The sequence below is a fragment of the Pelobates fuscus genome, chromosome 2 (assembly GCF_036172605.1).
Source record: "Pelobates fuscus isolate aPelFus1 chromosome 2, aPelFus1.pri, whole genome shotgun sequence".
Taxonomy (NCBI): Eukaryota; Metazoa; Chordata; class Amphibia; order Anura; family Pelobatidae; genus Pelobates; species Pelobates fuscus.
In genome coordinates, this window is record NC_086318.1 from 439,583,048 (window position 1) to 439,727,226 (window position 144,179).

At 43.1% G+C, this 144,179-nt stretch overlaps 2 protein-coding genes across 2 annotated transcripts in view; one reads left to right on the forward strand and one right to left on the reverse strand.

The window, feature by feature from the left end:
• Positions 1–55,844: 55,844 nt before the first annotated feature.
• SAYSD1 (SAYSVFN motif domain containing 1) lies at positions 55,845–100,528 on the forward strand. Its single transcript, XM_063441556.1, has 3 exons — positions 55,845–55,917; positions 96,540–96,774; positions 99,124–100,528. The coding sequence occupies exons 2-3, from the start codon at positions 96,562–96,564 to the stop codon at positions 99,454–99,456; spliced, it is 546 nt and encodes a 181-aa protein (XP_063297626.1). The 5' UTR covers positions 55,845–55,917; positions 96,540–96,561; the 3' UTR covers positions 99,457–100,528.
• Positions 100,529–125,711: 25,183 nt separating this feature from the next.
• Positions 125,712–144,179, reverse strand: part of GLP1R (glucagon like peptide 1 receptor) — a 451,384-nt gene continuing 432,916 nt past the window's right edge. Inside the window, exons 11-13 of the mRNA XM_063441557.1 lie at positions 129,433–129,571; positions 126,950–126,991; positions 125,712–126,294 (exon numbers count right to left, since the gene is read on the reverse strand). Of these exons, the coding sequence (XP_063297627.1) occupies positions 126,157–126,294; positions 126,950–126,991; positions 129,433–129,571 (319 nt within the window). The 3' untranslated portion in view covers positions 125,712–126,156. The remainder of the gene's footprint in view (positions 126,295–126,949; positions 126,992–129,432; positions 129,572–144,179) is intronic.

The following is a 144,179-nucleotide window of genomic DNA, read 5'->3' on the forward strand; positions in this document are numbered from 1 at the left end:
GGGCTTCAGCTTTTTAGTTTTCTTGCCCATCAGGTTAGTGTTGGGAGCCTTTAGGGCGCTTTGTTATTTGTGGATCACCTCTGTTTTAGGGTTTTTTCTCCCGTTTTTAGCCGGAGCTCTGAGGCCCTGCGTCCGTTCGCTTCGGTGGTTAGGCCACGCCCCTCCGGACTGCAATTATGGACTTTATGGTTCACGACATTATAAAGGCAGGTGCCCCCTAACCCTAAGTTCAACCTTAACCTTAAATCGCTCAACCCTAGTCCCCATTAACCCTTGTCCTAACTACCTTTAACACCTAATCTAAACCTAATGCGAGCTTTTTCAACTTTTTCAACTACAACATTAAATTATACCGTAAACGAGACACCAACTGAGGTCTAACCTTAATCTCCCTCCTCAATGAGTACATACTCATCAGACACATACCGCTCTAAGACTATGATGTACAGTAAATGATACTTACTTACCTATGCGCCTAGACGATACTAATGGAACCTTTGTTCCCAACATGGCTTCTTGATCCAAGCCATACTATCACGGCCCGGGTCACTCAGACTAGTTGAAGACATTCTATACGTTATACCCATGTGGTGACGACTCCTACACACTCTGCTAAAAGCATTATACACGGTTTAATGGTAAAGATAACTCTTTAATACATATTTGATGGCTGACCATGTTTAAGCGAGGACTGCGTATATCTCACGTTACCTACTAATTGTACTGTTGTAAACTATTTGATGACACAAATAAAGCTGGTTTGAAACATAGATGTATATGTGTGAGAATCATTTGAATTAGACCTGATAAAACCAGCCTGCCATTCAAATGGTAAGAGATGTTATAAATAGGAAATCTGCTGGGTCAATAAAGGTAATTACTGAGATAAATTCCACTCCTCGCTCATTGGATAACTTACACGTATACTGTATCATTGCTAAAGGTGAGACGATTCATCAGCAGCTCTGTGACATCAGACTATCTTTCCTCATTCAATTCCTCTCTTCCTGCCTCTCAGTCTGTCCTTTTTTTCGTCTTATCTCTTCTATTTTTCTTAACATACATAAGGCAATATAGGGACTGTGTCTCATGCATTTTCCGCCATTTGACAAAACTTGACAGAGATGGAAGCTAAAGGCAAGCTCCACTTCCATTGTCAAGTTACATTTTCCCATCGTGATTCTGTGCATGTTCAGCCCACCCTGTGACTACTCGATGTGCAGGGAGGACTGAGCATGCGCGAGAACCACCGGGGCAGACAGAAACCCAATGTTAGAAGAAAAGAAAAACAATACAGGTAGAAAAGGAAAACAAAATACATTGTGGTGAGGTTTTAAAAAACCCTCAGCCTGTGACAGTGCCGCTTTAATAAATATACATATTATAAGTAGTCCAGTCTTTGTGGAGACTCACTGCTAATACTAATGTTTTCTATGGTATGTAAGGAAGAGCACGGACTGAGTTCAGATTGTTTGTCATCTTGTTGTTGATACAGTGTGGGCATCAAGGAAGAAACTTCACAAGGTAGTGTGTGTGTTTTAATTTATGTCATGTATGAAGTGGGGGGAGCGCTGTTTCCAGCCCAGAGTCTAGCTTTAAAGTTTATATATCTCAAAACGAAAAACAGTAAAAGTGAAAGAATTTTTGAATAATATTGACACACACACACACGCACACACACACTGCGTTTTATCAGTGTGTTTCGAATTTCGGGAGGTTTGCCAGTGACACATGCTGCCAGCTGTTACAGCAGCGGCTTCACGTTCCCACACTGTTACAATTCACAGGATCTTTTATTCTTTGAAATGATTCTGTTTCCAGAGATCTTAATGTAACAAACACATGGGTCAGAAGGAGTGTAAACGCTGTGTTACTGCTGGACTGCAACTGTCAGTTCTCAGAGAATATCCCTGGAAATGATTTATCTCCCACACCCTCTCTCTCCCCAGCACGACTTCTCTCCCCAACATGACTTCTCTCTCCAACACGACTTCTCTTATCATCACTCTCTCTCTCTCTCTCTCTCACTCTCTCTGTCTCGAACCTCCTAGTTTTAATAAATATTTCATTATCAGTTTCATGTGTCCCTACAAACTCTCTGTGAGGAGAATATTCACTTCTCTGGCATTCCTTCAATAATACCAATTGCAGGACTTCAAGGGTTAAATTCATTTACATGCCATGCCTCGCTGTGCCTGGATGGTCAGAGGTACCATATGGATTATAAAAATGAGAATTGAATTGATTGGTATTAATTGGTATTGGTATTAATTGGTATGTGTAAAAATCACACACTGGTGCCAGTTCTGCCTTCAAGGGGAACTACTCTAAGTACTAACTAATGAAGCAGTTTTGGTCTATAGATCATGCCCCTGCAGGCTCACTACTCGATTCTCTGCCATTTAGGAGCTAAATCACTTTTGTTTCTGTTTATTCAGCCTTAGCCACACCTGGGTGTACTTCATTAAGACTACATGAATAAATGGTTTTATTTTCAATCAAATCTTACAGGACAGTGTGTTTACTTTAGAAGTTATTATCTCCTGTTCTGCTAATAAAAATGTAATCATCAAGGACGGCATCTATAGAATGAAGCAGGCAATTAACAGAGCAGAAGATAAGAAATTCTAAATTAAACAGAATGTGCAATGAAGGCAGTGCAACCCCTCTTGTTATCATCTGTTAGATTCAAGAAAAACTAGACAAACGCAGGCAAACTATGAATTATATAAAATACAAGATCTGCTTCGTATAACAACATGACTCTTGATTTCCATCGGGGCTCTTCAGTTACTTCCATTCATGTGCATGACCGAACTTTATTTGGCGTATTAAATATTAAATATTCATGTCAGATTAGACATTCTAAGCTTGTTTTCTCTTACACATCAGCAGAAACGATTTCATGTGATTAACCTCCTGTATCCGTAGCTCTCGAGATGTGTTGATATAAAGAATAATAATTAGCCTGATTGATTGTCTTCCACCTGCCAAGTTCATAACCCGTCATCATTCTTGGACAAGTTCTGGAAGCGATGAGCTATCTAACTAACCTTTTCCATTGTTCTCCTGGGGGATTTTTTCCATCCTTCTCACTCAACAGCATGGGGTTATGTGGTCAACGATATTTATATTATTTCAACGCCTCTTTACTTAAATTCTTTAGTTACCATTATATACAGTAAGTGTTACATTCAAGGTCAAGATAATGTCTTTTCTCTGTTTTTTTTAACAGGTTCTCATAACTACATTGGAAAAGCAAACCCAGTTCCCAGGAAAAATGGATATATATCTTTCCTGGTTTTATTCTCGAGGTTGAGGAAAGATCTAATGAATGATCCTATTCAACAAGACCCTGGATGAGAGGGGCACATTTTTGGAGTTTACAATAAATGTGCTGACAACGTTTCTAAAGTGGACTAATCGCCATGGCAACCAGTAAACACAGAAGGAGTATTTTGTTGGTTTTAAAGGGACACTATAGTCACCAGTGCAACTACATGTATTCCTGACCCTATAGTGTTAAAACGACCATCTAGCCCCCCTGGGCCCCTCATGCCTCCATAAATATAGTAAACATTTTACTGTATTCAAGCCAGAAGCTGTAAATCTGCATGCTGTTAGACTCAGGAAAAACAAGCAGTCTGCTGACATGTGATAGCCTGATCCAATCACAGTGCTTCCCCATAGGATTGGCTGAGACTGACAAAGAGGCAGATCAGGGGCAGAGCCAGCACAATTCAAACACAGCCCTGGCCTTTATGGATACACTTCAATAAAGATTTGATATTTTAATTACTTCAAAGACCGTGAGTGCCAGTCGTTTTTTGCATGTATATGTTTTTTTGGCTATGGCTGTTGTGCACCGGGCATACAGCTGGTTAGTGTGAGTGCAAGGATCCTGTCGAATATATATATATATATATATATATATATATATATATATATATATATTGCACTTAAAGTAAAGACAGTTGTCTGGCTACAAGCTGGAGTATGCATTTAAAGGGTTACTCCCAGCACCAGTGATTTGAAGTGGTTATGGTGCCTGGAGTATCCATGAAGTGTTTCAGTACACACATAGAAAATACACATTGCTGCTAAAGGTATTAACTACTGTACCTCTGGTAGTGTCATTAGCCTGGCTGGATCAGGAGTGCCCCCCAAGTACACCCCTCTGCATGCCCTGCTGCATATACATTGCTAGGGCGAGGCTATGGGGGTTGAAGCCCCAGGCTCTCCAACCTTCATTCTCTGCAGGTAGTGGAGAGGGCAGATTATATTAGTGTTTATTTTTTTTTTTTTTAATTCTTTCTTTTATTTAAGGCATATGAGATGGGGTACAGAAGGTAGAGCAGGGGAAATGTATGCATAGGTACATCATGGGGTCAATACATCGATAGCATTAGTGCAACACATTTCTAAGATAGAGATGCCTAATTTTTAAATTTTGTTGTGTAACAAGGGTGAAACCACAGTAGATTTATATTAACTAGGGCAGCATAGCCCAGTGACGATATTATTAAGTAAACTTATAACACAGGCATAGCTATAACGTAGATTTGTCAATGTATTACGACAGCACAGTTTGTGTAAGAGTAATGTGCTAGGTATTGAAGCAGACTAGTGTGTGTAGACTATATAGTGATGGTGTATGGCTGAGGCACAAAGTCATCCAGCTGAATTAAGCTATGCTCTTATGGCCTAGCAGGTAGTAGCGATCAGATATCTGACCATGAATCTATTCAAGTAACTGCCAGCGGGCTATAGAGATGTTAGGCATATCATGTATAGATTAGAGGTAAGTGCAACAGGTAATAACGTTTGTGCCATACATAATATGTGATTTTAGCGTAGGTCAGCTCAGCTTAGAAAATTGCAGAAGGGGCTAGGCAAAGTTCGTTGTGGTAAAGGCACCAAATAGCTTCCTCCGTGCCATTCTGCTGTGCGAGTTCCTCTTCATCCGACTCCCGTCATGGGGAAGGGTGTTAGGGGTACCTGAGGGTCCCGCTGGGGTAGGACAAAGTCTAGCTGTAGGTGTTCCCGTGCTGGACCCGGTTCCTTATCTCTGTGGGTACCTGTGATCATGGTGCAGGTGGATGGTGTCCTTGTCTGGACTCCCCGCAGTTTTGTCGGGCACTGGCGCCGTGATGAGGGTCTGCCACTCTGCGGTTGCTTGTCGGACCTCTGCTTCCTATGGGTTTGCGGTGGACCCCGTGGGCCCCTTCGCGGTGGCATCGCCATTCTGTGCAATCGTTTGCGGGCAGTCGGGAGATGTCTCCGGCTTTCACGCCGTCTTTTTCCCTTTTCCCCTGATCGGGGGTTAACTCGGCTGTGGCCGTGACGGCTCAGGGTAGGTTGGCCGCGGGTCTCCGCTGTACACGTGTCCTCTCGGGCACAGCCGGGTCCTCTTTGTTCTGGCTGTTGTGCCCGGTAGGCCCTCGGCTCGGGAGGTATGCAGGCCACTGCGTCAGTGGTTTGTAGTAATCCCGCGCCAGAAGGGTCCAGAGCAGCTCTTTGAACGATGTGTTGCCAGAACTTGTGGCAGATGGCATCGAACCTTGCTTCGAAGAGGATTCTCCATTGCTGATCCGAGCCGCTGTGGTGTGCTTCCAGCGTGGCGGCCATCTTGGTTGCGCCACGAGGTAAGCGATCTGTGGAGCTTTAGGTTTCTGGTGCTTTGTGTGGGGTCTACCCAGTAGTGGGGACTGGGATATCCCCCCCGGTCCAAAGGGGGGGGTGAAACAGGGTCCTGGACTGGTGGTTCGTAAGGAACCCGAGGAGCGGCCGTCCCCTCGGGTTGCGTTGGTAGGCCGCCGAGGCTTGCAGTAGCGGCCACCGGGGGCTGTGCTTCAATTTGTCAGTCTGTGTGCAGGAGTCGCTTGTGCGGGGTCAGGAGGCAACTTTGCCGCTGATAAGTTGGGCAAAATACCCCTGACGTTAGTCGATAGTGGTAATCTGTGGAGGAGCCCAAGTTGCATGCGGCTGCCTCGGTCGGCTGTCTGGCCCCGCCCTCTATTTATTTATTTTTAATGTTACTCAATGCAATATGGAAAGAAAGATCACTATTATAGAATAGCTAGTAAGGGGGGCCCCAGGTAGCTACCAGGAAGGGATGTTGGGGTAGAGAACCTTGCTGCACTGCCCACACCCCCTCTGATAGTAGGAATTATTCGAGTTTAGCTTTGGGTTGAAGCCCCAGGTTTTTCTGGAACCTAGCCACGCCCCTGCCCTCTGGGAGGTTCCTTCCCCTGCAGTACGAGAGAGTGGGAGTGACGTCATTGGAGGAGGATCGGCTGCTGTGAGAACTTGATCTCGGTATGGGAACTAAAGTAGGATTATCTAATATTATCCTTTGTTAAAACATTGTGTTTGTGGTTGAACTAACTCTTCGAAGGACATTAAAGACTGCTGTATCAGCCTGCAATATGTGTCCTCAGAAAGCTTGTTAATGATGTGAAATACTTTGATTGGAATCCTTCCAGCGATGGAGAATGCGTCATAGCTCCAGTAAGAATTTTATAAAAGGCCTCGCTGATGAATACAAGGTGTCTATTCAAACATTTGGGACCCCCTGAATACTATGAGGATATAGCCGATGTGTAGGGAAACACAGGGTGGCAGGGGAGGACACGTTAATGTGAGAATATAAAATAAATATTGAATTAAGACCTTTTTATAAATTGTTCAGCCTTTTGTACATTAAAGGACCACTCTAGGCACCCAGACCACTTCAGCTTAATGAAGTGGTATGGGTGCCAGGTCCAGCTAGGGTTAACTAATTTTTTTATAAACATAGCAGTTTCAGAGAAACTGCTATGTTTATCAATTAGTTAAGCCTTCCCCTTTTTCCTCTAGTGGCTGTCTCACTGACAGCCGCTAGAGGCGCTTGCGTGATTCTCACTGTGAAAATCACAGTGAGAGCACGCAAGCGTCCATAGGAAAGCATTATGAATGCTTTCCTATGCGACCGGCTGAATGCGCGCGCAGCTCTTGCCGCGCGTGCGCATTCAGCCGACGGGGAGGAACGGAGGCGGAGAGGAGGAGGAGAGCTCCCCGCCCAGCGCTGGAAAAAGGTAAGGTTGAACCCTTTTCCCCTTTCCAGAGCCGGGCGGGAGGGGGTCCCTGAGGGTGGGGGCACCCTCAGGGCACTCTAGTGCCAGGAAAACGAGTATGCTTTCCTGGCACTAGAGTGGTCCTTTAAGGTGTATTCCTTTCAGCCCAAAGTATAGCTAGACTTTATAGCCAAACACTGTTTAGTATACAGAGTCTCTGTAAAGGGGAAGCTGATGGTTCTGTAGAATTATTCAGATGTTGTGATAAAGGAATACTTTGGGCACCATAACAACTTCATTGGCATTAAGTTGTTATGGTGCAACAAGGTCCTCAGGAGCTGGCTTACCTCAAGCGGTTAAACCAATAATGAATATTATAAAGTTTTGAATCCAGCGTCCAGTTGTTTGACCCGGTATTACAGCCGTAGTCTAAGGCTTGAATGAGGAAGCCTCGGATTGGGAGTGCGTAACCTCCTCTGCAAATGCTTCTCAAGGAACAATATTTATAATGAAATGCTGCCTTTCGGTAGCTCCCCATTCACAAAACGGATTGAGAAAATGACATACGTTTCTCACGCCACTTGAATTAAGAGTTTCTAGCAGCCTGTCATAAGAAATATGAGTCGTTTGCGGTGCACGCAGTTTTCTCATAATAATTTGCTGTGACTGAAGAAGTTATTGGTAGAAGGAGATAGAGAGCTAGTTAAGCTTCCTGACCTCACCTTTCGATAAATATGCAATTACTCAGAAATAAATAAACTATTCAGTAAATTTATAGAAATGTAAAAATGTATGTTGTATATTCCAGTCTTTCCACTGATAATTTTGCATTTTCTTGTTGTAATCTAAGGCTTAAAAAACGTAAGTTCTATCTATTCTATAAACCTTGTTCGTATCTTTCTTAAACAGTAAAATAAATGATTTTACAATCTGCGCCATAATAATTAGGGGTCCAACTATTATTCTCCCAACTAGATTTTCTCAGGGAATAGGTCTTTCCCAAGTACCCCCTTTTCTTACCCCCAGGCTACTACCTATCCTGGGGTACCTAACCTTTAACCCTAACAAACTAGGGGTGCAGTATTTTTGTACCTCTCCTGGGGTACCTACCCATAACCAAGGGTTATAGCTCTGTACTGTACTCCTATCCAGGGGGCAATAATGTGCATTTTAGCAGCAAAGGGCAAACAGATCAGTCCATCTTGCAGTTTGATATAACAATGGATAGAACATGGACCTCATGGGTGACAGGTTCCCTGTCCTTCTGCCTGTAGAATGACTCTGGGCCAGGGATTCCCTCGCTCTGCGCAGAGCTGGGACTCAGTCACGTTCGGAGCTTGCTTTCCCACAGTAATAGAACAGTTTTCAATATTACCACAATGTTTACAAGATTCCGAACCAAAATATATTATTCTTTCCCTTCCAGCGTTTCCTTTTCTTGTCATTTTCTTGTGTTGTGCAGAGCCGCTGGATGAGTTTAAATGGAAAATCTGCCGGGCTGGAAAAAGAGGGGTCACCTTCTGCTGTGAGTGAGTTCCCATTGCCTGACATCCCAGCAATGCCCAAAACATCTCCTTTGCAGCACGGCCTCCCAGACCCTAAACTGCAGGATCATGAACTTCAGGTGCACAAGGGCAAGGATTAGCTACGCCAAGCTCCCATCACCCTCAACCACGAAATACGTTAAGGTGATGGCAGCTAGAATATTAGTAAACACACACAAGGAAACCGAGAATAGATGAATGTTTATACAGAGACTCTACCCTGGCACCCTCTCAGAGTCATTGGTTAAATCATTTAAAAATAGTCAGACTTGTGTTTTTATCCCAGTGGACCCCATCGGAGCTGTCAGTCTGTGTGGATACCAGAATATATACACATGTTTCATATTATTACATAGAGTAATTTGTCACAAGGTCTAATCTCCAAGACTTCCCAGGACTTCCGATTGTACGGCCTTGAAATCGGAGGGACAAATCTTAGCATGAAATAGAAGAAACCCCAAACATTCTTCAATTCAGATTTTTATTCATAAATCTTTATATTGGTGAAAAAGTATAGCTGACGTGTAGCACTATATTTACAAATCGACATTTACTGAATGACCAGGTTCTCGTTTGAGTTTGTTATAATATTTCACATGAAAAGGTTCCAAAATATTCAAGTGATTTAAAAACACAATTAAACAAAACAGAAAAAAATAAAAACAAATATACACTTTATTTAGATATTCGTGGTAGTTTCAAAAGCTAAATTAATCCTCTGTTTATGTTTTGAAGGGTCTATTTTTATTTGTCTCACTTTTTAAGTTAGTTGTTTTCCTCATCCTGTAATTTAAGTAATTAAAGGGACTCCGGAGTGAAGTTTCCATTCTTCATAGAGATAACAAATTAACATAATTGTATTTGAAAGTCCTTCCATTACAACAAATTACTGTCCTTTAATCCCTGGCATCACAGCATCATACAGGAAGTGGCTGGGATCTATCAGCCAATCCAGACTCTCATGGAGCTTTCCATTGAATTATAGAAATGTGTTGTTTTATGGTTTGCTGCTGTGATTTGGGGGAAATATAACATTGTACAATCACTGCAAGATATCTCGTATAAAATGGAGACAATGTAGCGGAGCTATGACGCAAGAGGCGTTAACATATTTTACCGAAACCTGCATCTGACATCAATAATATATATGCATCATGCTGTATCAGATACATTCTTATATTCTTGGTGCTCATAATGTCCCTTTAAAAAATATTATGACTTTAGCTCTGTAATTTCACATCCAGCTCATTGTATTTTCCTATGAAATAATTCTTAAATAAAAATAAATAAAAATAAAATAAAAACAATCAGACATTTGTAGCATTGTTCACTGGATCAGAGGAATTGGATGGAGTTTCATTCTGTTAGAGAATTTGCTGTGGGGATAATTCTCCGGTTCCTACGTATTACCCAGGGCCACAAGGAAGCTCAGTAACGGGAACAAGGAGGATACAACAAAGTACAATACAGACTCTATTAGTCCTTGGAAAGGAATTACAAGTACAGAGAAATTAAATTGTGAGACTTTGCAGCCGGAAAGGAGATGCAAAGCTGAAATCTCTAAAGTCTGAAGGCACAAATGTGGCATGATTTATACATGGACACACGTATTAAAGCTTACGAAAATATATGAAAGTTAATGGTTAGTTGTTTACAGCATAGATTTTATTTCAATCTGTTTTTCTTAATGGACTATACAATAATAATTGATATTATCATACAACGAGGTATACAAAAATGATTATTCCAGATGGTCATTCAATCTTTTTCATGATTAGCACAAGTAAGGGCTTCAAGCATCTTCTTGTGGAACCCTGCCACATTCCAAACATTTCTGGAGGCTGCAAACCTCCCACCAAACTTTATCACTTTCTCAATTTTTCTTTTACTCCATGTTTAGATTAGAGGGTCTTTCGGTATCATCAAATACCTGCTTTACTGATTAATTCTGGAGGACATTGTAGAAACCCCAATTGGTGCCTGTACCTTTAACTAATTATTAATCCTGTGTGCAGGGCTGTTTTTAACGCAGTGCTAATGGGGAAGCTGCCCTGGGCCCAGTTACTGCTGGGGGAGCTGCCCTCAACAATCTCTTTTTATCCCACATGAGCCCGCAGATGAAGCCAGGGGCCCACATACTTTGGACACCGACCGAGTGGCTCATGCACTTAGAGCCATCCAGCGGACATGTGTCATGGCATGTGGCACTGTGGCCCTTTAACAGCGCGACTGGACCCTCTTGCTTCTCGTCAGCATGGGAGGAGGTGACAGCCTTAAGTCACTTCCTCACAGAGAGAAAACAGAGCCGCGCGGGAGGAATGAGTAGGCAGTGAGGGGGGCTGGAAAGGCAGACCCTAACTCCCAAAAAGCCTCAGGCACCACACTGGATCCCAGAGAAGCCACCCTCCTGCAAATAGTAGGAAACTGGAGGTTGGGTTTTAAAATTTAAATTTGGCGTCAGTTTGTCAGTTTGTCAGTTTGTGTGTGTGTGTGTGTGTGTGTGTGTCTGTCAGTATGTCTGTCTGTCACTGTATGTGTCTGTGTGTGTCAGCATGTCTGTCAGTGTATGTGTGTGTCAGTATGTCTGTCAGTGTGTGTGTCAGAATGTTTGTCGGTGTATGTGTCTCTGTGTGTGTCAGAATGTCTGTGTGTGTCAGTATGTCTGTCTGTGTATGTTTCGGTGTGTGTGTCAGTATATCTGACAGTATATGTGTGTGTATCTGTATATTGTCATTGTGTGTATCTGTATGTTTTCAGTGTGTGTAACTGCAATTGTGTCAGGTTGTGTATCTGTTTGACTGTATGTGTATCAGTGTGTCTGTATCTGCATGTGTGTCAGTGTGTGTATATTTGTCTGTGTATCTGCATGTGTGTGAGTGTGTATATCTGTGTGTCTGTTTGTGTTTTTAGTGTGTGTGCCAGTGTATGTGTATATGTGCATACATCTCAGCATTCAAACGACAACGCTACACACAAATACACTCCTTCCTTCAAACGTCAACACTACATACAAACAGGCTCATGCATTGAAACATCAACACTACATACAAACACACCTCTGTGTTAAACACCAAATTTATATATAAACATACCTGTGCAATCAAAAACTAACAACACACATAAATGTATGCTTGCATTCAAGAGCCAACACCACATCCAAACACACCTCTACATTCACACACACATACTCCATTCGATAACATGCTTACATTCAAACACACTGATGTGATATATATATTGTTGTCTTCTTAGTAAATGATACGCATTCCAAATAGATCAAATAAAGTTACATTGTTGCGTCGACCTAGCCACGAGTAACATAAAGTCCAATTTAAAGGTCAATAGTCCTTGTCATCTGCATGTTCCAGCATACTTAAAGGGACACTATTGTCACTAAAACACCTTTAGCTTAATGAATCAGTTTTAGTGTATAGATCATGCCTCTGAAGTCTCACTGCTCAATTTTCTGCCATTTAGGAGTTAAATCAATTTTGTTTTTTGTTTATGCAGCTCTAGCTACACCTCCCCTGGATGTGACTGACACAGCCTGCAAGAAATAAAATCAATGGCTTCATTTTCAATCATATGTTAACTTAGAGGTTATTTTATCTTGCTCTGTAAATTGAAATGGAATCACCCACAGGAGGCTCAAGTCTAGAAGGTTGTATATGTCTGACTCTCCCCTGTGATGTCTTCTGTGTGGTAAGAGCTTGTTCCAGCATTTTCTTGAGTTTTGCCTTTGCCTTCCTTAAATACTGGTAACTTGATAGTTCTGAAACTAGGTCAATTGAGTAAAATCATCATTTCTTGCAACTTTTAAAAATGGTGAACTGATTTCTTTTTCAAAACAATATTAATAAAATGTTTTGTACTATGTGATTTGACAGAACTAATTAAATGATTTGCCGTTTTCGTTATTACTTTCTCTGCCAATTAAATGAATGTATCCAGATATTAATAATGTGAATGGTTACTGTTTACACTATTCCTTCTCTGTGTTTATGTAACAAATAATATTTACTAACTGGTTGCTCTCAGGATACACTGTGTGTGGGTTTGAGTAACAATGTTTGTTCAATAACCTTTCCTGGAATAACGAAGAAAAAATGGGAGACGGGATTTGGTGCAACGCTTAACCCTTAAAGTGTTCACAAGCAGATTATTTGCAAAAATAAATGACCTCCAGGTTTATCATTTATTTTTTATTTGTGACTTATTGTACCAGTGAGAAGCATGGACACATAGTCTGGGATCAGTCAGTCAATCTGTATACCTGTTATTGGAGGGAAGGTTTTAAAAAGTAATTTGAGACTGGTAAATATCTTTAAATCACAGCGTTTGTGGCAAACCACCCAGCCTTAAGGAGATAGAAAATAAAGTGTTTTGACTTACTAACCATAAATATTTCATCTCAATTAAGTTGCTATGGTGTCTGAAGGTGCTGGATGCTATCTTACGTTAGGGTTGAGCCGTTTATGATTGTTTTTGCCCCAAATGTAATGGAAGGTGCCCATCAGCTCGGCCTCATTGTCAACTGACACTCTGAGCATATAACTAGCCCACCATTGAGAAATCAGTGTGAGAAAGGTACATTTAGCTTCTTAAGGAAAGACAATATCCAAGACCTCCAGGCACCACAGCAACTTCAATGAACTGATGCTGTTTTGGGGCCGAAGTGCGCCTTAACTACCCAGACCTGCCCTGCGCTTTTCGACCGAGGTTGTGCCCAGCCACATAATCCACTGTGATGTTCGATTTACCCCATGTCACCTTGACAACAATTATATATATTTGGCTGTTCTTGCCCATAGTGAGGTGATACACCTTTATATTCCATTCTATATAGTTAAAGGAACACTATAGTGTCAGGAACAGAAACATGAATTTTAAATTTCCTTAATCAACTCTCAGACGAAGCTCCAGGCGCTGCTCAGAATGTCCCCTTGTGACGTCATGGGAGCCGCGCGGACGTCACTCCGACCACATGCATGCGTTTTGGGCCAGTGAAGCAATATTACTGAATGGGATGGGAAGGCATGAGGGATGCAGACAATAATTAAGAAAAGAGAGGAGACAAGAGCTTCCCCTTAGGGAGAATCTGTGAACATCTGTTGTCAGTGCGCAGTGCATGATGATGACAGACATAAAACATACAGAACAGAGTTCCAGGCTGTTAACATCACATGTGCAGTGGGTGTAACTAGTTCCAGCACACAATTATCATAACTGGGTGTAAAGTGTTTTAATCTGAAACACTGCATGTCCAGTTCTGCATTTGGAAGTAGTTATGGTGGCTGGAGTAACTCTGTAAAGCAGGCATACTGCAGCCATTGCTAGTATTTTGTAACTGAAGAATAAACCCACCATAACATAAACTGTTTATAATGAAGGGATGTTATTGTAACATCGCTGAGTCCAGCACACAGAACCCAGGGGATTTACCATTACTGACATTATTATAGCATTGCTGAGTCCAGCACAGAACCCAGGGGATTTACCATCACTGACATTATTATAGCATTGCTGAGTCCAGCACACAGAACCCAGGGGATTCACCATTACTGACATTATTATAGCATTGCTGAGTCCAGCACAGAACCCAGGGGATTTACCATCACTTACATTATTGTAACATCGCTGAGTCCAGCACACAGAACCCAGGGGATTTACCATCACTGACATTATTATAGCATTGCTGAGTCCAGCACACAGAACCGAGGGGATTCACCATTACTGACATTATTATAGCATTGCTGAGTCCAGCACACAGAACCCAGGGGATTTACCATCACTGACATTATTATAGCATTGCTGAGTCCAGCACAGAACCCAGGGGATTTACCACCACTGACATTATTATAGCATTGCTGAGTCCAGCACAGAACCCAGGGGATTCACCATTACTGACATTATTATAGCATTGCTGAGTCCGGCACAGAACCCAGGGGATTTACCATCACTGACATTATTGTAACATCGCTGAGTCCAGCACACAGAACCCAGGGGATTTACCATCACTGACATTATTATAGCATTGCTGAGTCCAGCACACAGAACCCAGGGGATTCACCATTACTGACATTATTATAACATTGCTGAGTCCAGCACACAAAACCCAGGGGATTCACCATTACTGACATTATTATAGCATTGCTGAGTCCAGCACAGAACCCAGGGGATTTACCATCACTGACATTATTATAGCATTGCTGAGTCCAGCACAGAACCCAGGGGATTCACCATTACTGACATTATTATAGCATTGCTGAGTCCAGCACAGAACCCAGGGGATTTACCATCACTGACATTATTGTAACATCGCTGAGTCCAGCACACAGAACCCAGGGGATTCACCATTACTGACATTATTATAGCATTGCTGAGTCCAGCACAGAACCCAGGGGATTTACCATCACTGACATTATTGTAACATCGCTGAGTCCAGCACACAGAACCCAGGGGATTCACCATTACTGACATTATTATAGCATTGCTGAGTCCAGCACACAGAACCCAGGGGATTCACCATTACTGACATTATTATAGCATTGCTGAGTCCAGCACACAGAACCCAGGGGATTCACCATCACTGACATTATTATAGCATTGCTGAGTCCAGCACACAGAACCCAGGGGATTTACCATTACTGACATTATCATAACATTTCTGAGTCCAGCACACAGAACCCAGGGGATTCACCATTACTGACATTATTATAGTATTGCTGAGTACAGCAGAGAACCCAGGGGATTTACCATTACTGACATTATCATAACATTGCCGAGTCAAGCACACAGAACCCAGGGGATTTACCATCACTGACATTATTATAGCATTGCTGAGTCCAGCACACAGAACCCAGAGGATTTACCATTACTGACATTATCATAACATTGCCGAGTCCAGCACACAGAACCCAGGGGATTTACCATCACTGACATTATTATAGCATTGCTGAGTCCAGTACAGAACCCAGGGGATTTACCATTACTGACATTATCATAACATTGCTGAGTCCAGCACACAGAACCCAGGGGATTCACCATCACTGACATTATTATAGCATTGCTGAGTCCAGTACAGAACCCAGGGAATTTACCATTACTGACATTATCATAACATTGCTGAGTCCAGCACACAGAACCCAGGGGATTCACCATCACTGACATTATCATAACATTGCTGAGTCCAGCACACAGAACCCAGGGGATTTACCATCACTGACATTATTATAGCATTGCTGAGTCCAGCAGAGAACCCAGGGGATTTACCATTACTGACATTATCATAACATTGCTGAGTCCAGCACACAGAACCCAGGGGATTTACCATCACTGACATTATTATAGCATTGCTGAGTCCAGTACAGAACCCAGGGGATTTACCATTACTGACATTATCATAACATTGCTGAGTCCAGCACACAGAACCCAGGGGATTCACCATCACTGACATTATTATAGCATTGCTGAGTCCAGTACAGAACCCAGGGGATTTACCATTACTGACATTATCATAACATTGCTGAGTCCAGCACACAGAACCCAGGGGATTCACCATCACTGACATTATCATAACATTGCTGAGTCCAGCACACAGACCCCAGGGGATTTACCATCACTGACATTATTATAGCATTGCTGAGTCCAGCAGAGAACCCAGGGGATTTACCATTACTGACATTATCATAACATTGCTGAGTCCAGCACACAGAACCCAGGGGATTCACCATCACTGACATTATTATAGCATTGCTGAGTCCAGTACAGAACCCAGGGGATTTACCATTACTGACATTATCATAACATTGCTGAGTCCAGCACACAGAACCCAGGGGATTCACCATCACTGACATTATCATAACATTGCTGAGTCCAGCACACAGAACCCAGGGGATTCACCATCACTGACATTATTATAGCATTGCTGAGTCCAGCACACAGAACCCAGGGGATTTACCATTACTGACATTATCATAACATTGCCGAGTCCAGCACACAGAACCCAGGGGATTTACCATTACTGACATTATTATAGCATTGCTGAGTCCAGCACACAGAACCCAGGGGATTTACCATTACTGACATTATTATAGCATTGCTGAGTCCAGCACAGAACCCAGGGGATTTACCATCACTGACATTATTATAGAATTGCTGAGTCCAGCACACAGAACCCAGGGGATTCACCATTACTGACATTATTATAGCATTGCTGAGTCCAGCACAGAACCCAGGGGATTTACCATCACTTACATTATTGTAACATCGCTGAGTCCAGCACACAGAACCCAGGGGATTTACCATCACTGACATTATTATAGCATTGCTGAGTCCAGCACACAGAACCCAGGGGATTCACCATTACTGACATTATTATAGCATTGCTGAGTCCAGCACACAGAACCCAGGGGATTCACCATTACTGACATTATTATAGCATTGCTGAGTCCAGCACAGAACCCAGGGGATTCACCATTACTGACATTATTATAGCATTGCTGAGTCCAGCACAGAACCCAGGGGATTTACCATCACTGACATTATTGTAACATCGCTGAGTCCAGCACACAGAACCCAGGGGATTTACCATCACTGACATTATTATAGCATTGCTGAGTCCAGCACACAGAACCCAGGGGATTCACCATTACTGACATTATTATAACATTGCTGAGTCCAGCACACAGAACCCAGGGGATTCACCATTACTGACATTATTATAGCATTGCTGAGTCCAGCACAAAACCCAGGGGATTTACCATCACTGACATTATTATAGCATTGCTGAGTCCAGCACAGAACCCAGGGGATTCACCATTACTGACATTATTATAGCATTGCTGAGTCCAGCACAGAACCCAGGGGATTTACCATCACTGACATTATTGTAACATCGCTGAGTCCAGCACACAGAACCCAGGGGATTTACCATCACTGACATTATTATAGAATTGCTGAGTCCAGCACACAGAACCCAGGGGATTCACCATTACTGACATTATTATAGCATTGCTGAGTCCAGCACAGAACCCAGGGGATTTACCATCACTTACATTATTGTAACATCGCTGAGTCCAGCACACAGAACCCAGGGGATTTACCATCACTGACATTATTATAGCATTGCTGAGTCCAGCACACAGAACCCAGGGGATTCACCATTACTGACATTATTATAGCATTGCTGAGTCCAGCACACAGAACCCAGGGGATTCACCATTACTGACATTATTATAGCATTGCTGAGTCCAGCACAGAACCCAGGGGATTCACCATTACTGACATTATTATAGCATTGCTGAGTCCAGCACAGAACCCAGGGGATTTACCATCACTGACATTATTGTAACATCGCTGAGTCCAGCACACAGAACCCAGGGGATTTACCATCACTGACATTATTATAGCATTGCTGAGTCCAGCACACAGAACCCAGGGGATTCACCATTACTGACATTATTATAACATTGCTGAGTCCAGCACACAGAACCCAGGGGATTCACCATTACTGACATTATTATAGCATTGCTGAGTCCAGCACAGAACCCAGGGGATTTACCATCACTGACATTATTATAGCATTGCTGAGTCCAGCACAGAACCCAGGGGATTCACCATTACTGACATTATTATAGCATTGCTGAGTCCAGCACAGAACCCAGGGGATTTACCATCACTGACATTATTGTAACATTGCTGAGTCCAGCACACAGAACCCAGGGGATTTACCATCACTGACATTATTATAGCATTGCTGAGTCCAGCACACAGAACCCAGGGGATTCGCCATTACTGACATTATTATAGCATTGCTGAGTCCAGCACACAGAACCCAGGGGATTTACCATCACTGACATTATTATAGCATTGCTGAGTCCAGCACAGAACCCAGGGGATTCACCATTACTGACATTATTATAGCATTGCTGAGTCCAGCACAGAACCCAGGGGATTTACCATCACTGACATTATTGTAACATCGCTGAGTCCAGCACACAGAACCCAGGGGATTCACCATTACTGACATTATTATAGCATTGCTGAGTCCAGCACAGAACCCAGGGGATTTACCATCACTGACATTGTTGTAACATCGCTGAGTCCAGCACACAGAACCCAGGGGATTCACCATTACTGACATTATTATAGCATTGCTGAGTCCAGCACACAGAACCCAGGGGATTCACCATTACTGACATTATTATAGCATTGCTGAGTCCAGCACACAGACCCCAGGGGATTCACCATCACTGACATTATTATAGCATTGCTGAGTCCAGCACACAGAACCCAGGGGATTTACCATTACTGACATTATCATAACATTGCTGAGTCCAGCACACAGAACCCAGGGGATTCACCATTACTGACATTATTATAGCATTGCTGAGTCCAGCAGAGAACCCAGGGGATTTACCATTACTGACATTATCATAACATTGCCGAGTCCAGCACACAGAACCCAGGGGATTTACCATCACTGACATTATTATAGCATTGCTGAGTCCAGCACACAGAACCCAGAGGATTTACCATTACTGACATTATCATAACATTGCCGAGTCCAGCACACAGAACCCAGAGGATTTACCATTACTGACATTATCATAACATTGCTGAGTCCAGCACACAGACCCCAGGGGATTCACCATCACTGACATTATTATAGCATTGCTGAGTCCAGCACACAGAACCCAGGGGATTTACCATTACTGACATTATCATAACATTGCTGAGTCCAGCACACAGAACCCAGGGGATTCACCATTACTGACATTATTATAGCATTGCTGAGTCCAGCAGAGAACCCAGGGGATTTACCATTACTGACATTATCATAACATTGCCGAGTCCAGCACACAGAACCCAGGGGATTCACCATCACTGACATTATTATAGCATTGCTGAGTCCAGCACACAGAACCCAGGGGATTCACCATCACTGACATTATTATAGCATTGCTGAGTCCAGCACACAGAACCCAGAGGATTTACCATTACTGACATTATCATAACATTGCCGAGTCCAGCACACAGAACCCAGGGGATTCACCATCACTGACATTATTATAGCATTGCTGAGTCCAGTACAGAACCCAGGGGATTTACCATTACTGACATTATCATAACATTGCTGAGTCCAGCACACAGAACCCAGGGGATTCACCATCACTGACATTATTATAGCATTGCTGAGTCCAGCACACAGAACCCAGGGGATTTACCATCACTGACATTATTATAGCATTGCTGAGTCCAGCAGAGAACCCAGGGGATTTACCATTACTGACATTATCATAACATTGCTGAGTCCAGCACACAGAATCCAGGGGATTTACCATCACTGACATTATTATAGCATTGCTGAGTCCAGCACACAGAACCCAGGGGATTTACCATTACTGACATTATCATAACATTGCCGAGTCCAGCACACAGAACCCAGGGGATTTACCATCACTGACATTATTATAGCATTGCTGAGTCCAGCAGAGAACCCAGGGGATTTACCATTACTGACATTATCATAACATTGCTGAGTCCAGCACAGAACCCAGGGGATTTACCATTACTGAAATTATCATAACATTGCTGAGTCCAGCACACAGAACCCAGGGGATTTACCATTACTGACATTATCATAACATTGCTGAGTCCAGCACACAGAACCCAGGGGATTCACCATTACTGACATTATTATAGCATTGCTGAGTCCAGCAGAGAACCCAGGGGATTTACCATTACTGACATTATCATAACATTGCTGAGTCCAGCACACAGAACCCAGGGGATTTACCATCACTGACATTATTATAGCATTGCTGAGTCCAGCACACAGAACCCAGGGGATTTACCATTACTGACATTATCATAACATTGCTGAGTCCAGCACACAGAACCCAGGGGATTTACCATCACTGACATTATTATAGCATTGCTGAGTCCAGTACAGAACCCAGGGGATTTACCATTACTGACATTATCATAACATTGCCGAGTCCAGCACACAGAACCCAGGGGATTTACCATTACTGACATTATTATAGCATTGCTGAGTCCAGCAGAGAACCCAGGGGATTTACCATTACTGACATTATTATAGCATTGCTGAGTCCAGCACACAGAACCCAGGGGATTCACCATTACTGACATTATAATAGCATTGCTGAGTCCAGCACAGAACCCAGGGGATTTACCATTACTGACATTATCATAACATTGCTGAGTCCAGCACACAGAACCCAGGGGATTTACCATCACTGACATTATTATAGCATTGCTGAGTCCAGCACAGAACCCAGGGGATTCACCATTACTGACATTATTATAGCATTGCTGAGTCCAGCAGAGAACCCAGAGGATTTACCATTACTGACATTATCATAACATTGCTGAGTCCAGCACACAGAACCCAGGGGATTTACCATCACTGACATTATTATAGCATTGCTGAGTCCAGCACAGAACCCAGGGGATTTACCATTACTGACATTATTATAACATTGCTGAGTCCAGCACACAGAGCCCAAGGGATTTACCATTACTGCAATTGCTTGTAGTGTTACCGGGTTCAGAAGACAGAACCCAGAAAATGGGTTCTGAACCCAGAAAACTATCTGAGTTACTTTTAGCTTTGCTGAGTTCAGCAGACAGAATTAGTGGAATTCATAGTCCGTCAAACTTTTCATAATATGTACTGAGTTCATCAGACAGAACCAAGTTACAAAGTGCATTCCACACAGCACTGCTGAATTCAGTAGATATCCATATCAGAGGCGGCTTTCTAATTAGGCGATTTCGGCGGCCGCCTAAGGCCTTGCATCAGTGACTGAGGACCCGACACCAGGAGGGGGCCTTCCGGGTGCAAGGCCCCTCCTGACTGCCCAGCCAGCCACCGCAGACACTGGTCTGCAGCTCTACAGTGTTTAGAGCTGCAGACCATGTGTCTCGCGAGAACTGGCCAATCAGAGCGTTGCCGCAGGTTACCACGGCAACGCTCTGACAGGTTTCGCGAGATACTGCGGAGCTGCAGACCGGATGTAATGGCCACCGGACCACCAGGGAGCCCACCGAACCACCAGGCAGCCCACACTGGACCACCAGGGAATAAAAAAAGGTTTTTAGTCATCCCCCCATCACCCCCCTCTCCCTTTCACCATCACCCCCCTCTCCCTCTACTAACATTGTATCCAGTAAACCAAACACATTACACTCAGTGCTTGCTCAGTATCCCCAGCATTGCTGAATTCATTACAAGCTAATTACTCCCAACATTGATGAGTGCAGTATGTAGAACCTATGGCATTTATTACAGGCTGAGTAACTCACCGCGTTGTTGATAGACTAGTGCAAAATGTTGTTTGGCCAAATCAGTCCATTTAGCTTTTCGGTTCAGATCAATTTCAATCGTGTACTTGCTTCAGGAAAAAAAAATCTGATAAACCAAAAGGGACGCAAAAATGGACCAATCAGTGCACTGGAAAAACTTACATAATATTATGTATATATTTAGCAGATTGTGCACATTTTCCTGCCATTTGGTTTACATAATTTCAATCGTATGCATTTATTAAATATTTGATGTATACATACACTGATCAGCCACAACAATAAAACCCCTGGCCTAATATTGTGTGGATCCCCCTTGTGCTGCCAAAACAGCTCTGACACATAGAGACATGGATTCCAGACCTCTGAACGTGTCCTGTGCTATCTGGCACCAAGACATTAGCAGCAGATCCTATAAATCCTGCAAGTTGCGAGGTAGAGCCTCCATGGATCGGATTTGTTGTTTCTGCACATCCCATAAATGCACAATCGGATTCAGATCTGGGGAATTTAGATGCCAAGGTAACACATTGAGCTCTTTGTCATGTTCCTCAAACTATTCCTGAACAGTTTTTGCAGTGTGACAGGGACAGGGTGCATTATCCTGCTGAAAGAGGCCGCTGCCGTTAGGGAGCACCATTGCCATGAAGGGATGTACGTGATCTGCAGCAATCTCTGTCCAGGTAGGTGGTACGTGTCCAAGTAACCTCCACATGAATGCCAGATTTCAAGGTCTCCCAGAATAATATTGCCCAGAACATAACACTGCCTCCACCAGCCTGCCTTCTACAAATTGCTCTCATCTCTTCTCCGGGTAAACGATGCACACACCCGACCACCCACCTGATCTAAAATAAATGTGACTGGTCAGACTATGCAACATTCTTCCATTGCTCCATGGTCTAGATCTGATGTCACGTACCCATTAAAGGTGCTTTTGGTGGTGGACTAGCCTTCTCTTCCCATGTGTATCAATGAGCCTCAGGTTCCCATGACCCTGACCCGGTTCACTGGTTGTGCTTCTTGTCCAATTTTAGTAGGTACTACTTAGTGTCTCTCAGCATTGCCAAATTCAGTGGTAGGATCTATAGAATGTACACCTCGCTGAGATACTAACTACACTCTGAGTCCAGCAGGTAGAACACGTTTGTGCCCCCTCTCAATGATCTGATTAACATACATGACCAATGCACAAAATGGTGGCTACTTTGTGTGGTGGACAGGGCCGGATTAACATAGGGGCTGATGGAGCTGCAGCTCCAGGCCCAGGCCCATGGAATAGGCCCATTGATTTAAAAAAAAAAAAAAAAAAATTTTTTTTTTTTTTTTACATTTTTTTTTTCACACACACACACACACTACTCTTAGGGATTCCACCTTTCTTTTATTTTATTGGCACAGCCAGTATTTGAGGCTGCCTGGCTGGTGCCAATATTGCAGTGATACTGGCAATACAAATGCTGGTATTTTTCTCAGTATAAACAAGAGATTACTCTGCAATACCAGCACTGGCCAGTAGGGGTCGCTGTATGTGGAGACAGGCAGGGATAGGAAGTTCCAGTATATCCTTCCCTGCCTATCTCTACTCACTGATCTGCAGGGGTGCAGCTACAGAGAGTCCAGACAGCAACACCCACCCTGCAGAGACAGCCTACAGCTCAGCGAAGTAAGGAATGGGGGAAAGGATGGAAGGAGACATACACTGAGGCACTAAGGGACACTGGGAGACATTATGGCAGACACTGAGACACTAAGGGACATTGGGAGACATTATGACACAGACACATGGGGACACAGTGTGCCTAGTCTCCCAGTGACCCCTAGTCTCCCAGTGCCCCCAGTCTGCCAGTGTCTCACTGTCTCCATGTCTCCTAGTGCCTCCATGTCTCCCAGTGCCTCAAGTGTCTCAATGTCTCCAAGCTAGTGTCCCTGGTGTCTGTGGCCATGGTGTCTCAGTGTCCCCATGTCTCAATGTCCCCATGTCCCCCAGCCAGTGTCTCTAGTGTCTGTGTCCCTGGTGTCTGCGTCCCCATGTCTTCAAGTGTCCCCTATTTTCCCAGTGTCCCCATGTGTCCCAGCCAGAGTCCCCTAGTCTCCCAGTGTCACTGGTGTCTCCATGTCCCTAGGTCTCCCCGTGTCCCCAGGTCTCCCCATCTTCCTAGTGTCCTAGTGACATGGGGACCCTGGGATACATGGGGACACAGGGAGACATAGGGCATTGAGACACTGTGATACATAGGATCACTGGGAGACCTGGGGACACGACACTAGGGGACACTGGGAGACATGGGGCAATGAGACACTGATACATAGGAACACTGAGACCTGGAGTTATCAACACATGGGGGCACTGAGTCGTGAGGGCAATGGGAAGCATGGGGGGCACTGGGAGGAATCCATCTATACAGCAGAATCAAACTAAGTAGTTTTTTGGTGATTTTACAGCATTTTCTCTTATGTCACTCCTTGTGATTTACATCATGTGATGTCACCCATACATATTTAATTATGCAAATTTGTAAGGCCGGTATGTTTTTTCCAAGAAAGGTGGCAACCCTAACTACTTTTCACATACTCTTACTTAAGTATGGAAACTTAAGAGGGATGCATGGAAATAAAACTTGTGTGGACAGGCTGACAGTGAATATAGTTAAAGGGACACTATAGTCACCAGAACAACTGCAGCTTATTGAACTTGTTCTGGTGAGTAGAATCATTACTGTCAGGCTTTTTGCTGTAAACACTGTCTTTTCAGAGAAAATGCAGTCTTTACATTACAGCCTAGTGATAACTTCACTGGCCACTCCTCAGATGGCTGTTACAGATCCTTCCTGTGTCATGGTTGCCTAAAATGCATCCAAACATTCAGTGTCTCCTCCCTTTGCATGCAGACACTGAACTTTCCTCATAGAGATTCATTAATTCAATTCATCTCTCTAAGGAGATGCTGATTGGCCAGGGCTGTGTTTGAATCATGCTGGCTCTGACCTGACTCTTTGTCAGTCTCAGCCAATCCTGTGATTGGATCGGGCCACCACTTCTAATGATGTCAGCAGACTGCTTTTTTATGAGGCAAACAGCATGCAGAGTTACAGCTTCAGGCTTGAATATAGTAAGATTTTGCTATATTTATGGAGGCATGATGGGCCCAGGGGGGCTAGATGGTGGTGTTAACACTATAGGGTCATGAATTCATGTTTGTGTTCCTGACCCTATAGTGATCATTTAAGGTAATGCTGACTTTGGTCTCTCTAACACTATGGCATGTTCCCTTTCTTCTACACTCACTACATACAGCTTTTCTCTGTCCCAGACTATATACCAGGAGCTTCTGCCTGCTAGTAAGAAGGTAAGGAGACAAGTGGACCAGCGATTGCTAGGGGACAGTCCTTAGAAAGCGCTGAGCGAGCGCATCATTAGATGCATTTATGCCAAGCTCAGGGTGCTGCCTGCATAGTATGCCCTTAGTTGGCCAGCTGCATGATTGGCAGGTAGCCTGACATGCATTCATGCCAGGTTGGCCTTCTAATTCTTTGTGCAGACGTGTCCTCTTTTTGGGCATGTTCGCCCCTTTTGGCAGGTTACGTGATTTGTGTCAGTGGCACACCCTTTTACCGTGCCCATTGACTTCCTGCTTGATTGGACACTGCTGTTGGGGGTTATGGATTTACTTGAAAGATGAAAACATAAATTAGAGAGATTAGCATAGAGTGTTTGTTTTCTTATAGCTGCTTTTTTCTTTCTCTCCAGCACCATCTCCATCAGATACGTGACGCTTGGGAGTGTTTTACTGTTTTTGGTCGATATCATTCTGTAATTGGGCCCGTCATAATTGTCAGCACCAGGCCCACTGGGCTCTTAATCTGGCCCTGGTGGTGGATAAGAACATCTACCATTTTGAAAGTGCTTGGTTCTGGCTGGGAGAGGTTCACATGGAGATACTCAGTGGCAGAACTATTGCGGTCGCAGGGGTGGCAGCTGCGACCGGGCCCGTCACTCCAGGAGACCCGGCTGCCCTGCGGACCCCTGCGACCGTGGGTCCAGCCGGCTAAGTAATGCGTCCCCGGCTCGTGCAATGTAACCACTTGACATCCCAGAGGCTTCTGAACTATATTTCCCATGATGTCCTCCAGCCTAAAATTCAGCATATCTGATAGATGTGAGTCATAGTATCTATGAAGTGAATTATTAGCTATACACATATCAGATCTTAATGTTTCCTTTTGTGTGTCGGTGTATATATTACAGCACTTGTTCATTGTTAACTGCATATTGTTCTGTCGAACTGATATCACTGATTCCACTTAAACCCACATACTGCTACTGCAGTGATCCATTTCGAGATAGACCGGCACCCCCTAGGGGCACGTTACTGCATGGCACCATGTACAAGAGGAAATTAGATTTTGCTGCAATATTTGTATCGGTTAACTTAATTTCACATTATTTTTCTTTCTGATAGGTAGTATTATAATTATTTTTTCACACTTTATGTATTAGCATTTAATTTCTGACAAAGGGAATGGGACACATTATAAGTCTTGATTTTATGACTTTATTAACACACATCATCCTGAAAACTAAAATTTCAAGTAGGAAGCAATCACAATTCTGAAAAGTAATGAAGTCCGATTTCTCTTCCTTAGAACTGCCCTTAAAGTAAAAAAAAACAAAACTCTCTGTAACTTAAGGTTCACCAACATCTGGCTTTATAATTAAAATGAGACAGGATAAAGATAACCCCTGTTTTAATACATTATAAATACAATGCATTAAAAAAGTAAACTACAAAGCACAAAAAAAAAGAATGAAAAGGAACCTTTAAATTTGCAGTATTTACAGCTTCTGCAGTGAGCTCAAACTCATTCGGTTCAATGAAGTCTGAACGTCTCCCATAAACTAACCCAGTGACAGATTCAACCAGGAGAATCAACCAATCAGAAGATGCTTTAGGTGGCATTACTGTTATTGAATAACCACATTCCCAGTTACTCCTCCATAATGAATGCGTGCATCTGGCCATTTGAAGTATTGGTGCGATGAATGTGTTTAATGTGTGGTTTTATAAGAAAAGTTTTTTTTTGTTTTTTTACATTCTTTAGTCCTGCCGGGATTTGCATGTTATTTCATTGAGATGTTTGTGTGTCTCTCATTTTCCGCCCCCATGTTTGTGTTTGCAGTACGATTCCTGGATCACTCTCACCGTGTAATGTCAGTGAAAGGACAGGGACATTTGTTAGCATCCTAAGAGCTTCCCTTCCTTACAGGGAACGTTTGTACAGCTTAACATCCTGTTTATCGCAAAGGCGTGATATAACTTCAGATTTTAGATGGACGCCTCCAATTATACCATGAGGACACTCTTCACAAGTGGAAGTCAATACATCCACGGAAAAAACACACATCCACGGAAAATGTAATTAATACCAGGAAGTATTGCAGCAAGCGGCATCCAGAGGGGACGTGGCCAAGCCAAGGGTTTAATGTGCTGCGATCCTGCGTCCCACACAGCGCTGAGTGTAACACAAGATATACAATACTGCCACAGGCTGCCAAAAATATACTTCAAGGAATTAACGGCTTTCAGAAACTCAGAATGTCCAAAGCAACTCAGTAATCAGATGGCATTTTATCCGACAGAAGGAGTTATTCACTAAACAATGAATCGGATAAAAAATATATATATATGTTAAGACACTCACAGCTCAAATAGATGAAACCGCCGTTTAGTCGATAATCCCCCTTTCCAGAGACACAGGCTCTGCACGGCTGACCGCCAAACTCCCGAACAGAGTGTAAGGGAATGCGGTAAATCCACGAACATAAAATCAGCCGAACTCCTTCCACGGCTAAAACAGGCGAAATAAATCCTTCCAAGTAGCAATCCCCCCAAACACGAGACCAAGCTCCGTCTTGAGGTAAAAACAGGAATCTGTTTAATGAGGGCTACCTGCCCCTGTATTTATGCAGGTCTCCCACCTGGTGGGCACTCCCCTAGGGGACCAGGTGGGAGACTGGGACATATATTGTACAGTGGCCAATCGCAGTGGCCCAGTTGTAAACACTCCCCTTTACATAAGTAAATCCCTCCTCTCGATCCTGGAGATAATTGGAAAGGAATCTAATTATCTCCAGGGATAGAGGCAAATCGCCATTTTATACACGACTGTAAAAACACATAAAAATATCTAACTACACAAATACCGAATACATGGGCTTCGTGCAACGTATCCCCACCCTGCATACGGTTAGAATGGAGAGGTGTCTGCGGTTAACCACAACGTTCTAATTGGGGCCAAGAGGTTAACCAGCAGCACACTTCTCTCCTGGGTGGCCGTCCGTTCGGTAGTTTTAATCTGTATATTCTGAAACAATGAACAGGGGCATACGGACAGGCAATTACACGAAAAAGGGGCAAACAGACGAAACAGCAGTCTCAGATGATACAGATGGATCTGTCACAATATATATATAAAACCAAGGGGCTGCACTCACCTGAACTATATCTATATCTGGGATATAGTTATTTACTAACCCTGTATATCTGGGATATAGCTATTTACTAACCCTGTATATCTGGGATACAGCTATTTACTAACCCTGTATATCTGGGATACAGCTATTTACTAACCCTGTATATCTGGGATATAGCTATTTACTAACCCTGTATATCTGGGATATAGCTATTTACTAACCCTGTATATCTGGGATACAGCTATTTACTAACCCTGTATATCTGGGATATAGCTATTTACTAACCCTGTATATCTGGGATATAGCTATTTACTAACCCTGTATATCTGGGATATAGCTATTTACTAACCCTGTATATCTGGGATATAGCTCTTTACTAACCCTGTATATCTGGGATATAGCTATTTACTAAACCTGTATATCTGGGATACAGCTATTTACTAACCCTGTATATATGGGATACAGCTCTATACTAACCCTGTATATCTGAGATATAGCGATTTACTAACCCTGTATATCTGGGATACAGCTATTTACTAACCCTGTATATCTGGGATATAGCTATTTACTAACCCTGTATATATGGGATACAGCTCTATACTAACCCTGTATATCTGGGATATAGCTATTTACTAACCCTGTATATCTGGGATATAGCTCTGTACTACCCCTGTATATCTGGGATAGAGCTATTTACTAACCCTGTATATCTGGGATATAGCTATTTACCAACCCTGTATATCTGGGATAGAGCTATTTACTAACCCTGTATATCTGGGATACAGCTCTTTACTAACCCTGTATATCTGGGATATAGCTATTTACTGACCCTGTATATCTGGGATAGAGCTATTTACTAACCCTGTATATCTGGGATACAGCTCTTTACTAACCCTGTATATCTGGGATATAGCTATTTACTGACCCTGTATACAGGGGCGGGCTGGGCCGGGGGGCAGGGAGGCAATTGCCCCCCAGGCCGCCCAAAATTCTTTTAGGACCGGCCACGGCGGGCCGGCCCTTTAAATGCTGCAGCCGCCGAGCGCTCTGTAAAGAGCGCTCAGACGGCTGCAGCAGCTTCTCCCCTCCCTCCGCTCCCCTGTAGCGTGGCCGAGCCGGTCTCCGGTCCGCGGTCCCGGCCGGAGTGATGGGAAGGTGCACACTTCCTGTCAGTCCGGCCGGTTACAGGAAACAGAAACTCCTGTTCCGCACGGAGTTCCTGTTTCCTGTAACCGGCCGGACTGACAGGAAGTGCACACTCAGTGTGCACCTTCCCATCACTCCGGCCGGGCACTGCGGACCGGAAAGCAGCTCGGCCACGCTACAGGGGAGGGGGTAAGAAGAAGGGAGGGGGGGGAGTAAGAAGAAGGGAGGGGGGAGTAAGAAGAGGGGAGGGGGGGAGTAAGAAGAGGGGAGGGGGGGGAGTAAGAAGAGGGGAGGGGGGAGTAATAAGAGGGGAGGGGGGGAGTAAGAAGAGGGGAGGGGGGGAAGTAAGAAGAGGGGGTAAATAAGAAGAGGGGAGGGGGGAATAAGAAGAGGGGAGGGGGGAATAAGAAGAGGGGGGAGTAAGAAGAGGGGAGGGGGGTGAGGGGAGGGGGGGAGTAAGAAGAGGGGGAGAGTGAGGGGGGAGTAAGAGGAGGGGGGAGTAAGAAGAGGGGAGGGGGAGTTAGAAGAGGGGAGGGGAAGAGTAAGAGGGGATGGGGAGTAAGAAGAGGGGAGGGGGAGTAAGAAGAGGGGAGGGGGGAGTAAGACGAGGGGAGGGGGAGTTAGAAGAGGGGAGGGGAAGAGTAAGAGGGGATGGGGAGTAAGAAGAGGGGAGGGGGGAGTAAGAAGAGGGGATGGGGAGTAAGAAGAGGGGAGGGGGAGAGTAAGAGGGGATGGGGAGTAAGAAGAGGGGAGGGGGAGGTGGAGAGTGAGGTGGGGAGGGGGGAGTAAGAGGAGGTGGGGAGTAAGAAGAGGGGAGGGGGGAGTAAGAAGAGGGGATGGGGAGTAAGTAGAGGGGAGGGGGAGAGTAAGAGGGGATGGGGAGTAAGAAGAGGGGAGGGGGGAGTAAGAAGAAGGGATGGGGAGTAAGAAGAGGGGAGGGGGAGAGTAAGAGGGGATGGGGAGTAAGAAGAGGGGAGGGGGAGGTGGAGAGTGAGGTGGGAGTAAGAGGAGGTGGGGAGTAAGAAGAGGGGAGGGGGGTAAGAAGAAGGGGGGAGTAAGAAGAGGGGAGGGGGAGAGTAAGAAGAGGGGGGGAGAGTAAGAGGGGAGGGGGGAGTTAGAGGTGGGGGGGAGTAAGAAGAGGGGAGGGGGAGTAAGAGGAGGTGGGGAGTAAGAAGAAGGGGGAGTAAGAAGAAGTGGGAGTAAGAAGAAGGGGGAGTAAGAAGAGGGAGGGGGGAGTAAGAGGGGAGGGGAGGAGTAAGAGGAGGGGGGAGTAAGAAGAGGGGAGGGGGGAGTAAGAAGAGGGGAGGGGGGAGTAAGAAGAGGGGAGGGGGAGTAAGAAGAGGGGAGGGGGGTAAGAAGAGGGGTGGAGTAAGAAGAAGGGAGGGGGAGTAAGAGGGGAGGGGGGAGTAAGAAGAGGGGAGGGGGAGTAAGAAGAGGGGAGGTGGAGTAAGAAGAGGGGGGAGTAAGAAGAGGGGAGGGGGAGTAAGAAGAAGAGAGGGAGGGGGAGTAAGAAGAGGGAGAGGGGGAATAAGTAGAGGGAGAGGGAGAATAAGTAGAGGGGGAGGGTGGAGTAAGAAGAGGGGGCAGTAAGAAGGAGGGGAGATAAGAAGAGGGGGAGGTGGAGTAAGAAGAGTGAGAGGGGGAATAAGAAGAGGGGGAGGGAGGAGTAAGAAGGAGGGGAGATAAGAAAAATAAGGGGTTGAGTAAGAAGAGGGGGGAGTAAGAAGGAGGGGAGATAAGAAAAAGAGAGGGGAAAGAAGAAGAAGGGGAAGTAAGAAGAAGAGGGGGGAGTAAGAAGAAGAGGGGGAAGGGGAGTAAGAAGAGGGGGGAGTAAGAAGGAGGGGAGATAAGAAAAATTGGGGGTAAGAAGAAGGGGGAGTAAGAAAAAGAGTGGGGAGTAAGAAAAAGAGTGGGGAGTAAGAAGAGTGGGGAGTAAAAAGTAGAGGGGGAAGTAAGAAGAAAAGGGGGAAGTAAGAAGAAGAGGGGGGAGTAAGAAGAAGAGGGGGGAGTAAGAAGAAGAGGGGGGAGTAAGAAGAAGGGGGTAAGAAGAAGGGGGATGTAAGAAGAAGAAGAGGGGGTAAGAAGAAGAAGAGGGGGTAAGAAGAAGAAGGGGGAGTAAGAAGAAGTAGGAGGGTTAAGAAGTTCTAAGGGACAGAAGGGACAGCTCTATAGGACAGGGGGCAAGACAGGGAGCTCTTTCACACTATGCGCACACACACACACACACACACACAATGCATCCCTATACATACACAGAAACACACAATGCATCCCTATACACACAGAAACACAACATGCTTCCCTTACACACAGAGAAACACACAATGCATCCATTACACACACACACACAATGCAACCCTTGCACACAAAGACAATGCATCCTTTGCACACATACACAGAAACAGACAATGCAAACACACACACACTGCTTTTCTTACATACACACAGAAACACAATGCATCTCTTACACTCAATGCACACACATACAGACACACACCTTGCATCCCTTACGCATACAAACACAGATTCACACAATGCATCCCTTACACACAACCAGAAACACATAATACATCCCTTATACACAAATACACACTGCTTCCACTACACACAAGCACACTGCATCACCTGCACAAACTGGTATCCCTATACACTACATACCATAAGCACACATATTAGATCCTCTACAATAACACATAACACATCCCCTACACACTCCACTCCCTGTGAGTGAACTCATGGGTGGGTGGAACATATAAGTGGACTTATGAGTGGGCCTTATGGGCATACCCACCGTCAGGCCCTAGGGCCCAGACCTTGAGCCCAAAAAATGGAACTGCTTCTAATTCTCCCAGAACGTTGAATTTTGTGACCACAGTTGCAAACAGCCTCCAGAGATCATGTTCTACACCAGATCAGTGGAGCCAAACTGCAGCCCATCATCATCCTCATCTAATTGTAAGTAGGCAATCTAGTATATTATTAGTGACACTAATCTATAATTTACCTCACATTAAAGGGACACTATAGCTTAATGAAGTGGTTGTGGTGTCTATAGCTGGTCCCTGCAGGCTTTTTAATGTAAACACACTCTGTGTGCAGCACTGGCGTTAGTTCATATGGCAGATCATATGGGTGGGGCATTGTGATGTCACATGGGGGGGCGGCAAAATTATTTTGTCTAGGGCGGCAAAAATCCTTGCACCGGCTCTGATCCTACTACTAACCCTGTATATCTGGGATATAGCTATTTACTAACCCTGTATATCTGGGATATAGCTATTTACTAACCCTGTATATCTGGGATATAGCTCTTTACTAACCCTGTATATCTGGGATACAGCTATTTACTAACCCTGTATATCTGGGATATAGCTATTTACTAACCCTGTATATATGGGATACAGCTCTATACTAACCCTGTATATCTGGGATATAGCTATTTACTAACCCTGTATATCTGGGATACAGCTATTTACTAACCCTGTATATCTGGGATATAGCTATTTACTAACCCTGTATATCTGGGATATAGCTCTTTACTAACCCTGTATATCTGGGATATAGCTATTTACTAACCCTGTATATCTGGGATATAGCTATTTACTAACCCTGTATATCTGGGATATAGCTATTTACTAACCCTGTATATATGGGATACAGCTATTTACTAACCCTGTATATCTGGGATACAGCTATTTACTAACCCTGTATATCTGGGATATAGCTATTTACTAACCCTGTATATCTGGGATATAGCTATTTACTAACCCTGTATATCTGGGATATAGCTATTTACTAACACTGTATATCTGGGATATAGCTATTTACTAACCCTGTATATATGGGATATAGCTATTTACTAACCCTGTATATCTGGGATATAGCTATTTACTAACCCTGTATATCTGGGATACAGCTATTTACTAACCCTGTATATATGGGATATAGCTATTTACTAACCCTGTATATCTCGGATATAGCTATTTACTAACCCTGTATATCTGGGATATAGCTATTTACTAACCCTGTATATCTGGGATACAGCTTTTTACTAACCCTGTATATCTGGGATATAGCTATTTACTAACCCTGTATATCTGGGATACAGCTATTTACTAACCCTGTATATCTGGGATATAGCTATTTACTAACCCTGTATATCTGGGATACAGCTTTTTACTAACCCTGTATATCTGGGATATAGCTATTTACTAACCCTGTATATCTGGGATATAGCTCTTTACTAACCCTGTATATCTGGGATATAGCTATTTACTAACCCTGTATATCTGGGATATAGCTATTTACTAACCCTGTATATATGGGATACAGCTCTATACTAACCCTGTATATCTGGGATACAGCTTTTTACTAACCCTGTATATCTGGGATATAGCTATTTACTAACCCTGTATATCTGGGATACAGCTATTTACTAACCCTGTATATCTGGGATATAGCTATTTACTAACCCTGTATATCTGGGATATAGCTATTTACTAACCCTGTGTATCTGGGATATAGCTATTTACTAACCCTGTATATCTGGGATATAGCTATTTACTAACCCTGTATATCTGGGATATAGCTCTTTACTAACCCTGTATATATGTGATATAGCTATTTACTAACCCTGTATATATGTGATATAGCTATTTACGAACCCTGTATATATGTGATATAGCTATTTACTAACCCTGTATATCTGGGATATAGCTCTTTACTAACCCTGTATATCTGGGATATAGCTATTTACGAACCCTGTATATATGTGATATAGCTATTTACTAACCCTGTATATCTGGGATATAGCTCTTTACTAACCCTGTATATCTGGGATATAGCTATTTACTAACCCTGTGTATATGGATATAGCTATTTACTAACCCTGTGTATATGGATATAGCTATTTACTAACCCTGTATACAACCCTGCTTTAAAAACTACGTGTTGATGTCAATAAATCAAAGGCATTGTAAATTGTTGCTGAATGTAGTCTTGTACACTTCATGGCATTGTGGAAACCGTTATATTAAAACCTTTGGTAAGTAAGACATTGCCATCTTGTGGCTACAGATATGAATTGTCTATGTAATATCGGTTAAATGGAAAAAATAAAAATCCCACAGATATTTTTTTTTAAAGTATATCTTGATTCGGTATATTTCAAAAGGATCAAAAAACGATCACAGATTCCATGAACTCACTCAATGACGAGCGATCTCATTACACGCCTCCTTGAGCCGCAATTGGTCGCGGCCATCACATGACCGACTTTCCTGTTTTTACATAAGGGGACCAGGTGAGCGGCTCAATTGATTGCCTCGGACGAAGGGCTTTAGTAGCGCCGAAACGGGCGTCAGTTTACTTTTCATTTCTCACAGCACTTTTGTCTTTTGTTGCACAATGGGTATTTAGTTAGTTAGTAACTATGGGCGATTACTTCAGACTCTAGCAAGTCAGTGGACGCAATTGTAGGACAATCTATTGCCGTACTGGGGGATTTGAAGGGAATATCAGTGTCTTTACACAGGGTGAATGGTTGGCAGCAATAAGCCTTTTCTTCTTGCTATCATTCGTTATAGTCAGTGACTTTGTAATTGACACTTTTCTTTTGGCTGTTGCAAAGTGTGTTGTTTCTAACCCACCCTGTGTAACTTTTCCGTGTAGCAATTTCTATTGCGTCACTGTCACACGGTTAGCAGTTGATCACTACAGTATACCCTTGATAGTGGTTTTGTTTTAGAAGGTTTTTTCATTGCCTTTCTTTGTAGCCATAAGGGACTCATTGCAAATGATATACAGCTATACTAGAGTGATAGTTTTTCAGGTAGCAGTTGTTATATGGTAAATTGGTTATAATTCATTCAACTCAGACTTCCCATAATAGTGGTGCTTTATCTATAGGGCCTCAGAATGCCTTTAATTTTAGCCACAAGAGGTCTAAAGTGGATATATAAGAAGGCGTAGCCTGTAATCATGGGAGGGGTTACTTGGCTATAAAAGCTCATGCCCCCTCCATATCAGAACCGTCACCGCTAGGTTCATTCAGAACTTCTGACTTCCGGTTCCGGTCCACTCACCTCGACCTCGCTTCACGCTGGTCCAGTTACCCGCCTAACCTAACTCCGACTAGGCCTCACCTGGGTGCACCGGCGAGGCTTCCAGGTTTCAGCTCTCCCAGACTGCACTTACACCGCCAGTTCCGCCAGCTCCGGTAACCCGCCAACAGATCTGAAACGCTGAACTCTCACCTCCCCATGACTTCCGGGGTACAGCTCTGGGTCCCGTTCGTATACACGAACCGTAAGTTCACCCGAAATTCGTGACAAACACTCAGCATTCACCCATACGAAATTGTCCGTTTGGGACCACTCACACTATGCATGTGTACTCACCGTTCTTGTGCTAACCTTCGTGCGCTGTTCAGCAAGCCGGTCGTTCGTCATACGAACAAGTCATTCTAAACAAACACTCTATATACACACGGTTGCTCAACTACTTTTAAAAAAACAAAACATTTTAGACATTTTTCGAAATGTATAATTTTATAAATTACAATTTTGGATTAATTATCACTTTTTATGCTACCACTTTATTTTTAATATACAACTATATATTTATTAATATCAATTTATGATTGCTACCTCCAAAAGAGTTGTTTCATAATTCCCTTCCATATATATATATATATAGAAAGTCTACTTTCTTAGACAAGATATTTTGATCTACTTTCCTGTGTAATTGATATTGTATATTATCTATTTTTCTTGCAAAATTTTAACCTTTTCCCTTAATCAATATGGACTTTGTCTTTTTTGCCCACACTTTGAGACTCCATAAACTGGATACGACTACTTTATATTGTGCACACTTTTGGGACACGGACTGATGACGTATCGGAACAAACCAGAAATGACGTCACACCAAGAACCCATCTGTTATTTAACCACGGATCGAGAGGAGACCAGTCAGCATTGAGGAAGACCCCTGAGAGGGTCGAAACTCGTCTGCTGTCATTCTTTCTGGACTTTCATATTTATTTATTATGTTTGTTGATAGCGGTGTCATACTTTGTATTTTACCCTTCTGTTGACACTGCCTTTTTATTTTTAACTTTGTCCCTTATATGTGTCTAATAAATATTAATTTTCTACTTAGCATTTGGACTACTGATCTCTTCAACACCTACCTTGAAGCCTGTATAGGCACCTTTGAACCTCCTCTATAGAGCCTGATAAGGCTCTTTACTGTGTGAGTTGTATTCCACTTGATTTTATGTATGTTTTATATATACAGTGAGCACTATGTGTTTTCCTGCTTAGATTTTTTAGATCGTTCTACTCAACTTGTATTCATCCCTCTGTGCTAAGTATTTATATTTGCTTATGTGTGATCACTTCGGGGTTGTATTACCTATCCATTTACCTTATTATTATTTTAGTGAATGGAGACTGGGTGAGCATCTAATGGAGAATGTAAGGAAGTTCCACAGGAACAGGGCAGCCCTAGAGAAGTCTTGAAGGCTTATAGTAGGAAAAGGAATATAGTACCTACCTGCGGCAAGAGATGTGTGGAATTAATGTGAGTGACTGTGAGAGTAACAAGAAGCAATGGACACCGGACACATTATCTGTATGTGTCTCAACGAAACATGGGAAATCACTGTCGATATTAAGCCCTTTCAGACACAGGCTGTCCAATTCTTAAATTCAATTTTACTCTCTCTGTTTCAGTCCTCTGATACGGTAACTCCCTCGTTTCAATGGTTTAACCTGTTCGAAGGCCATAAATATAAGCTGTGAGACAGAATGTTTGCAATGATCAAAATGTTTGGCTACTGGAGAGGTTTGAGTCACAGTTCATATATTACTTTATGTTCCCCTATTCTTACAGTTAAGGGACGACATGTCTCCCCCATAGTGATGTACCGAAGTGTCCGCCGGCGAACAGTTCCTGGCGAACTTAGCGTGTTCGCGTTCGCCGCCGCGGGCGAACACATGGGCGGTTCGATACGCCCCCTATTCGTGATCATTGGGCAAACTTTGACCCTGTGCCTCTCGGTCAGCAGACACATTCCAGCCAATAAGCAGCACTCCCTCCCTTCCACACCCTCCAACCTTCCTCCCAGCATCCATTTTCGATTCATTCTGAAGCTGCATGCTTAGTGAGAGGAGGGAAAGTTTAGCTGCTGCTGATTAGATAGGGAAATTGATAGCTAGGCTAGGGTATTCAGTGTCCACTACAATCCTGAAGGACTCATCTGATCTCTGCTGTAAGGACAGCACCCCAAAAAGCCCTTTTTAGGGCTAGAACATCAGGCTGCTTTTTTTTTTTTTTTCTGTGTAATGTAATTGCAGGTGCCTGCCTGCCAGCTTCTGTGTGAGGTTCACAGTGGATACTGTGTCCTCTTGCCCAGTGCCACCACTCATATCTGTTTTTACAATAGCTTAAGCTTTAGATTTAAAATAAAGATTTTTTTTTCACTGTAATAGAAGAGCAGTTGCCTGCCTGCCATCTTCTGTGTCAGGCTGGATGCCTTGCCCATTTGCACAGTCAGTGCCACCACTCATATCTGTTGTGACAATAACTTAAGCTTTAGATGAAAAATAAATATTTTTTTTTCACTGTAATAGAAGAGCAGTTGCCTGCCTGCCTGCCAGCTTCTGTGTCAGGCTGGATGCCTTGCCCATTTGCACAGTCAGTGCCACCACTCATATCTGTTTTTACAATAGCTTAAGCTTTAGATTTAAAATAAATAAAAACAATTCACTGTAATAGAAGAGCAGTTGCCTGCCTGCCAGCTTCTGTGTGAGGTTCACATTGGATACTGTGCCCACTTGCCCAGTGCCACCACTCATATCTGTTTTTACAATAGGTTAAGCTTTAGATTTAAAAGAAATATTTTTTTTTCACTGTAATAGAAGAGCAGTTGCCTGCCTGCCAGCTTCTGTGTCAGGTTGGATGCCTTGCCCATTTGCACAGTCAGTGCCACCACTCATATCTGTTTTTACAATAGGTTAAGCTTTAGATTTAAAAGAAATAATTTTTTTTCACTGTAATAGAAGAGCAGTTAGTTGTCTGCAAGCGTCTGGGTGTCAGGCCTACTTCAGCGTGTGCTCTGCAGACCTGTGCCAGCGTGCTTTGACAGTTGCCAATCATATCTGGTGTCTCTTTAGCGTGCTTTTACAAAGAAAAAAGGTTTCCATTGTAAGCTAATAGCAGCCAGTCAGTGTCCTTCAAGCGGCTCTGTCAGGCCTTCCTTCAGCGTGTGCCCTGCACAACCCTGCCAGCGTACTTTGACAGTTGCCACTCATATCTGGTGTCTCTATAGCGTGCTTTTAAAACCAAAATTTTTTTTTCATTGTTATAGATTGAATAGCAGTTACTTGTCTTCAAGCGGGTGTGTCAGGCCTACAGTGTGTGCTCTGCAGAACTGTTCAAGTGCACATTGCCAATCATATCTGGTGTCTCTATAGCGTGCTTTTACAAAGAAAAAAGGTTTCTAGTGTAAGCTAATAGCAGCCAGTCAGTGTCCTTCAAGCGGCTCTGTCAGTCCTTCCTTCAGCGTGTGCTCTCCAGAACTGTTCCAGTGCACATTGCCAATCATATCTGGTGTCTCTATAGCGTGCTTTTAAAACCAAAATTTTTTTTTCATTGTTATAGATTGAATAGCAGTTACTTGTCTTCAAGCGGGTGTGTCAGGCCTATAGTGTGTGCTCTGCAGAACTGTTCAAGTGCACATTGCCAATCATATCTGGTGTCTCTATAGCGTGCTTTTACAAAGAAAAAAGGTTTCCAGTGTAAGCTAATAGCAGCCAGTCAGTGTCCTTCAAGCGTCTCTGTCAGTCCTTCCTTCAGCGTGTGCTCTCCAGAACTGTTCCAGTGCACATTGCCAATCATATCTGGTGTCTCTATAGTGTGCTTTTAAAACCAAAATTTGTTTTTCACTGTTATAGATTGAATAGCAGTTACTTGTCTTCAAGCGGGTGTGTCAGGCCTACAGTGTGTGCTCTGCAGAACTGTTCAGGTGCACATTGCCAATCATATCTGGTGTCTCTATAGCGTGCTTTTACAAAGAAAAAAGGTTTCCAGTGTAAGCTAATAGCAGCCAGTCAGTGTCCTTCAAGCGGCTCTGTCAGTCCTTCCTTCAGCGTGTGCTCTCCAGAACTGTTCCAGTGCACATTGCCAATCATATCTGGTGTCTCTATAGTGTGCTTTTAAAACCAAAATTTGTTTTTCACTGTTATAGATTGAATAGCAGTTACTTGTCTTCAAGCGGGTGTGTCAGGCCTACAGTGTGTGCTCTGCAGAACTGTTCAGGTGCACATTGCCAATCATATCTGGTGTCTCTATAGCGTGCTTTTACAAAGAAAAAAGGTTTCCAGTGTAAGCTAATAGCAGCCAGTCAGTGTCCTTCAAGCGGCTCTGTCAGTCCTTCCTTCAGCGTGTGCTCTCCAGAACTGTTCCAGTGCACATTGCCAATCATATCTGGTGTCTCTATAGCGTGCTTTTAAAACCAAAATTTGTTTTTCACTGTTATAGATTGAATAGCAGTTACTTGTCTTCAAGCGGGTGTGTCAGGCCTACAGTGTGTGCTCTGCAGAACTGTTCAAGTGCACATTGCCAATCATATCTGGTGTCTCTATAGCGTGCTTTTACAAAGAAAAAAGGTTTCTAGTGTAAGCTAAAAGCAGCCAGTCAGTGTCCTTCAAGCGGCTCTGTCAGTCCTTCCTTCAGCGTGTGCTCTCCAGAACTGTTCCAGTGCACATTGCCAATCATATCTGGTGTCTCTATAGCGTGCTTTTAAAAACAACATTTTTTTTTCACTGTTATAGATTGAGTAGCAGTTACTTGTCTTCAAGCGGGTGTGTCAGGCCTACAGTGTGTGCTCTGCAGAACTGTTCAAGTGCACATTGCCAATCATATCTGGTGTCTCTATAGCGTGCTTTTAAAAACAAAATTTGTTTTTCACTGTTATAGATTGAATAGCAGTTACTTGTCTTCAAGCGGGTGTGTCAGGCCTACAGTGTGTGCTCTGCAGAACTGTTACAGTTCACATTGCCAATCATATCTGGTCTCACAGTAGCTTGCACGCATAGTACCACTAATCCCCCAAAAAATGACAGGCAGAGGCAGGCCACCCCGCAGGTGCCGTCGTGGTCGTGGTGCTGTGATTCCCTTTTGCCCTAGAATAATGCCCAGTTTTCAGAAGCCACGTACCCTGAACTTGAAAAGTTCTGAGGACATAGTTGACTGGCTAACACAGGACACCCAATCTTGTACAGCCTCCGCTCGGAACCTTGACGCACCATCCTCCTCCAGCTTAGCTTCAGACACCTCTCAAGATACCACTCACCCGCCTGCCGCCACCACCAAAACTAGCACCATAGCCGCTTTACTTGGTATGTCAGAGGAGTTATTCACACACCCGTTTGAAGAAATGAGTGATGCGCAACCATTATTGCTAGAGGATGTAGATAACAGGGATATGTCTCAGGCAGGCAGCATTAAACACATGGAGGTACGGTGTGATGATGATGATGTTGTACCCGCTGCTGCTTCCTTTTCTGAGTTGTCAGATACAAGCGAAGCGGTTGATGATGACGATGCGTCCATGGATGTCACGTGGGTGCCCGCTAGGCAAGAAGAAGAACAGGGCGAAAGTTCAGATGGGGAGACAGAGAGGAGGAGGAGGAGACGAGTTGGAAGCATGGGGGGGTCGTCGCAAGGAGCTAGTGGCACAGTCAGATAGCATGCATCGGCACCCGGGGTCAGCCCGACAGCACGCCAATCAACGCATGCTGTGTCCACCACCAGAATGCCGTCATTGCAGAGCTCAGCAGTGTGGCATTTTTTTTTGTGTGTCTGCCTCTGACAACAGCGATGCCATTTGCAACCTGTGCCAAAGGAAACTGAGTCGTGGGAGGTCCAACACCCACCTAGGTACAACTGCTTTGCGTAGGCACATGATCTCACATCACAAACGCCTATGGGATCAACACATGAGTACAAGCAGCACGCCTACTCTAAGCCGCCATCCTCCTCCTGGTCCAGCATCTTCAGCCACGTCAACCACTGCTGTCCTCCTTGCCCCCTCTCAACCATCCGCCACTCCGTCTCCCGCCTTGAGCAGTTCCCGCTCATCTGCCCACAGTCATGTGTCTGTTAAGGACATGTTTGAGCGTAAGAAGCCAATGTCACCAAGTCACCCCCTTGCCCAGCGTCTGACAGCTGGCTTGTCCGAGCTATTAGCCCGCCAGCTTTTACCATACAATCTGGTTGAGTCTGAGGCGTTCAAAAAATTTGTAGCTATTGGGACACCGCAGTGGAAGGTACCCGGCCGGAATTTCTTTTCACAAAAGGCAATCCCCAACTTGTACTCGATTGTGCAAAAGGAAGTCATGGCATGTCTGGCACACAGTGTTGGGGCAAGGGTCCATCTGACCACTGATACCTGGTCTGCAAAGCATGGTCAGGGCAGGTATATCACCTACACTGCGCATTGGGTAAACCTGCTGACGGCTGACAATCAAGGAATGCGTGGCATTGCAGAGGAGTTGGTGACACCGCCACGAATTGCAGGCAGTCCTGCTGCCACCTCCTCTACTCCTCCTACTCCATCCTCTTCCATAACCTCCTCGGCTGAGTCCTCTTGTGCTGCTGCGTCTTGCTCAACATCAACGGCACCCCCCCAGCTCCCCAGGTACTATTCCACATCCCGGATACGGCAGTGTCACGCCGTCTTGGGTTTGACTTGCTTGAAAGCAGAGAGTCACACTGGACAAGCACTCCTGTCCGCCCTGAACGCACAGGTGGAAAAGTGGCTGACTCCGCAGCAACTGGATATCGGCAAAGGGGTGTGTGACAACGGAAAAAATTTGATAGCGGCATTGAAGTTGGGCAAGTTGACACATGTGCCGTGCATGGCACATGTGTGTAATCTGATCGTACAACGCTTTGTGCATAAGTACACAGGCTTACATGACGTCCTGAAGCAGGCCAGGAAGGTGTGTGGCCATTTCAGGCGTTCCTACACGGCCATGGCTCACTTTGCCGATATCCAGCGGCGAAACAACATGCCAGTGAGGCGCTTGATTTGCGACAGCCCTACACGTTGGAATTCAACACTCCTAATGTTCGACCGCCTGCTCCAACAAGAAAAAGCTGTTAATGAATATTTGTATGACCGGGGTGCTAGGACAGCCTCTGGGGAGCTGGGAATTTTTTTGCCACGTTACTGGATGCTCATGCGCAATGCCTGTAGGCTCATGCGTCCTTTTGAGGAGGTGACAAACCTAGTCAGTCGCAACGAAGGCACCATCAGCGACATCATACCATTTGTTTTCTTCCTGGAGCGTGCCCTGCGAAGAGTGCTGGATCAGGCCGTAGATGAGCGTGAAGAGGAAGAGGAAGAGTTGTGGTCACCATCACCACCAGAAACAGCCTTATCAGCATCGCTTGCTGGACTTGCGGCAACGCTGGAAGAGGATTGTGAGGAAGAGGAGTCAGAGGAGGAATGTAGCTTTGAGGAGGAGGAGGAGCAAGACCAAGAGTGTAGCAGTCACTCCATTAAGCGTTTGTGGTATGTCCCCGTCTTAGGTGTACCAGTCGTGCGAGAGTGGGTCCCGTTGAGCCTGTGGTGTCAGTCAAGTATGGTCCATGTCAGGGTTAGGCCTGTCGATTGTTGTACGTGTGTCAGTCTTCTAGTAGGGATCGCAACAACATAAACAATAAACCGTTTAAACGTCCTTTTGTAACTCAGGTATGGTGTGAAGTTAGATAGGATTCTCCTGACCTATGCTTTTGTATGCAATTCTTGACTCGTTTTAGACTTCACAAACCCTCGAGCTTAAAGCTCTACACCCACTAAGAGTGCAGGACAAACCCTAATCTTTGCAGAATAATGTACGTTGCCATATGGACACTTTGACGGTAGGTAATGGGTCGTATACAACCTGTACCTTTACTATGCTGCCCTCTTAAAGGCCGGCTACTGTTCAGTATTCTAGATTAGTCATCTATATTAGGTCAGCATTTAATGGGCTTTAGCAATATATACATTTTGTCAGACCATTTAATCTTGCTTTTGTAGCTTGAAAGTAGTGAGGTGTGTTTATTAAATTTTAGTGCCCCTATTCAGCCTTAGGAGGGTAATGTCCCCTAGTCATGGGACACTGAGCTTGGCTTTAACCTCTATCAGATGTTTGGAGACCTTACAAATTGACAGCCACCGGCTCAAAAACAGGGTTCAGGAGAAAGAACAAGGTAATAAACAATTGTGATTTTCGCATTGAGTGTACGAACTGTAGGAATTATGGTAACGTTTCCAAAACGGCACTTAGTTACCAAAATTGGGCTCACAAAAAAAAAAAAAATATATATATATATTGTTGCCCCCAAGAACAATGGGGTACTATAAGAAATGTTAAACGTTCAATGAAAATAACTTTGCAGTCTTTAGACCTGAGGTAAAGGTGAGCGCTGGGAAGGTGTCCTACTGTGCCTCATTGTCAGCCAGTCCCTTGAGGCTGTCTTGGGTCCGAGGACCGAGGGCTTCTGTTCCGCGGTACAAACGTTGCGGTGCGCTCTGGGTCCCAATTGGTAGTAGAGGGTCTTGAGGGTGAGTTGGCGGTCGGTGGGTCCAGTTCCAAGGCCGGTATTATTGTGGGTGCCTCTTCCATGGAGGCAAGTGTGAGTTGGGATCCGTTCTGTGGTATCACCAGGGATCCGTGTGCCCCCCATCGATAGGTGATGTCTGCTGCCCTCAGTCTGTTGATGAGGGAGCTGAAGGTTTTGCGCCACATGAGGGTAGACTTTGTAAGATCCTGGAAAAAGGTTAGGCTAGCGCCCTCAAATATCAGGGGTGTTTTACCTTTTAATGCAGACATGACCTGAATCTTGTCGTGTACATTTGGGCACCTGAGTATCACATCTCTGGGTGTGTTTGAGCGTACCTTTGAGGACGTAGGCAGGCGGTAGATCTCCTCAGTGACCATCTTCTTGACCGTGGTGTGAGGCAGAATAGTGGCCAGAAGGCGCCTTGTGTAGTGCGGTAGTTCATCTGGCAAGATGGCTGCCGGGATGCCTCTAATTTTTATATTAGTGCGCCGATGGCGTTCCTCCATGGTTGTCTGCTGTGCCATTATGGCTCTTTGTTGCACCTGAAGGTGGTGCATTGATTCTTGCAGCTCAGCTAGGTGAGTTTGCATGTCTGTAATGTGTTTTTCATTAGTGTGTACCCTGTTTATAGTGGCAGTGATGTCCTTTTTGATGGGGGCCAGTTCTGCCGCAAGGATTTTATGGAAGTCCGAAAATAGGATTTTTAAATCATGCCTGGATGTTGGGGTCATGTCTGCTGGAGGGTCTAGTTGGTGTTGTGGCCCTATGTGGGCTTCTGAGGTTGTTTCTGCCTCCGGGTTGATCCGTGTGTTGGTAGTGGGGCGCCGTACGCGGCGTGTCCGCGGGAGTAGTTTTAGCCGGAGCAGGCCTTTGAAGCATGGTCCCTATGTCCCGGTTTTGTTCTATGGCTTGTGGGCGCTGTGAGCGGCGGCCCATGGCTGGTGTGTGTGCCGGATGGTCTGACCTTTGGAGGGAGGCTTCGTCCCGCGCTTGTCGCGCTCCGTAGCCGCCGAGTAGTTTCTCCAGGTCTGGGATTGTGAGCGTGGGGTAGGCCCCAACCTTCCGTCTCCGCTTCTGCTGGGTGGAAGCCGCAAAGAAGGGCATCGATCGGCTCGGGAGTAGGTAGGGAGTCCAGCTGGGGGCTGGAGGAGGTTGGATCGGCTGAAAAACATCAATTTTTCTGGCCGCTGCTACAGCAGCGGCTGCAACAATACCAAATTTTTCAGACATGTGTACATGCCTAATTTTTAGGCCCACTGGTGCAGCACTGTGGCTTCAAAAACCAAACCAAAAAAAAATCCTCCAAGATGGCACCAATATACCAGTGGTCTAAGCATCTTCCCACCTTGGCCTAAAAAGGGGAGGTGATTCCACAATTAAAAATCGCTGCCATTTACACGTCCACTGATAGGAGACGCGGAAGGTATTAAACTGATCAGAACAATACTAAACTCACCACTCCTATCTGGTGGCACATTAGCTTGCCCGCGCAGTGCCCCAAATTTCAAGTAAGAGGACCGACCAAGCATCTTCTTCCATCTCCCTGTTACATAAATCAATGCCATATCCATAGAAATTGTACATAATATCCAGGAGAGCTTTACAGGGCCAAATCTTGTCGCCTGTTGAAGAGGTGACCTTGCTCGGGTCCCAGGTGTGCGGTTCCTAAAATGGCTGCCATATACACGTCCACTGATAGGAGACGCGGAAGGTATTAAACTGATATGAACAATACTCCACTCCTATCAGTAGGTCCGTCCCATTGTGATTTATGCCCCCCACCCACCGCGCAGGGATGGGGGCCGGGGGGGAGGAAAGTAGGCCCCCCCATTGTGATTTATGGCCCCCACCCACCGCGCAGGGGTGGGGGCCGAGGGGGGAGGACAGTAGGTCCCCCCATTGTGATTTATGGCCCCCACCCACCGCGCAGGGGTTGGGGAGGACAGTAGCTCCACCCAGTGTGTATCATGGGCTTTGAGGACAGGTGTCAATCCATACCTGCCAAGTGACCCTATGTAGGGGGAACAGTCCCTATTCTGCTCTGTGTCAGTGTGTATCATGGTCTCTGTGGACAGGGAACAGTCTCTATTCTGCTCTGTGTCAGTGTGTAACAGGGGTTTTGAGGACAGGTGTCAATCCATATCTGCCAAGTGACCCTATGTAGGAGGAACAGTCCCTATTCTGCTCTGTGTCAGTGTGTATCAGGGATCATTAGGATAGGTGTCAATCCATATCTGCCAAGTGACCCTATGTAGGGGGAACAGTCCATATTCTGCTCTGTGTCAGTGTGTATCAGGGATTTGACTATCTTTATTCAGATTCAAAAATTACAATTCCAGGAAAAATTTAACAAACATTTACAAGAACATGTTATGCACATCATAGAAACAACGTGAACCTCTTTAAAGCCACAAACTTAAGACAAAAAATACGTACACACAATGTGTAAGGGTTTGAAAGAATATTCTGAATCCTTACATGTTTACTTTATCATTTGTTTGATTTTTGTGAACCATATATAAACTACAAGCAGCGTGAAAACTATAAAAACTCAAGTGGCCATGCTGATCAAATTAAATAGTATGCTTTACACAGCGTATAAGGGTGATGTCACAGCACAACAGGAATCTAACAGGGGAAGAGGTGAAAGTAATCCTCCTCCTCCCACGACCACACCGGCAAGGACAGGACGCTTTAAAGACGTGTTGTTGAAGGAGGACATGCGGAGCTTTTTAAGTCCTACGCATCGCCACAGCCCTTCGGGATCCACCCTCAGAGAACGACTCGACCGACAGGTAGCAGACTACCTCGCCTTAACTGCAGATATCAACACTCTGTGGAGCAATGAACCCCTTGACTACTGGGTGTGCAGGCTTGACCTGTAGCCTGAGGTGAAAGTCATCCTCCCCCTCCCACGACCCCGCCATATCTGCCAAGTGACCCTATGTAGGGGTAACAGTCTCTATTCTGCTCTGTGTCAGTGTGTATCATGGTCTCTGAGGACGGGGAACAGTCTCTATTCTGCTCTGTGTCAGTGTGTATCAGGGGCTTTGAGGACAGGTGTCAATGTTAGGTGATTTCTGCCCTTTATGGATTAAAAGCAGACTCTGCATCAACTGTGTAATTTTCCATGGGAGTTTTGCCATGGATCCCCCTCCGGCATGCCACAGTCCAGGTGTTAGTCCCCTTGAAACAATTTTTCCATCACTTTTGTGGCCAGAAAGAGTCCCTGTTGGTTTTAAAATTCGCCTGCCCATTGAAGTCAATGGCGGTTCGCCCGGTTCGCCGGTTCGCGAACATTTGAGGAAGTTCGCGTTCGCCGTTCGCGAAACGAAAATTTCGGGTTCGCGACAACACTACTCCCCTACATTCGCCAAGCCACACGGGCAGTTAAGCAGAACGCAATCCGTTTGGCAATTTATCAACTCCCTCAATTGGTCATTTTTACCAGTTTGTGGCTGTGAGAAGGAATTGGTGAATATGACATTTTTACAATTAATGAAGCGTCCACATTTGTACACAAACTTGATTTCAGAAAGTGAATTACTCCTGACTCTTTGTGTTTAAGTAGCTGCCATAATCAATGTATCATTTAGAATGTTTGATCTCTTATATGCTATAAGAGGCAACTCTTTAAAGAGGTCACCAAGATTGGAGTATGAACCCAGTATATGCCAATGTTTGTGTATAATGTGTGGAATCCGCTCAGATTGTGTTGAGTATGTCGTCACCAAAGCTATCCTACTCCTGCTTTGCTTTAACCAAGTGCCCCTCATTGTGGTCAGACTCATCTCTAATACTCTATTTTTACATTCCTCCAATACCTGTTATCCTCTGTTGTGGAAGTCCTGTATCGTGCTGTCAGCCCTTGCATTGAATGTATCATCATCAGATACTATCCTTCTCACCCTGACCAATTAGGAGTAGGGTAATCCATTAGTTAACACAGGAGGATTTGTAATGTAAGGAATTGTAATGTAGATGAGATATTTGATCAGTGGGTTTTGAATAAACATCAAAAAATAGTTTCCCATTGTTCATACTTACCTGTACATGTGTAGAATAATAATATGACAGTGTGCATCTATAGCTTATCAATATCAAAGTGTGCTCCTATATCTAATAATATGACAGTGTGCTCCTATATCTAATAATATGACAGTGTGCTCCTATATATAATATAATGACAGTGTGCTCCTAAATCTAACAATATGACAATGTGTTCCTATACATAATATAATGACAGTGTGTTCCTATATATAATATAATGTCAGTTAGTTCCTATATCTAATAATATGACAGTGTGCTCCTATATATAATATAATGTCAGTTAGTTCCAATATATAATATAATGTCAGTGTGCTCCTATATCTAATATAATGTCAGTTAGTTCCTATATATAATATAATGACAGTGTGCTCCTATATAGAATATAATGTCAGTTAGTTCCTATATATAATATAATGACAGTGTGCTCCTATATCTAATATAATGTCAGTGTGCTCCTATATATAATATAATGACAGTGTGCTCCTATATCTAATATAATGTCAGTTAGTTCCTATATATAATATAATGACAGTGTGCTCCTATATCTAATATAATGTCAGTTAGTTCCTATATAAAATATAATGACAGTGTGTTCCTATATATAATATAATGACAGTGTGCTCCTATATCTAATAATATGACAGTGTGCTCCTATATCTAATATAATGACAGTGTGCTCCTATATATAATATGTCAGTTAGTTCCTATATATAATATAATGACAGTGTGTTCCTATATCTAATATAATGACATTGAGCTCCTATATCTTATATAATGACAGTGAGCTCTTATATCTAATAATATGACAGTGTGTTCCTATACATAATATAATGACAGTGTGTTCCTATATCTAATATAATGACAGTGTGTTCCTATATCTAATAATATGACAGTGTGCTCCTATATATAATATAATGACAGTGTGCTCCTATATATTATTATTATTATTATTATTTTATTATTTATATAGCGCCAACAAATTCCGTAGCGCTGTACAATGGGTGGACTAACAGACACATAATTGAGATCAGACCACTGGACGTACAGGAACAGAGGGGGTTGAGGGCCCTGCTCAATGAGCTTACATGCTAGAGGGAGTGGGGTATAGTGACACAAACGGGTTAAAGTAGGGGAATTAAATAGTTTGTTAGAGAAGGGTTTATTGAGTGCTTGGTAGGTCATTTTTGACAGTTGCAGGGAAGCAGTCAAGGGGTGGGGGATGAGAAGCCTGCTGACAGTTTAATTGATACGCTTTAACGAAGAAGTGAGTTTTCAAAGATTTTTTGAAGGAGTGGAGGCTGGGTGAAAGTCTGATTGAGGAGGGAAGTGAGTTCCACAGAATAGGTGCAGCCCTAGAGAAGTCTTGAAGGCGAGCGTCAGAAGTGGGGATCCGGGCAGAGGATAGGCGTAGGTCTTGGGATGAGCGCAGGGGTCTCGACGGGACATACTTGTGTATGAGGGAGGATAGGTATGTTGGAGCAGCATTATGTAGGGATTTGTAAGCAAGTGCCAGAATTTTGAATTGGGCCCTATATCTAACTGGAAGCCAATGCAGGGACTGACAGAGCGTGGAGGCGTGGGAGGTGCGACCGGACAGGAAAATAAGCCTCGCAGCCGCGTTCATTACAGATTGCAGCGGTGCAAGCTGGGAACATGTAAGACCGGTCAGAAGGGGATTGCAGTAGTCGAGGCGAGAGAGAACAACAGCATGAACCAATATCTTAGCCGCGTCCGGCGTTAGATATGGGCGGATGCGCGCTATGTTCTTGAGTTGGAAGCGACAGGATTTGACTATCGATTGGACATGGGGAGTAAAAGAGAGGTCAGAATCGAAAAGAACCCCTAGGCAGCGAGCCTGCGAGGTAGAGGTGATAGTAGCGCCGTTGACTTGGATGGAGACAACAGGAGTAGCAGCACTTGAGGGAGGAAAAACTAGAAGTTCTGTTTTGGACAGGTTGAGTTTAAGGAAGTGAGCAGCCATCCAGTTGGAAATAGCAGAGAGGCAGTCAGAAACACGAGTCAAGGTGGGCGGAGAGAGATCAGGGGAGGACAGGTAGATTTGCGTGTCATCTGCATATAAATGATATTGGAAACCAAAGGAGCTGATGAGTTTACCAAGGGAGGCAGTATAGATAGAGAACAGTAGGGGGCCGAGGACAGATCCTTGGGGGACGCCGACAGAGAGGGGTTGGTGAGTAGAGGCGGAACCAGAGAAAGAAACACTGAAAGAGCGCTGGGAGAGGTAGGAGGAGCACCAGGAGAGAGCAGTATCCCGTAGACCAAAGTTACGAAGAATGTGAAGAAGCTGTTGATGATCAACAGTGTCAAATGCGGCAGAAAGATCAAGGAGGATTAGGATAGAGTATTGGCCGTGAGATTTAGCGGCAATTAAGTCGTTGGATACTTTGGTCACAGCAGTTTCGACAGAGTGACCAGCGCGGAATCCAGACTGAAGGGGGTCAAGCAGAGAGTTGGATTCGAGAAAGTCTGTCAATCTGGCGTACACAACTCTCTCGAGGATCTTGGAGGCAAATGGGAGTAGCGAGATAGGGCGGTAGTTGGATGGGGAGTTGGGATCAAGGTTGGGCTTTTTCAGAATCGGGGTTACGGTTGCATGTTTGAAGGGTGAGGGAAATGTGCCAGAGGAAAGGGAGAGATTGAAAATGCTAGCGAGAGGAAGAGCAAGAGAGGGAGACAAAGTGCGGATGAGATGCGAGGGAATAGGATCGAGAGAGCAGGTGGTGGGGCGGGAGGACAGGAGCAGTGCAGAAACCTCTTGTGCTGTAGCAGGTGCAAATGTGCATAGGATGGCAGGGGGAGTGGGGTTGGGTGATATAATGATAGGGGAAGGAGAGAGATTAGAGATCTCTTTCCTGATTGTAGAGATCTTCTCAGTGAAATGAGATGCAAAGTTTGTGGCGGACAAGGTGGTGGAAGGAGGGGTATATATAGAATATAATGTCAGTTAGTTCCTATATATAATATAATGACAGTGTGCTCCTATATCTAATATAATGTCAGTGTGCTCCTATATATAATATAATGACAGTGTGCTCCTATATCTAATATAATGTCAGTTAGTTCCTATATATAATATAATGACAGTGTGCTCCTATATCTAATATAATGTCAGTTAGTTCCTATATAAAATATAATGACAGTGTGTTCCTATATATAATATAATGACAGTGTGCTCCTATATCTAATAATATGACAGTGTGCTCCTATATCTAATATAATGACAGTGTGCTCCTATATATAATATGTCAGTTAGTTCCTATATATAATATAATGACAGTGTGTTCCTATATCTAATATAATGACATTGAGCTCCTATATCTTATATAATGACAGTGAGCTCTTATATCTAATAATATGACAGTGTGTTCCTATACATAATATAATGACAGTGTGTTCCTATATCTAATATAATGACAGTGTGTTCCTATATCTAATAATATGACAGTGTGCTCCTATATATAATATAATGACAGTGTGCTCCTAAATCTAATAATATGACAATGTGTTCCAATACATAATATAATGACAGTATGTTCCTATATCTAATAATATGACAGTGTGCATCTATAGCTTATCAATATCAAAGTGTGTTCCTATATTTAATAATATGACAGTGTGCTCCTATATATAATATAATGACAGTGTGCTCCTATATATAATATAATGACAGTGTGCTCCTATATCTAATAATATGACAGTGTGCTCCTATATATAATATAACGACAGTGTGTTCCTATATCTAATATAATGACAGTATGTTCCTATATCTAATAATATGACAGTGTGCATCTATAGCTTATCAATATCAAAGTGTGCTCCTATATCTAATAATATGACAGTGTGCTCCTATATATAATATAATGACAGTGTGCTCCTAAATCTAACAATATGACAATGTGTTCCTATACATAATATAATGACAGTGTGTTCCTATATATAATATAATGTCAGTTAGTTCCTATATCTAATAATATGACAGTGTGCTCCTATATATAATATAATGTCAGTTAGTTCCAATATATAATATAATGTCAGTGTGCTCCTATATCTAATATAATGTCAGTTAGTTCCTATATATAATATAATGACAGTGTGCTCCTATATAGAATATAATGTCAGTTAGTTCCTATATATAATATAATGACAGTGTGCTCCTATATCTAATATAATGTCAGTGTGCTCCTATATATAATATAATGACAGTGTGCTCCTATATCTAATATAATGTCAGTTAGTTCCTATATATAATATAATGACAGTGTGCTCCTATATCTAATATAATGTCAGTTAGTTCCTATATAAAATATAATGACAGTGTGTTCCTATATATAATATAATGACAGTGTGCTCCTATATCTAATAATATGACAGTGTGCTCCTATATCTAATATAATGACAGTGTGCTCCTATATATAATATGTCAGTTAGTTCCTATATATAATATAATGACAGTGTGTTCCTATATCTAATATAATGACATTGAGCTCCTATATCTTATATAATGACAGTGAGCTCTTATATCTAATAATATGACAGTGTGTTCCTATACATAATATAATGACAGTGTGTTCCTATATCTAATATAATGACAGTGTGTTCCTATATCTAATAATATGACAGTGTGCTCCTATATATAATATAATGACAGTGTGCTCCTAAATCTAATAATATGACAATGTGTTCCAATACATAATATAATGACAGTATGTTCCTATATCTAATAATATGACAGTGTGCATCTATAGCTTATCAATATCAAAGTGTGTTCCTATATTTAATAATATGACAGTGTGCTCCTATATATAATATAATGACAGTGTGCTCCTATATATAATATAATGACAGTGTGCTCCTATATCTAATAATATGACAGTGTGCTCCTATATATAATATAACGACAGTGTGTTCCTATATCTAATATAATGACAGTATGTTCCTATATCTAATAATATGACAGTGTGCATCTATAGCTTATCAATATCAAAGTGTGCTCCTATATCTAATAATATGACAGTGTGCTCCTATATATAATATAATGACAGTGTGCTCCTAAATCTAATAATATGACAATGTGTTCCTATACATAATATAATGACAGTGTGTTCCTATATATAATATAATGTCAGTTAGTTCCTATATCTAATAATATGACAGTGTGCTCCTATATATAATATAATGTCAGTTAGTTCCAATATATAATATAATGTCAGTGTGCTCCTATATATAATATAATGACAGTTAGTTCCTATATATAATATAATGACAGTGTGCTCCTATATCTAATATAATGTCAGTTAGTTCCTATATATAATATAATGACAGTGTGCTCCTATATAGAATATAATGTCAGTTAGTTCCTATATATAATATAATGACAGTGTGCTCCTATATCTAATATAATGTCAGTGTGCTCCTATATATAATATAATGACAGTGTGCTCCTATATCTAATATAATGTCAGTTAGTTCCTATATATAATATAATGACAGTGTGCTCCTATATCTAATATAATGTCAGTTAGTTCCTATATAAAATATAATGACAGTGTGTTCCTATATATAATATTATGTCAGTTAGTTCCTATATATAACATAATGACAGTGTGTTCCTATATATAATATAATGACAGTGTGCTCCTATATCTAATAATATGACAGTGTGCTCCTATATCTAATATAATGACAGTGTGCTCCTATATATAATATAATGACAGTGTGCTCCTATATCTAATAATATGACAGTGTGCTCCTATATATAATATAACGACAGTGTGTTCCTATATCTAATATAATGACAGTATGTTCCTATATCTAATAATATGACAGTGTGCATCTATAGCTTATCAATATCAAAGTGTGCTCCTATATCTAATAATATGACAGTGTGCTCCTATATATAATATAATGACAGTGTGCTCCTAAATCTAATAATATGACAATGTGTTCCTATACATAATATAATGACAGTGTGTTCCTATATATAATATAATGTCAGTTAGTTCCTATATCTAATAATATGACAGTGTGCTCCTATATATAATATAATGTCAGTTAGTTCCAATATATAATATAATGTCAGTGTGCTCCTATATATAATATAATGACAGTTAGTTCCTATATATAATATAATGACAGTGTGCTCCTATATCTAATATAATGTCAGTTAGTTCCTATATATAATATAATGACAGTGTGCTCCTATATAGAATATAATGTCAGTTAGTTCCTATATATAATATAATGACAGTGTGCTCCTATATCTAATATAATGTCAGTGTGCTCCTATATATAATATAATGACAGTGTGCTCCTATATCTAATATAATGTCAGTTAGTTCCTATATATAATATAATGACAGTGTGCTCCTATATCTAATATAATGTCAGTTAGTTCCTAAATAAAATATAATGACAGTGTGTTCCTATATATAATATTATGTCAGTTAGTTCCTATATATAACATAATGACAGTGTGTTCCTATATATAATATAATGACAGTGTGCTCCTATATCTAATAATATGACAGTGTGCTCCTATATCTAATATAATGACAGTGTGCTCCTATATATAATATGTCAGTTAGTTCCTATATATAATATAATGACAGTGTGTTCCTTAATCTAATAATATGACAATGTGTTCCAATACATAATATAATGACAGTATGTTCCTATATCTAATAATATGACAGTGTGCATCTATAGCTTATCAATATCAAAGTGTGTTCCTATATTTAATAATATGACAGTGTGCTCCTATATATAATATAATGACAGTGTGCTCCTATATCTAATATAATGTCAGTTAGTTCCTATATATACTATAATAACAGTGAGCTCCTATATCTAATATAATGACAGTGTGCTCCTATATCTAATAATATGACAGTGTGCTCCTATATATAATATAACGACAGTGTGTTCCTATATCTAATATAATGACAGTGTGCTCCTATATCTAATAATATGACAGTGTGCATCTATAGCTTATCAATATCAAAGTGTGCTCCTATATCTAATAATATGACAGTGTGCTCCTATATATAATATAATGACAGTGTGTTCCTATATATAATATAATGTCAGTTAGTTCCTATATATAATATAATGACAGTGTGTTCCTATATATAATATAATGTCAGTTAGTTCCTATATCTAATAATATGACAGTGTGCTCCTATATATAATATAATGTCAGTTAGTTCCAATATATAATATAATGTCAGTGTGCTCCTATATATAATATAATGACAGTGTGCTCCTATAGCTAATATAATGTCAGTGTGTTCCTATATCTGATAATATGACAGTGTACTCATATATAATAATAATAATAATAATAATAATAACAGTGTACTCCTATATATACTATAATAACAGTGAGTTCCTATATCTAATAATATGACAGTGTACTCCTATATGTAATAATATGACAGTGTACTCCTATATGTAATAATATGACAGTGTACTCCTATATAATGAGAGTTAGCTCCTCCCCATTGAGATACATTGTAACTGTATCCATTCCATACACTGTATCAGTCCCCGCCCCTAATCTCCGATATATTTACCTAACAGGAGGGCTGCAGCCTGGCATCCAATCATATTCTGGTCTGTATATGACGTCAGTAGTTGCCAGGAGGAAGTAGGGGAAGCCGCTAGAAGAAGTTGAGGTGAGAGAGCACCGATTAACCCCTTCACTGCCGGCAGCCAGCCCAGCCCCTCATTAACCCCAAGCCCAGAGTGAGAGTGTCTGTCTGTCTGTCCCCAGCCCCTCATTAACCCCCAGCCCATAGTGAGAGTGAGAGTGTCTGTCTGTCTGTCCCCAGCCCCTCATTAACCCCCAGCCCAGAGTGAGAGTGTCTGTCTGCCTGTTCCCAGCCCCTCATTAACCCCCAGCCCAGCCCCCCATTAACCCCCCAGCCCAGAGTGAGAGTGTCTGTCTGCCTGTCCCCAGCCCCTCATTAACCCCCAGCCCATAGTGAGAGTGTCTGTCTGTCTGTCCCCAGCCCCTCATTAACCCCCAGCCCATAGTGAGAGTGAGAGTGTCTGTCTGTCCCCAGCCATGTATACATGACACGTCAGTCCTATCACTGCCAGCTGCCTGGAACTACAACTCCCAGAATGCTCTGCTAGGCTACAGGATTAATGAGAATGCTGGGAGTTGTAGTACAATGACTGGAAGGTAGAAACAACTGTTAATATTATAAACAATCTGTTACCTCATAATAGTGATCTAACTGGGGGACAATGCTCACTGTGCTCTGATAATAGTGATATAACTGGGGGACAATGCTCACTGTGCTCTGATAATAGTGATATAACTGGGGGACAATGCTCTCTGTGCTCTGATAATAGTGATATAACTGGGGGACAATGCTCACTGTGCTCTGATAATAGTGATCTAACTGGGGACAATGCTCACTGTGCTCTGATAATAGTGATCTAACTGGGGGACAATGCTCACTGTGCTCTGATAATAGTGATCTAACTGGGGGACAATGCTCACTGTGCTCTGATAATAGTGATATAACTGGGGGACAATGCTCACTGTGCTCTGATAATAGTGATATAACTGGGGGACAATGCTCACTGTGCTCTGATAATAGTGATATAACTGGGGGACAATGCTCACTGTGCTCTGATAATAGTGATAACTGGGGACAATGCTCACTGTACTCTGATAATAGTGATAATAGTGATCTAACTGGGGACAATGCTCACTGTGCCGTGATAATAGTGATATAACTGGGGGACCATGCTCACCGTGCTCTGATAATAGTGATATAACTGGGTGACCATGCTCACTGTGCTCTGATAATGATACCGGAGAAACTGACGGAAGCGAAGCACAGAGAGATGGACACAGGTTTTTCAGGAAGGAAGAGATTCTTTATTGGATCACCGATCGGGACTCAGAGGGACTAATGTCACCAAAATACAGCAAGTTCTGAGCCCCGGACAATAGTGCAGGCTCCTTATATAGGCACATAACTCCTCCCATATTAAGCTCCACCCGCACTTTCTCTTGACCAATCAATACAAATAAGAATTAACTTCCTGCTTGACCGCATGGCTTGTCCAGCACAATGGAGGATGGGAATACTACATCCTGTATTCTTGCACATGCTCCGTACACTACTGATCGTATCTTGCCTCGTGCAACCAACTGATCGATACGTCAGCATATGCACGTACACATGCCACGTGGTAATCTCGGCCTACTAAATTTATTTTTACCGAGATTCCACCACATTCCCCCCTTTGATGCCTCTTGATATTTCACAATTACTTGAGGCATCACTTAACCTTAGTTTGCATACACCGCAAGTTACCTTGAACCAGACCAGACTTAACTTATGATGTGAATCTTCAACACTCATCTTCCTGCATTGGTTCTCCCTGATCTAGAGCCTTATATTTATAAATTGCCATTATCTGTGCAGCAGCCTTCCTCTCTGCTATATTTTCTATCAGGCTTTGCACAGACCTAACTACTAAGGGTATAAGACACGGCAGGAGTAGACACAACATTAAAATCAGTAGGACTCCACCTACCACTGCCTTAAGCCCTCCAAACCACTCATACCAGCTACCAAACCAACTACTTGGATTATACCCTTTCCATACCTGAGTAGGCACATGCGCTAGTTTAACCATATGGCTAGTAAGCTCAGCTATTGCTTGCCCTTCGTCATCTATTTGAAGACAGCAATTGCTCAGGTTAAACTTCCCACATACACCTCCCTCTACTGCCAAAAGGTAATCCAAGGCTAATCTATTTTGGTAGACTGCTGTCCTCATCCTGGTATTATGCTTCGCTAGAAGATTGAGCGCTTGTGATGTTTCGTTAGTAATAATCTCAACCACCGCCTGTAATCTTATAATACGGTTGAGCATATAAATAGGGGTTCTATAACCAAAGGTACCATCTTCTGCCCACGTGGCTGGCCCATAATAATCTATGATACGCTGGGGAGGCCATTCATCATCTTCCCAGGCGCCTATCTCTATGGGTCCCCTTTTCTTCCTATGATTCACATCATACACTTTAACACCTAAAGTCTCACCTGTTTCAATAGGTAACAAGAAGAAGGATGGTTTGAGCATACCCAACACACATGCCCCTTCCCAGTCCTGTGGCAACTCCGAATAGGCTTTCTTACCACAGATCCAGTACAAATTTGCTGGGGCTCTCCAGGTAGATGTGATGGATAAATCAAACCACACATCCTTTAAATTGGCGTATCTAGCAAACGGGTTAGATGGTTCTGAGACATTTGAAGCCGACCACCAAGTTGTATTCTTTGTATCATCATCATAAGCTTTTTGCCCTAGACAAGTTAATTCTCCTACAGAAGTATTATACATTATTCCTTTCCTTGCTATGCAAACATAACCTATGATGGAGGTCTTTAATCTCCACTCAGATTTACCTCTAACACTCATATGATAATCGGCTTGTGTAGATATTAGTTGGTCAACTGCCTCAGAACCGGACATTACCTCCTTTGCTTCCCAAGGCCATTGGTCTCCCATGTTAGTACCTCCACACACATAGCAGTTGGTAACATTAAGACTACCGGCAATACTTTCAGCTAAGTCAATATACAGGTTTTTAGCATTAAGGGGGATCTTATTATCTATGCTCATCTCTTCATAAAAGGAATGGTATACTTGATGAGTTTGGGAGGATACCGTATCAGTCTCTATCCCTATAAACAATACTGTCCCAGGATCTAAACCCGTCCCGTATATTTGAAACCCAAATAAATTGCCATATTTGTCTAAGAACTTATCGGGGTTATTTATAAGTATATGGACTGGGTTACATTCCATAGACTTACAATATGGGCTGGTAGGCAACTTAGTCACTATCATGTCTTTGTCTACTGTCTGTCCCCAAGTTGCCCACCCCACACAAGACCAATATGGGCAAAAGTTATAGTCTTTATTTGGGCATCTAGGACTCACATATTTATTTTTACTACTGGGACAAATATATTTATCATTAGACCCATACGTCCTCTCCCATCTAAGATCCCCACATACATTCCACGGCTTCCTACCACTTGATATCGCTTTACACGCATCAAATAGCAGAACACCCGAAGAATGTACGGATTCTAACACCGTCTTATTAATTAGGGTCCCCTGAGGATCTCCATTCCTGAGAGTCAACCAAATTGTACGGGGTTGATACTCTGGACTGAAGCACTTAGGTTCTCCTATTCCTAAATGGCACACACTATAGTCTATATTTAGGTATCTACATCTTGATACATCTCCTTTACACTCGTATTGTGAATGCCAAATTAGGGTTTGGGAAATATGGTTACCTGTTCTTGTAGTCTTAATGCATACCTCACAGCTAGGAGTGTCGGTACCTCTACCTTCCTGAATATAAAAATACACATAAATAAACATTATCATCAACACATCTTTCGCCGTCATCCTCAGTCTTCGTCCGTGCGAAGGCACCTCAGCTTCCAGGATGTAAGTGCTGCAGGGAATGGAGTTCTGCTCGTCTTCACAGGAGTCCCTTCGAGACTTTCCCTGGCTTATAAACTATACGTCGGTGGGCGGACAGGCTTTATGCCTTCTCACTCACGCACCAAATCCCAAAAATAATAAAATTTGTAATCCACAATAATTCCTCGTTACTCCGACTGAGTCGTGCGTTTTAACCGGATCTTGCAGGGATTCTCTGGATCTGCTGTAACTTGCCAAGAATCGACTGCTGCTGGTTTAACCCTGGAGTGATGTATCCACGGAGTCACTTCGGCTACTTTTATCGCTGTAGGGGTAGACAAAAGAACAACATAAGGACCTCTCCACTTGGGCCCTAACGGTACATTATTCCACTCTTTAATCCACACTTGATCTCCTGGATGATAACTATGAACTGGGGGATAAATATTCACAGGTAATCTATCTTGTACCCATTTCTGTACCTCCTCCATAGTCTTACCCAACTCTACAACCTGCTGCCGGGTAATTCCTTCTCCCAACTGACTCAAGTCCCCCCTTAAGTTACCAAGTACGGGAGGTGGTCGCCCATACATGATTTCAAAAGGAGAGAGGCCCATCCTTCTGGTAAGGGTACTGCGGATTCGCAATAAAGCTATGGGTAAGAGAACGTTCCACTTAAGTTGGGTTTCCTGACACATTTTAGCCAACTGATTCTTAATAGTTCTATTCATTCTCTCTACCTTACCAGAACTCTGGGGTCTATATGCCGTATGAAGCCTCCACTTTATACCAAGCATATGAGTCAGTTGTTGTAGGCACTGATGAACAAAAGCTGGGCCATTGTCCGATCCTATAGAACAGGGTAGTCCATATTGGGGTATTATTTCTCGTAGCAGGAATCTCACAACTTCTCCTGCTTTCTCTGTACGAGTAGGACATGCTTCTACCCAGCCTGAATAGGTGCACACAATTACCAGCAGGTAACGATGTCCACCTGATTTAGGCATCACTGTAAAGTCAATTTGTAAATCGGACATGGGGAGTCCCCCCATAAACTGGACTCCTGGTGGCTTTACTGGTCCTTGTCTTGCATTATTTTTAGCACACGTTACACATCTTCGTACAATGGCCTGAGTCAAGTTGGACAATCTTGGTATGTAGAAATGTTTTCTGAGAGATTCTTCTGTGCTGTCTCTCCCAGAATGTGTCCCGTTGTGATAATTTTGGACAATTTCTACCGCTAGTGATGCTGGTATGACTATTCTTCCATCTTCTAGCTGATACCACTTGTTCTCCAAATACTTTCCTGGTTCAGTCTTTAACCACTCCTCTTCTTGAGCTGTATAAACTGGAGTCTATTGGGACAGTGGAGTTGGTATAAGAGCAGCTATATGCCCCACATATTCCTGTCTTCCTGATTCAGCGGCACGCTTAGCTGCACTATCTGCCATCCGATTTCCCTTGGTTACATCACCATCTCCTCTCAGATGCGCTCGACAATGTATGATACCGACTTCTTTCGGCTCCCACACTGCTTCCAATAGTTGTAGGATTTCAGCTGCGTACTTGATTTCTTTGCCTTCTGAATTCAATAGTCCTCTTTCTTTATACAAAGCTCCGTGGGCATGAGTGGTTAAAAACGCATATTTGGAGTCCGTGTAGATGTTCACTCTTAAACCTTCAGCCAATTGTAACGCTCGTGTCAGTGCTATCAATTCTGCCTTTTGTGCTGATGTTCCTTTCGCCAGTGGCCGAGCTTCTATCACCTTGTCTATTGTTGTTACTGCATATCCTGCATAGCGGATCCCTTCTTTCACATAACTACTGCCGTCGGTATAATATTGAACATCGGGGTTCTGGATGGGAAAATCACGAAGATCTGGTCTACTTGAGAATACTTCATCCATTACTTCCAAACAATCATGTTGACTTTCAGTAGGTTGTGGCAAAAGGGTAGCTGGATTTAAGGTGTTTACAGTCTCTAAATGCACTCTTGGGTTTTCACACAACATTGCTTGATACTTAGTCATACGGCTGTTACTAAACCAATGATTTCCTTTGTAATCCAACAACGTCTGTACTGCATGTGGGACTCGTACATAAAGTTCTTGACCCAGAGTGAGTTTATCGGCTTCAGCTACTAGCAGGGCGGCTGCAGCTACGGCTCTTAGACAAGGTGGAAGTCCGCTGGCCACTGCATCCAATTGCTTAGACATGTAGGCAACAGGTCTTTGCCATGATCCCAAGTACTGTGTCAATACTCCCACAGCCATTCTTCTTTGCTCATGTACATACAGGTAGAATGGTCGTGTGTGATCAGGTAGACCTAATGCTGGGGCACTCATCAAAGCCTTCTTCACATCTTCAAATGCCGTTTGCTGTTCTTGGGTCCATAAGAAGGGGTCGTGCTCTGTACCTTTGATAGCTGCGTACAGAGGTTTTGCCAGTATCGCGTAGCTGGGAATCCATATCCTACAGAAGCCTGCTGCCCCCAAGAATTCTCGCACTTGTCTTCTATTCTTGGGTATCGGTATTTGGCACACAGCTTCTTTTCTCTCTGGCCCCATAATTCTTTGACCTTCAGAGATATGGAATCCCAGATATTTGACAGTTGGCAAACACAACTGAGCCTTCTTTCTAGACACCTTGTATCCTGCCTTCCAGAGAATGTGTAGTAGATCGTGCGTTGCTTGCTGACAGATTTCTTTTGTAACTGCTGCTATCAACAAGTCATCTACATACTGTAACAATACACACTCTCCTGGGATGGACTCGAAATCCAGTAGATCTTGACTTAGAGCTGAACCAAATAGGGTAGGTGAATTTTTAAACCCTTGGGGCAGTCTTGTCCAGGTCATTTGGCGTTTTGAGCCCGTTACAGCGTTCTCCCATTGGAAAGCGAAAATACATTGACTTTCTGCGGCAATTCGGAGGCAAAAGAAGGCGTCTTTGAGGTCTAAGACTGTAAAGTAAGTAGCCCCGCCCGGAATTAAAGCAAGCAGGTTATATGGATTGGGTACAACTGGATGTATACTAACAACCGCATCATTGACTGCTCTCAAGTCCTGCACAGGTCGATACTCATCTGTACCGGGCTTTTGCACAGGCAGCAATGGGGTGTTCCAGGGGGAAGTACAGAATTTTAGGATACCATACCGTATGAACTTATCCAGATAAGATTGGATATTCTTCTTAGCCTTCTGCGGGATGTGATATTGTCTTAGGCTCACTGGATAAACCCCAAGTTTTAGTTCAATTTTAATAGGTGGAATATTGCGGGCCAGTCCTGGTGGGTTGTTCTCTGCCCAAACTCCTGGTATGTTGAATAAGGACTCATCACTCCTAGGGTTTTGGCTAGTCAACGCTGTATAAAGTCGCCACTCTTCTTCCTTTGGTACGGATAATGTCATAATACCTGAAGGTCCATTAAACTTTAAGGATGTTGTTCCATTTGGTAGGAACGTAATCTGCGCTTGTAATTTAGATAGCATATCACGTCCCAGCAATTGGACTGGACATTCAGGCATATAAAGGAATTGATGTTTTACTACGTGGCCTCCCAATGTACAGAGTCGACTTTTAAGAACCGGTTTTTCAGCACTTCTTCCAGTTGCTCCTATTACAGTAATAGTCCTTCCGGATGGAGGAGCAACTAGATTAGTCACCACTGAATGTTCAGCACCAGTGTCGATCATGAACGCACTCCTTTTTCCCCCTATTGATACATCGACCATAGGCTCCGCTCGACCAAGGGGGATGGAGCCCGGTCGGTATCAATAGTCCTCCATGACCGTGTCAGCCAATCCTACAAAGTCCCTACCCTCTCTATCGCGGGACCTTTGCGCTGCTGGGAAATACCTATCTTCCCTAACACTTCCTCTGTTCCCATTGCTCCCTCTATTACCATTACTCCCTCTGGGGCCTCCTCTACCTCTCGCTCTGCCTCTAAAGTTTCCATAACCTGTCCTAGGTCTGTCTCTCTCACACTGTTCTCTTCGAGGACACTCATTTCTCCAATGCCCTTCTTCCCTACAGTATGCGCACTGATTTCTACTTAGAGGTTCCTCATTCCACTTACTATCGCCTCTATCTGGGCCCCGTCTATCTACGCCTGCGATCGCTACTGCTAGCATATCTGCCTTTCTACGCATCTTGCGCTCTTCCTCTTTCTTACTTTCTGTTTCCCTATTCATATATACCTTATTCGCTACCTCCATTAGTTGGGTGATGGACATACCTGCAAACCCTTCTAACTTCTGTAGCTTGCGCTTAATATCTCCATAAGCTTGGCTGACAAAGGCGGAGTTCACCATTCGGGAATTATCTGCGTCTTCCGGATTAAAGGGGGTATACAAGCGGTATGCCTCCAATAATCGGTCATAAAAGACACTGGGCGCTTCATCACTTTTCTGAATCACCTCAACTGTCTTCGACATATTAATGGCTTTCTTTCCTCCGGCTTTCATGCCAGCAATTATAGCGTCTCTATAGGCTCTGAGTTGAACCATATCAGCACCATTTACATTCCAATCGGGATCGGTGTTGGGATAATGTGTTGCGGCCCATGCTGATGGATTGGCTTGGTTTAAAGTACGGGCTTTATCCTCTAGCGCTTTAATGGCCGCTTGATTAATTCTTGTCCTTTCCTCATTGTTGAACAAAGTCATTAATAACTGCTGGCAATCAGCCCATGTCGGGTTATGTGTCTGTACTATTGAGGTGAACAGATCAGTCATAGCTTGTGGTTTCTCAGTATACGAGGAATTGTGGGTCTTCCAATTTAAGAGATCGGTTGTCGTGAACGGGACATATACGAAGACTGGGTCAGCATGTGCCATTTGGCCTGCGGCATCGATATAGGCTGACCCAGGATTCAGACGAAGAGGCATCTGATAGTGTTTTAATTGTTGGGCACCGGTCAGTTGTCGGGTTTGTATGGGGCTACGTGGAGGGGCGTCAGTCATAGGTTCCAGTCGGGGAGAAATAGGGTATGGGGATGTGGGAGCTTGGTTTTGGGAAAAGGTTGTAAATAAAACACTTCGAGTCGAGCTAGAAGAAGCTTGACCGGAAGTCTGAAGTGGCGCCAAATCAGGATATTCGGATCTAATGGGGGTTGGCTCTGATTCCGGAAGGGGAGATTTAGTACGAGAGGGGGTGGATTCTGTACTGGAGGAGGAAGCAGAAGTGGATGAGGGCAATGAGGGAAGGGTTGCAGGACTTCCTGCATTTGCGTCACTTCCTCTTAACGGAAAGTAAGGGGGCGGCAAAGGGATCTCGGACTCAGGGGGCGTGTCCAAAATGGGCCTAACACCAGTCCTAGTGGACAAACAAGTCCTAGCTACCATGAGGCGACATTGCTCCTCGTGGCATGTCTGAAGCCATTTTGGCGAGTCATTTACGGCCTGTCTCCAACAATCAATATAAGGAAACTGGCCGTAAAGTTCAGGCCTACCCGATACAGCCACGTGTAAGCGCTGTACCAGAGTTGGATCCAAACTGCCACGTGGCGGCCATGCCGCAACCAAAGTAGGCCGCTCCCTAGTACACAAAGTGACCAAACGTACAGGAGACATTTTAACCCCAAAATCACAAGTTTTGAATCCCTTTTTAAAATTCTTCACCATACAACCTAAGGGATCCGGAATCGTTGACTGCGACGCGCCCATACTTATCAATGGAACGTCGTTGACAACGATTACTATGCACGCGTACTATTCAACAGTCACACCCGTTTCCTCTGGCAACAGCACCACGTGGTACAGTTACCAAGTGAAACGTATACAATAACACAATAAACACTCAGTGAATTCCCGTACACACACAGCTGTTACACCAGTCACTAGATAATCAATATTATGCCCTTTGGCGAAACTATACAGTCACCCACGCTATAATTCTCTATATACGAATTACCCGTCTATAACACACCCCAGTAACATCGTCTTTTACAAATAGCGGTTACAGTACGGTTAGCATAGGTCAAAGCACAAGTTAAGGTCACAATACAATTATTAGTGGTTATGGTGTTAAACATGCAATGGACAACAATGATTAGTACTTATATACAGTGTCAGTAAATATACAGGGTTATGGTACCGTGCACTATAATACAGCAACACACTATTAACACTCTCGCTAGACGGCTGAGCTCGCGCTATCTAACAAGATATACACTTTACTAAACAATCTTTATCACATTTACAATTCCCAACTAAACTATTGGCCAGTTCCTTGAATGGACTACCTAAAAACAATCTACATACGTTTTGGTTAGCCACACTGCCCAAGCACCACATATAGCGAGCTAGAGGACCGAATTTACACAGACGCCTCTTAGTCGATTACTATCAAAAATCTAGTGGATTCCAAATTTACACGCCTTCCCACTTAGCCAAGATAGGTTGAGAGCTTGCGAACCGAGTTTACACAGACGCCGCTTAGTCCCCCGGTCCCTCCGACCTAGCGAACAAAATATACACCCTAGAACGCTAGTCTAGACAAGACACCGGTGTCCGGCTAGGGCTATTTACACCAGAGCCCCGCCTGACTAACAAAATCAAACGGTCTGACAAAAGAGCGTTCGATCGAGCGGTGCGCCTTCGCTCCTTCCCTCCGACAGAGGGGGCAGATTCCATACACAAATAACCCCTTATGGGCCTACCGCACAATCGGTATACCCCTAGTGGGTCTGCCGTCTAAAACAGCAGTTGTCTTACCTCCTCGTTCCTGAACCTGAGTTCACACTCATCGACGGGGACACCCCAGCACTTCTCACGTAGAGGCCGATGATCTCCTGGACAACAGACCAGTGGCGCCGAGACGAAGGGAGGTCCACGCAGAAGTTCAGGGGTGCAGCCGTAGAGAACGTGGGCAAAGATAGACCGTCTCACGCCTCTGCCTCTCAGCTACCGTTGAACGATGAGCTTCCCGGCCAATGCACCAAATGATACCGGAGAAACTGACGGAAGCGAAGCACAGAGAGATGGACACAGGTTTTTTCAGGAAGGAAGAGATTCTTTATTGGATCACCGATCGGGACTCAGAGGGACTAGCGTCACCAAAATACCACAAGTTCTGAGCCCCGGACAATAGTGCAGGCTCCTTATATAGGCACATAACTCCTCCCATATTAAGCTCCACCCGCACATTCTCTTGACCAATCAATACAAATAAGAATTAACTTCCTGCTTGACCGCATGGCTTGTCCAGCACAATGGAGGAGGGGAATACTACATCCTGTATTCTTGCACATGCTCCGTACACTACTGATCGTATCTTGCCTCGTGCAACCAACTGATCGATACGTCAGCATATGCACGTACACATGCCACGTGGTAATCTCGGCCTACTAAATTTATTTTTACCGAGATTCCACCACAATAATAGTGATATAACTGGGGGACAATGCTCACTGTGCTCTGATAAAAGTGATATAACTGGGGGACCATGCTCACTGTGCTCTGATAATAGTGATATAACTGGGGGACCATGCTCACTGTGCCATGATAATAGTGATATAACTGGGGGACAATGCTCACTGTGCCGTGATAATAGTGATATAACTGGGGGACCATGCTCACTGTGCTCTGATAATAGTGAGATAACTGGGGGACCATGCTCACTGTGCTCTGATAATAGTGAGATAACTGGGGGACAATGCTCACTGTGCTCTGATAATAGTGATATAACTGGGGGACCATGTTCACTGTGCTCTGATAATAGTGATATAACTGGGGGACAATGCTCACTGTGCTCTGATAATAGTGATATAACTGGGGGACAATGCTCACTGTGCTCTGATAATAGTGATATAACTGGGGGACCATGCTCACTGTGCTCTGATAATAGTGATATAACTGGGGGACCATGCTCACTGTGCTCTGATAATAGTGATATAACTGGGGGACAATGCTCACTGTGCTCTGATAATAGTGATATAACTGGGGGACAATGCTCACTGTGCTCTGATAATAGTGATATAACTGGGGGACAATGCTCACTGTACTCTGATAATAGTGATATAACTGGGGGACAATGCTCACTGTGCCCTGATAATAGTTATATAACTAGGGGACAATGCTCACTGTGCCGTGATAATAGTGATATAACTGGGGGACAATGCTCACTGTGCTCTGATAATAGTGATATAACTGGGGGATCATGCTCACTGTGCTCTGATAATAGTGATATAACTGGGGGACAATGCTCACTGTACCCTGACAATAGTGATATAACTGGGGGACAATGCCCACTGTACCCTGACAATAGTGATATAACTGGGGGACAATGCCCACTGTGCTCTGATAATAGTGATATAACTGGTGGACCATGCTCACTGCTCTGATAATAGTGATATAACTGGGGGACAATGCTCACTGTACTCTAATAATAGTGATATAACTGGGGGCAATGCCCACTGTGCTCTGATAATAGTGATATAACTGAGGGACCATGCTCACTGTGCTCTGATAATAGTGATAATAGTGATATAACTGGGGGACAATGCCCACTGTGCTCTGATAATAGTGATATAACTGGGGGACAATGCCCACTGTGCTCTGATAATAGTGATATAACTGGGGGACCATGCTCACTGTGCCGTGATAATAGTGATATAACTGGGGGACCATGCTCACTGTGCTCTGATAATAGTGATATAACTGGGGGACCATGCTCACTGTGCTCTGATAATAGTGATATAACTGGGGGACAATGCTCACTGTGCTCTGATAATAGTGATATAACTGGGAGACAATACCCACTGTGCTCTGATAATAGTGATATAACTGGGGGACCATGCTCACTGTGCTCTGATAATAGTGATAATAGTGATATAACTGGGGGACAATGCCCACTGTGCTCTGATAATAGTGATATAACTGTGGGACCATGCTCACTGTGCCGTGATAATAGTGATATAACTGGGGGACAATGCTCACTGTGCTCTGATAATAGTGATATAACTGGGGGACCATGCTCACTGTGCTCTGATAATAGTGATATATCTGGGGGACAATGCTCACTGTGCTCTGATAATAGGGATATAACTGGGGGACAATGTGCCCTGATAATAGTGATACCAGGGATATAACTGGGGGACCATGCTCACTGTGCTCTGATAATAGTGATAATAGTGATATAACTGGGGGACCATGCTCACTGTGCTCTGATAATAGTGATAATAGTGATATAACTGGGGGACAATGCCCACTGTGCTCTGATAATAGTGATATAACTGGGGGACCATGCTCACTGTACCATGATAATAGTGATATAACTGGGGGACAATGCTCACTGTGCTCTGATAATAGTGATATAACTGGGGGACCGTGCTCACTGTACTCTGATAATAGTGATATAACTGGGGGGCAATGCTCACTGTGCTCTGATAATAGTGATGTAACTGGGGGACCATGCTCACTGTGCTCTGATAATAGTGATATAACTGGGGGACAATGTGCCCTGATAATAGTGATACCAGGGATATAACTGGGGGACCATGCCCACTGTGCTCTGATAATAGTGATATAACTGGGGGACCATGCTCACTGTGCTCTGATAATAGTGATATAACTGGGGGACCATGCTCACTGTGCTCTGATAATAGTGATATAACTGGGGGACAATGCCCACTGTGCTCTGATAATATTGATATAACTTGGGGACCATGCTCACTGTGCCGTGATAATAGTGATATAACTGGGGGACCATGCTCACTGTGCTCTGATAATAGTGATAATAGTGATATAACTGGGGGACCATGCTCACTGTGCTCTGATATTAGTGATATAACTGGGGGACAATGCTCACTGTGCTCTGATAGTAGTGATGTAACTGGGGGACCATGCTCACTGTGCTCTGATAATAGTGATATAACTGGGGGACAATGCTCACTGTGCTCTGATAATAGTGATAATAGTGATATATAACTGGGGACAATGCCCACTGTGCTCTGATAATAGTGATATAACTGGGGGACAATGCTCACTGTGCTCTGATAATAGTGATATAACTGGGGGACCATGCTCACTGTGCCCTGATAATAGTGATAATAGTGATATAACTGGGGGACAATGCTCACTGTGCTCTGATAATAGTGATATAACTGGGGGACCATGCTCACTGTGCCCTGATAATAGTGATATAACTGGGGGACCATGCTCACTGTACTCTGATAATAGTGATATAACTGGGGGACCATGTTCACTGTGCTCTGATAGTAGTGATAATAGTGATATAACTGGGGGACAATGCCCACTGTGCTCTGATAATAGTGATATAACTGGGGGACCATGCTCACTGTGCTCTGATAATAGTGATATAACTGGGGGACCATGCTCACTGTGCTCTGATAATAGTGATATAACTGGGGGACAATGCCCACTGTGCTCTGATAATAGTAATATAACTGGGGGACCATGCTCACTGTGCTCTGATAATAGTAATATAACTGGGGGACCATGCTCATTGTGTTCTGATAATAGTGGTAATAGTGATATAACTGGGGGACAATGCCCACTGTGCTCTGATAATAGTGATATAACTGGGTAACAATGCTCACTGTGCCCTGATAATAGTGATATAACTGGCGGACAATGCTCATTGTGCCCTGATATTAGTGTTATAACTGGGGCACAATGCTCACTGTGCCCTGATAATAGTAATAATAGTGATATAATTGGGGGACCATGCTCACTGTGCCCTGATAATAGTGATATAACTGGGGGACAATGTTCACTGTGCCCTGATAATAGTGAGATAACTGGGGGACCATGCTCACTGTGCCCTAATAATAGTGATAATAGTGATATAACTGGGGGAAAATGCTCACTGTGCCCTGATAATAGTGATAATAGTGATATAACTGGGGGACAATGCTCACTGTGCTATTATAATAGTGATATAACTGGGGGATAATGCTCACTGTACCCTGATAATAGTGATAAAACTGGGGGACCATGCTCACTGTGCCCTGATAATAGTGATATAACTGGGGACAATGCTCACTGTGCCCTGATAATAGTGATATAACTGGGGGACAATGCTCACTGTGCCCTGATAATAGTGATAATAGTGATATACCTGGTGGAAAATGCCCACTGTGCTCTGATAATAGTGATAATAGGGATATAACTCGGGGACAATGCCCACTGTGCTCTGATAATAGTGATACCAGGGATATAACTGCGTGACAATGCTCACTGTGCTCTGATAATAGTAATAATAGTGATATAACTGGGGGGACAATGCTCACTGTGCCCTGATAATAGTGATACCAGGGATATAACTGGCGAACAATGCTCACTGTGCCCTGATAATAGTAATAATAGTGATATAACTGGGGGACAATGCTCACTGGGCCCTGATAATAGTGATACCAGGGATATAACTGGGGGACAATGCTCACTGTGCTCTGATAATAGTGATAATAGGGATATAACTGGGGGACAATGCTCACTGTGCCCTGATAATAGTGATACCAGGGATATAACTGGGGGACAATGCTCACTGTGCTCTGATAATAGTGATAATAGGGATATAACTAGGGGGACAATGCTCACTGTGCCCTGATAATCATAATAATAGTGATATAACTGGGGGACAATGCTCACTGTGCCCTGATAATAGTGATAATAGGGATATAACTATGGGGACAATGCTCACTGTGCTCTGATAATAGTGATAATAGGGATATAACTGGGGGACAATGCTCACTGTGCCCTGATAATAGTGATACCAGGGATATAACTGGGGGACAATGCTCACTGTGCCCTGATAAGTGATATTGCAGAGGGACAATGCTTACTGGTGCCCTCCTTTTTAGGAGGGACAGTCCCTAATTTAGTCCCAAACCCGCCTGTCCCTCTTTTCTATGAGCTCCATATTGTTGGTATGTCTAAGTGTATAACAGCTCGAACTTAAATACATAGAAGTAAATTGTGGTAGAATGAATCCATGGCAAATGTGCCAAAAAGGCCTTGGTTACAAACCCGTCAATTCTCAAAATAGCCTTGGTCCTGAAGGGGTTAAACCACAATAAATGTGTTTGGAAATCAGCCTGTGTAAATAAGATACATTGTTCTTCTTTTAAATTACATTTTAGTTCATAAATTGTTATCTGTAAGTCACCTCATATTTCTCAGAAGATCCCTGCCACTGACCACACGCCCACTCACACCAAGAACAGCCCCCACCCCTGGCCACATGAGATGGCCTCTGATGAGCAGGATGACCAGAGGTCCCAGTTTTACTGGGGGGGAGATCACAGATCTCACTCACTGGCCCCAAGGCAGTTTGCCACTGCAGGGGGAGGCAGGGAGCTAGGGCCTGGAGGCAAAACGCTCCTCCGCCAAACAAGCAGGTTGGAGCATTGACGCACGTTACTATGGCAAATCTCCGACACTGCACTGTAATTGCGGGAGGAGAGAGTAGTCAGCTGCAGGCTGAACTGTACGCACCACCACTGGACCACCTGGGATTCAAAAGTCTCCCCCTCCTCCCTGGCCAAAGGTTATAAAGTGTTATAGCTTTTTTTTTAAATATATACATTTGCTCCATTATCCCCCCACACACACTGAACCTCTACTCGCACTACAGCCCCTCCCCCACACACAGCACCCCCGCACTAACACATACACAAACTGAACCTTTACAGACACTACACCCCCTACACACACGCACCACCCCCTACACACACGCACCACCCCCTCCACACAAACACACAGGCAGCACCCCCTACACACACACACACACACACACACATACTGCACCCTCCACACACTCATTCACCCCACATACACACTGCAACACTCACTGCATTCCATCTGTGTGTGTATGTTCAGCAGTCTGTGTGTATTCAGCAGCCTGTGTGTGTGTATCTAGTAGTCTGTCTCTGTGTGTGTATTCAGTAGTTGGTGTGTGTATTCAGAAGCCTGTGTGTGTGTATTCATCAGTCAGTGTGTGTGTGTACTCAGCAATCTGTCTGTGTGTGTACTCAGCAGTCTGTGTTTAGCAGTCTGTATGTATTCAGCAGTCTGCCTGTGTGTGTCTATTCAGCAGTCTGTGTGGATACCAAAAAAATATAAGCTTTTCCCCAGGGCCTATTATGCTGTTAAGATGGCATTGGTCTAGGGCAGGGATAGGCAACCTACGGCACTAGTGCCATGCACGGCACTCGAGGTGTCTTTGCACGGCACTCAAGGCTGCTAGAGACAAACAGGCTCTGGCCTATCAGGAGTCCCAGTAAAACTTCAGATATCTGCTAATCCGAAAAGGTGGTGAAGGACAATCCTCAATTTATGCATTGCAGCACGTAGAGGAAGTGATCTCAGATCACTTCCTCCCAGCACTTGTGAATGGGAATCCACACAATGGTAGAACAGCTCGCAGTTGCAGCTCCTGTCCTTGACATGTACCTGGCCGGCCTGGTCCCCACTGGACCCCAGGGAAGACACCCACACTGGTAGATATACACAGAAATGCAGAATAACCCTCCCCTCATACAAATAATACGGACAGCCCACACACAAACATACACATAATCCGCACAAATGCAACACCACTAACAATCCACATACATGCACACAACCCCACATGCAGCCTCTCACATGCAATACCTCAAACAGCCCCCACAGACACTACCAAACACACAATGTGACATATCCATTCACACACACAATTCCACAAGCAGCCCCCATACACAACTCACATTCATATGTATCATACACAATCCATAAACTACTCATGAACATATACAATATAATAGCTAATATACGCAGGGCCGTCTTTAACGCGGGGCAAACTGGGCAGCTGCACAGTGAGCCCCGCTGGCCTCATCTATTTCTAACACCTGGCTGGTAATCCGCACACTAAGGAGGCCCACTGGGTGGCCCGTGCACAAAGGGCCACCCGGTGGGCTTCTGTCAGCAGGGGCCCGGTCGCGCTGAGGCACTTAACAGCGCGAGCGGGTCCCTTGCTTTTTGGCAGCAGGCTGGGAGGAAGTGATGGACACGCATCACTTCCACCCACAAAGAGAGGAGCGCACGGGAAAGAAGAGTAGGCAGAGTGGAGGGGGGCTGGCCGAGAGAGCCAGACCCCAACTCCCAACACCTTCTGCCACCAGCAGGTTTTTAAAGTGTACATTTTGTGTGTGTCAATATATCTGTGTGTGTGTGTGTGTGTATTAGTATGTCTGTGTGTGTGTCAGTATATCTGCGTGTGTCAGTATGTTTGTGTGTCAGTATATCTGTGTGTATGTGTGTCAGTATGTCTGTGTGTGTGTGTGTCTGTCAGTAAATCTGTGTCAGTATATCTGTATGTCTGTGTGTGTCAGTATGTCTGTGTATCTGTGTGTGTTTCAGTGTGTATATATCTCTGTGTGCGTGTATATGTGCATACATCTCAGCATTCACACACTAACACTACACACAAATACACCCCTGCATTCAAATTTCAACACTACGTACAAACACGTCTGTGTTACACACCAAAATCATATGTAAATACACCCCTGCATTCAAAAACCAACACTACACAAATACATGCTTGCAATCATGCCAACACCACACACAAACATATTCCATACAAAAACCTGTTTACATTCAAACACACAAAAACTGCTTAGTGCTTAATACAGACCTGGAAACATGGGTTAATGGTAGAGCCCCAGCTGTCAATGCATTTCTGGAGTTGCACGACAGATGGGGATCTACCTTTTAATCACCCGTGCAACAGGGAGGCCCAATAAAATTCTTGCACCTCTCTACTTTAGGTCTGCCACTGTGTTGAGGTGGAGGACGTGATTGCACGCCTGGGGAGGGGGGACAGGGTCCAGGGGGCCCCAAGCAAATGCTTTGCCCAAGGTCCAGTCAATATTAAAGACGTCCCTGCATATTACGCACAAATACAACGATACAAAGCAATTACAGTAAAAATAACACAAGCAGAAAACGGCAGCATACACACCTCAATTAAAAAAAATAGGACCGGCACGCTACGGGACATCACAATCTTATATTGGCACAGTGCTGCTAAAAGGTTGCCTACCCCTGGTCTAGGGTATGTGTGTGTGCTCTGATCATGCTCCTACAAAATGTAAATGAAAAGACACTCATTTGAGTACCAGGGAGGGGATGAGTTGTAACAGCCACTTCTGGTCAGGAATAGGTTAAAGACTTCTAATGCATATGTATTTTTATGTTGTTTTTTTTTTGTTTGTTTGTTTTTAGCTATTTTTGTATCGCTAATGGGTAATGTTCAAAATCTGGTCACCCTGCTGATGAGCCTTGTAGCGAAACACGCGCGTCAGGTGTGCGCCGCTCACTAACAGACACCCACGCTTACTCTATCTGATCAACACAAACACACACTCTCATAGACACACACTCACTGACAGATACAAACACGCACACACTCTCACTGACACACATACTCTCTCTGACGGACACAAAAATGCACACTCACAGACACGCACTCTCTGACAGATACAGACACACAAACTTACAAACACACACACTCACTGACATATTACATAGTTACATAGTTACATAGTTAGATAGCTGAAAAGAGACTTGCGTCCATCAAGTTCAGCCTTCCTCACACCTGTTTTTTGCTGTTGATCCAAAAGAAAAAAAAACAAACAAACAAAAAAAAAAACCCCAGTTTGAAGCACAATTTTGCAACAAGCTAGGACAAAAAATTCCTTCTTGACCCCAGAATGGCAGTCAGATTTATCCTTGAATCAAGCAGTTATTACCCTACATTGAAAGATTATATCCTCGAATATTCTGTCTTTGCAAGTATGCATCTAGTAGCTGTTTGACATATACAAACACACACACTCTCAGACACACACTCACTGACACACATACTCTCTCTGACAGACACAAAGATGCCCACTCACAGACACGCATTCTCTGACAGATAAAAACACATTCACTCACTGACAGTGAGTTATATCACTATTATCATTGCACAGAGAGCATGGTCCCCCAGTTATATCACTATTATCAGAGCAGAGTGAGCATGGTCCCCCAGTTATATCACTATTATCACTATTATCAGAGTACAGTGAGCATTGTCCCCAGTTATCACTATTATCAGAGCACAGTGAGCATGGTCCCCCAGTTATATCACTATTATCAGAGCACAGTGAGCATTGTCCCCCAGTTATATCACTATTATCACGGCACAGTGAGCATGGTCCCACAGTTATATCACTATTATCAGAGCACAGTGGGCATTGTCCCCCAGTTATATCACTATTATCACTATTATCAGAGCACAGTGAGCATGGTCCCCCAGTTATATCACTATTATCAGAGCACAGTGGGTATTGTCTCCCAGTTATATCACTATTATCAGAGCACAGTGAGCATTGTCCCCCAGTTATATCACTATTATCAGAGCACAGTGAGCATGGTCCCCCAGTTATATCACTATTATCAGAGCACAGTGAGCATGGTCCCCCAGTTATATCACTATTATCACGGCACAGTGAGCATGGTCCCCCAGTTATATCACTATTATCAGAGCACAGTGGGCATTGTCCCCCAGTTATATCACTATTATCAGAGCACAGTGGGCATTGTCCCCCAGTTATATCACTATTATCACTATTATCAGAGCACAGTGAGCATGGTCCCTCAGTTATATCACTATTATCAGAGCCCGGCCGCCCTGCGACCCCGGTATGTATGTCACTGGGCCAGCCTCTTCTCCTGGGGGGCCCAAGAGCCGGCCACCTCAGGGCCCCCCGAGGCTGGCCCTGCTGTCACCCGGCTGGCCGGTCCTGCAGGCGCGCGAGGGAGCACTGTCTCCTAGGTGCTTCCTCTTCAGCTCCCTCGCGCACCGCACTGATACCGGAGCCGGAAGATGACGTGTATGTTAGTGTGTGTTTGTGAGTGTGTGTTAGTGTTCGGTATCAGTGCGGCGCGCGAGGGAGCTGAAGAGGAAGCACACAGGACAGTGCTCCCTCGCGCGCCCGCAGGACCGGCCAGCCTGACTGCCCGCCGGGAGCCCAGCAGCACCACTGGACCCCAGGGAATCCCCTCAGCTCTCCCACAGGTAAGGAGGCTGGGGGGATTTAAAAAAAAAATGTGTTAGTGTATGTTAGTGTTTGTGAGTGTGAGGGTATGTTAGTGTGTGAGTGTATGTTAGTGTGTGTTTGTGAGTGTGTGTTAGTGTTCCGGTATCAGTGCGGCGCGCGAGGGAGCTGAAGAGGAAGCACACAGGACAGTGCTCCCTCGCGCGCCCGCAGGACCGGCCAGCCTGACTGCCCGCCGGGAGCCCAGCAGCACCACTGGACCCCAGGGAATCCCCTCAGCTCTCCCACAGGTAAGGAGGCTGGGGGGATTTAAAAAAAAAATGTGTTAGTGTATGTTAGTGTTTGTGAGTGTGAGGGTATGTTAGTGTGTGTTTGTGAGTGTGTGTTTGTGAGTGTGAGTGTATGGTAGTGTGTGTATGTTAGTGTGTGTGAGTGTATGTTAGTGTGTGTGAGTGTATGTTAGTGTGTGTGAGTGTGTGTTAGTGAGTGTGTTAGTGTGTGTGAGTGTATGTTAGTGTGTGTTTGTGAGTGTGAGTGTATGTTTGTGAGTGTGTGTGAGTGTGTGTTAGTGTGTGTTTGTGAGTGTGAGTGTATGTTTGTGAGTGTGAGTGAGTGTGAGTGAGTGTGAGTGAGTGTGAGTGAGTGTGAGTGAGTGTGAGTGAGTGTGAGTGAGTGTGAGTGTGTGTGAGTGTGTGTGAGTGTGTGTTAGTGTGTGTTAGTGTGTGTTAGTGTGTGTTTGTGAGTGTTTGTGAGTGTTAGTGTGTGTGAGTGTATGTTAGTGTGTTAGTGTGTGAGTGTATGTTAGTGTGTGTTTGTGAGTGTGTGTTAGTGTTAGATTGTGTGTGTGTTAGTGTGTTAGTCTTAGAGTGTGTGTGTGAGTGTATGTTAATGTGTGTGTTAGAGTGTGTTAGTGTGTGTGTCTGTTACTGAGTATGTTTGTGTGCATCTGTTAGTGAGTGTGTATGTATGTCTGTCACTGAGTGTGTGTCTGTCAGTAAATGTGTGCGTCTGTTCATGAGAGTGTGTGTGTCTTAAGCACTTACCTTTCTCCAGCGCCGGACTCCCTTGGCGCTGGGAATCTCTCCGCCCCGATCCGCCTCTCAGCTCCGAATGCGCATGCGTGGCAAGAGCCACACGCGCATTCAAACCGCCCATAGGAAAGCATTATTCAATGCTTTCCTATGGACGTTCAGCGTCTTCTCACTGTGATTTTCACAGTGAGAATAGCAGAAAATCCTCTAGCGGCTGTCAATGAGACAGCCGCTAGAGGCTGGATTAACCCTCAGTGAAACATAGCCGTTTCTCTGAAACGGCTATGTTTTCAGCTGCAGGGTTAAAACTAGAGACCTGGCACCCAGACCACTTCATTGAGCTGATGTGATCTGGGTGTCTGTAGTGGTCCTTTAAGTGTATGTGTTTATGCATGCACTGGCGTACATACCGCGGTCACACATGTCGCAGCCCTGCGACCCGGTGCCCGCCGCCATGTGTTGCGGCCCCAGCCCGCACAGAGTAAGCGCGCGGGGGGGCCCACGGATCAGTTTTCGCACCGGGGCCCCATGGGTTGTGTGTACGCCACTGAAGTTGGCTCTAAACTGTGGAGGCTTCAAACAGAAATGTTTAGTTACACTTTGCATCAGGTAAGTGTAGGTTCCAGGGGCAGCTGGTAACAGCATGAAAATATCAGGAACAAAAATAATAAAGTTAAAATAACATTTATTAGCAAGTACTATAAAACAAAGCCACGTAAAGCATAAATGTGCTGCTATATTTATGCTTTTTGAGATTTCAATATTTTTTAGTTTTTTTTTTCACCTTTTGGTCTCTGTCTTTTTTTTCTGTGTAATAATAAAAGTTACGTTGTTGTTTTTTTTGTTTTTGTTTTTGACAATTTTTATTGAGTTTGGTATGTGGTATGTGGTTGCACAATACATTAGGTTGACTGTTCCACATGGTAGCACTATTACAGAAAGTACATTGAAAATATGAACATACAAATACACTGAAACATATCATCAGATAATATCTTGCCCATACCCTTTTGCCAGGAGGTCATAAAGTGTTCTGTAGTGCACTAACGGTTAGCTAAAAGAAGCTGATATATAGCAGATATAATTTTCGTAGGCTTGGGTCTTGCCAAACTCATAGTTTCAAAAGTAGTCATAGCAGGTCTCTTGATTTGTTGGGCAGGAGTTGTAAGAAGAGATTTAAGTTGAAGATATGAAAATAGAGCTCGAGGCGATTGTTGGTATGGGGCGAAGAGATCCGGAAATTGTTTCACTACTGTGTTGTGATACATGTGGTGGACACTGGACTTGTGTGCATCCCTTCGGTATTTACATACAGTAGTCAAATGTTGTGTTCTGTAGATATATACTGTAAAGCGGTGTGTCCAAAGATATTGGCACACCCCCACATAAACCAGTGCGTGTTAATCCCAAGTATGAAGGAGCAGCTTGGTTGTGTCAAGCATTGTCGGTGGGCGCGGGTGAGAATTTCTTGGTAACCAGAATAAGCATTTCAAGTCCTCTTTATATGACCATTGGAACTCTATAGCTACCCATTGTCGTGGTGTGTCTACGACATGTGCGGTTACCACTGACGTTAATGAGGCCGTCTTTTAATATAATTTTACATCCGGGAGCCCAAGGCCTCCACATCTCATCGGTTTCTGAAGGATTCTAGTAGCCACTCTAACTCTTTTTCTTGCCTATACAAATCGTACTATGGATATTTGTAAAACAATCAGGATAGGTTTGGGACGGAGAATTTGCAATGTTCATTGTAAGTAAGGGAATTTCGGTAATAAAGATTTTTTGAATGCTGCTATTCTATCTTGCTGGGACAAATATTCTACTTCCCATGCCAATGTGTTTAAAATTTCCTGCAATAACTAAATAAGGTCTTGTATACTTCTAGTGATACGTACACCCAAAAAGGTGATGAAGTCTACCCTCCATCCAAAGGGGGATTCTAATTTCAGTGCCTTCATAGTAGCATTTCCTACACCTTTCCCCATGACTACTTATACAATGTAGAGTAGTAATTGGCACGATAGGAGAAATGCATTTTTTTATTTGATTGTCTCTTCTTTAGTGTATTAGCTAGGCGTTCCCCTGCTTTAGGCTGCCTTCAACTTCTTTAAATAATATCCCACTTTTGTCCATGCATTCTGGTTAATGTTTTTACTTATTTGGACTATTTGGTCCCTCGGCTCTGGTGATGGATTTTACTGATTTTGGTTGATTAGGTCATAGAGCTCTGGTCTCCACTGCCATAGTTGTGCCTATGATTGTCTGCATATGCTCATTGTATGAGCATTCCTCTTGGCAGTGATTCATGTGATAGCCATATTGTAGAGTGGCTAAGGTCGGAATTGACATTATCTGTCAAGTATTGTTATTAAGGAGAGGTCCTGTGCAAATGAGGTGTCTTGTAGGAGAGATTCATTAAGCCTCCAGGGACTATGGTTTTTTGAAGTCATAAGTCCTTTAGTCTAAAGGTGACTGGGGCATGATCAGACCAAACTATCTGTTCTATGGTAAAATCTGGTTTATGGCTTAGCTACCGATTAGAAACCCATTGATCCGTGAATAAGTATTATGCACTGGAGAGAAGTGTGTTTACCGTGGACTCGTGTGAGTGATTCTCCAGGTGTCATTATGGTGGTGTGTGTGTGGGAGCAGTTTTGCTATTGCTTGACATTGTCATTTAAGGGCCAGCAGTGTTGTGTCTAGGTTGGGGTCAAGTACGTGATTAAAATCTCCACATAGAACCATGATACCGTGTTGAATATTGTTTGATGTGTGTAAAATATTTGTGTGTTGGTTTTGAAGTGAGTTTCTTGTAGACAAATGATCTCCACTCCATGTAATCCCCTGCGGTTCCATCATCTCTAAGCCCCAGGTTTGGAGCTATAAAATGCCGTCTTCGGGAAAGGCAATCACGTTTGCTGCACCATTGCGGTGTATGAATAGCTTGGTCATGTATCCCCATTTGTAGGGCAGATGATTGCGTCTCAGGTTCTCGCTTATAGCTCGGTAAGATTTTAATTTCCGTAGCATTGTAGCCGGGTATCTGCTAATATTACAATGTTCTGGAAATTTGCAGGCAGTCCTTGCCCTGCTAGATCGGAGGATGAGCTCCTTAGCGTGGTAATAATATATTTTTGGTAAAGTGTCCCGAGGTATGTTTTTAGGGGTAGACTGTGGCTTTGCCATGTGCTGGGTTCAGTAAATCAGGAGCATGTCTTGTGGGAGGTCTGGGGTAAGCATTTGGAACAGTTTAGCAGTAAAGACAGTGAGGTCTTGTGAGCTTATGGCCTCCGGGATCCACCTGATGCAGAGATTACTTTGGTGCGCTCTGTCTTCCATATCTGCAAGCTGAGCCTCTTAAGTGCTCACTTGTTCCATCAGGTCCTCCACTTGTGCCTTCACATACTCCACCATCTCGCTCTCCATCAAAGAGGTCCTGGAGCCTAAATCCTGCAGGTCTTTGCAAAGTTCTTGAAGGACTGTTGCAGGGAAATCTGGAGTCTGAAGTCTGGAGTCTTGTGGACATTTCATCCAGCATAGATCTTGGGTAAGCAGTTCACCTTGGTCGTGTCTTGCTACTGAGTGCTCTTTCCTCGAGCGACAGCTCTAATATATCAGTCGGGTCTAGGTAAAATGCAGCAGGAGGGCTGATGCTCCGAGGTGCCAACTGTACACGCGACTGCTCTCGATCATTTCCAGGCCACGCCACCATAAAAGTTACCTTTTAAATGGACACTGTAGGCACCCAGACCACTTCAGCCCTTTGAAGTAGTCTGGGTCCTGTGACCTTTTTGCACTTAGTGCTGCAATGTAAACATTGCAGTTCCAGAGAATGTTTACATTGCAGCTCTAATCTGCCCTTTCGGAATCTAATCACAGACCTCCAGCGTCAGACTTTCCCCATAGGAAAGCCTTGAATAATACTTTCCTATGGGGAGGTCTAAAGTGTGCGGCGCTGGATTCAGGTAAGCGGCTGAATGGGTTTTAACCCCTTCAGCCCTACGAGTGTGGTGCCCTGAGGCAGGGGGGCACTCCAGGAGACTATAGTGCCATGAAAATGGGTTTGTTTTCCTGGCACTATAGGATCCCTTTAACCAACAATTGTAGTTTTCCCATTTACTTTTTGCTGGCACTCATGTACTCTCATGTTTTTCAGATCCTAAGTTTGAGGGTAAACCCCTAGTAGGAGTGTCTCACGTTATTTAGCTCATTTTTGTCTGACTTACTCCATGCGCGTGACACCGACCCCAAAGACTGGCATGTAGTTATGCTAATTTCATTGTACTAAGTTAAGGCTTCCTGTATGAGGATATATAACTACCCTTCACAGCGCATGAATCACACATACTGTCACACCATGCCCAACAGAATGATGAATTTATGTGTCCAAATTTGCTTGACTATATCTGATGGAAAACCTCTCCAGGTAGCTACTACACTTTTTATATTACTGCTAGCCTTTACTGCTCCCACTGGAAGGCTATTGCAGGTAACTACTACCCTTTTTATATCACTGTTACTGCTCCCACTGGAAGGCTATTCCAGGTAACTACTACCCTTTTTATATCACTGTTACTGCTCCCACTGGAAGGCCATTCCAGGTATCTACTACCCTTTCTATATCATAGTTTGCTATTACTGCTGCCAGTGGAAATCTATTCCTCATATCCTCTACCTTTTCTCTATCACTCTAAGCCATAACTGTTTCTACTGGAAGGCTACCATGTACCTAGTTTTATCACAGTATGCCTCAGTCTGATAGACTATAAGCACACAGCATACCAAACAGAACGTTCCATTATGTAGGTTTGTGCTTGCGCTACTAAAAACTCCGTAGGTTTGTTCAATGACATTTACAATGACACATTTCTGCAGGTGTCTGGGCCGCAGGCTCACACATTTACAATCTGGAGAGATTTCAGTTTGTTTCTGGGATTTTATTAGATTTTATTAGACTTACTGTGCTGAAAGTTAGATGGAGGAGACATTCCTCACTGTTACACCGTAATAAAATGTTATCATTTAAACATGGTTTAACTTAATCTTTTCAGATACAATTCTTTGCCTGAATGGTAAAGCTGTGATACACGGTCGTGATATTGAGATCTCACATTAATAATCTTAATGTTATCAGATGAAAATCCCTCTGTCATCTCTGCGTTGCTCCTCCAAGTCTGGTGTTTGAAGAGTCACAGCACATTACGGTTGTCATAATTGCACTTTTGATCAGTTTTAGTTTATGGTTTTGCTTTGTTTGCTTTTGTAATGTATGTATTTATCGCTACAATATCTGCAATATATATTCCTGATCTAGAGAAGGGGCTATTTTACCTTATAGCACTTTTTCCTTAAGGCTTAAGGGGATATTCACTAAACTCAGAGTTTTAGGAAACAAAAGCTTGTACGTCACACAGAATAACTCGCCCCCAGGCTCGTGTGGCCGGCCCCTCGCAGGACTTCTAGTTTGGGAGTTCTGTTTCGTTGTTAACAATAGCAGTACGGTACACATTTGAATGTCATTGATTGGCTGAGAGCATCATCTGACAATCCACCATTGAATATCTTCTAGTTCACCATTGGTTTTAGTGTTTAGATCGCACCTTCTTTTTTTTGCAATGAGCTAAAGTAGTAAACATTCCATCCTGAGAAGTCTCTTTAATACATGCAGTTTTGTCTTTTTGAAAATACGTGCAAAATGGAAGCAAAATAAACAAATGCTTGGTTAACAATATCTGTAAGTAATATTAGATTTAATCCCACTGTTTTCATTAAATAATGAATTTTTCTGGAAAGATATCCACAAAGACAGATTGCTAGCGACGATATCCGTGCAGAAAGACAATACTTTGCTGTGGGAGTTCCACCTATAAATCTACTTTATTTATTTCCCCTAGACACACAGTAAATATTTAAGATTGTTTATGTGAATCCCAGCACAATGGCAGGGTACACGCAATAAAAATCAGTACACGGAGGTCGCCAATAAATCGCAGAGTTAAGTAATTAACTGCGACACTATATCAGACGTAAAATCCAGTTGTATTTATATTTGTGATAATATTGTGTTGTTTTGTTATTTATGAAACGCACACCGTAAATAAATGCGCATATATCTGTCCTGTACCAACAGCTTCTGGGCATTTTGAAAAAAATTCTAAAAGTCATGTTAAATTTTAGCAATAAGTACCTTGTTTTCCTCGTTCCAACCTAATGACAAGCTTTAGATTGAGTTTGACTCCAAATCCTGCAAATCTTACTACTGAGCAATAGGGGAAGCTGAAATGTATTCTCTGTTCCATACATACAAACCCTGAGCCGGCAGATAAGAATTGACTGATGTTAGTTTACCCATTGTAATTCCATAAACGTATTTTACTTCTCTTACAGTATAGACTCATATACAGCCCAAACTGTGTGTTAGTCTTTACTGCTTGCAATGTATCTACTACATTCACTATATCCCTGTTAGCCTTTACTGCTTACACTGGAAGGCTATTCCAGGTATTAACTACTCTTTCTGTGAGACCATTAGCCTTTACTGTGTCTGGTGGAGGGCTATTCCAGGTTCCTATATTAATTTCTGTAAAGGCTTAACCCTCAAGGTTGATCATTCCAAAATAACCCGATATATACAACAATTAATGAGACCCCACAACTTGCGTAACAACTACTGCTCAATCCTTACATTATGGTGCAAGGAGGTCCCTTTCATTGTTTGTTTTATTAAAAAAATCTCTGGAGCTACACAGTTGTAATCGAAATTATCCAACCCACACTGAAAATCATGTTTACCATTTCAGATTTTTTTGTTTTACACTTTGCAATGAACAAACCAAACAAAAGCAATTGAAAGAGTTCAACACAATGAATGCTTCATTAGTGATGTCCAGGACGGTTCGCTGGCGAATAGTTCCCTGTGAACATAGCGTGTTCGCGTTCGCGGCGGCAGGCGAACATATGTGATGTTCGATCCGCCCCCTATTCGTCATCATTGAGTAAACTTTGACCCTGTGCCTCACAGTCAGCAGACACATTCCAGCCAATCAGCAGCAGACCCTCCCACCTCCTGGACAGCATGCATTTTAGATTCATTCGGAAGCTGCATTCTTTTTTTTTTTTTTTTTTTTTTTTTTAGACAGAAGTGTGTTATATTTGAGCATGCTAGGCTGAACGTGCGTATATCATGGCTAGTTGCACTGAGGGTATGAGTATATAGCAGTACATTGTTGTGAAAGATGGCTGTCATGTTTAGGGTGTAGCTTGCACATTATCAACTGTGTATTTATATCAGCAGCTCCACCACTAGTTATAAATCAAGTGTGAGTCGCCCCATGAGATGAGACTAGTGAATAACATAATACATGAACGGTTAAGGTAAAGGCCTGTAAGGAACTACGACAATAAACTCTTTAGGAGGTGAAATAATGACATGTTTAAACGCTTGCTACTTTACGATTAGTTAATGTGCAGAGAGCAGTTCATGTGATCAAAGGCATGGTGTGGAGGATCGGCTATAGTGGGACATGCTTGGCAGGCTGCTGTTTACTGCTTGTGCTCATCCGATCCCTTCTGGGCGCCAGGTGCAGACCCTGGGAGTCCCTGATACCTGGAACAACAAGGGCAAGTCTCTGGCTGAGTGCCGGGTTCGCGGCTTGAGGTGGTGGAAGCTTGTTTTGTCGGGTGGTCGGATCTGTCCCGGTGGTGCTTCACGTCCGGGGGGGGGTTGTGGTGGCTTAAGGTGGAGGCGAGTGCTTGACGTGGGGCAGGCTCTGCATTTCTGTTTGTGCCTCCGGTCCCGTCTTCGACGCCTTTTGCATCAGTGGATTTTAATGGGGACTGCTTCGCTTAGCTGTGGTGGAGCTTGTTGGGGCTTTGGTGGAGCTTGTTGGGGCTTCCTGCTTGTTATTTGCTTCCAAAATTGATTAACGAGTCTGTCCAGCTTAGACTCAATATCCTGCCATGCTTTGCTGGTACCAGGAGGACACGCGGCTGCCGCCATATTGGGAGAGTCGCAGATGAGTATGTCAGCCAGGGCGGCTGTGTTCTGTGCGTCCATTAGCTCCAGACAGCCTCTCAGGGGTGGACCGGGATAACCCCCACCGGTCCGAGGGGGGGGGGTAACGGAGCTCCTGCCGGGAACTAGCTGCTCCTGGGCATCCCAGGATCGGGAGATCGCCCGCCTCTCCCGCCCGGTGAGCACCAGGCCACACTTGCCACGCAGAGGTAAGTAAGACTCTGTCGAGTTGCTGACCGCTATTAAGCATGTCGGGTCGGTCAGGTAGGAGCAACATTGCTGGGTCATCCCCTTCTGGGGTGAAATTCGCTTGTTGATAGCTGCTTAAAGTGAGATATTGAGGGAGCTCACAAGAAGTGTGTCTTACCTCCATGACAGCTAGGCCCCGCTCCCCGGAAGCTGCATTCTTAGTGAGAGGAGGGACAGTGTAGCTGCTGCTGATTTAATAGGGAAATCGATAGCTAGGCTAGTGTATTCAGTGTCCACTACAGTCCTGAAGGACTCATCTGATCTCTGCTGTAAGGACAGCACCCCAAAAAGCCCTTTTTAGGGCTAAAACATGCTTTTTTTTTTTTTCTGTGTAATCTAATTGCAGTTGCCTGCCTGCCAGCGTGTGTGTCAGGCTCACAGTGTATACTGTGCCCACTTGCCCAGTGCCACCACTCATATCTGGTGTCACAATAGCTTGCATTTAAAAAATAAATACATTTTTGACTGTAATATAATAGCAGTCAGTTTCCTTCACACGGGTGCGTTTCAGGGCCTGCCAGGGCACAGTGTCACACCAGTGCAACTCTTATCTGGTGTAACAGTAGTGTACATTTAAAAAAAAAAAAAAATTTGACTGTAATAGATTGAATAGCAGTTAGTTGTCTGCAAGCGTGTGTGTCAGGCCTACAGCGTCTACTCTGCCAACTTCTGCCAGTGCACAGTGCCACTCATATCTGTTGTCACAGTAGCTTGCACGCATAGTACAACTAAGCAAAAAAAAAAATGACAGGCAGAGGCAGGCCACCCCGCAGGGGCCGTCGTGGTCGTGGTGCTGTGATTCCCTTTGGCCCTAGAATAATGCCCAGTGTTCAGAGGCCACGTACCCTGAACTCAAAAAGTTCTGAGGACATAGCTGACTGGCTAACACAGGACACCCAATCTTCTACAGCTTCCGCTCAGAACCTTGACGCACCATCCTCCTCTAGCTTAGCTTTGGGCACCTCTCAAGTTACCACTCGCCCGCCTGCCGCCACCACCAACACTAGCACCAAAGCCGCTTCACTTGATCTGTCAGAGGAGTTATTTACACATCAGTTGAAAGAAATGAGTGATGCGCAACCATTATTGCCAGAGGATGTAGATAACAGGGATATGTCTCAGTCAGGCAGCATTACACACATGGACGTACGGTGTGATGATGATGATGTTGTACCCGCTGCTGCTTCCTTTGCTGAGTTGCCTAGGTCAACAAAGTCTAGATTGCCTCACCTTTTTTAAGATGAATGAGGGATGGATCCCGAAGGGACTGACAGTGGGCGATACATTCGACTAAAAAAGGCCCGATGAGGGGGACGTAACAGGGATTAAACTGATAAGAATAGTACTACTTAACACACCAATCCTATCTGGTGGCACCTTAGATTGCACGCGCAGTGCCCCAAATTTGAAATAGGAGGACCGACCAAGCATCTTTTTCCATCTCCCGGTTCCTAAAATCAATGCCATATACACGACGTAACAGGGATTAAACTGATAGGAATAGTACTACTACTAACGCAGAGAGAGGCAACGCAGAGAGAGGAGTCTGAAGAAGAGGAGTCAGAGTAGGAAGGTGGCTTTGAGGAGTTGGAAGACTAAACACAGCAGGCGTCCCAGGGGCTTTGTTGTCACCTTTCGGGACCCTTGGTGTTGTACGTGGCTGGGTGGAGGAAGAGACCTTCAATGACATCAGTGAGGACAAGGAACGGGACATGGCTAGCTTGGTATCCGACCTTGTGCAAATGGGGAGTTTGCGATTGTGCAAATGGACTGTTTGCGGTGCGTTAAACGGGGAGTTTGGTCTGTCACTGTGAAGCGGGCGTAACCCTTACACTACCTGATCGATACAACATCACACCTGATGTTCTAAAGCACATTATTCCAAACAATTTAGAAACATAGAAACATAGAATGTGACGGCAGATAAGAACCATTCGGCCCATCTAGTCTGCCCAGTTTTCTAAATACTTTCATAAGTCCCTGGCCTTATCTTATAGTTAGGATAGCCTTATGCCTATCCCACGCATGCTTAAACTCCTTTACTGTGTTAACCTCTACCACTTCAGCTGGAAGGCTATTCCATGCATCCACTACCCTCTCAGTAAAGTAATACTTCCTGATATTATTTTTAAACCTTTGTCCCTCTAATTTAAGACTATGTCCTCTTGTTGTGGTAGTTTTTCTTCTTTTAAATATAGTCTCCTCCTTTACTGTGTTGATTCCCTTTATGTATTTAAATGTTTCTATCATATCCCCCCTGTCTCGTCTTTCCTCCATGCTATACATGTTAAGATCCTTTAACCTTTCCTGGTAAGTTTTATCCTGCAATCCATGAACCAGTTTAGTAGCCCTCTTTGAACTCTCTCTAAGGTATCAATATCCTTCTGAAGATAGGGTCTCCAGTACTGTGTACAGTACTCCAAGTGAGGTCTCACCAGTGTTCTGTACAATGGCATGAGCACTTACCTCTTTCTACTGCTAATACCTCTCCCTATACAACCAAGCATTCTGCTAGCATTTCCTGCTGCTCTATTACATTGCCTGCCTACCTTTAAGTCATCAGAAATAATCACCCCTAAATCCCTTTCCTCAGATGTTGATAAGTAGGACTCTATCAAATATTATGTACTCTGCCCTTGGGTTTTTACGTCCAAGATGCATTATCTTGCACTTATCCACATTAAATGTCAGTTGCCATTTTTCTAGTTTACCTAAATCATTTTCCATTTGGCTTATCCCTCCTGGAACATCAACCCTGTTACATATCTTAGTATCATCCGCAAAAAGACACACCTTACGATCAAGACCTTCTGCAATATCACTAATAAAAATATTAAAGAGAATGGGTCCAAGTACAGATCCCTGAGGTACCCCACTGGTGACAAGCCCAAGCTTCGAATATACTCCATTGACTACAACCCTCTGTTGCCTGTCACTCAGCCACTGCCTTACCCATTCAACAATATTGGAATCCAAACTTAAAGATTGTAGTTTGTTGATAAGCCTTCTATGTGCAACAGTGTCAAAAGCCTTACTGAAATCGAGGTAAGCAATGTCTACTGCACCACCCTGATCTATAATTTTAGTTACCCAATCAAAAAAATCAATAAGATTAGTTTGGCATGATCTCCCTGAAGTAAACCCATGTTGTCTCTGATCTTGAAATCCATGCGTTTTTAGATGTTCAACAATCCTATCCTTTAACATGGTTTCCATCACTTTCCCCACTACTGAAGTTAGGCTTACTGGCGTATAGTTGCCCGACTCCTCCCTATTACCTTTCTTGTGAATGGGCACAACATTCGCTAACTTCCAATCTTCTGGGACTACTCCTGTTATCAATGATTGGTTAAATAAATCTGTTAATGGTTTTGCTAGTACACCACTAAGCTCGTTTAATAGCTTTGGGTGTATTTCATCAGGTCCCATTGACTTATTTGTCTTTACTTTTGACAGTTGAAATAGAACCTCTTCCTCTGTAAACTCACGTGTAATAAATGACTCATTTATCCTTTTTCTTAACTGAGGTCCCTTTCCTTCATTTTCACCTGTAAATTTAGGAATGTTAGGTGATTTATGCCCTTTATGGATTAAACCCAGACTCTGCATCAACTATGTAATTTTCCATGGGAGTTTTGCCATGGATCCCCCTCCGGCATGCCACGGTCCAGGTGTTAGTCCCCTTGAAACAACTTTTCCATCACTATTGTGGCCAGAAAGAGTCCCTGTGGGTTTTAAAATTTGCCTGCCTATTGAAGTCTATGGCGGTTCGCCCGTTCGCGAACATTTGCGGAAGTTCGCGTTCACCATTCGCGAACGGAAAATTTTATGTTCGCGACATCTCTATGCTTCAAGTTAAAATGCAACTTTTATAATGACTTCTTGAGTCTCAAAATTATAAAACCCACTGAATAGAATCCCTCAGAACAGAACATATATGCAAAACAGGTGTTGTCTCAAGCACACCTGATGCAACTAATCAAGGGCTTTTTTAGTTGCACCAGGTGTGCTTGAGCTGGAACACTTGAGATACCTTAACTGGCTAGGGGTTTGTTGAGTGTCACGTTTGATTGCATGTTAGAAATAAGTCAAAAGAATCATCCACAAAGTTAAGAGAAGAGATCATCGCCCTTCACAAACAAAGAACAGGATACAAAAAGAAAGTGAAGGCACTAAATGTTCCTAGAGACCTCATTGGAAGCATAGTTTGCAAGTTCAAAGTTGAAGGAATAGTGGTTACACTACCTGGATGGGGCAGAAAAAGGTAGATATCAATGGCTGCAACCAGATTTCTAAGAGGCAGGTTGTGACAAAAAAAACCTAGAATGACTGCAAAAGACTTGCAGCAAGACTTGGTGGCAACAGGCACTGATGTTTTAGTGAGCACAGTAAGGCATGTACTAAACGCAGAAGGTTTCCATGCCAGAATTCCAAGATGTACATCACCACTGACTCAAAAGCACACGAAAAGTCTGCTTCAATATGCTCAAAGTAATAAGCAAAAAAAGTTTTGGGATTCTGTTCTGTGGAGCGATGAAACAAAACTGGAACTTTCTGGCCCAGCTGATCAGCGGTATGTCTGGAGAAAGAAGAGTGAAGCCTACGGTGAAAATTACATTCTGCCTACAGTTAAGCATGGTGGTGGCTCGGTGATGCTTTGGGACTGCTTTGAATCCTCTGGCACTGGAAATCTACAGCAAGATGGATTTCATGTGTCTATGAAGAAGCTTATGCTTGGGCGTCATTGGACCTTCCAACAAGACAATGATCCCAAGCATACCTCAAATTCCACCAAGGCTTGGTTGCAGAAGAAGTCCTGGAAAACAGTGGCCATCAGTCACCTGATTTGAACCCCATTGAAAATCTTTGATGGGATTAGAAGAAGGAGGTTGCAGCACGCAAACCCAAAACTATTAATGAACTGGGGGCAATTGCTCATGGGCAAATGGGCAAAGATTCCTCAGAAACACTGCCAGAAGCTGGTGTCTGGTTATGCATCTCGTTTGCAGCAGGTCATAACAGGAAAAGGGAGCTCTACTATGTACTAAAGATGCTTGCCGTGAAGGGGTAGAATAATATTGAGACTGGAGAAATCATTATAAGCAGTTTCAGTTGAATTTGGTGAAAGCACTTGAAGCATTCCTTGTGTTGAGTTATTTCAATTGCTTTTGATGATTTGTTAATTGCAAACAGCTGAAAGTCTGTAAATTAACCCCAGGTAAATAAATCTGGTTTTCAATGGGGTTTGAAAAATTTAAATTGCAGCTGTACCTGTCTTAAAACTTTTAGATACCGCAGGTGCCAAGTACATGTATGGCGTGTACCCAATGATAAATAGGGCTGCCACAGTGTACAGTACTGAACTACATGTACTATAACAACTGCCAGGTCTAAATCTATTACCTGTGCTCTCTTCATTTATTTTTTTACATTGAAATTTGCCAGATAGGTTATGTTGCCTTTGAGAGCGTATGGTAGCCCAGGAATGAGAATTACCCCCATAATGGCATACCATTTGCAAAAGTAGACAACCCGAAGTATTTCAAGTGGGGTATGTCCAGTCTTTCTTAGTAACCACTTAGTCACAACACTGGCCAAATATTAGTTTTTTGCTTTTTTCACACAAAAACAAATATGAACTCTAACTTTGGCCAGTGTTTGTGACTAAGTGGCTACTAAAAAAGACTAAACATACCACACTTCCAATACCTTTGGTTGTCTACTTTTTCAAATGGTATGCCATTATGGGGGTAATTCTCATTCCTGGGCTACTACACCGTCTCAAAGGTAACATTACTAAGCTGGCAAATTTAAATTTGAAAATGGAACATTCTATATTTGACCCTGTAACTTTCCAAAACACCATAAAACCTGTTAATGGGGGGTTCTGTTGTACTCGTGAGACATCGCTGATTACAAATATGTGCATTTTTTTGCAGTAAAACCAGTAAAAAAAACAGTATTAAAATTGAAAACAAAATCTTTTCTCACATTTTTTTAAATTTTATTCATAATAAATTATGTTCCATATATGAATAGTTAATGATAAATTAAAGCCCTGTTTCTCCTGAACATAATGATATATAATAAGTGTGGGTGCACTTAATGTGACAGCAGTGAATTACGGTGGAACAGACATGTAGCGCAAATTCCAGTTTTTGTTTACGTTTTGTTTTGATCAGAACGTGCACTATTGACTCTGTCCTGAAGGGGTTAAAGTTTTTTTTCAATTTTTCATCATATTTTGTTTTTTAAAGTAAAATATATGACATGATACAAATAATGGTATGTAAAGAAAACCCAATATATAATTTGTATGGGAACAGTAAATGAGAGAGCGGAAAATTACAGCTAAACACAAACACCGCGAAAGTGTTAAAACGGCTCTGGTCCTTACCGTACAACATATCCAAAACAGCCCGGTCCTTACCGTACAACATATCCAAAACAGCCCGGTCCTTACCGTACAACATATCCAAAACAGCCCGGTCCTTACCGTACAACATGTCCAAAACAGCCAAGTCATGAAGGGGTTAAAGGTGATTATTGTTATTTATTTAGTTATCTATCTTAGCTTGACAAACAATGTTGTCCCTCGTCCCCCTGTCCATATTTTGTTGTTCCCCCCTCCCCTCCCCCCCACATACCTGTAGAACACATCTTAATTTTAGGTAGAAGTGTATAATTTTACAGTTTTGCTTTTTTAGAATTCTCATTCCACTATCATATTAATTTTATCACCACACCTGTGAAACCTGTGCGGGTGTTTTAATTAACGGTTTGGATATATTCGGAGCAATAAAAAGGTAATTTCAGTAGCTGGCATGGCTCAGGGCTCAGAAAGTCCGCATTTCATTTACATTTTTTACAAACTGCTAGCTTAGATAGAGTACGTTTGTTTGCATATAGCTATTAAGGTATAAGGGGATGGAGTACAATTTAAATAAGTAATAAGTCATAAAGGAAAGATTGCGTTATATATTTACTTTAATGCTTATTTTTATGTTGTTTAAATTGGCATTCCACCCGGTGGCTTATTAGGATGCCAGAAGTCACCGTTATTCTGATCTATAACGGGCTCATCAAGTGTTAAATACTCTATAAATATAATTATTAACCCCTTAAGGACTGAGCCAAATGTACACGTTCTGATCAAAACAAAACGTAAACAAAAACTTTAATTTGCGCTATATGTCTGTTCAGGCGTAATTCACCTCTTTTGTATTATGTGCACCCACACTTATTATATATAATTTTATTCAGGGGAAACAGGGCTTTCATTTAACATCAAATATCTAGGTATGAAACATAATTTAATATGAATAAAATATAAAACAATAAGAATTTGTAAAAAAAAAAAAAAATTAGTTCTACGTGACATTCTAACTCTCAATGTCATAATACTGTTTGCTTTTACTGCAATAAAATACACATATTTGTATTCAGCGATATCTCACGTGTAAAACAGTACCCCCTATGTACAGGTTTTATGGTGTTTTGGGAAGTTACAGGGTCAAATATAGCATGTTAAATTTTTCAGTTTTTTCACATTGAAATTCGCCAGATTGGTTACGTTGCCTTTAAGACCGTATGGTAGCCCAGGAATGATGGCATACCATTTGCAAAAGTAGACAACCCAAGGTATTGCAAATGGGGTATGTCCAGTCTTTTTTAGTAGCCACTTGGTCACAAACACTGGCCAAAGTTAGCATTTATATTTGTTTGTGTGTAAAAAAAATGCAAAAAACAATTATGAATGCTAACTTTGACCAGTGTTGACTAAGTGGCTACTAAAAAAGACAGAACATACCCCATTTGCAATACCTTGGGTTGTCTTCTTTTGCAAGTGGTTTGCCATCATGGGGGTAATTCTCATTCCTGGGCTACTATATGCTCTCAAAGGCAACATAACCAACCTGGCAAATTTAAATGTAAAAAAAAAAAGGAAAATGAAGCCTTATATTTGACCCTGTAATTTTCAAAAACACTATAAAACCTGTACATGGGGTTTCTGTTATACTCGGGAGACTTTGCTGAACACAAATATTAGTGTTTCAAAACAGTCAAACGTATCACAACAATAATATAATCAGTGAAAAATATATATATTTTTTATTTTTTTACGTATTTACATATTTATTTTATATTATATATATATATATATATATATATATATAATGATAATTATATATTTAATCAATCTCATTCTATGTGTATTTTGATATTTATATATATATACCGTACCGTATATACTCGAGTATAAGCCGAGTTTTTCAGCACATTTTTTGTGCTGAAAACCCCCAACTCGGCTTATACTCGAGTCAAAGTCTGTATTATGGCAATTTGGATTACCATAATACAGACTGGGGGGAGAGGGGTGCTGGCAGAGCTGTACTTACCTTTCCTGCAGCTCCTGTCAGCTCTCTCCTCGTCCGCGCCGTCCGTTCAGCACCTCGGTCAGCTCCCAGTGTAAGTCTCGCGAGAGCCGCGGCTCTCGCGAGACTTACACTGGGAGCTGACAGAGGGAGCTGCACAGACCACGCGGAGGAGGAGAGAGCTGACAGGAGCTGCAGGAAAGGTAAGTACAGCTCTGCCAGCCCCCTCTCCCCCCACTGAACTACCAATGACACTGGACCACCAGGGAAGGAGCCCCCCTCCCTGGCCAGCTAGCAAGCAGGGAGGGGGGACGAAAAAAAAAGATGATTAAAAAAAATAATAATAATAATATAATAAAAATAAAAAAATAAATAATAATTAATAATATATCAAATGCCCACCACCACCAACACATACACAAACACACACTGCATCACACACTGCATCACACACTCACACTTCATTCATATACACACACTGCACTCACACACACTGCACTCACACACACTGCACTCACACACACACTGCACTCACACACACACTGCACTCATACACACACACTGCACTCATACACACACACTGCATTCATTATATACACACACTGCATTCATTATATACACACACTGGAAATAAATATTCAATTAATATATACGCACACACACTGCACTCATACACACACACACACACACTGCACTCATACACACACACTGCACTCACGCACTGCACTCATACCACACTGCACTCATACACGCACTGCACTCATACACGCACTGCACTCATACACGCACTGCACTCATACACGCACTGCACTCATCCGCGCACTGCACTCATCCGCACACACACTGCATTCATACGCACACACACTGCATTCATTATATACACACACTGTAAATAAATATTCAACTAATATAATTTTTTTAGGATCTAATTTTATTTAGAAATTTACCAGTAGCTGCTGCATTTCCCACCCTAGTCTTATACTCGAGTCAATAAGTTTTCCCAGTTTTTTGGGGTAAAATTAGGGGCCTCGGCTTATATTCGGGTCGGCTTATACTCGAGTATATACGGTATTTGTATCTATGTTTGTATATATATGCTTAGATCATATATATAATAAATAATATATATGATCTAAGTATATATAATTGAATTTTACACTGTTTTAACAGGCAGCAGGGGGAGTACCTGTCATTCCAGGCACTCCCCCTTCTGGCATTGCAATGGACTATGCCGTCCATGTGATAGCGAGATCCTCGCAAGGGCCTCGCGATCACATGGCCCAGGGAGGCCGAAACTGACAGAGGGGGACTCCCTGGACTGCCAGGTGAGTCCCCACACCGCGATCGCTGGCGTGGGATCGCCGGCGACCGGGTAAGTAGTAAGGACGGGGGGGACGTGCTATGCCGTCCCCAGGCGTTTAGAGCCGGATCCCAAGAACAGCATAGCACGCCCGCCGTCCTTAAGGGGTTAAAGAAACCACTAAGTCCATCGCTCATTTAGCAGCGTCTCACTAAAACAAAACACATGAGGGCAAATCAGAAGGGTTGACATGGAGGCACCCTTCTAGGGGTATAAATTACCTGGCATGCATTTATACTGCCTCATATACGGTTTCAGGGTTACTTACTACAATGAGAACTCGAAGGGAATTTCAAATTTAAACAACTTTAACTTAAAGAAGCAGTTTGGGTTTGTACGCCATGCCTCTACAGCCTCACTGCTCAATTCTCTCCCATTAGAACAGTCCTAACCACACCTCCCAAGGCTGTGACTGACACAGCCTGCATGAAAACAAAATGGTTTCAGTTTCAGTTCGATAGTAACGTACGTTAAAAGATTTTTTTGCTTGCTCTCTAACTTTAACTTTTATCACATATTTCTTATCTCCTGCTTATCTCCCGCTCTGTTAATAGCTTGCTAGGGTCTAGCAAGCTATTAACAGAGTGGGAGATAAGAAATTCAAAATTAAACAGAATATACAATAAAGGAACATTGACATTTTACAGGAAGTGTTAGCAGCTACTATTTGTTTCCCTGGGTGCAACACTACCGTTGGAATTGGTTGTTGCCTTTAGTATGTTCTCACCTTTGCCCTTCTACTTCCAGGTAGAGGAGTCTGACATATTGAATGGAGCAAAGGCTGGCGCAGTACAGGGCCAGGAAACAGAAAGTCCAACAAGAACCTGGCCAAGGAGGGACTGCAAAATCCGGGGAACCTGAACCAGCTAGCAGGGGCTACCGACGGGCAGCGAAAGAGAAAATTCTGAGTCTGTACTCGAGGTGGAGAAAAAGGCAAAATGTGGAGCCTCCTAATCCTCAAATAAACAATCAGAGGATGCAGGTAAGACCAGAGAAAGGCACGGAAAACCTAGACTCTGGTGTCGCTAACCTCCGCCTTGACATTCCAACTTGTGGTGTTTATCTGCTAAACTGGGAGTTGGGTAAAACGTAACCTGGAAATTGCCGATTGGAAAAAAAAATGTCCAACTCAGCTGTTTTCTTGCTCAGCTAGTTTGGCCCAGTCTGGGTACTAATGCTCTCCTGCAATCTGCAAAACAATCCGTGACTCCCCAGTATGCGAGGTGCCCGTAGCACCATTAACATCTGTTGATCGATTTATTTATTTTAAATGAAAGCGAACCATTAAATGATTGCAGCACCCTGTGTCGTTATGTGTGCTGCGTTCTAGGCCTTCGAAGTGCGCTTTCACCTGCACAGTGTCCACGTTGGAATGTAACCCACACACTGTATTGACACATTCTATAGATTAATTAAATGCAAATATGAAATATAAAATGAAACTTCTCAGGGTTTAAATAAAGAAAGTTGCTTATTAAAAGTCCTTGCATCTCTTGCTGATCCCCATTGGTTGCATTGTGTGTGCAGTAAGCTTTGCCCAGCTTTGGAAGTCGCTGTCAGCCGATCCTAGGCTTCCCATGTTCTCAGTTATTGCTTAGTATGGATACTATGCATTCCAACACTCTGCAACGGCTCTATTCATCAGAACGCATGAATGGAGCTACTGCTATATTAGCAATAGCTCAACGTATGCTTTAACTGTAGCATTAATTGTGTGTGTGTGTGCCTGGCTAAAGTCCCTTCATATTATGAAGGAGCCTGCCAGGGGAGGTGGGGACCTGTATACCGCTGCAGTGGGCAAATGGCATATGCATGGACAGGCAGGGGCTACATGCACTGGGTCAGTTTGTAAGGTAAGTTCGCATTTCCTGTCTGAGTTGCAATATAAACCAGCCCCATTTTTACAAAGTTTAGAAGGGAAATTATGTAGTTGGTCTCTTAACCCCTTCATGATCAGTGACATGCTCTCATAGTATAATTGTATTTGTTTAACCCCTTCATATCATGTTGAGCTATTATAGTATAATTTGATTTGTTTAACCTATTGCCCTAAAGGTTATTTTATTACAAGTTATTACACATTGCTCTATATGTTCCAATAATAACATTCATATGAAGCTTTCAGGAGTGATGTTACTTATTGGAACTGATCTGCGCGTTCTTATATTTTTATATATCTGTTATCGATGCATTGCTTCTACTGAAGCCATCGTTGGCTTTAAATTACTAATACGAAAATACGTTAAACGAATGCTTTTATTTTCTGCAGCATTGTGTCTTCAAATATCACTCCTTCCTAAACCAAGATCCATTTCAGTTTCATTTAATTTAACGCTATGCATAATTACCATTTCTTTTTTTAATTTTTTTTTTAGTTAAAGCTGCTGTAAATGTGGCATTTCTATATTGGTTTTGCTCCATTAATCAGTGATTTCAAAGTAATTTTGGTGTTTTAATGCAAAGTTTGTAATTAATCCAAGCAGGCTGCTAAAAAAATTAAATTGTTGTATTGCCTGCAGTTGGTCACTAGGTGGCAGACTTAGCAAGTTCTAAAGGCTTATATAAAGTTTGCAATGTAATTTTAGAGGCGACTGAAATTGGTACATCAGACACTTATAAACTGCATTTCTCATCATGCTCTGGCTGAGTATAATATGAAATATTTGTCCAGATAGCTTGACAGATAAATTGTAATTTCAATCTATTATATCTTGTATGTAGGGGTTTCAGATAGTGTCCAAGAATATAACTTAAACTGTTCCGTGAAGTCATTCGATAAAGGATATATAAGCTTTTTACAGGAGCCAACTGGCCTTTTAAATAAAGCCACAGATGCCTTCAGAAACGTGTTTACAAGCACTGTCTCTCCAGGTCTGGAGTGGTTAGATAAATGGATTGGTAGATGAATAGACAGGAGGCAAGATATAGAGATACTAGGTTACATAGATGAGAAAAGACAGTCCCTCTAACAGCATCCTAAACTGAGCATTAATTTCATTGTAGCGTTCGAGAAACACAGCCTTAAAAATATAAAAAATACCAAAAAAAACAAACCAGTTTTAGAGAAGCCAATGCTGTTCGCTATTGTTCTGCAGCATTAACAATTTAAGAGTGGGATAGAGACAGATAGAAGGTTAAACAACCAGATACCAAAGATAGACAGAAAAAGAAAGCAACATTGGAAGGGCGTGCAGGTGTGAAATATAGTGAAAATTCTATTTTTGTGATTTAGAAAACGCACGATACGAGATTATGTTGTATTCTTTTAAGTTGTAACTCAAACAGAAATGTTTAATAAATAGTAAGAATAACTGGTCTGTTTATTTCCAAGGTCCAGGAAAGAAGTCCATCAGTCCATGAAGATGCATCGGATTCTTTACTTACACCCGCTCAGAGCCAACCATTCTATGTCATTTTGCTCTTAAAATTCCTGCTCTGGCTGGTGCTGTTTGGCCTTTTTGTCGAGCTTGAGTTTGGCCTGGTTTATTTTGTTCTTTCCATGTTTTATTGGCTGTATGAAGGAACCCGAGGACCACAGCACCGAAAACAAGGAGAAATGAGTGCCTACTCTGTGTTTAACCCAGGCTGTGAGGCCATTGAAGGAACCCTGACTGCCGAACAATTTGAGAGAGAGCTACAGTATAGGCCACTGGCTGGGAGGTGATGTCAGGGAGCACAGGGTGAGCTTGGGTGGTTACTTATTTTTTGACTTACCCCATTTATAAAATTGGATTTTTATCCTTCGTTTAAAGATATGAATACACTACAATGTCCCTCACTGCTCTACTGGTCTTGGAGATTGCTTTCTCCGGTCTCGTCAGGATGACCGTGATGGTCCTGTTAGAAAGATTCACAGCTCATGGTAAAGAGTCTGGGTCTCTCAACCTTATCACCTTACTCTGAATCTGCCAAACCTTTTACTGAAAGCTAAAGACTAGCAATGCACCCCAGGGGGAGTGATAGACCAACCTCCACAGCGTATAGGAGGAAGGATGTCGGCAAGAAGGATCAAGTGTATCACAAGGAATCGGCACAACACACATCGTCACTGAAACAGTGCTTCAATCAACCCTTTTAACTTCGAAGACATTTTAATACCTTGTAATGACGGTTTAATTTGGGTGTTATCAATCTGAACAACCTGCTGCTTGGATTTTCCATTGCATGTTTTACAAGTTAAAATAACAGTAAATGATTTGGGAATTGTGTTTCAAAAGTTATTCTGAGGCGAGGTTCTAGAAGTGGAGCTGTCACCATGGAAATCAATAGCGTTCTTGCTGATTTTTTTCCCCCCGTTTACAAGTTTTCCCCAGTACTGCTGCTCCTTCCTCCAATTGATGATTCTATTTATCTCTCCCTTGTTAGACTCATATTAGACCTTAGGAAATGCTTTGTTTTTTTAAAAAACAATCACACAAAGGATGGAGGGATATTTATAATGAGAAAGGTCATGGGCAGAGTTCTCGAAAGGGAACAATTATTATAGAAAGCAATATAATTTTCCTGCTGTTTGCTCCATGCTTAGGTCGTTGTCCCAGAATGGCTCTTTACGAACAATTCCCTTATTTCTTAGTTATGTTAATATTGTGTTTTCTATGCTGTGCTCCTTGAGGCTGGAAGCATTCAGTACCCAAAACACGTGCCCATAAAATGCATCTGTTCTGATACCTTAGAATTCGGAGAGACCGATGCCTAATGTTTAGCAATAAACACTAATAAATACAAACACATTTTGATTCCTGTGTTTTGTTTGTTTGCTTTGCTTAACCCTTCAGTACTAAGCACGTTGTGTTAAAATGTTAGCATTGCGTTTATTTGAAATATGGGATGCTTAGCTGGAAAGCCGCAATCTTAATATAAATATTAGATAAATAATCAGAGATGCGTGAACATTAAGATTTTGTAAATTTACACACAAAAAATAATAATTGGCATATTCATGCTTTAAAAATATTTAGAAGACACAATCTAAAATATTAACATTGAAGCAGGAATACAATGTTTGTCCCATAAATAAAAATAGGGAGATATTCTATTATGGATATTGGTAAAGAATCTGGCTCTGGGTATAAGTGTAATTCTCTCTTTATTTCTGTAATGAGCTCAAAAGAAGAGATCGGGAGTGAGACAGGAGAAATCACAATAATGTTATGTACTCTAATCCGTATTATTGGGTTAGGCATGCACTCTCATTGTACAGAGCCAGTTTCCTGGCTCCTGGTTATTAGGTTTGTGGACATCACTGTGTTGCACTATCCCTATTTTTCTCTAGCTGTGTTCTTTCAGCAATCTATATGATGAAACACAAAATATGTAGTGTGATAGTGTAAAGGTATAGAAAACTATAAGGTTTTATTTGTGGTGGAGAGCTAAATTAATTAATTCTGTAGAAATTGTAATTGGCATTGTCATAAGCAAAAAAAAATGATTTCCCTTTTTTCTTTCTTTTTTTTTTTCTTCTCATGCATAATGTAGTATGTATACTTATTGGGTATCAAAACTGATTTGTGTTCTTTAAAATATATTAAAATTTGAAATTGATATGAAAAGAGCAAAGTACATAGCTAGATGAAATGTAGAATGATACCTGTGAGCACAATCTATAGACAGTTTGTTCAGCTTTAGTTATGTGAAGTCATGTTTAGAGGATGATTATGTTTTACCACCTGTGGGTATTCGTTTACCTCTTGTTATATCTCGGACTGCTCACTATTGCAAGATTTATATAAGAAATGGTTGCTTCTTACGGGGAAGAGATAGCAGGTTCTTAGTCTGTTATGTGTTTTTTCTTTGCTAAAGCAAAACAACTAGAAGGTCAAACCTCTACACAGGAAAAAACATGTGTACGTAATCTGAATTGTCTTCGGATGTCTGCTTTCAATTACACTCTACTTTCAACTATATCTTCTTAAAGGGACAGTCTCAGCATCGAGTCTTGATTTAACCCCTTAAGGACCAAACTTCTGGAATAAAAGGGAATCATGACATGTCACGTGTCCTTGAATTCTCAGTGTTCGGCTTAGCGGTTCCTCTAGGGAGGGATCGTTCTTCTTCTATGTTGCCTTCTTGGGACATACTGAAAAAGAATACCACAACAACAATGAACTGATTAATAAAACACAGTTGAGTTTATGTAGAAGTGGCTGGCTAACTAGTGCCGAAGCAAAAGACTATCTACCCCGTGACAGGTGAGGCCCTGCTAGTTGCCAAGCGGCTGGTGAGAGGCTCTACCTATGATTTGGGCATGGGGCTCGAGCCACTAGCGTGGAGGCGAGGTGTCGGCCTCTCGGTGACAGTAAAAGATAAAAAAATGTGTGGGCGTGTCAGGTGAGGCCCTAACTATAAACCCGATTGGTGGGTGAATGCGAGGCTCTAACTATGATTTGGGACGAGGGGCGAAAATCTACGTGTTGAGATTGTCGAGTTGGCTTCGCGGGACCAATTACATTGTACAACTAAGGCCAGCTCCTAACCTTTTGTTGAAATGTGAACGAAAATGTATTAGTACCTGATAGAAACAGGAGACAATACTGATCCAGTAATTGTTTAATGGTAGAATGTCACCCTGAAACCTGAAATTAAGGTGCAGTTTTAAAAAGGGGTGGATATCATTAGGGACACCTTTAAATATATAATTAGCCTCCTCTTAATTGACAGTATTAGATTACGCCAATCCCCCTTCCTTAATGGCTGACAGTTATAAAGTTAGCATTATTCCTTTAGTGTACTTACATTTCCATAATCAACTACCAGAATAGTGCACGAATTGGAATGGACAATTTGTTAAAGATTCAATCAACCTAGCCGAATGGAACCGTAAATGCATGAAATTACATATTGAATTAATGAAAATAACCTGGTATAGCAGGTGTATCGAGCGTTCGTTTGTTTTGTTCGTCGGAAACATGTGAAACATGAGCAGAGAATGTCGGATGGCGGTAAAGCCCTAACGGAACTCAGAAATAACAGAAATTACACAAAAGCTTCAGTATAATCTGTCTTAATGGTTGACAGGTAAAGTAATACATTATACAGCGGTTAACTACATTTGCTTAAAGGACCACTATAGGCACCCAGACCACTTCAGCTTAATGAAGTGGTCTGGGTGCCAGGTCCAGCTAGGGTTAACCCATTTTTTTATAAACATAGCAGTTTCAGAGAAACTGCTATGTTTATAAATGGGTTAATCCAGCCCTCAAATCCTCTAGTGGCTGTCTCACTGACAGCCGCTAGAGGCGCTTGCGTGATTCTCACTGTGAAAAATCACAGTGAGAGCACGCAAGCGTCCATAGGAAAGCATTGATAATGCTTTCCTATGAGACCGGCTGAATGCGCGCGCAGCTCTTGCCGCGCGTGCGCATTCAGCAGAATGGGAGGAGAGGAGGAGGATCGGAGGAGGAGAGCTCCCCGCCCGGCGCTGGAGAAAGGTAAGTTTTAACCCCTCTCCTCTCCCCAGAGCCCGGCGGGTGGGGGCACCCTCAGGGCACTATAGTGCCAGGAAAACGAGTATGTTTTCCTGGCACTATAGTGGTCCTTTAACCCCTTAAGGACACATGACGTGTGTGACACGTCATGATTCCATTTTATTCCAGAAGTTTGGTCCTTAAGGGGTTAACTTAATCAAATAGAATAGTAAATGCATGAATTAACTTGATTGAGAAGATTGATGTTTTAACCAGATTGTGAAATTGGTCAACTGGTTGGTGATGGAAAATTAATCTGCAGCTCTCTGGAAAGGTAAGGATTATTGTTAATAATGATGTATTCTCTTGAAGTCTGGAAGGGATGGGGTTAATGAGAGAGGTGCTTGTGAATCAGCAAGGCAGGGAAGGATTACTGGACTGTGGGTCGTGAGAGCCGTATTCTGTAGGTTTACGGCAGTGAAGAGTTTACTGTGGGTCTTGAAAGGCATACTCAGCCGGTCTCTGCATTTTTATTTGTAATTTTTTTTTATTGGTATGGTTACACTGTAGTGTACCATTCACCAAGCTAAAGTATAGTAAGTGCTCGAAATGTAAAATGAATGGACCTGGTATAGCAGGTCTAAAAGACATTCGTTTCGGATGGACATTTAAACATAATAGTTATTTGTGTATGCGAACGGCGGGAATAGCCCAAGCATGGCTATTCTCGCCGATTACCTGGACGTTCGTGTGTTTCGTGTTACTGCGCTGGAAGTGCTTCAACTGAGTTTTTTCCCGAATGGGGAACGCTGAACTGTCGGGAAGAACAAACGTCCGGAAACCGGAGGTGCGGGTTTATCGAGGAGGCGCGAGGACCAGGAGAGAACAGCGCACGTCTGCCAAAGGTGGGAAGGGGGAGTAGCGTTTTTATAGGAACGCTAACTCCTCCCACAAATACAGGCCTTCAGCCTTAAAACTTACAAAAAAATTCCCAATCTGCTATTTCTGCTAAATTAACACAAGCAGAAATTGGAGGCAGAACCATTACAGACCAGGAAAGAGGGACATTTAATTCTAGACTATTATAATTTTTTTTATTTCCCACACCATAAACTCCTGACCAGCACTAATGTCCCTCTCTTCTGTCATAATCTCCCTCCTTTCTAGGAGCTCCATATTGTTGGTGTGTCTGAGTGTGTAACAGAGCTCCACAGCAATAATACTCCCAGCAATGTGACTGAGTGTATAACAGAGCTCCACAGCAATATTACTCCCAGTAATGTATCTGAGTGTATAACAGAGCTCCACAGCAATATTACTCCCAGTAATGTATCTGAGTGTATAACAGAGCTCCACAGCAATAATGCTCCCAGTAATGTGTCTGTGTGTATAACAGAGTTCCACAGCAATAATACTCTCAGTAATGTGTCTGAGTGTATAACAGAACCCCACAGCAATAATACTTCCAGTAATGTGTCTGATTGTATAACAGAGCTCCACAGTAATAATACTCCCAGTAATGTGACTGAATGTATAACAGAGCCCCACAGCACTAATACTCCCAGTAATGTGTATGAGTGTATAACAGAGCTCCACAGCAATAATACTCCCAGTAATGTGTCTGAGTGTATAACAGAGTTCCACAGCAATAATACTCTCAGTAATGTGTCTGAGTGTATAACAGAGCTCCACAGTGATAATACTCCCAGTAATGTGTCTGAGTGTATAAAAGAGCTCCACAGCAATAATACTCCCAGTAATGTGTCTGAGTGTGTAACAGAGCTCCACAGCAATAATACTCCCAGTAATGTGTCTTAGTGTATAACAGAGCTCCACAGCAATAATACTCCCAGTAATGTGTCTTAGTGTGTAACAGAGCTCCACAGCAATAATACTCCCAGTAATGTGTCTGAGAGTGTAACAGAGCTCCACAGCAATAATACTCCCAGTAATGTGTCTCAGTGTATAACAGAGCTCCACAGCAATAACACTCCCAGTAATGTGTCTGAGTGTATAACAGAGCCCCACAGTAATAATACTCCCAGTAATGTGTCTGAGTGTATAACAGAGCCCCACAGCAATAATACTCCCAGTAATGTCTGTGTGTATAACAGAGCTCCACAGCAATAATACTCCCAGTAATGTGTCTTAGTGTATAACAGAGCTCCACAGCAATAATACTCCCAGTAATGTGTCTTAGTGTATAACAGAGCTCCACGGTAATAATACTCCCAGTAATGTGTCTTAGTGTATAACAGAGCTCCACAGCAATAATACTCCCAGTAATGTGTCTTAGTGTATAACAGAGCTCCACAGCAATAATACTTCCAGTAATGTGTCTGAGTGTATAACAGAGCCCCACAGTAATAATACTCCCAGTAATGTGTCAATAAGACACATTGTTCTTGTTGTAAATTACATTTTCAGTTATATCAATGATTACCAGTAGGTTAAGAAGTCACTGAAAATGTCCTGAAATCGACAGACTTATGGCCGCATCCCTCATCAATGAAAATGTCTGTCTTTGACCATATTTAATGTCGGGATGTGTGTGAAAAGGTGAACTCACTAGCCAAGTTTATGTTTCTATAGATGGTGCAACCTGGAGCATCTTATATTTTTATCCAATTCTACCTCAAAGCTACTCTGAGATCAGACATGACCGTAAAAGCTGGACCTCAGGCAGACTGTGCTTATCTATTGCGGTGATCAAACATTGTAGCAGTAAGTATTCTAATGTGTCTTTCTACAACTTCTCTCACTATGCATTAAATCTGTATTTTAAATCTACTTTCTTTACAGCCAGTCAAAATATTGGGCAATTTTATAACATTCTACAGAATAAATTTGAATAAAACATGAAAATTATTTACACTTAAAATGTTTAGAAGGTTTGATAAAATCAGTTTTTTCCCCAGCTTTTAGGCATGCTGCAGTGTAAATAGCATAAAAGTTGTGACAAATCACCGATTTAGAGATTTAAAGACCCACAAAAAGATTTTAAATGCCTTAAAAAGGGTTTGAAAACAGAAGCTCTTGGTTCGAGAAGACCAGAAGGTTCTATTAAAGACACATGCTGTTTTATCGGCTGCTAGGGAGTCTCTATATTTTAGCGTAAAACCTGCAAACTTGTCTTTAGTGCTAACAGTCACTTTAGGCACCTGCCCATGGCACCGGACTAACAGCCGATTCCGAAAGAAATGTCTTTTAAAATGCATTAATGAATTATTTGAAAACAATACCATGCATTCAATATCCAGAACCACGCTGCATTAAAGCTAGGGAGGAGAGACCGGTCGTAACCCATTTTTACCGTGACCCCCGTCCCTGCTGCACAATTTATATAGCTATGTACAATATATATACACACACACAGAACCATGGGCTATCCATAAATAGAAATGGTTAGACTGTCAGCAAATCTTGGATTTTATACTTTTACTTCTTGTTTTCTGAGAATGTGATTTAAGGACCGCGTATAATAGAGTTTGCAGGGCCTTGTGAGGTGTGACTATTATACCCACACTTATCAACAGTTCCCAAAGACTGTGAAATATAGTCAAAGTTTTCTGGCTTTATTTTTTTTCTACAAATCTGTTTTAAAAAAATTGAAGTTGCCAATTTTTGTTTTTTTTGGTAGGGGGTGCAAGTTGCTGATCCATATGAAACCTGCAACAAAATGAAATTAAGCTGCTGCCCCTGTTGGGGATTATACATGGAAGGTGTAACTATCAGTGTAGTGCTGTACCAATTAATCTTTCCCCTTACTCTTTACAAGAATCACAGATCCACAACATGTCTTTGGTGCTGGTGTCTCAATTCCCAAGATCAACAAAATGATAAATGTTAAATTTACACCGCACTCTGAAAACTCACAGAACAGATGATAACAAAGGGTTCCTTGCTGTGACGATTTATTGGGAATATTTTATATACACGGCACAAACTTATCCAAATAAAAGCATAAATAATATAAATATTGTTTATACAAATAAAGAATATTTGCACCGGATAGAAGGGGGGGTGAATTAAAATAAATCCCAGAGAAATCCTGAACTTTGTGCGTCCAATAAGTCTCTATAGAAGCGTTGGATTGGCAGTGTGTGGTAAACGATGCCCATATACATGAGAAGCAATTGATTGGATAAAAGTAATCAAGTTTGATGACTTTATGGAAGGCTGCTCGAGCTCCAGTAAGGTGGCTGTCTTGGCACTGGAATAAAGCCAGCTTTATTGGTGAGATAAGGGTTTTCTATTTTTTTCTTTTTTAAATTGCGTCCAATTTTCTAAAAGCAAATAGAACCATATACATTTTTTTTTTAAAAAGCATACAGTGTGTTCATTTGATTACTATTATTTCTCATTAAAATACGAGACCTACAGCAGCTACAAAATGAATAAAATTTATATACTTTTTGCCATATGGCTGAAAATCCAATAAAGTTAAAATGATTAAAGTTTTAATTAATCAAATTCAAATCAAATGATTTATAGTAGATAGAAGCCACAGTCAGAAATTTGTGAATGTGATTGCTGTTAGTGAGATATGAATTAATTTTGTATAATTTAATGTCCTTCTTACGGTAATCTATTAAGACACCCAAATAGCACCAAGCTCGGATATAAATTAAAATCTCATAATTAATGGAATTTTGAAGGGAAATCTTCCGTGACATTTTCTTTTATCTCGCGCACACAAGGTGATAGTGGCAACACTATATCATCGAGATTAGTATTTTCCATAAAATCATTGTTTTAGCTTTTTATTTGTTAAAAACAAAAAGTCCTTACAATTTTCCAATTTCAACTACTGTATATTGAATTTTTTAGACTGTGAATATGAAAACAAGGAAAAATGAAATACCTAAGAATCCGTATTAAAGAGAGTTGGTTCTGATAAGTAAATCTATTTATCCTCAGCCTTGGGAGATTTGTGGTGGCTTGCTGCCATGATGTTACCCGCTATGCACCCTGCACAGGAGTGGCATGATATTTGGTGAGGGTCAGACTCGCTGGCACCTGTCTGCCTGTGCACAATATAATATTTACATTTTTACAGAGTTTAGCCTGCCATGCCTGGATGGTGGTTGTGGTAACACGGCTACATAGGAATGGAGAAAGGCACATAACCGTGCCGTACCGCATAATGTGAGTCTAACAGGCATTTTGGTGTCATGACTGATACAAGACAGTATTTCTCTGCGTCCGTTTATAGTGTTTTATGACCTTACAACTGATGGGACACACAGTTTGATGCATCGTTAATCCAACAACGTACTTGAACTTTTGGATTTCACAATTACGACATTAACCAATAAGTACTAACTATATACATCTTCACCACAGACTGATCATTGCCCTATTATGGCTTTTTATGTTGGTATCTGAAAATGCGTTGTGTGTTTATTGATCTATTGGTATTGCACCCAACTAGTCCTTGATTACTCTGTTCTCTATATTCCTTGACCTTGGCTTGTTTTCTTGATTTTGTTTTATTTCACCGATCTGTGTGTTAGTTTAGCCATCCTAAGAACCAAAAACACTCAACTGTATTGTCCATTCCTTTTATTTGGCAGGATTGATCTAAATTCTAGGTTCATATGGCAGGGTTGACCCAAGTTCTAGGTTCATATGGCAGAATTGATCTAAGTTCTATGTTCATATGGCAGGATTGATCTAAATTCTAGGTTCATATGGCAGGATTGATCTAAATTCTAGGTTCATATGGCAGGGTTGATCTAAATTCTAGGTTTAAATGGGAGGAGTGACCAAAGTTCTAGATTCATATGGCAGGATTGATCTAAATTCTAGCTTCATATGGCAGGATTGATCTAAATTCTAGGTTTAAATGGGAGGAGTGACCAAAGTTCTAGGTTCATATGGCAGGATTGGCCCAAGTTCTAGATTCATATGGCAGGATTGATCTAAATTCTAGGTTCATATGGCAGGATTGATCTAAATTCTAGGTTCATATGGCAGGATTGATCTAAATTCTAGGTTCATATGGCAGGATTGATCTAAATTCTAGGTTCATATGGCAGGATTGATCTAAATTCTAGGTTCATATGGCAGGATTGATCTAAATTCTAGGTTCATATGGCAGGATTGATCTAAATTCTAGGTTTAAATTGGAGGAGTGACCAAGGTTCTAGATTCATATGGCAGGATTGATCTAAATTCTAGGTTCATATGGCAGGATTGATCTAAATTCTAGGTCCATATGGCAGGATTGATCTAAATTCTAGGTTCATATGGCACGATTGATCTAAATTCTAGGTTCATATGGCAGGATTGATCTAAATTCTAGGTTCATATGGCAGGATTGATCTAAATTCTAGGTTTAAATGGGAGGAGTGACCAAAGTTCTAGGTTCATATGGCAGGATTGGCCCAAGTTCTAGATTCATATGGCAGGATTGATCTAAATTCTAGGTTCATATGGCAGGATTGATCTAAATTCTAGGTTCATATGGCAGGATTGATCTAAATTCTAGGTTCATATGGCAGGATTGATCTAAATTCTAGGTTCATATGGCAGGATTGATCTAAATTCTAGGTTTAAATTGGAGGAGTGACCAAGGTTCTAGATTCATATGGCAGGATTGATCTAAATTCTAGGTTCATATGGCAGGATTGATCTAAATTCTAGGTCCATATGGCAGGATTGATCTAAATTCTAGATTCATATGGCAGGACTGACCTAGGTCCAGGTTGAAGCACTTCCAATTTTGCAACACACTAGGAAAAAAAATCCCTCTTGACCCCAGAATAGCAGTCAGATTTATCCTTGGATCAAGAAGCTATTACCCTACATTGAAAAATTATATCTTTGAATATTCTGTTTTTGCAAGTATGCAAATAGTTGCTGTTTAAACATCTGTACGGACTCTGATTGACCTACGTTCTAGGTCCATATGGCAGGGTTACCCTACGTTCTAGGTTCATGCTTTGGGGTTGACCTAGGTTATAGGTATACATGGTAGGATTGATATATGTTCTAGGGTCATAGGGCAGGATGGATCTAAATCCTAGGCTTTTACAGTAGGGTTAGCCCTACATGTCTGGTTCATACATAATCCTTACTTCATTTCATTGAGGTCTCAAAGAATATACTTATATTATTACCAATTTATCCCTACACAAATGCAGAAATCACTGGTAATTCTACTCCCACACAATTCCTCGGCTTGTTTGTCCAGAGAACTAATTTGGGTAACTTTTTATGAAAACAATCTCATTACCATGAGTCATTCTTATCAATTTAGAAGTGGGTTTGTAAAGTTCAGTAGGGAGTATATTTAATGAATAACCTTTGAGTGTTTGTTGTGATATTGATTAAGATTGCTCAGTTTTCTTTGTGGAGCACTATTAAAGGTTAGTAACACATTTAGCCCAGGTAGTTCAATTTATGTTTCTTTTAGGGTTTAATCGCTATTTTTAAGTGATGTTCCTGAGAAATACTGCAATTCCTAAATAATATGCCTTTTAATTACTACATCGTTCTATAGCCAATATACTCTGAGTCATTTATTTACATTCACACAGGTACATATAATATCCTTGAAATTGAGCTGAATATTCTATAAGTTAAGTATCTAATATCGTATAGAGTGTGGAGGGCAAACTGCGGAGAGTGATGTGAGTTTTGGTCTAAACAAAGCAACATGGGTAAAGCCTCCGACAGCTTTGTGTCCTCGCTATAAAGTTCTTCAGGTCAATTAGGAAAAGTCCAGGCAGCAAAATTATACAGCTATTAACCTGTCATTGTTTAAATTCACTGTGAAATACCTGCCCAGCTAATAAACGTCCCCGTTTCCCGTTGCTAGTTTAATGGTAGTGATTTAATCCTGTGACTCCTGAAACTCAGTGGTTTTAATGACTTTTAAACTCTGACTATACAAGGAGTCCATCAGTCCTGCTGAGGAGCCTGCTTCCACTGAAATAAATCTCACCTTACTTTGCCATTTATAGCAATAACTGCTCCGAGTGATAACGAAACGTAAGCAATAAACCAAGCTCCTCTCTCTTACAGAACACAATGAACGAAGAGTCTGGATAGGGAAACCGTACTGCTTGGTGAGTTAATTACAAAATATTTAGGGAATTTAATACACTAATACACATCCTACCTGACCTTACATGTCTGTATCCCTTTATTGTAAAAGATATTGGGGGGGTTTTGGTGTTAATCCCTCCCCCCCCTCTCCACCCCCCCCACCCCCCCCCCCACCCCAGTGTGAGCTGCTGTGTTCCCTGAGTATTCTACAGACAGCAGTTACATTGTATCTTTAGTGTAAAAGATATTGGGGGGGTTTGGTTAATTGCCCCCTCCAGTGTGAGCTGCTGTGTTCCCTGAGTATTCTACGGACAGCAGTTACATTGTAATGTCTGTATCCCTTTAGTGTAGAAGATATTGGTAGGGTGGGAGGGTGGGATAATTGCCCCCTCCAGTGTGAGCTGCTGTGTTATCCAAGTATTCTACAGACACCTGTTGGTCTGTCTAACTGTTTGCATCAGACTGATAGACATTGTTTAGAAGAGATCATTGACCATCACTCACTAAAAGTAATGCCACCAAAACACCAATTGTGGTTATTTTCTAAAATGGAAGTTGTAAAGAAAAGAAATGCAAACTGTAGGTCGAAATTCCCACTCAGCCATTTACCGGCTCAAATATTCCAGCCTCCAGTTTCCAATTCCTATCTCCATTCTCCATAATATAGTGAATACACCTTTATATAGTCTATACTCAAAGTCCTGCAGCCATAACAGCTTTGGATTTATATATTCTGCAATATCTCAAGGTTTGTGGTGGAGCCAAGAGCTCAGTTTATCCATTGATGTGTTATCAGAAAAGACTGGGTGAAGGTGGGAGCATATTTTTAATTGCACTTTTACAACGAACTTCCCATCAGCAAGACAGTTTTCCAACTGCTACTGTAAAATAATCCATCAACTTGGATAGTGTTAAGGTTCAGGGGTCAGAGGACAGGTTAATAAATACTTTGCACAACAAATTTTAATCTTAGGGCCAGACCACAATAAATATATATATCTGAGGCTTGCTCTACCAAATGATGTTCTGATTCTAGAAAATAAAGGGGGGGAAAACATCTAAAATGCATTTTCCAGTCACTGGAGACTCAGTGAATCTCTACACCACTCCCGTCTTGGGTCCTGACCTATGACTTACAAACTTCTGGTCTGAAGGAGTTTAGAGGTTATGGTAAGAGAGATGGACTGTGGCTTAATTCATTATAGTGTAGATCTAGGCAGTGAAAGACAGGACAATGAGCCTGATTAGGAATGCTCAAAATTGGACGTATAGGAGAAAAAGAGTGATCAAGAGGAATTGGAGAAATACTGATAGTCGGTTCTCCGTTAGTCATGTGTAACTGAAATCTAAATTATTTGCTTGAATCAAAGTCTATATTCCACCTATACATATTATAATAAATATACTTGGTAGTTTAATCATTATTGCATATTATTCATACACTGTAAACCTTTATTAACTCATGGTACATTAATGGTTTGTTTTCCTATATTACTCTTCTCCTGTGAAAGGGAGCTGTTCAGTGCTGAACTAATCAAACCGTCAAGCCAGTAGTTTAGGAATTAGACTTGTGCATTTGGTTTCAAACACATTTCAATTGATCTGAACGTTAGGTGGTCAGCGGATCATAGGGAATTTCATATCTACCAATTGCCATATGACAGAATCACAAAATAAACAAATGGACAAACCGTTTTGCTTGATTCGGGATTTGGAGTTCCGTCCATGGAGCCAAAACAGGAGATGATTGATGGATAGGGGACAGCCACTGAATATTATATAAAATATATATATCTATATTATTATATATGATATGTTTAATAAATATGTATGTTATGTACAATTGCTGCTGTATACTGACTGGCCTATTGTCCCACCATTTTGATTCATCTGAATAAATGTTTCTGAAATGTTTGCATGGACAAAATTCGGACCACTCAAACTATTTATTTATTTTTTCCGATACGGATCAATTCAGCTGAGCCACATGATGTCTGATTATAACCAGATGTCTTTGTCCATATTCTATACTTACCATTTTTTTTTTTTTAGTTTTGCATCTTTGTATAGTATAACTCTACCCCTGTTAGCCACACCCCTTATTTTCACAAAACAACTTTCTTATTAGAAATACAGCTCATGAGAGATTAGAGTGAGCTTAGTTTCCGACATAACTCTCCCCCCACAGCCAATCAAGTCCCTCACATTATCTGTTCTGTTTCCTCCTATCATGGCTTTGAAAAACTATACAGATATTATAAGGGCAGTGATTGGCTGTGAGGTGGAGTCAGGTCAGCAGCTCACACTGGTCTCTTATTGGCTATGCTACCCTGTGTACCTTCCATTCAGGAAGATGTTTTGTGGAAAGGGGAGGTGTAGCTAAGGGGGTGGAGTTACACTGCATGAAACAAGAAGAAAAACACAGCATAAGCATGAGGTCAAAACCTTTTGAAACCTATGAAATCTGCTTATTGCTGCAGTCCAGTCTGGATCGTACCATTAATAATCAGTTCATTTAAAATATTTACACTGAAAGTCTTGAACTGCTGTGTCTGTAATTATTTATTTCCTGGTAAAGATCCATCATTATTCAGGATACGGTAGATATATTGTATTGAAGTCAGAAGAGCTCATTTGTAATCTACAGGCTGGTAAGTGACCAAACAGAAACCGTATGATGTTTTCTTTCGATTTTATCACCTACCTCTTGGGTCTTAATGCAGCTCCCAACCACAATGTCCAGATGTATCTCCTCCAGACAGACGTGTCTCAATACTTCGCTTGAAGGAAAGACTGACACACATTTTCACAGGGTCTACAAACATATCTTGGCTCAGAGTTTGGTTATAGCGATTCCTAAACCTCACAGAGATGGACGTAGGAGAAAACTGGAGACTTTCACATGTGTCTACACCATATCAAGATCATGGGTGTGCAATGACGTACCCCACAAGTTATGTTGATTTACGTCCCAAGTGATCCCCACCACAGAGACCACAGGGCCGATTTATACCATAAAACATCTTTACTCTGGGTCATGAGAGGGTAGTGGATGCATGGAATAGCATTCCAGCTTAAGTGTTAGAGGTTAACACAGTTAAGGAGTTTAAGCATGCGTGGGATAGGCATAAGGCTATCCTAACTATAAGATAAGGCCAGAGACTAATGAAAGTATTTAGAAAATTGGGCAGACTAGATGGGCCGAATGATTCTTATCTGCCGTCACATTCTATGTTTCTATGTCGTGTTAAATCTAGACTGTAATCATATGATAAACGGTGATGGAACTTACAGTTGAAGACTTGTATTACCAGAGTAACAGAAACAGTGTTTAACCCATCTTTTTATTATTATTTTTATACGGTTAAAACCAATAAAGTAAGATTGAAATGCCCAATCTGAATAATTATATTTGGCTATCATGCCATTCAATGTTGTTGAGAAAAAGAGAATTACACATTAAAAAAAAAAAGAAAGAATATCTTTAATGTACACCAATGACAAAACAGAGGTTCCTCCATGTAGCTGCCTATGGAATTCATGCCACATCACAGATTGTTATTTACAAACCTCTTTAATAATGGATATCGATGTTTATATAGCAGTAACAGCAAAGCTTTGTCACATAGAATCCCCAAGCTGGCCATGGCTGTTTTTTCAAAGAAAAAGTTTCATCCAAATCGGAGTGACACCTGCACATGATTCCCAGTCTCTTTTATACAGCGGTAATAACAACTTAACCCAGGGAGCTAGATGGCTGTGTGACCCATGTGCTCACTGACTTGTATGGTTGGTAGTTAACCTTGATGGTTATTAGGAATTAGGACGCCCTCTTTGTTTGTAACATCACATGGAAATATACCATAGATATACACCATCACATGATAGTACAGCTCCTTCTGCTCACATTCTCTATATACCATCACATGATAATACAGCTCCTCCTGCTCACATTCTCTATATACCATCACATGATAATACAGCTCCTCCTGCTCACATTCTCTATATACCATCACATGATAATACAGCTCCTCCTGCTCACATTCTCTATATACCATCACATGATAATACAGCTCCTCCTGCTCACATTCTCTATATACCATTACATGATAATACAGCTCATCCTGCTCACATTCTCTATATACCATCACATGATAATACAGCTCCTCCTGCTCACATTCTCTATATACCATCACATGATAATACAGCTCCTTCTGCTCACATTCTCTATATACCATCACATGATAATACAGCTCCTTCTGCTCACATTCTCTATATACCATCACGTGATAATACAGCTCCTTCTGCTCACATTCTCTATATACCATCACATGATAATACAGCTCCTCCTGCTCACATTCTCTATGTACCATCACATGATAATACAGCTCCTTCTGCACACATTCTCTATATACCATCACGTGATAATACAGCTCCTTCTGCTCACATCCTCTATATACCATCACGTGATAATACAGCTCCTTCTGCACACATTCTCTATATACCGTCACATGATAATACAGCTCCTCCTGCTCACATTCTCTATATACCATCACATGATAATACAGCTCCTTCTGCTCACATTCTCTATATACCATCACATGATAATACAGCTCCTTCTGCTCACATTCTCTATATACCATCACATGATAATACAGCTCCTCCTGCTCACATTCTCTATATACCATCACGTGATAATACAGCTCCTTCTGCTCACATTCTCTATATACCATCACATGATAATACAGCTCCTTCTGCTCACATTCTCTATATACCATCACATGATAATACAGCTCCTCCTGCTCACATTCTCTATATACCATCACATGATAATACAGCTCCTCCTGCTCACATTCTCTATATACCATCACATGATAATACAGCTCCTTCTGCTCACATTCTCTATATACCATCACGTGATAATACAGCTCCTTCTGCTCACATCCTCTATATACCATCACGTGATAATACAGCTCCTTCTGCACACATTCTCTATATACCGTCACATGATAATACAGCTCCTTCTGCTCACATTCTCTATATACCATCACATGATAATACAGCTCCTTCTGCTCACATTCTCTATATACCATCACGTGATAATACAGCTCCTTCTGCACACATTCTCTATATACCATCACATGATAATACAGCTCCTTCTGCACACATTCTCTATATACCATCACATGATAATACAGCTCCTTCTGCTCACATTCTCTATATACCGTCACGTGATAATACAGCTCCTCCTGCTCACATTCTCTATATACCATCACATGATAATACAGCTCCTTCTGCTCACATTCTCTATATACCATCACATGATAATACAGCTCCTTCTGCACACATTCTCTATATACCATCACATGATAATACAGCTCCTTCTGCTCACATTCTCTATATACCATCACATGATAATACAGCTCCTTCTGCTCACATTCTCTATATACCATCACATGATAATACAGCTCCTTCTGCACACATTCTCTATATACCGTCACGTGATAATACAGCTCCTTCTGCTCACATTCTCTATATACCATCACATGATAATACAGCTCCTTCTGCTCACATTCTCTATATACCATCACATGATAATACAGCTCCTCCTGCTCACATTCTCTATATACCATCACATGATAATACAGCTCCTTCTGCACACATTCTCTATATACCATCACGTGATAATACAGCTCCTTCTGCTCACATTCTCTATATACCATCACGTGATAATACAGCTCCTTCTGCTCACATTCTCTATATACCGTCACGTGATAATACAGCTCCTTCTGCTCACATTCTCTATATACCATCACATGATAATACAGCTCCTTCTGCACACATTCTCTATATACCGTCACGTGATAATACAGCTCCTTCTGCTCACCAGTTGTCCAAGTCTCCCCTCGATACAAACACTGCAGACACCTTCCCAAACATGGCTACTAAATGAGCCTAATGGACTAGGTAGTGGTTTAACTATTGGGGGGTAGCCTGCCAATGAAAAAAACTGGGCAGGGGTTTACCCACTCGTACGGTGACCGGGGTTTGGTTTAAATAATAATATATGGCACGATACAGCAGATTGTTCTCCCCCAAATAAAGAAATGAATACTATGAACTCTGTAGGACAATCAGCTATCAAAGCATACGTAGTGCAAGGGTCCATACTGTTACATATTGTATCCTCTCTCGCTTTTCTTTTAATTAGATGATTCTTTCTGTGTTACGTACCTAGGGCTGACTGGGTTTTAGAGTTTGCTTTTTCTTTTTCAATTCTGAAAGTATCTTATATTCCTAATGTCCGGATGGTGAGATGCTGGGAGATACTGAGCAATTCTGTCAAATAATATTAAGCTGTTGGGGATATTGCTATAAACCGATTCATGTGATATTGTCACTACGAATGTATTGTTATGTCATCTGCCAGTACAGAACATGAAAGCACGAGATGTATAGATTGTAAGGGACAATGACATCTCATCAATACTGAACTCTGCGCTGGTTCATAGAGATATAATTAATATGTTAAATAAATGTTACATTCTCCAAACTCATTATCTAAAAAGGGTTTAACAAAGGAAAATACAGATAAAAATAAATGATTTAAACAATAAATGGCTTGTTGTGGTGCAGGCACTTACATGAAGCAGCGAGCAATACTGGAGCAGTAGAATTAAGAGATGAGGGTTTATTCACTAAACGTTGTGATGATTTTCCGTTTTCTTTTAGATAAAAGCCAAGCTTACAGCCTGCTTTTAAACTCAGAGCAAGAAAACATAACCAACATTTAACCTGGGAATCAGACCAAAGTAAGTCGTTTAAATACCCCTAACAGCTAGATTAGTGAATGAATCCCTTAATCTGAGTATTAGCACTTACAGTGACATTCACAGAGGGGATTGCCTCGGTACAAGTGTCACCGTAGGAAGCAGCAAGTGACTTGTCGCTGACCGCAATGTCTCTCACTCAACACAGACTTCCTGACACAGGATACAATAGTTTAAAAGAAATGAAAACTGTCTGTTTCTTTAAAGGCCACTAACTTGAAAATGCTGATCCAGAATGAGGTATAACATGCCATGTAAACAGATACAAAGCTCCGTTTAGCATTCACAGTCTTAAAACAAGCAGACAAATAGGTCTGAGTGATTTAGACCTATAACTATAAAACATGCTGAGCAACACAAATTAAAGTTTTTCCTATGGCTGAGCAGAGAGTTTCCTGCATGCTATCTGGGGTGGAGCAGTTTCCTGCATGATATATAGGATGGAGCAGTTTCCTGCATGCTATCTGGGATGGAGCAGTTTCCTGCATACTATCTGGGATGGAGCAGTTTCCTGCATACTATCTGGGATGGAGCAGTTTCCTGCATGCTATCTGGGGATGGAGCAGTTTCCTGCATGCTATCTGGGGATGGAGCAGTTTCCTGCATGCTATCTGGGGGTGGGAAGCTTCCTGCATGCTATCTGGGGATTGGGAGTTTCCTGCATGCTATCTGGGGGTGGGAAGCTTCCTGCATGCTATCTGGGGATGGGGAGTTTCCTGCATGCTATCTGCGGTGGGGAGCTTCCTGAATGCTATCTGGGGATGGAGCAGTTTCCTGCATGCTATCTGTAATAGAGCAGTTTCCTACATGATATCTAGGATGGAGCAGTTTCCTGCATGAGATCTAGGATGGAGCCGTTTCCTGCATGAGATCTAGGATGGATCAGTTTCCTGCATGCTATCTGGGATGGAGCAGTTTCCTGCATGCTATCTGGGATGGAGCAGGTTCCTGCATGCTATCTGGGGTGGAGCAGTTTCCTGCATGCTATCTGGAATGGAGCCATTTCCTGCATGCTATGTGAGGGTGGAGCAGGTTCCTGCATGCTATCTGGGGTGGAGCAGTTTCCTGCATGCTATGTTAGGGTGGAGCAGGTTGCTGCATGCTATTTGGGGTGGAGAAGTTTCCTGCATACTGTCTAGGATGGAGTTGTTTCCTGCATGCAATCTGGAATGGAGTAGTTTACTGCATGCTATCTGGGATGGAGCAGTTTCCTGCATGCTATCTGTGGACTGAACCGTTTCCTGCATGCTATCTGGGGATGGATCCGTTTTCTGCATGCTATCTGGGGTGGAGCAGTTTCCTGCATGCTATCTGGAATGGAGCCGTTTCCTGCATGCTATGTTAGGGTGGAGCAGGTTCCTGCATGCTATCTGGGATGGAGCAGTTTCCTGCATGCTATGTAAGGGTGGGGCAGGTTCCTGCATGCTATCTGGGGTGGAGCAGGTTCCTGCATGCTATCTGGGATGGAGCAGTTTCCTGCATGCTATGTGAGGGTGGGGCAGGTTCCTGCATGCTATCTGGGGTGGAGACGTTTCCTGCATACTATCTAGGATGGAGTTGTTTCCTGCATGCAATCTGGAATGGAGTAGTATCCTGCATGCTATCTAGGATGGAGTTGTTTCCTGCATGCAATCTGGAATGGAGTAGTTTCCTGCATGCTATCTGGGATGGAGTAGTATCCTGCATGCTATCTAGGATGGAGTTGTTTCCTGCATGCAATCTGGAATGGAGTAGTTTCCTGCATGCTATCTGGGATGGAGCAGTTTCCTGCATGCTATCTGTGGACTGAACCGTTTCCTGCATGCTATCTGGGGATGGATCAGTTTTCTGCATGCTATCTGGGGTGGAGCCATTTCCTGCATGCTATCTGGAATGGAACAGTTTCATGCATGCTGTGTAAGGATGGACCAGTTTCCTGCATGCTATCTGGGGTGGAGCCATTTCCTGCATGCTATCTGAGATGGAGCAGTTTCCTGCATGCTATCTGGGGTGGAGCAGTTCCCTGCATGATATCTGGGATGGAGCCATTTCCTGCATGCTATCTGGCACGGAGCAGTTTCCTGCATGCTATGTGGAGGTGGAGCCGTTTTCTGCATGCTATCTGGGGTGGAGCCATTTCCTGCATGCTATCTGGGATGGAGCAGTTTCCTGCATGATACCTAGGATGGAGCAGTTTCCTGCATGCTATCTGGGGTGGAGCAGTTTCCTGCATGATACCTAGGATGGAGCAGTTTCCTGCATGCTCTCTGGGATGGAGCAGTTTCCTACATGATAGCTAGGATGGAACAGTTTCCCACATGCTATCTGGGGTGGAGCCATTTCCTGCATGCTATCTGGGGTGGAGCAGTGTCCTGCATGCTATCTGGGATGAAGCAGTTTCCTGCATGCTATCTGGGATGGAGCAGTTTCCTGCATTCTTTCTGGGACGGAGCAAGTTCCTGCATGCTATCTTGGATGGAGCCATTTCCCACATGCTATCTGGGGTGGAGCAGTTTCCTGCATGATGTCTAGGATGGAGCAGTTTCCTGCATGCTATGTGGGATGGAGCAGTTTCATGCATGCTATCTGGGATGGAGCAGTTTCCTGCATGCTATCTGGGATGGAGCAGTTTCCTGCATGCTATCTGGGATGGAGCAGTTCCCTGCATTCTTTCTGGGACGGAGCAAGTTCCTGCATGCTATCTGGGATGGAGCCATTTCCCACATGCTATCTGGGGTGGAGCAGTTTCCTGCATGATGTCTAGGATGGAGCAGTTTCCTGCATGCTATGTGGGATGGAGCAGTTTCCTGCATGCTATCTGGGATGGAACAGTTTCCTGCATGCTATGTAAAGATGGAGCAGTTTCCTGCATGCTATCTGGAATGGAGCAGTTTCCTGTATGCTATCTGGGATGGAGCGGTTTCCTGTATGTTATCTGGGGTGGAGCAGTTTCCTGCATGCTTTGTGGGATGGAACAATTTCCTGCATGCTATCTGAGATGGAGCAGTTTCCTGTATGCTTTCTGGGATTTAGAAGTTTCCTGTATGCTATCTGGGATGGAGCAGTTTCCTGCATGCTATGTGAGGGTGGGGCAGGTTCCTGCATGCTATCTGGGGTGGAGCAGTTTCCTGCATGCTATGTTAGGGTGGAGCAGGTTCCTGCATGCTATCTGGGGTGGAGAAGTTTCCTGCATACTATCTAGGATGGAGTTGTTTCCTGCATGCAATCTGGAATGGAGTAGTTTCCTGCATGCTATCTGTGGACTGAACCGTTTCCTGCATGCTATCTGGGGATGGATCAGTTTTCTGCATGCTATCTGGGGTGGAGCAGTTTCCTGCATGCTATCTGGAATGGAGCCGTTTCCTGCATGTTATGTTAGGGTGGAGCAGGTTCCTGCATGCTATCTGGGATGGAGCAGTTTCCTGCATGCTATGTGAGGGTGGGGCAGGTTCCTGCATGCTATCTGGGGTGGAGCAGTTTCCTGCATGCTATGTTAGGGTGGAGCAGGTTCCTGCATGCTATCTGGGGTGGAGAAGTTTCCTGCATAGTATCTAGGATGGAGTTGTTTCCTGCATGCAATCTGGAATGGAGTAGTTTCCTGCATGCTATCTAGGATGGAGTTGTTTCCTGCATGCAATCTGGAATGGAGTAGTTTCCTGCATGCTATCTGGGATGGAGCAGTTTCCTGCATGCTATCTGTGGACTGAACCGTTTCCTGCATGCTATCTGGGGATGGATCAGTTTTCTGCATGCTATCTGGGGTGGAGCCATTTCCTGCATGCTATCTGGAATGGAGCAGTTTCATGCATGCTGTGTAAGGATGGACCAGTTTCCTGCATGCTATCTGGCACAGAGCAGTTTCCTGCATGCTATGTGGAGGTGGAGCCGTTTTCTGCATGCTATCTGGGGTGGAGCCATTTCCTGCATGCTATCTGGGATGGAGCAGTTTCCTGCATGATACCTAGGATGGAGCAGTTTCCTGCATGCTATCTGGGGTGGAACAGTTTCCTGCATGCTATGTAAAGATGGAGCAGTTTCCTGCATGCTATGTAAAGATGGAGCAGTTTCCTGCATGCTATCTGGAATGGAGCAGTTCCTTTATGCTATCTGGGATCGAGCGGTTTCCTGTATGTTATCTGGGGTGGAGCAGTTTCCTGCATGCTATCTGGGGTGGAGCAGTTTCCTGTATGCTTTCTGGGATTTAGAAGTTTCCTGTATGCTATCTGGGATGGAGCTGTTTCCTGCATGCTATGAGGGGATTGGGCAGTTTCCTGCATGCCATCTGGGATGGAGCAGTTTCCTGCACACTATCTGGGATGGAGCAGTTTCCTGCATGCTATCTGGAATGGAGCAATTTCCTATATGCTCTCTGGCGATGGACCACTGATACTTGGTCTCCAACACAAAGACAGTGATACTATGTCTCTGAACACAAAGATCTGCCAGTGATACTTAGATTTCAATACAAACATCTCCTAGTGATACTCTGTCTCCAACACAAAGATCTCCCAATGATACACTGTCTCCAACACAAAGATCTCCCAGTGATACTCAGTTTGTGAACACAAAGATCTCCCAGTGATACTCAGTTTGTGAACACAAAAATTTCCCAGAGATACTTAGTCTCCAACACAAAGATCTCCCAGTGATACTCAGTCTCCAACACAAAGATCTCCCAGTGATACTCAGTCTCTGAACCGACATTTCTCCCACTGATACTTGGTCTCCAACACAGTGATATTCCAGTGATACTCAGTCTGTGAACACAAAGAGCATCCCAGTGATACTCAGTTTCCAACACAAATATCTCCCAGTGATACTTGGTCTCCAACACAAAGATGTTGCAGTGATACTCCGTCTCTAACACAAAGATCTCCTAGTGATACTAATTCTCCAACACAAAGATGTCCCAGTGATACTCAGTCTGTGAACACAAAGATCTCCCAGTGATACTCAGTCTCTGAAATATGCGATCTTATTGCTCAATAATATTTCAAGACAGGCATGTGCCAACTGTATTAATATATCTAGCAGATATATTTGCCAGTCTCCCAGATTTTTCTAATATAAAACTCTTCCGCTCAGAATATTATTAATAGGTTTGTTATACTGATATAGACCAGTTGTAACAAATCTAACACAATGAAAGCCTAGAAGGAAATATTAACCAGTCCTTGTCTTTCCAGTTATTATTGGACTGTAGTTTCTAGTTTACTAGCAGATAATTGATGGCAATGTAATCAAACATTGAGGACTATTGTTCTAATACAAGGATCTAATGATCTTAATGTTACTTCTAATACAGGGATCCGCTTAATTTAATGAAAATTATTTAACAGACATTTGGCAGCAAACTTGATCTTTCATTATAAGAATACCTGTTTATATTTTGTATCATGAGGCAACATTGGGTTCTGATCTTGTTAAAACCATTTTGGAGATGCCATAATCTGAATTAGGCTGTTTATGAGTTAAAGCTAAGTGGTGGTGGGTGTTAAAATGAAACAATAAAGCAGGTTAGTCCAGGACAAGCGAGAATATTTCCATCCATCCAAAATGTTCACCTTAATTCAAGGGACCATTAGGACACAAGTGCGTACTTGTCCGAAGCTTTCTTTGATGTTCTATTGAATATGTTCCTTTTTCTGGGGTTAATGGTTTCGAAAAACACTCATGTTTACTGAGCTTAAATAAAAAGCAAAGGAAAAAATAAATGATTTTCAAAGTGTCTCATGCATTATGATGCGGTGATAGTGGTGAAGGTGAAATTAAAATAATGAATGCAATTAGCTGGATTTATAGATACTAAGAGCTCACTTGAAATCACAGTACTGAATGCCCTGTAAAACCATTATAGCGTCCGCAATACCTGCAATATGTGCCTGCGCCCTGGAAACATCTAATACCTCAAATGATCCCAGGGCCAGTAGCATGCGTGTGTAACGGTGGAGAGGGTACTTTGTAATGAGAACTTAAATAATAATATTCAATGCACTTTTCACCACTAAACTCTGCTCAGAACTAAAATCCCAGAAAGGGAGAAGAGACGCAGGGGATTAAGCTGTTAACTTTTGGAGTGAATGTGAGCGTGGATTTAAACCAGTGCACGTTTACAAAATAGAAAATCCAGCCTGAAAGGAAGTAAATCTAAATTTAAGAAAGGAGGGAATTAAAACTATTTTTTTGGGATGTCCAATGAGATATGGAGTTGATCGAATAGTAGAATTATATTGTGGGCTGGTAAAAACAATATGTCATGGTCATGAGAAGCAGCCAATATGGCTGTACCTTTCACCCTTTAAGTGCAGGTGACCCAAGATGGCCCCCGTGAGTGGAGGGAACCCCAAGATTCCATCTCATTGAATCGCATTCCATAACATCGAATTAGCAAAGAGCACGGAATCCGTGGCACTGGTCGTCCATACAATGTTAAACCATTTTCAAGCATTTTAACACTATGGTCACCCATGGCCCGGTGTTTCTGGAGGTGTGGAGTGGCGGAATTTACACACTTCCTTCTAGCCATACCAATTCATAAAAGCAATGGACACTGTGATAGGTTGAAAACTCCATCAAAGACACCCATTGCTGCTCAGGCGGATGCTTCCTCATTACCCAAGCAGCACGGAGGGGATGGGTTGCCCTAAACTCTTGTTTAGCATTAAAACATTAAGAACAATTTAATGCTGAATATAAGGACTCTGCTGGGATTTAAATATAATATAACCACTTCAATGAGATTAAGTAGTTACAGTGATTACAGTGTCCCTTTAACCCCTTAAGGACACATGACGGAAATATTCCGTCATGACTCCCTTTTATTCCAAAAGTTGTGTCCTTAAGAGGTTAATGTCTCAAATCCAGAAAGAAAAGACAAGTGGAGAGGTAATGGATGGTTGGACGATAGCAATAGATAGATCCAGTGCAGACAAGTAGTGACATTACATTTTGATGATATCTCTAACTATAATATAATCTGATTCCAGCATGTGATATGTTTCTACTGTTGGACCTCGACCTTATTAATGTAAAACATATCTCTATGAACCTTAAGGTAAACTGCGTTGCCAGGAAAACAATAGTGTCAGGAATACAAACTTGTATTGCTGACACTACAGTGTTTAATTAACTATAGATTGCCGCTCTGGTTTCGCCACGGCTGGCCCCGCCTGTCCCTGCCTCCATGGCTGAGATCATCATTCTTGATGATCTCAACCAATCCAATGCTTCCCATTGGAAAACATTGGGAGGCTTTTGCGCATGCGTAGCAAAGCGATGCGCCAATCAGCAGCTCCTCATCATTATTTTTTCAAAAGAGCTAAATAAACTGTGCCCTTTTGTGTTTTCTCCGGCCCAAACCCAGCAGCCCTTTGATAACGCTTTGATAGCTACACAATGAATCAGCCGAGTGATTGTATACTCCTTGTATGGAATTGCAATGATTATTTATGACTCTATGGGCATTCTGACTTTATTTCTTACAAGCTACCTGAGAGCATTAATCTAAAAAACAAACTGTCTCTTATTACTGAGCCACAAGCCCTTCAAGATAAAAATGCAAAAAAAATATATTCACATATCAGTTCTTGCCCATTTTCTCCAGTATCTAAACCCCAATCAAAAAAAATAGACATAGTTTGGTTAGCGTTTCTTATTGATCTGTACATAAAAGTATGGTAGAAATGGTATGTTGTGTTTCTTCTGAAACCCGTTGTCATTTTGTCCATGTGATATGTTTTGTTTGTTTCGATCCCATCTGTGCTTCTGTCATAATAAAAAATGACATCAGCCTGCCAGTCTGCCTCTTACAATTTCTGTAAAAACTCTCTTCATCGTTGTTGCTCACCATTCTTCAAATCTTACTAAGTGAATTGTGGATGGATCGTTTCCACTTGTTCATTCACCAACACAAGCATTGAGCTTAAATACAGCAGGATGTTCATGGTCTGTTTTCTGAAAATGCATGTTCGTATTTTTGTGATCACATAATTGCTAAATCTCATTGCTCGTGGATATTCTCTTCCTGTATCCGTAGTGAAAATGCCATTTTCGAAGCTCAGGGCCTCCGTGATTGACAGGGATCATTAACATCACGAATTAGACACTGCTGCCCACTGTCACTCCACTGCTGAGGCTATTGGCTGGAAATTTAATCGGTTTCATAGAGCTGTCTCTTTGGCTGTATAAATGCTCCAACCTCCACCGTTCCCACCTTTTCTGAAACTCAGCCTGGACCTTTCAGAGAAGAAAAAAACAAAACCAACATTTTATTTTCAGGCCATGTTTCTTCTGCACTTAGCCAAATAAAATGTAAATATATCTGCTTTCCTACCTACCTAACAGACCTACATTTTACATTATTGGACTTATTACATTCTTTTCTCACTATTAAACAATTAATTACAGCTACAAACTGAGCTCACGCAAGCAGCTATCTTAACGAAGTATTTCATCATTTCGATAATGACTCACTACCTCAGTGATGTGGATGGACTTTTAAAGAGATCATCTGTTTAGCTTGCCGCAAAGCTTTCTGTAGGGGAAAAGTCCTGGTAAGGACAGAGAGCCTCCAGGGCTGAGTGTTGTCTGAGCCTGGGAACAGGACACTAGGAACGGGTCCCGCTACATATGTATATATAAATCTAAATATTGTTATTTTTTTTTAAATCTCCTAAATCATTTAAAAAGCTTATCCAGAAATATGAAATCTTGGTTATATAGGCCAAACGACGAACTAACACTATATTTTGTTAAATCTTGTTAAGTGCCATGGATTTTGATCAGTCGTCAGATAACTGCTGTGAATTTATGAGGACGGAGTGAAGGATTATGGGAGTGTTACAGGTTGGGTATGACATGCATTGCAGGCAATTCATTTTTTGTATCTCACCTCATTGTTGATAAAACAGTACAGAACAGCAACCATTAATCCCTAAACATTAAAGAAATGATAACGATTAATTGATTTAATGACATGAACATAACAGGACTGTAGTTTAAAAATGATTTTATTCTTTTTACAGATGTGCTTCATATATTTTAAATATATCAGTATAATATTTATATACACAATAGCTAATCATTATATCTCATTATACTGTGACTTGAGTGAAAGGGTTTTGTACAAAGAGTGATGTCTACAGTGGCCCCTGCTGGATAGGAGTTTTATGGATCTTACACAGTGAGATAACAGTGGTGTAATAACCATTAACTGAGAAATTGCAGCAAGTGAGCAGCACTCTGAGTTATTTCTTATCTTAATTAAAGAACCACTGTAGGCACCCAGACCACTTCAGCTTAATGAAGTGGTCTGGGTGCCAGGTCCATCTAGGATTAACCCTGCCTGCTGTAAACATAGCAGTTTCAGAGAACCTGCTATGTTTACTTTAGGGTTAATCCAGCCTCTAGTGGCTCTCATTGACAGCCGCTAGAGGCGCTTCCGTGCTTCTCACTGTGATTTTCACAGTGAGAAGACGTCAGCGTCCATAGGAAAGTATTGATAATGCTTTCCTATGGACTGGCTGAATGCGTGTGCAGCTCTTGCCGCGCATGCGCATTCAGCCAATGATGACCGAAGGAGGAGGAGAGACCCCAGCGCTGAGGGAGCTCGGCGCTGGAGAAAGGTGAGTGTTTAACCCCTTCCACACCCTAGAGCCCAGCGGGAGGGGGACCCTGAGGGTGGGGGGCACCCTCAGGGCACTATTGTGCCAGGAAAACGAGTTTGTTTTCCTGGCACTATAGTGGTCCTTTAATCTTTTTTTGTTAAAGGAGGATGAAATTTATGTCAATGCGTAAAACTTAGAAAATCACATATAACTGTTATTGCTTTAAAATTTATTTTACATTTCTATTAATTATTTAGCAAATTACATAATAATCCGGTTCAGACAAGGCAAAGTCAGGGCAAACATTGGTAATAAAGAGGGAAAATAGAAACATTGTTTAATTTCTCATCTTCTCGGTATGCTCTCTGTATACTGACTGCCAGGTGTAAAGGGTGGAGCTTATAACAATGATTGACAGGGAGCTAAGATGGAGGTGGCTCTCTCTATACTGACTGCCAGGTGTAAAGGGCGGAGCTTATAACAATGATTGACAGGGAGCTAAGATGGAGGCGACCACTTGCGGGATAAAGAGATGTGAATTTCTACATTTAATTTTACTTTTCACACCAAGTGTGTATTTGCTAAATTTAAGGATAAGTAAACATAACATTTAAAAACCTGTGAAGTCAAAGTTCCCCTTTAGTTTACAATGTTCATCACGTATTAAGAAAAGGTGGTCATTTGCAGCCTGGCATGTTCTAAAATGTATTATCCCATTTACCAAGGGAAATATCGCTCGAACAGCAACATTCATTGTGTTACTGTATAAATATTCATCTTCAAACATGGGATAAAGCAATTACAGAATAATTTGCATTCCCTAAGATCCTGTAGAGGAGGAGGTGATTCTCCATGCAGATAACATTATTGCAATGGCCATTAATGTTTATTGGAATTAAAAAAGTTAAATTTTTTTTAAATGGTTCATGGCAACTCTGCATACTCACGTAACTAAGTAACCATCTTACAGAGATCCACGCACGGCTACACAATGAGTCAGAATAACATGCAATGTCTCAGGGACAGCAGTGACAATATGCCGTACATTGGGTTAATAATGGCATATTAAGGGGCATGTTCAGGGATAAATGTTGAGTTATGCAAATAGATGGTGAAAATATGCATTTTTAAAAACATGAAATTTGTTCTAATACGTTTTGTTTTCATTTTAATTTTCTGTAAATATATACCTTGCTGTCTGTGTATATTATTAAAGGATACGGGTTTGTAGATATGCTTAATTATAGTATTTTCACAAAGAGTAATGCTCAAGAGGACACAAACAAACACTTGAATCTTAATATCCATCGTTTCTGGAGTTATGTTTATCCTTTCTGTGTCTTTAATCAAGCCAGATGTTTTTATTTTATTTAAGGACGTGAGTCTTTCATTGCATACTGTCTACATACAGTAAGTACATTAACTTACACAGAGTATTTGTAACATATAGTACATTGCAGTCTGATATTGCAGCCTGCAAAGAAGCTCTGTGTTGTACCCTCTCATAGACTGCTAGAATACACCCACATAGTTTAATCTAATAAGGCCTCTGATCTTACCATGATGGAGGAGGAAACTGTACTTCACAGACACAGTGTAAGTGGAAATGTTGTCACAAAATGTGTTCCCTTTCCAAGTATAGACTGTGTTTGCAAGTTAACTGGGGCCTCATGGCCTATGATTAGTCAACATAGGAGCACAAAACGTCTCATTGTTTTGAGAAGGTCTTAATGTACATGGATGGACGCTTTCTGGCTTTTCTCATTACCTGGAAGGAGCTGAAGGATAATTCAAAGAAGAGTTTGATGTAGCGTATGATCCCCTTAGCATGTTCGTCCGTGATAAATGCAAAGATAATTTCATGGGTTCCCAGTAAAGGGATCAGTGTCAGAGTGGATTTGGCAAGTCTACAGTTAGATGGAACAAAACGGTAAGAAGAAAAAAAACAAGTTTTGTAAGACATGTAACATTTACCTTAAATTAAAGAAAAATCACAACGTCACTAATATAAAACTAAGAACAGAAAATGGTGCATTGTTGAACCCCTTAAGGACCAAACTTCTGCAATAAAAGGGAATCATGACATGTCACACATGCATAGGCGTGCGCACGGGGTGTGCCGGGTGTGCCTGGGCACACCCTAATCACACCTCCGTGCTGCACTGCCTTAGGGCAGACTAACATGTTGGGTCCGAGGACCCGACACAGGAGGGGGCCGGCGGCTTGCCCACAATGCCGCCGGGTGCGAGGCCCCTCCTGTCCGTCTGCCCTGATGGAGATCCGACCTCAGTCTGCAGCTCCGCCGGGAGTGAGCTGCAGACTGAGGTGTCTCGCGATCTCCAGACTGTCAGAGCGTTGCCGCGGCAACGCTCTGCCTGGAGATCGCGAGACTCACCATGTGGTCTGCAGCTCACTCCCGGCGGAGCTGCAGACTGAAGAGAGAGGGCGCCCACTGGACCACCAGGGAAAGTATTTAAACCTCCTTTCTACCCCCTGTCACTTACTGCCCCCACCCCCCTTCTACCCCCTGTCACTTACTGCCCCCACCCCCCTTCTACCCCCTGTCACTTACTGCCCCCACCCCCTTCTACTCCCTGTCACTCACTGCCCCCACCCAACCCCCCGTTACTGCCCCCTGCCCCTCTACCCCCCCTACCCTCTGCCACTGCCCCTCTACCCCCCTAACCCCTGTCACTGACCCTCCATTCCCCTCACCCCTTGTCATTGCCCATCTACCCCCCTAACCGCTGTTACTACCCCCCTAACCCCTGTCACTACCCCTCTACCCCCCAAGCCCTGTCTCTACCCCCTAACCCCTGTCACTACCCCTCTACCCCCCTAACCCCTGTCACTAACCGTCTACCCCCGCTACCCCGTCACTGCCCCTCCACCCCCCTAACCTCTGTCACTACCCCTCTACCCCCTGTCACTGCCCCTCCACTCCCCCACATCCCTGTTACTGCCTCTCTACCCCCCTAACCCCTGTCACTACCCCTCTACCCCCCAACCCCTGTCACTACCCCTCTACCCCAACCCCTGTCACTACCCCTCTACCCCCCCAACCCCTGTCACTACCCCCCAACCCCTGTCACTGCCCCTCTACCCCCCTAATCCCTGTCACTGCCCCTCTACCCCCCAACCCGTCACTACCCCCCTACCTCCTGTCACTGCCCCTCCGCTCCCCCACATCCCCTGTTACTGCCTCTCTACCCCCCCAACCCCTGTCACTACCCCTCTACCACCCAACCCCTGTCACTACCCCTCTACCCCCACAACCCCTGTCACTGCCCCTCCACTCCCCTCACCCCTTGTCACTGCCCATCTACCCCCCTAACCCATCACAACCCCTCTACCCCCCAACCCCTGCCACTACCCCTCTGCCCCCCTAACCCCTGTCACTAACCGTCTACCCCCGCTTCCCCCTGTCACTGCCCCACAACCCCTGTCACTGCCCTCTAACCCCTGTCGCTGCCCCTCCAACCCCCTAACCCCTGTCACTGCCCCTCCACCCCCCTACCCCCTGTCACTACCCCTCCACCCCCCTAACCCCTGTCACTGCCCCTCCACCCCCCTAACCCCTGTCGCCCACACAGTGCACCCCTCACAATCATACACACTGTACCCCACACACACTGCATCTCTCACAATCACACACACACTGTACCCCTCACAATTACACACACTGTACCCCTTACAATTACACACACTTTACACCCCACACACTGCACCCCTCACAATCATACACACTGTGCCCCACACACACGGCATTCCTCACAATTACACACACTGTACCCCTTACAATTACACACACTGCACCCTTCACAATTACACCACACTGTACCTTTTACAATTACACACACACACTGTACCCCTCGCAATCACACACACTGCACCCCTTACACGCTGCACCGCTCACAATCACACACACTGCACCTATTTATATTTGTGCATATATATTTGTGTGTGTGTGTGTGAATGTATGGATATGTATGTGTATGTGTATATAAAAATACATATACACGCGGCGTGTGTGTGGGCTTTAAGGTGCACACCCTAATGCAACAGGCTGCGCACGCCTATGCACACATGTCATGTGTCCTTAAGGGGTTAATGCTTAAAGATAAATATTGAATCTCTTACAACAATGCGTATTAATTAATTTATTCTCTTTATTTTTTAGATGAAAATTTACAGTAATGAGAATTAATGTTTATGGGGTTCTAACGCAGCTAGAAGTGAGATCCATGGCTACTGTTCTTGTCCTGGAATCATAGCTCAAGGGCTGAAGTGGACACTGGGTCAGTAAAATGAGCAGTGCCTGTCCTTCATCCATAATAATTAACCATGGTGCAATGTGTCCCATAAAGCAGGTTTAATTGTTCATTTCCATTATTAATATTTGCCACTGGGAAGCAGTTTTGATTCGATCATGGTACCCATGTTATTGGCAGATATACATTTATACATTGTTTATTGTAGATTAAATGTAAGCATTGTACACACACTAATTGTGGCACTTTAATTCAGTGCCTATTGTAAAAAATGTCTCTGGCAGCAGATGGCCAACTTTTTTCAAAGTTTTTGTAGTGATGGAAAAAAAATTATGGGGTGGGGGGAGCACCACCTCCACTCAGGATCTAAAACTGCTCTCAGCACACACAGCCAATAACCGCTGTGTAAAGGTCACAGGATTATGCAAAACATCTTATCTGACTATCAGCAGAAGGATTGGGTTTTCTTTAACTGAAGAAAAATGTTTTGACAGCCTCCAACATAATTACTATAGTAAGTTGTAGTGGCTGTGGTGCTTAGAGAGACACGTTAAGCTGTCATAGTATTATCTTGCACAGAGATACCATCACATTGAACAAATATGACTGTTCCATCAATTCCATGACATTTTCTATTGGCAATGGATTTTTACAAACAACACACAATCATTTTTATGTCTATTTTCTCACAAATGTATTCATAGAAATAAATAAATTCAAGCACGTAAAAGTGAAATAAATATTTGAAAGCCTGCTAAATCCAAGTCATATATGCAGATGGATGTATATTTCAGCAGTGTGAGTAGATCAGAGACATTTTGCAGATTTGTATACAAAACGCTAAAAACACAGTGCCTAAGTCACCAAACTATGTAAATAATACACAAGATCTAGCGCACTCACCTATCCACTAAACAGCAACTTCAATGTTGAAAGATTTTATTTGTTTTTTTAAAAACACCTAATCTAAGCAAAAATAATGGGGGTTATATGATCATACATTGCATAAGCCTGCCAACGTCAATGAACCCCCCCTTGTACCAAACAATTTAAATACATTTTTCAAAAGAAATAAAGTTTAAATGCGGAATATCTAGCAGTCCCCCTGGGTGGTAAAGTCCTGTGGGAACAAATTAGGCTTTTTCATAGACCCAATACATCAAACGATTATTAACATATCGACCAATAAAAGCTTCTTGGTGCTGGAACGATGTACTAGAATTTGTAATACACAAGTAATAATGTCAGGTAGAATGAAAAGGCCATAACAACACTAAATAGAATTTGCTGATAAAGAACAAAAAAATCTATAAAGTAGTTATTTATATAAAAAGACTTGAACTAACCTCTGGACATTTTTCTTATCTTACACTGAACAGCATAATAAAATAATTATTAATATTATACTCAGTCGTCGTCTGCAGCCTATTTCCATTTCATAGCTTCATTACGTTAATCTACCTGAACCCCAATTTGCTGCTGCAAAAACAACCCACAATTACTCTAGGTCAATCTTCTGGAATCCTCACCTTTCTGAGTCCCAGCCTTCTCCCATGAGATATCCGTTCTACTACCACTGACCCACCCATGCTCTTTTATTTTCCTTTATAAGCTCAATCAATCTCTAATTACATTTTATCTATCTCTCTGACATGTTAAATGCACAGAACCTAAACATTACATTTTCAAAGCATCAACTGAAAATAATTTTCTGTCTCAAACTCCGTGATCCCCTTCACGTGTTAAACCCACAGATCATCTTGCTACTTTGGATGAAAATGTAAAATCTCCAGACTTCGGAATGATGAGCCGTGTTCTCGGTACTTTATTTACTGCTATGTCGAAATATAAATTGTTCTGTTTGTAACCGACTGCATTTGCATAGCCCTAAAAAACACAAAGGAGGGGCCCTATATCAAAAAACTTTTAAATAACAAATATATATATCTCAGAGGATGAGCTAACTATGCCGTGCCCTCTGGATTTTGCTCCATGTTGAGTGTATTCTACTCAGCCTGGAAGTTATGGACCTGAGTTAATCCTTCTTTGCCAGCTGGATGATGTCTCTGAAAGGATCTGATCTGTCTCCCAATGCCTCTTCAGGTGTTTATTGAAATATTCTATTTGGCCCATAAATATTTAGTTTCAGGCGAGATGTCCTTCAAAGACTCTTTACTGAATAAAGCCAACTCAGCAGTCGACATTGTGCTCCCTGGATTCATTGCTTGGCCAAAGACTGATACTGTATCTTACAGAATACTAATGACTAAATTAACCTAGATAATTACTGCACGGTTTCAGCTTTCTGACATAAATTGGAAGTATTGTTCTCAATTTGCACTGTGCGAAAATTATAGTAAAAAAATGTGAGCCTGCGCTCGCAGAACATTTAAACTGTTTCCAGACTACGAGACAGTGTGTTTATCACGAGGTGCTTATCTATAATTAAGCATTTTGCTGGAGCTTTTGCTATCCCAGCTAGCCATGAAAAAGATATAGAGTTTCTGGCGAGAGGTATGAAGACAGCGGATAGATTTTGTGTAGGTTTTGCAAAGCAGACCACACACCAAGTGCTGGATTCTATTTGGGGTGAAAAGCAGTTATTTGATAATTGTGTTATTTTTTCTCCTCCTAATAACACAATGTGCCTCCCATTTATTAAAAGGATTGCTATGCAGTAGGAGCATTTTCCTCTGATTCAATAGTCTCTCCTATGTCACTTTGATCCCTCCGCATCCTTCTCCATACCCTCCCTTGACTCACATGAGCCACACTACCTGAGTGTCTCAGGACACAATAGTGATCCTCTACAAAGGTAGACTTGTAGAGTGAGAGCCTCAAACACCATGCAGATCTCTTCTACAGTCATGTTATACAAAGAAATATGTATGTTCTTCAAATAAGGTAACATATTTTGTTTTGATGGCTACCATACTTCATAAAACAACAGGAAACAAGCCTTTAAGAAGCATAACATACTCAGTTTGGAAAGTGCTCTCTTCATTTGTATAACATGCCCAAAGTTTTCGCTTGCAATAAAGAACGTCATGATCTGGGCATTCCAAAGTGTTCTTTGACTACACAAAAGAGTCACTAAGAGAGTTTCCCTAATAAAACTGCTCCTAATTATTAAACTAAATTTGAGCCAGATGTCTCTGTGGGTGGAGCTCTTGTACACATTAATCTATGAGAAAGTAAGACAAATGTGAAAGAAAAAATGGAATGCGACTGTATTTTTGTGATTGAGTATTCAGAAATCAACAAATAGAATCATCTGAATATCTCATACAAGCAATGTGTGACGACGTGCAACATACTGTCCACACGTTCAGAGCGAAGGTACAACGTGTGTATAGGTTAAAACATATCTCCCAGGGGCGTGGCTAACCGCCGGACAAGATGGATGCTTAATCCTTGAGCTCCGGCATCAGGGCTAACAATCCAGCGCCATCCTAGCATACAGAAAGAGAACAAAACTTAAAAAGACAAGATGTCACAACCTAAAACAAAGAGGGCGACATCAAAAGCGGAAAAATTAAATTTCTTTGGCCAAAAACCTAGCCAGCTCGAGAATGACTGTCAGACGGCCGGCCAAGATGGCGGAGGAGCAGCAGAAATAGGCGATCTCTCGCCAACAACTTCGAGCAAAGAAGTTCTGCTCACCCCAGACCACCTCACAAGAGCGATGGACGACCTCTCGCACAAACTCCTCACTGCCTGGCAACATTCCATGGATTCCCTCCGAAAGGATGTCCAGGAGCTAGGCCGCAGAACGGCACATGTGGAGTCTAAAATGGATGACATCGCGACGGCCCACAATGATTTGGCTGACCATGCCGAAACTACGACAGATAAAATTATGTTCCTTGAACAAAAACTGGCAGATTTAGAAGACAGATCGAGAAGGAATAACCTGAGGGGGGTGCCAGAATCTGTCACACAAGCGGAGTTACTAGCTTATGTCAGAGGGCTGCTTCGAGCATATGGCCCTGAGGTTCCATCTGACATGCTCTTGATAGACCGAGCACACCGGATCCCGCGCCCACGCCATCTACCAGAAACCACGCCAAGAGATGTACTCATTCGTATCCACTATTTCCATATTAAGGAACACATACTCAGCGAAAGTAGAAATAAAAACAAACCGCATGGCGACTTCCCCACTGTGCAGATATTCGCTGACCTCTCAGCAACCACGCTTCGACGACGAAAGGAATTTGCTCCAATTACCGAAGCTCTCCACATGAATGGCATAAGATACAGATGGGGATTCCCCACTAAATTACTGGCGTATAAAGATGGCAACTTTAAAGCGATCTTGACGCCAGAAGACGGGCGCAAGAAACTAACAGCTTGGGGCATCAACGTGACAGACAACACTGAAACAAACAACGCACATGTAAGAAGACTTCGTCTGGAGTGGATGAAATCACCCTCCAAACGTTAAATCGGACGCTGACCCTGAGAGGAAACCCGCAACTACTCTGAGCCTGATGGCTCGACGCACCAACAAAGAACACCTGCACCATGAAAACCCTCATAGACTCCCTCACTAGAGACACTCTCCCCTAATGTATTGCCGGCAGGCCTGATGCACACTGGAGTTGGTGAGTCGGGTCCTGGGCGTCTCGGCCTGCCTGCCCTCCACACAAGAGGAGGCCGGGCGGGAGGACGCGCCCCGGGACTTGGTGAAACGACCGATGGGGGACGGGAAAGGGCTTATTAGCGTGTACAATTTAAGTTATCATGCTCTTCTGGAGCGGACGGTCATTATCTCAGGTAAACAGGCCTGCTGTCGCAAAGCCCACTTTAAGCCTCATAATTTGGCTGATACCTCTAGGTTGTGTGACTTCGGTCCCCCCACCTTCCTGTCTGATATACCATATAGAACAATCTAATGTATACTAATTGAGTATCGATCATAAGCTCATGTGTTATATGATATTTGGGCTCTTTTGTCCCTTTGGAAACAGGGATGTAATGCTTGGGGACAGGTGAGCCACTCCTATTATGAGACCAAGTGGTTTGGGACGACTAGAGAAAGGGAGGGAATCGAGGAGCCGGAGCCTTGGCCTACTTTCTTCCGCTCCCTGCGGACTGGAGTAGCGCCGATGCGACCGCACTTAGACCGACCGAAATTCTGGGGTGTATGTCATCAATGCCCACCCTGTTCGCTGCTCTGCAATATAGCATGGCACATTATATATTAACTATGTACAGCTCTAGCGAGTGCAAATATGTATAACAGATTGTCCAGGCTTCCCTGTTCTGATGTGGGGATAGAGAGCGAAACTTTAATGAGGTGCATACTGCGTCTGATGTAGGCTCAAGATATTTTGAGACGGAGAGGAGGAGAAAAGGAGATGGGAGCGCGGGGGCCTTGGCCTACCCTCTTCCGCTTGAGGCGGACTGGGGTGGGGTCGACGCGTCCGTGCTCGGGCAGGACGCACATCTCTAGGCTGAAAGCCTTCCAACGCCCACCAACCTCACAATTCTGCAAACACAGGGTTTGATTGACTATTGTACACTAAAGGTATATTAGGCACGCAAGAACAGCAGTCTGCTGACTTGCCTGCACTCTGCTGTTCCGTTCCGAAGCAGAGGTGCTTAATTTGGAAACAGACATGTGCATATGTTGGTAACTGTACTTGGTTTACGTAGGGGATAGGAGGGGGGACTAGGAAATGGGGCCTTGGACTACCCTCTTCCGCCGAGAGTGGACTGGGGTAGTGCCGACGCGACCACACACTAGCCAGCTGCGGGGGGGAGGAGGAGGTTCATTTGAGTAAGCACAGAAATCTGATATAGCGGTATAACTCTCAAGTCGACCGATTGCAAGCACAAGACATAGGTTCACGAGATAATCCAATATTGACATTACTTGTTGTATGTAGTTATGTTTTTATGTAAAAACCTTTCTGTTCAAAGCCGTATTGACGGAAAACATAGCCCAATAGCCACATGCACTGGAACTGACCCCATGGTGCAACATCCATGCACCACATCCCCTTTTGGGGAACCTTGTATATATCAACTCCCTATGTTCACTCCCTACCCCAACCCAAATTCCCCTCACAAAGTTCTAAACCCCCTTACTAAAATGCCACTCGTCACTAAAAGCCGTATACATGCACCTACTGATAAAGCCGAGACCCCCAAAAGCATGATACTTTATTTTAAAAATTCATAAAACTACGATCCCTTAATGTTCGCGGATTAAATACGCCGCACAAGAGGCGAGTCTTACTGGACTCAGCAAAAAGAGACAAGATAGATATTCTGTAACGGAATGCAGTATAATAATTCCCGATATCCGTTGGTATCCTCAGGAAATCCACAGTCAGAGTAGAAAGCATGGCAATATTCCCAATCCTCCCAATAACCGGACGAAACACAGTTTGGGAGTCAACTAACTCGGTTTATTCACAAGCAGCATATTTATACAGTTCCCCATGCAAGGGGTTTCCACACAGATAATCCAGGGGATTTTCCCCAACATGCATTGTGACTTTCCCAACAGGCATTGCTGCACGAGAAGGATACTCCCACTAAAATGGACGATTAAGTGGATTATCCCCTCGTGCAGCAAAACCGACAATTGACTTTAAAATACATAATTTACACAATATTCGGTACTTTGGAATAACCGAACGTTCGGTAGATAGCTGGGGTCGGAGCGCACACTTTGTGAGAATACCGCTCTGATCCCAGCTGAATTGACCGAACCCCGCACCTAATACATTTAAATATGGAAGTTGGTCTAAAAGTACCGAATAAGTACGGGACACATAATGTACCGAACGCGGAACTCCCGAATGCTCTGGAAGTCCAGCGGTGCTCGGATCATTGAGTAGCCGTTTTCAGTTCCAGGCCCTCGACGACCGAACACCGCTGCAGAGACAAAGGATCCAAGATGGCCGACCGCCGCATGGTCGGTAGTTGATCGACGGCCACCTAGGAGAGCCCTTAATTACCGATTGCAACAATGTTGCAATCGGTTAATTGGTACCACACGACTTGGGAATGTGTGGTCGACCTGGGGAGCCCGTATTCGTACGGCGAACGGCCAGGATAGCCGTGTTTCGTCGTACGAATGCTTGTATGCTGGCAGCGTACGGCTGTCAGCATGCGAACGGCCATAGCACAATACATATACATTTAATGGAACACATCATACATTCAGCCTACGGACAACCTATACTGCATATAGCTCAGAAGTGGCTAGGTTTGCCACAATGCTCCCCCAGAACCAAGCCGGCATACACAGTCGGATCCCAACGGATCGGCTTGGGGATGTCCGGGAGAGTACTCACAGATCACTTCTCGAGTTCAGTCTGCCTGGATAACCCGTCAGCGTTACCGTTTTGTTTTCCGGGCCGATAGTGAATGGTAAAGTCAAAGGGCTGCAGCGCCAAACTCCAGCGCAGCAGCCGGGCATTGTCCCCAGATACACGGTTTAGCCACACTAACGGGTTGTGATCTGTGAGTAAGGAAAAAGGTTGTCCGTACAAATATGGCTGTAACTTTTTGAGGGCCCACACCACGGCCAGGCATTCTTTCTCGATGGCAGCGTAGCTCACTTCACGCGGCAGCAACTTGCGGCTTAAATAGGCTACGGGGTGTTCTCCGCCATCGGCTCCCACTTGGCTCAGTACTGCCCCCAATCCAAACATTGAAGCGTCTGTGTGAACAAGAAATCTTTTAGTTGGATCAGGAGCAGTTAACACAGGAGCATTAGTCAGCGCGGTCTTGAGTTGCTGGAATGCCTGCTCACACTCTGGGGCCCAGACAACCTGTCGGGGTAGGTTCTTTTTAGTCAGGTCCGTTAGGGGTTTGGCCAGGGTGCTATAGTCGGGAACAAACTTCCGGTAGTAGCCGGCCGTCCCTAAAAACGCCAGCACCTGAGTCTTGGTCCTGGGGGTAGGCCACTTTGCTACGGCCTCAATCTTGGCTGGCTCGGGTCTCTGCTGCCCACACCCTACTCGGTGTCCCAGATACTGCACCTCAGCCATACCTATGTGGCACTTGCTAGGCTTTAACGTTAACCCAGCCTCCCCGATACGATCTAGTATCGCCCCTATATGGTGTAGGTGGTCTTCCCAGGTCTGGCTAAAGATGGCTATGTCATCTAGATAGGCACAGGCATACTCCTGGAACCCGTCCAGTAGCCGATCCACCATCCGCTGAAAGGTAGCCGGAGCGTTTTTCATTCCGAAAGGCATGACCTTGAACTGATACAGGCCAAACGGAGTGACAAACGCCGACTTGGGGATGGCGTCATCGGCTAGCGGAATTTGCCAGTACCCCTTACACAAGTCAATGGTAGTGAGGTACTGGCCCCGTGCCATCTTATCTAACAGCTCGTCTATCCGGGGCATCGGGTAGGCATCAGACACCGTTTTGTCATTTAGCCTCCGGTAGTCGACACAGAACCTGGTGGTGCCATCCTTTTTAGGTACCAGGACTACCGGCGATGCCCAGGGGCTATCGGAGGGTTCAATAACCCCTAGCTGTAACATTTCATCTAGCTCGGCTTTCATATGGGTATGGACTGATTCCGGAACCCTATATGGAGCCTGCCTCATAGGTAGCTGTCCCAGGGTGTCTACTCGGTGGGTGGCTAGCGGAGTGTAACCAGGTAAATTGGAGAAGGTAGCTCCTTTGGCTTCAATCAGCGCTTGTACCTGGGCACGCTCCTGGGGGCTGAGCCGCTCCCCCAGCTGAACTCCCTGGGAGGGCTCTATCGGTGTCTCGGGTTCTAGTAGGTCAGGTAAGGGTAAGTTCTCCTGATCCTCTAAGGAGGAGGCACATATTGCCGTCACATCCTCGATCCTCTCATGGTAGGGTTTGAGCAGGTTCACGTGGAGCATCCGTCTCTTCCCTACCCCTGAGCAGGGGCCGATCACATAGGTAGTGTCGCATCGCTGCTCCACTACCTGGTATGGGCCTTGCCAGATGGCCTGCAGCTTGTCTGTGCGGACGGGTTTTAAAATTAAAACCTTCTGCCCCACCTGAAAGCTGCGGTCTCGGGCTCCTCTATCGTACCAGCGTCGCTGTCGTTGCTGGGCCGCCTGGAGGTTGGTGTGTACAGCCTGAGTGAGCGCCTCCAGATGGTCCCTGAACTCCAGTACGTAGGATATGATAGGGGTTTCGTTGGTAGTACTCTCTCCCTCCCAATGTTCCCTAATCAAGTTCAAGGGTCCCCGCACCCTTCTCCCAAATAGTAATTCAAACGGGGAGAATCCTGTCGACTCCTGGGGAACCTCTCTATAGGCAAAGAGTAGGTGAGGCAGAAACCTCTCCCAGTCTTTGTGGGTCTCCCCGAACGTCCGAAGCATCTGCTTCAGTGTCCCGTTGAACCTCTCACATAGCCCATTGGACTGGGGGTGGTAGGCGGAATTAACTATTGGCTTAATGCCACATACCTTCCACATATGTTGGGTAACTTCGGCCGTAAATTGGGTACCTCGGTCCGAGATTATCTCTTGGGGAAACCCTACCCGGGAAAATACTTTCATTAATGCTTCCGCTACGGTCTCCGCATGGATATTAGTGAGGGCCACAGCTTCGGGATACCTGGTGGCGTAATCCACTACAGTTAAAATGTATCTTTTGCCAGAGGGACTGGGTTTTGGCAGGGGCCCTACGATATCCACAGCTACTCTGCTGAAGGGTTCTGCGATAATGGGTAGGGGACATAGCTTGGCCTTGTGGCGATCCCCTCGTTTACCTACTCGCTGGCAGACGTCGCAAGAGGTGCAATACTCGCGCACATCCTGAGAGATCCCGGGCCAGAAAAAGGCATGTGTTAAGCGGTACCGGGTACGGGTCATCCCTAGGTGTCCTGACAAGGGGATATCATGAGCAATTCTAAGCAGCTCCTGCCTATACTTTTGCGGTACCACTAGCTGCTTGTTAGTCAGGATGACAGACCCCCCCACATCTTTTGTCGTGACACGGTATAACAACTCTTTCTACCAGATGTACCGCTCCCCCTCTAGCCCGGCTTGGTCTGTTTGTGCCCGGTCCCTATATACTTGGAGGGTGGGATCGGTCTGGACTTCGGTTGCAAAGGTAGTCGGGGTATCCCAGGGCAGGGGGGTCGGTTGGGGAACCTGGTCTCTTACCTGAGCCTCAGAGTGTATCGGTGTAGCCGTGGTGCGAGCCTGTTGCCGGGTGGTTACGGGGTGTGCCTCCTGGTGGGGAGCCTGGGGAATAAAAGCGGAAGTCATTTGGCCTAAGTCATTCCCCAGCACAACATCTGCAGGTAAATTCTGCATAAGCCCCACTTCCACAGTGCCCTCTCCCACACCCCAATCCAAGTGTACTTTGGCAGTAGGTAGCCGGTATACTGCTCCCCCGGCCACCCGTACTGCCACCGAACCGCCAGTGTGGGTTGCGCCTGGTACCAAATGTGGTGCAACCAAAGTTAAAGTGGCTCCCGAATCCCGGAGCCCTTGTACCTCCTTCCCCTCTAGGGTTACTAGCTGCCGATGATGTTGTCGGTTTTCGGTGGCTCGGACCGACATTACTTCGTGGAGCACCCCTAGAGGCTCCTCGATTTGAGCGCTCAGCAATTCTTGGGTGATGGGTGCTACCTGGTAATGGTGCGCAGCAGCCCTTGGTGCCAAATTTTGTCGCACCTGATTTCAAGCTTGCCGGCTCCGGTTTTGGGTGCACTCCCGAGAAATGTGTCCCCACTGCTTGCAGGTGTGACACTGAATGTTAGCCCGGCCGTTGTATCGGGAGGGGGGTGGTGGAGTATTCAGTGTTGGCCTGTGCAGGGGTACGGTGGGGCCGGTAGGAGTAAAATTATTGGGTGGCCCTGTAATCCGAGGGAGAGTCTTATTCTGTGATCCGTGATGCCTCCTGGCATCAAAATGCTGATCCGCCAATCTAGCGGCTTCGGGTAGGGTGAGTGGTTTACGGTCTCTCACCCATTCTTGTGCTTCTGGGGACAAACCATTAAAAAACTGTTCCAGTAGCATAAGCTGTCGCAACTCCTCCATAGTAGTAGCGTTGCTGGCCTGTATCCATCCTTGCGATGCTTGATACAGCTTGTGCGCCCACTCTGCGTGAGAATCTTTCTCAGGTTTGCGCAAGCCTCTGAACTTGCGCCGGTATGCCTCTGGGGTAATAGCATACCTCTCCAAGATCGCCCTCTTTACTTTAGGGTAATCTTTGCTGTCCTCTCGAGGTACAGCACGGTAGGCTTCAGCTGCCCTACCCGATAATTTGCCTGCCAGCAGCGGCACCCATACTGCGGGTTCCAAATCGTGCAAATCGCACAGCCGCTCAAAATCCTGTAAGTACCCATCGATTTCGTCCTTTTCTTCACAAAACGCTTTAAATGCGTGATGTGGGACTTTGGGCTTTACCTGTCCATAGGTGGAGGCAGTAACAGACTCTGCCCTAGACGGTGTCTCAGGGGTGCGGGTCGCCATCAGATAATCCTGTACATCTGATACCATCACGGTCAATATTTCCAACGGTACTGGTTGCGGCAGAAACTCCAACCTGGTTCGTAGCTCTTTCTGGAATGGGGTCTCTTCCCTGGCTGGTGGGGGTGTAGCGCTGCGGGCTCTGTCTCCCTCCATCAGTTCAGCGATCAGCACAGCCTTAGATTTGTTGCTGGCTATCTTGCCCCTGGCTTCCAGTAGCTCTTTCAAAGTCTGTCGTTTCAGTATGGTATAGTCAATCTCCATACGAATTGCCCTTGCTTTCCTTGTTCGGTAGTTCCAGTTTACACGAACGCTGCTTTTCGGCTGTAAGGTTCGGATCCCGTCGCTTGCCACCAATTGTAACGGAATGCAGTATAATAATTCCCGATATCCGTTGGTATCCTCAGGAAATCCACAGTCAGAGTAGAAAGCAAGGCAATATTCCCAATCCTCCCAATAACCGGACGAAACACAGTTTGGGAGTCAACTAACTCGGTTTATTCACAAGCAGCATATTTATACAGTTCCCCATGCAAGGGGTTTCCACACAGATAATCCAGGGGATTTTCCCCAACATGCATTGTGACTTTCCCAACAGGCATTGCTGCACGAGAAGGATACTCCCACTAAAATGGACGATTAAGTGGATTATCCCCTCGTGCAGCAAAACCGACAATTGACTTTAAAATACATAATTCACACAATATTCGGTACTTTGGAATAACCGAACGTTCGGTAGATAGCTGGGGTCGGAGCGCACACTTTGTGAGAATACCGCTCTGATCCCAGCTGAATTGACCGAA

What these genes read in the sequence shown, in the direction of transcription:
- SAYSD1 (XM_063441556.1), top strand. Translation starts at nt 96,562, where the DNA reads ATGGAGCAAAGGCTGGCGCAGTACAGGGCCAGGAAACAGAAAGTCCAA. An exon ending in TAAACAATCAGAGGATGCAG is followed by an intron (nt 96,775 to 99,123) that starts GTAAGACCAGAG and finishes TTTATTTCCAAG; the next exon opens with GTCCAGGAAAGAAGTCCATC.